Here is a 141,413-nt window from a genome sequence, read left to right on the forward strand (position 1 = left end):
CAATAAATAAATAAATATCCCTGAAATAAGAACTAAATTTTTCCCTGCATCAATGCATATACTTTTAAAATTGCAGCTCAGCTTCATACTTTATTAATTGAGATGTATTTGTGAATAATCCAATTAAGACATTGAAATAGTCTCTTTTTTTTCCCCAAAATTTAATCTTGTAGCATTTTTGGTTACTCCTACTTATAGATTTGTCTCTTTTCCTAGGTAAGTGGAGGTATACTTCGAATTTTTCCAGAAGGCAAAGCCCAGTTTGCTGACATTGAACCCAAATTTGATAGACTGCTGTTTTTCTGGTCTGACCGTCGCAACCCTCATGAAGTACAACCAGCATATGCTACAAGGTAGTATTCCTTTTCAGAAAAAATTGGTTTAGAGTATGGTAGGACAGGAGGGAATCTGTAGAGTAAACTTGAAAGCTTTCTAATGAGTGTTTTCCTGCCAGGTACTTTTCACAGTCATTTTAATTTGAATAATTGTATAAGATATATGTTGCACAGTCATCTGAATTCAAATAATTGTATAAGACTCATTAACAGTTAGTACTAAATGTGTCTTTCTCTGCACAGCCACTCTGAAGAAAGGGAAGCACAGGCCCTCCCATCTTTCTAGCACTCTCTCCTTGCTTTGTGCATCTCTTAACTACTATCCATTCTTTGATTTTTGTAGGAGTATTTTACTTGGGAGAGAGAAAGATCAAGAAGGAAAAGGGTTTTTTAAAAGGTGGTGAGGGACAAAAGAGAGGGACAACATAGGAAAATGGATACATAGTAGAAAAATCAGAGGTAACTAGAGAGTAGAAGTGAAGAGAAAAACAGAAGAAAGAAAAGTAGAGAACAGGTTACCATGTGTGGCAGTTAATGTTAGAAAAATGATCCTATTAGTTTTACAAATAGTGAGCATCTGTTTCATTATACTTTTTCTACAGGGTATTTGCAGCCTATTATGTTTAGTGCTTTATTTTAAATGCTTTTTTAAAAAACATTTATCCTGACTCAAAATGCTCTGGCTGTCAAAACAAGATATTGTAGACATTATCATGAAAGTAAATATTTGTAGAAAAATAGTACCGTTTTTAAAATATTTACTTTTTATTATGGAAAGGTCTTGGAACATTCTGATAGTGAGCTCCTGGCATTCATTTGCTGTATCTGGCTTAGGAGATGCTAGGGCGGCGAGAAGAGGCACAGGCTTAGATGCGCTGGGTGGAAAGTTGGAGTTAGTAGTGATGGTCGACTCTAACGACTTGATTATCAGCTGTGCCTTTTTTCTTCCTGCATTCTCAGATGTATTGCCTGCATCCTAATTCACGTAATGAGTAGCAAGCTAAGCAGGTTGTAGCCAGAGATGGTAAGAAATCCTGAATGGAAACCAAAGAAAGACTGTCACATCACATAATGTGCCCTTTTCAATTTAGTGTCTCTTCCCAGTGGCATCCCAGTGCCGTCTCTGCCCCCTGCTGCTTCTGTAAAGATTTTCTGACCCAGAAACTGCCTCATAGACCTTCCTTTTTATGAAATCTTGTTTGGTTGTGTCCTTTTTAGATAAATAAATAACAGACATTTGGGAATTTATAGTAAATAAATGCCAGATGACATGGAGCCTAGGTGCTACAGGAGTTAAGAGGAACGAAGGTGGTGCTACATTGGAGAGATGGGCAAGTGCGCCTTGAAGGGAGAGGCTCAGCTGGCGTAGGTGAGGAGAGGCAAGGAGTGCAGTTGTGTTAGTAAAGTCCTGGGGGAAAAGGCGTAGTTGTTCCAGTTAAGGCACAGAAAATCATGTGAGGAAAAGGATTTTTGAAGTAGAATCCTATTCTGATCTTATCTAGAATGGATGATAACGCTGGAAAGTTAGAATGACTAAGGTAAGTTGTTGATCCAGATAGTAGAATTCTGATTGCTGAGTAACTAAAAGTTTAGGGCATGGGCAAAAGATACATACACTTATGTATCTGAGCCTTTTCCGATTTCCAGGGCCACCCGAAAGTAGAAGAAGCTACATGGTAAGAAAGGTAGTGGCACTCTGGAAAGAGCAGAGTTTGGTCTGGAAGTCAGGAGGCCTCCTTAGATTTCAGCTCTGTGATTCACCAGCGGTGGGGTCTGTACACCTCAGGCTCCCAGTTGTCCAAACTCCCAGACTCTGTACTTCAAAATACGTTACATGATTTTTCATTCTGTCATATTTACTGGCTCTATATCTGATCAATGTTGCTTTTTCCCCTGTGACCACTGGCCACAATCCACAATATATTTGAACTAATTGCTATATTCTGCCTAGGAACTGGTGATTTGTAGCATACTTTCACTTTCTATAGCATTTGTACATTTTCCCCATTATTTGTATCAGAAGGTATAACTATGTCTTTTGTAGTATTTAATAAACCAGAGATGCCTCACTTACCCGTGGAATGAAATATTCTAAGTAAGTCAGATTTTCAGAAAAATGAAGTTTAGACAAAGTTTAAACACAAAACACAGTATAATTGCTTTGATAAAAATCCTTAAAACTTCTTAGTGTAATTTAACTTTGTCAAAGTTATAATTGTAAACATCCATCATTACTCTTCGCTATAATGTAGTGATGTCCTCAGAGACTGTTGAAACTGTTAGCCTGCAATGCCTTGAGTCCTTTTATCTGTTTCTTTTCTTTTCTTTTAGTACTTATGCTATTGATAATGTACTTTTTCTGTAGCAGCCATTCTTTTACCCTTTCATTGTCTCTCTTTTTTTTTTTTTTTTTAAGATGGAGGCTCACACTGTCGCCTAGGCTGTAGTGCAGTGGTATGATCTCGGCTCACTGCAACCTCCGCCTCCCAAGTTCAAGCGATTCTCCTGCTTCAGCTTCCTGAGTAGCTGGAGCTACAGGCATGTGCCACCACGCATGGCTGATTTTTTTTTTTTTTTTGGTAGAGATGGGGTTTCACTATATTGGCCAGGTTGGTCTTGAAGTCCTGACCTCGTGATGCACCCACCTCAGCCTCCCAAAGTGCTGGGATTACAGGCGTGAGCCATCATGCCTGGCCTGTTGTCTCTTTCGGATCTGCAGTTCCCTGGCAAAAAATACATAATTGAAATAAGTGTTAAGAAAGTCACAAAAACTCATCAACTTCAGGCATCAATTTTAGCCTCCCCTGGTTCTCAGCTATACTCTTTAGCACCGAGGTTACTGTATAAATAAGCTGTTAAATTTATCCTTTTATATCATTCCAATTTAGGCATAATTTTGGCATTACAAGTTTTAATATACCATTGCAGCAAAATACCACTTTTTCCCCGCAGTGTGATCATTCTTATCCTATTCTAAATTTTCTTTTAGGTACGCAATAACTGTTTGGTATTTTGATGCAGATGAGAGAGCACGAGCTAAAGTAAAATATCTAACAGGTAAACATCATTTGGGGCCAGGATATATTGGTACAGAAATACCCTGCAATCAGGTGATGCTTTCAGGAAACTCAAGCATAGTCTTTGTTAACACCATGAATACTTACTTTTTGTTTTTTATCAGATTTCTTATTTGCCTTGTTTTTTAAGAAGACTTAGTCATCTTCATTGTTATCTTTAACCAAAAAAATTGTCAAAGGATGCGGAAAATTTGAGGCAAAGAAGTCTGAGTAAATTATTCAAATATAAACTGAGTTTTCTGTGATTATCCTTTTCAGTTAAAGGCCACTTAACTCTAGGTAACGGCCATGTGGTTTCCTCTCATTCACTCCTTAAATTAATACCCTTTCCTTTTCAAATGTATGTGCTCTAAACAGTACTCTAGGTCTTCCGTGTTAAATGTAGACATGAAGAAAATTAATACAAAGAAGATGAATTGAAATGCCAAAATCAGTAAGTGACACAGACATGTAGATTCCCTATCTGCTAATGGTGTACATAGGTCAGTCAGCACTCCTGTACGGAACCTGAAGATCCTTCAATTATGCCAATTCCCCTTCTCTTCCACTTATGGACTGTCTCTTCAAGAGCCAGGGGGTCTGTTTCCCATCTGATGGACCACTTACCTTCTTTTCTTTAACTCTACTTTCTATCTCCAAAAATCCACTGAGTATTCACATTACTGATTAGCTGTGTCTTGCAGAGCCATTGGTAATTGCACGTCAACCTTACATAAAAATGGAATATTCATGCATTTTCTATGTATTTTTAAAGCCATTATTTGTGGCAGAAGCTCAGTAGTGTGCTTTCAGAGACACTGAACACTCTGTTGAAGAAATTCAAATGGCTTTTAAAATAAAAAGACAAAATCATTATCTCTGTGTAGAGGATAGTTTTATCCTTGAAGGTTTACTATTCGAAACCTCATGACAATAAAATGCTGAGGGAAGTTTTTGAAAGTACAAATGTGATAGTTTTCAGATGATGTTTGCAAAGTTGAAATATTGTCCATACTATTAGGAATTCAGTGGAATGCAGTAGCAGAAGCTCTCTGGTGCTTAGCGAATGAATGAATTTTTTTTTTTTTTTTTTTTGCCTTGCAGGTGAAAAAGGTGTGAGGGTTGAACTCAATAAACCTTCAGATTCAGTCGGTAAAGACGTCTTCTAGAGCCTTTGACCCAGCAATACCCCACTTCACCTACAGTAATTGTTGACGCTGTTTGTTAACTTGTGAATAAGAATAAATGGGATAAAGAAAAATAGACAACCAGTTTGCATTTTAATAAGGAAACAGAAACAACTTTTTGTGTTGCATCAAACAGAAGATTTTGACTGCTGTGACTTTGTACTGCATGATCAACTTCGAATCTGTGATTGCTTACAGGAAGAAGATAAGCTACTAATTGAAAATGGTTTTTACGTCTGGATATGAAATAAGTGCCCTGTGTAGAATTTTTTTCATTCTTATATTTTGCCAGATCTGTTATCTAGCTGAGTTCATTTCATCTCTCCCTTTTTTATATCAAGTTTGAATTTGGGATAATTTTTCTATATTAGGTACCATTTATCTAAACTGAATTGAGAAAAAATTACAGTATTATTCCTCAAAATAACTTCAATCTATTTTTGTAAACCTCTTCATACTATTAAATTTTGCCCTAAAAGACCTCTTAATAATGATTGTTGCCAGTGACTGATGATTAATTTTATTTTACTTAAGAAAAGGAGCACTTTAATTACAACTGAAAAATCAGATTGTTTTGTAGTCCTTCCTATCTTACACTAATTTGAACTCTTCAAGATTGCTGCTTTTTTTGACATTGTCAGTAATGAAACCTAATTGTAAAACATTTGCCATTTACTACCAATAACTTTTAGTTAATGTTTTATAAGGAAAAAGACACAATAAGAAGAGTTTAATTTTTTTTTCTTTGTTTGTTTTTTGAGACAGTCTTGCTCTGTTACCCAGGCTGGAGTGCAGTGGTGCATTCTTGGCTCACTGCAACCTCCGCCTCCCAAGTTCAAGCAATCCTCCCATCTCAGCCTCCCAACTAGCTGGGACTACAGGCACACACCACCATGCTTGACTAATTTTTATATTTTTAGTAGAGACGGGGTTTTGCCATGTTGCCTAGGCTGGGGTTTAAGTTAAATTTTTTTAAAAACTAAAGTGACTGGCACTAAGTGAACTTGAGATTATCCTCAGCTTCAAGTTCCTAAGATAAGGGCTTTCATAAGCTTTCAGGTATATGTATCCTGTAGATATAGACAATAATGTCCCATTTCTAAGTCTTTTCCTTTTGCTTCTCCTTAAATTGATCATACTTCCAAATTTGCTGTTACGTTTTTTTCCTAATGCTGTGATCTCTCTGATCTGTAGACAAGAACCTTGTCTCTGCTGAAGAGCATCATGGGGAGATTATGTACACGTTGAAACCGAAGTGTGTTGTTACCGACTTAATGTGCAGTAACTCCTCACATATCTGTTAAGGCATTTCCCAGATGTGATGCCAGCCTTCTTACCTGTACTGAAAGATGTTTAGCTTAGAAAAAACAAAGCAGGTGCAAAATCAGATAATTTTATTTTGTTTCATGGGTTTTATTTACTTTTTAAACAACGAGGGAATATTAGAAAATCACACAAGGCCTCCCCGACTTGTTATTTAAAGAATGAATTGGGACAGGTGGCTTAGACTTCACTTTCCTAGGCTTTTTAGCAAAACCTAAAGGGTGGATCCATGTTTTGCATGAATTATGGATGTGAGACCTTGCCCGCTTAGGTTTTCTATCTCTGTCCTTGATCTTCTTTGCCAAAATGTGAGTATACAGAAATTTTCTGTATATTTCAACTGTTTTTAGCATCTGTATAGTTTGTATTCAGTTAGAGACCTTTTCTGTGGGAAGCTCAGTAATTTTTATTAAAAGATTGCCATTGCTATTCATGTAAAACATGAAAAAAAAACTGGGTAGCGAAGCCAACAGTGTGGACTTCGGGTGGGATTGAATGTTCAGTATAGTGACCTCACTTAGGAGAATTTGCAGGAGAAAGTGAGAGTTTCATGTTGTTTTTTTCCTCGCCCATATTCAGTTTTGTTCTACTTCTTCCCCTTCCTTCCAGATGATAACATCACTTCTCTACAGTAAGTGCCTCTGCCAGCCCAACCCGGGAGCGCAAGTTGTCTTTGCCATCTGGTCTATAGTACAGTGCGCGGCGTTAGGCCACAACTCAAAAGCATTATCTTTTTTAGGGTTAGTAGAAATTGTTTTATGTTGATGGGAGGTTTGATTATCAAGATGTACAGCCACAGCCTTTTAATTTGGGAGCCCCTGTTGTCATTCAAATGTGTACCTCTACAGTTGTAAAATGTATCAGATTCTGCTATCTGTGGGTTGTGCTTGCCAGACAGGTCTTAAATTGTATATTTTTTGGAAAAGTTTATATACTCTCTTGGAAATTATTGTGAAAAGATCAAGAAATCAGGATGGCCATTTCTTTAATATCCATTCATTTCATGTTAGTGGGACTATTAACTTGTCACCAAGCAGGACTCTCTTTCAAACAAAATTTAAAACTGTTTGTGGCCTATATGTGTTTAATCCTGGTTAAAGATAAAGCTTCATAATGCTGTTTTTATTCAACACATTAACCAGCTGTAAAACACAGACCTTTATCAATAGTAGGCAAAGATTTTCAGGATTCATATACAGATAGACTATAAAGTCATGTAATTTGAAAAGCAGTGTTTCATTATGAAAGAGCTCTCAAGTTGCTTGTAAAGCTAATCTAATTAAAAAGATGTATAAATGTTCTTGAAAACATTATGGTGGTTATTTCCAGCTGTCTTTGTTTTTTAATCCTTTATCATACATTGGCTTTCCAAATGATCCCTTTCATCAGATAAAGCTTTTCTGGCTTAGTGCAGGACATTTTGTGTAACTTTCTATAAATGATAATGAAGGAAAGAGAACAGTAAACATAGGAGTTCAACAATTTTAGAAACATCCCTGGGGTCATTGGACTGTGTGTGGGATCCATGAATTCTGTTTGGATTCTCAGCACTTGAATTCTTGCCCTTTTAATAGGATTTTAAAAATTATTTTAACATTCATAGCTGTTGACAGATCTGTATCACCCCTCTGCTGCAAAAGGAAGTGGGGTTAGGCATTTATCTCTAATTGTCATAGATGTACCATTGTGTATATGCAAAAAAGTTTAACTTGTGTGGTCATACACTAAAATATGAGAGCTCTTATTAAGATGAGATCAAAATACATGTTTATACATCTGTTATTAAAAAAAAAATTTCCCATGGTGTTATTTTCCAGCCTTAGAACATTTGGGAATTGCACTGAAATATAGCTGGGTGGATTGAAGGAAAGGGCAAATGAGTTTGAGATGAAGTTTGAGATGTGCTTTTTGTATATAAAAAAGCCTTAGGTCTCATACAACTGTTTAAGGTGTATGAGACCTAAATGAAATACAGTGTGCAAAGTACCTTACAATTCATGGAACAAATGGTAGGCCTTCAATGAGGATTATTCCCCTTTCCTTTAACGATATGATAGCATAATTGCAGAGAGAGAAAATTGGGTTAATGAACTTTGAATAGCTAACGGTTTTATCAGTTGTAAATGTGAATCATGTGGAAGCAGGAGTGTTGTTTTTATTAATGACAGGTCTTACTTTATAGCTTAGATTTAAATTAAATTACTGGTGCAAGGCACTGCATCAGATTATTTTCCCAAAGTGCATGTGATCCAAGAAAGAGAGCTGTATTTGGGTATGAACTGCAATGAGACATATTTATGTCATATCTAATAACATAACTGTATGTTGGATTTTTTCAGTTAGTTTATAAATACTCAGAAGTAACTATCTAGTCTCCATTGCTTCAAAGATAATAGTTTAGACTTCTGAGGTCATGAATTTATCCCCCAGATTCTGTTTTTGGTTTGAATTTTATCTGAACCATGGCGATGCACAAGTACGTACCATGGAACCACTGAGATGTGTGCAGGGCATGGCCTCGTGAGCTGGAAATAGTTTCATAAGTAGAACACACTAAATGTAAGCCACTTCACAAGATAGGGAGAGCCTAAACAGCTGTGAGTAGCTGAAGCTCTTTTTATTAAATAATTACTAAACAATCATCAAAAATTATTGATAGTTTTTGCTCTGAACAAGATATCCTTGGGGTCAAAAAGTTACTGGATAAGGTCTTTACTTCATTGAGATTAGGATGTTTTCTGCCAAATTATTCCAAATGTCTTCTACAAAATACCTTTATACTTTTTTTTCCTAGTACATGCAAAATGTAGGCAAAGCAAATTTTGTCTCCATTTATAATTGAAACAGGATCAGAGAAGTGACTTGCTCACAGTCACAAAGCTTGTAAATGATAGAGAGCCAGGAATTGAGCGTGGGCTTTCCTTTTCTTGTTTAATTTTGTTCAAGTGGCTAAATCAACTTGTCTGTGGTTGTTAAGAAAAACAGTAGTCCCAGTTGGTCATGGTGGCTCAGCCTGTAATCCCAGCACTTTGGGAGGCCAAGACAGGCAGATCACTGAGGCAGGAGTTCGAGACCCGCCTGGCCAACATGGTGAAACATCATCTCTACCAAAAATACAAAAATTAGCCTAGTATGGTGACACACACCTGTAGTTCCAGCTACTCAGGAGGCTGAGGCAGGAGAATCACTTGAACCTGGGAGGCAGAGGTTGCAGTGAGTCTGTGCCACTGCACTCTAGCCTGGGCAACAGAATGAGACTTTGTCTCAAAAAAAAAAAAAAAAAAAAAAAAAAAAAAATTACTGCCTTTAAAAATTCTTAATTTAAAAACATTAAAAAACAGTAGTCCCTCACCTTCTTCCCCTGAGAAAACAAGTTTGAACTGTTTTAAATGATTCTTTGGATATCTCACCGCCCAGTAGTTTAGATAATATAATTGCATTGCTGCATCTTGATTTTTCTCAGTGTTACGCATTTTCTCCTAACTTCTCCACATGGCAGATCTCTCTCCAAGGTTCCTCCATCTCTACCACACATAGGCAAGCAGACATCCATCTCCCCTGGTCTTCCTTCTGTTATTATGCTGTAACCGAGATCAGGTTTGTGTTCCTGTTATGGCTGTGCTAGTCAAAGCTGAGACATACAGTAAAATCATGTTGACTTTACTTTCTTCCACAACTTACTTTTTCCCTTAATGTCTTCATTTTTTGTTTGTTCCCTGTGACTTCTAACTTGCATCCATCTGAACTGGTTGCCCTTACCGCCTGGGGCACAGCTGTCTTTCTTGGGTCTCCCTTCACCTGTGTTCTAGAGATTCCCTTCACCACTCTGTTTCCTGGATCTCATGTCTTCATCTTCCTTGGTTTACTGAATGGAGCATGCCCTCTAATACTTCCTGTAGAAATGCATGGATGATAAATTTTCTGAGACCAGTATCTTTGTTTTACCACTACATTTCATTGGTAACTTTGGAAATCATGTTCCAGAATTTTGAAAGAATTGCCTCACTGCTTCTAGGTTCCTGTGTGTGGATACTGAGAAATCTGAAGCCATTCTTATTTCCGATTCTTTCTGTGTAATCTTTGTGGAAGCTCGTAGACTATTCTTATCCCAGGGCTCCATAGTTTTATAGTGTGCTTTAATGTGTGCCAGTTGTCAACCTCTGTGCTAGGAATGCAGACTGTAAAATCACACCCCACCAGTTTGGGACATTTGAAAAATTTTCTTCATCCATTCTCTGTTCTCTCTCTCTGGCACTCCTTTGTCCAGGCGGGACCTTTACTGGTTTGAACCCATTATTTTCTCCTCTAGTTACTGTGTATCTTTGTCTTGACTTTGGGTACATTTGTTTTCCCATTCTTCTGATGAGGATATGATGTCTGCTATCAGGTTTCTAAATTTCAGGAATTCTTTTTTGTTCTCTAATTTTAAAGTACGTAATCTCTTAATTGATACAGTATTTAACATTTTTTTCTGTTTCAATTTTTGTCTTTCATGCTAAAAGTTTTCCTTAAATGTCTGGTACTTCTTGCTTGTGTGTTTACATTTAAGAGGAAGGTACTTTGAAAAACCATAAAGACAAAAGACAGCCGTCACCCATAATCTGTGCTTACAGCATATCTATGAGACAGAAAAAAAATTCAACTTTGTCCTTTTTTTTTGAGACAGGGTCTTGCTCTGTCACCCAGGCTGGAGTGCAGTGAAATGATCAGGGCTCCCTGCAGCCTTGACTTCCCAGGCTCAAGTGGTCTTCCCACCTCAGCCTCCTGAGTAGCTAGGACCACAGGCACATGTCATGCCTGGGTAATTTTTTTTATTTTTTTGTAGAGACGAGGTCCCTCTATGTTGCCCAGGCTGGTCTTGAACTCCTGGGCTTAAACGATCCTGCCCCCCTCGGTCTCCCAGAGTTGCTAGGATTACAGGATTGAGCCATCACGCTTGGCCGAAAAACTTCAACTTATGTGGAGGCAGAGAAAAGCACATCTGACACTAGAGCCAGCATCAGAACCCTCGTGAGGGCTGAGAGTCAGGTGGAAACTAGAGGGTAAAGACAGGGCAGCAGGGGCCTAGAGTGGCAGTAGAAAGGAAAAAAACAGGCCAGGTGTGGTGGCTCGCACCTGTAATGCCAGCACTTAACTGGTGGCATTTAACTTATCAACAGAACATTCTTGAATCAAGGAACTCAGCCACACAAAACCCTTGCCCCTGCCTACAGAGAACCAACTGGTTTTGCAAGACAAGGAAAATAAAACCTTTTAAAATGAGCAGAAAACAGAAGATAACATCCATAAAAACTACCTGAAGAAAAAAATGAGAATTAATTTACAGCTGATGAAAATTCTCAACCACAGGCAGAAGAAAACTACCAATATCTAGTGTGAATTAAACAGGCCTTTGCAGAAATAAAAATTAACATGTGAAATTAGAAATTTAAATCTCAAAAGGAAAATGGACCAAAGAGGGAAAAAACACTGATGAAGCTGCGAAAAGTTGAAGTAACTCAGCAAAGGAATTGAAAAAGATGAACTAACTCAATTTAAGCTACAAGGTGACCAACTGGAAATACAATGAAGGGCACTGAAGAAAAGGTAGGGAAGCAGCTGAGAACAGAACAGTTACGAAGGGTTAGAAAGTAGGACACACACACGTGCTCCCTTGTGGTGTAGTTGCACAATAAAATGCCATACATCAGTGAGACCAGACGACCTACAAACCCAACAATTCGAATGACTCGTGGAGAAGCTGGACTCCCGCCTCTGCGCATGGATCCCATGAAGGTGGCTGTTTGAATATTTGGTGTTAAGAAAACAACAAACATATGTGGGTCCATATAAAAAGCCACTTAGACGTGTGTAGATACGTATATGTATACATAACACACACACACATATATATGTTTTTAATTTTTATTATTTTTTATTTTTGAGACAGTCTCGCTCTGTCACCCAGGCTGGAGTGCAGTGACGCGATCTCGGCTCACTGCAACCTCTACCTCCTAGGTTAAAACAATTCTCGTGCCTCAACCACCCAAGTACCTGGGATTACAGATGCACACCACCATGCCTGACTAATTTTTGTATTTTTCGTAGAGACAGGGTTTCACCATGTTGCCCAGACTGCTCTCAAACTCCTGGCCTCAAGGGACTCACCCACCTCGGCCTTCCGAAGACCTGGGGTTACAGGCATGTGCCACCATGTCCAGCCAATATTTACCTATTGAATTATTTTAAAGGCGTACAAACACATATATGAGTCCTATGAGGAATCTTTTGTTTTTAAAAAAAGGTACTCTCCCAGCTTTCATGCAAATCCAGGTTATATATTTAGTTTACCACAAATGCTTACAACCTGGAAGTCATCTGGGTCTGAAGAGTGTTGTAGCTTGAAAATATGCCTATAACTTTGATTCTTCAGAAGTATAGAGAAGAATCAGTGTTCATTAAGGTGTTTATTTGCAAAGGCGTATAACCATGGAACATGAGAATACCTAGCCCTAACATTCAGTTAACACCAAAAACTGCCTGTTTGCTCTTTCAGACCTCTCAGGTAGAGGCAAACACATAGTTTTGCCTATAAGAAACAGTGCAGAAGTACAGGTCTTGCCTTCTAGAAGATACCCTGTTAAGCATGATGTTGTTTTGCCATATCTGGGTACCAGTTTCTTTCTTGCGGGAGACTACTATGTTACATGTTTAGAGTGAAAGATGAAATGCTTGAAAACAGGTTTAGGGAGACTAAAGTGTTCTATAGATCAGTCTTTGAACAAGCACACATTCTTGGCCTGCTGTGTCCCCTCAAAGAACTTGAGATCATAACCTGTTCTTTCCTATCTATGAATCAACTGGTAATTAGTATTCCAGATCTCAGCAAGTTTCTTTTATCCACTTGACTTGGCTCAAGTCTCCAGTTTTTTCCTAGAAGTTTGACTTACCAAGAGCACCACCTAGTGTTCAGGAAACAAGATGGTAAATCTTGGTAAATTTAGCACCAGTACTGAAGAAAACAAATGGCACCTTGCTTCTGTACTATAGTTCAGAGTTATTTAAGATTCTACTCTTCATTTCGAAAGATATGTAATGATGAAATATGTAATCATATAACTTCTAACATTATAATGGGATACCAGGAAAAATCCAGAGCTAATCTGCACATTGCATTCTTTTCTAATTTGAACTCCTTAGTCACTTTAATTTATAATTGTCATATGAAGAGTTTCACTTAATTTGGTGAATATGCGGATAGTCAACAACTACAACAAACTGCTAAAAAGTCCGCAGTAGCCTCAAGGACAAAAAAAAAAAAAAAATTGAGACAATAAAAGGAAACCATTGGCTCACGATTAATGCAATACCAGGACAAAAAAATTAAAATACAACATAAAAAGAGCTAAGACGGCCGGGCGCGGTGGCTCAAGCCTGTAATCCCAGCACTTTGGGAAGCCGAGACGGGCGGATCACGAGGTCAGGAGATCGAGACCATCCTGGCTAACACGGTGAAACCCCGTCTCTACTAAAAAAATACAAAAATCTAGCCGGGCGAGGTGGCGGGCGCCTGTAGTCCCAGCTACTCAGGAGGCTGAGGCAGGAGAATCGCGGGAACCCGGGAGGCGGAGCTTGCAGTGAGCTGAGATCCGGCCACTGCACTCCAGCCTGGGTGATAGAGCGAGACTCCGTCTCAAAAAAAAAAAAAAAAAAAAAAAAAAAGCTAAGACACCGCACGCACTCAGAAAGAGTCCTGGCTAGGCGCTAGTTTTGCAGGAAGGCATATCAGTTCTTTCACTTTGACGTTCTTATTTTAAAGTCCTGTAAGCTTTAAAAAAAAGTATAATCTCAGAGCTATCAGACAGTGGGACAGTGTGAAGTTTTTGTCATGGTATTTTCCTTTCCACTGTAGAATTTCCAGTTAGGATATGCATATGCATATCCATAGTCTACAAAAGCAAAATAAAAAAAATTTTTTTTTTTTGAGATGGAGTCTCACTCTGTCGCCAGGCTGGAGGACAGTGGTGCGATCTCGGCTCACTGCAACCTCCGCCTCCTGGGTTCAAGCAATTCTCCTGCCTTAGCCTCCCGAGTAGCTAATTTTTGTATTTTTAGTAGAGATGGGGTTTCACCATGTGGGCCAGAATGGTCTCGATGTCTTGACCTCGTGATCCACCCGCCTCGGCCTCCTAAAATGCTAGGATTACAGACGTGAACCACTGCGCCCCGCCTTTTTTTTTTGTTTGTTTGTTTTTGAGACAGAGTCTCACTCTGTCACCTAGGTTGGAGTGCAGTGGTGCAATCTCAGCTCACTGCAACATCTGCCTCCCAGGTTCAAGTGATTCTCCTGCGTCAGCCTCCTGAGTAGCTGGGATTACAGGTGCACACCACCACACCTGACTAATTTTTGTACTTTTAGTAAAGACGGGGTTTCATCATGTTGGCCATGCTGGTCTCAAACTCCTGATCTCAGGTGATCCACCCACCTCAGCCTCCCAAAGTACTGGGATTACAGGCGTGAGCCACCATGCCCAGCACAATTTTCTTTTTCTTTTCTTTTCTTTTTTTTTTTTTTTTTTGAGACACAGTTTCATTCACCCTTTTTGCCCAGGCTGGAGAGAAATGGCGTGATCTTAGCTCACCGCAACCTCCACCTCCCAGGTTCAAGTGATTCTCCTAACCAGTCTCCCAAGTAGCTAGGATTACAGGTACCTGCCACCATGCCCAGCTAATTGTTCGTATTTTTAATAGAGACGGGATTTCACCATGTTGGCCAGGATGGCCTCAATCTCTTGACCTGGTGATCCACCTGCCTCAGCCTTCCAGAGTGCTGGGATTACAGGCATGAGCCACTGCGCCCGGCCACCCAGTGAAATTTTCTAAAGTAAAAATTATTTTGGCTAGGTAACATATGACACTGACTTTAAGAAACACTGTTTCGGCACGGCACGGTGGCTCACGCCTGTAATCCCAGCACTTTGGGAGGCCGAGGCGGGCAGATCACTTGAGGCTAGGAGTTCGAGACCAGTCTGACCAACAAGGTGAAACCCCGTCTCTACTAAAAATACAAAAATTAGCCACGTTTGGTGGCGCTTGCCTTTAATCCCAGCTACTTGGGAAGCTGAGGCAGGAGAGTTGCTTGAACCCGGGAGGCTGAGGTTGCAATGAGCCGAGATTGCGCCACTGCACTCCAGCCTGGGCAACAGAGCGAGGCTCCATCTCAATAAACAAAACAAAAACCCAAAACCCACCATTTTATAAAAACAGAATCTAGACCCCATGTCCCCACAGTAGGGGGATGGCATTGAAGGACTGAGCCAGAATTACCAGCTCTGCTTTTAAGGTGGGAAGTTGACTTTAACAGGAAAAATCAAAACAGAAAGAAAACTACGGCTCTATTATGAATGACAGATTTGGGGGAATATCAGAATTCTTAGGGTGCAAATTTTCTCAAGTGTTTAACAGATGTAGTAAGGCTTAATTTCAAATTGAGTTCCATTTTCTCAGCTGATGTATTTCCATCATTCCCTAGAACCTGACACCAACTCCTGACTTTACTACCTGTTTCTCAAACAATTGTCTCTTCCTCTCCATCCCTGCCACTACCCTTCCCCCCTTATCTATGCTGTCCCCAGAAAAATCCATGGGAAACACTTCTCAACATGTCCTCGACCGGCTTATAAGCCTTTCCAAGTCCCACCTGAATTAAGAGATGCTTATCAGCAGGTATCACACAAACCAGACGTAAAGTGAGGAACATAAGGTCCCTGGCCTCAAACTTGTACTACTTGACTAGATCTGTCCTTTCTGCCATCTCTCCTTTGGCCATTTTGCCCCTCACATTTTACTCTGTTCACTTGGAATAGCATACAGTTCCCTCGGAACATGGCTTTGTGTTCCTTCTTCCCTTTGAAAGGTTCTTTCCCACCCTTCTTTAAGCGGGCTAACTCGACTCACTCTACACGATTCAACTTTGGATGTTGTCTCCTCCAAGAAACATCCCCCGAGTCCTGCCCTGAGCTAATTGTCTTTCCTACAGTTTACCCACAGCACCCAGCAAAAACCCTTGTCATAGCATTTAGCAAACTCTACAGAGATTAATGTGCATTTGTCTTACTCCCCAACTAGGCTGAAAAGCTCGAGGGCATGGACCGTCTTAGCTACTTCACAGCCCCAGAACCTTGTGTGGTTTTGGCTCAGGAAGCATTTAATTACACATAATTTGTTATATTCATTTAGAGAAAATGATCCTCTATGAAAATATAACTATATAAATACACATTTTAATAGCTATTTATAAATATTTATTAAAAATTTTTAACTTAATGCTTTAAGAAGTATCAAAACTTGTGAACATCCAACCAGTCTAAAATGAAAAGGACTGGTAAGTGTTATGAATGGTGAACAACTAAAACTCTCATACATTGCTGGTAGGAGTGTAAACTGGCAGAATTTACTAAAGCGAAACAGAATATACCCCGTGACCCAGCAATTCCACCCCTGTATATATTCCCAACAGAAAAGAATGTTCTCAGCAGCATTATGCTTACCAGCCCCAAACTGGAAACAATTCAAATGTCCATTAACATTAGAATGGATGAAGAAATTCTGGTATATTCATACAAATGCAAGAGCAATGAAAATGAACTCCTGCTACACATAGGAACAAAGATACTACTTTATAAAGTTCAAAAATAATCTGCGATGATGGGGTGAAAAGAGTGGGGACCTCTGGAGGTGGTGAGGGTCATGGTATCAACTGGGAGCAGACAACTACAGGAACTAGCCTTCTGTGGCAATGGAAGTGTTCTCTAACTTGAGCTGGGTAGTAGTTACACAGGTGAACACTGTAGAAGTCTACCCAGCTGTGCACTTAAGATTTGTGCACCTGTATTACAATGAAGTGAAGGAAAATTGCAATAAAAGAAAACTTGTGAACAACTGTTAGGGCTATGCCAACAGCATGTACAGCCACAAGACAAAAAGTAAACTGATAAAGGTATCTTTGTCCTTTCTCTATAACATGGAAAAGATTTTTTTTTTAAAAAAAGATTACTTTAAATGCACAAATGGTATTCCCTTTATTATAATGGTTTAAACTTGGCTGAAAGTTCAAAATACTATTTCCAGATAACTTTCCACTGTTACATAAACTAGGCAACCTTGTTATGTTTATGTTATACGTATCAGTTACTTATCAGCACAGAATTTTAACCACTCTGCTAAATTCTGAGAAAACAGCTAAACTCAATATAAAATCTGGCCTACAGAATTATAGTGGCTATTTGTTACTAAAAATATTCCAAAATAAATTTACTTATTTCCCTATGTTCCATATTCTTTAACTTAAAATCTGCTGCCACTGTTTAGTAAAAGTGGGACAAATAAAATTCTTTTTTTTTTTTTGAGACGGAGTCTTGCTCTGTCGCCCAGGCTGGAGTGCAGTGGCCGGATCTCAGCTCACTGCAAGCTCCACCTCCCGGGTTTACGCCATTCTCCTGCCTCAGCCTCCCGAGTAGCTGGGACTACAGATGCCCGCCACCTCGCCTGGCTAGTTTTTTTTTGTATTTTTAGTAGAGACAGGGTTTCACCGTGTTAGCCAGGATGGTCTCGATCTCCTGACCTTGTGATCCGCCCGTCTCAGCCTCCCAAAGTGCTGGGATTACAGGCTTGAGCCACCACGCCCGGCTAATAAAATTCTTTAAAATCTAGAAAACACAGTTCCTGTTAAGATTCTGCAAACAAAAAAATTAATAAATAATACAATTTGAGTACTCTAAAACAATATACTTTGTAGTCTAGATTGTGGTTTTGGTCAGTATGTCTGACACTATGAAGATTTGCATCAGTTCAGGGAATGAGTTCTAATACTATTAATAAAGAAATAGTCAATATAACCAAATACCTGACAGGATTCCCCATATGAGTGTTTCTAGGAATGTATACAAATGAAAAGATTAACAGATTTTTAAAATCCTTAAGAGCAAGAAAGAACAAAAGTATCTAAAAATTATACATGACAGGCAGAACCTGGGTTACAGTATACCTAAGGCAAGAGTGAATGTAGCACCCTGAGACATAAAACATTTTCAAATTACAATCTTATATGTGGATATATAAAACAGGACATTTTGTATTGGTTATATGAACTGGATTATAACCTACAAATTTCAGTATTAACCAGAACTTCCTGACTGGCTGACATAGCACATTAGTGAGGTAATACAGGTGGTATTTATTTGAGATTTTGAAACCTTTTTCAAAGACTTTCTTCAGCTTTTGACTTTGATGCTGTAACCTTTGAGGCACCAGTCCAAGTGCTCATTAATCTGAGACTCCAAAACTTCATTCTGACAAACTGGGCAATTAACCATTTTGCTCTGGCTGGATGAACTGCTGGAATTCTGAGTTGTGGTTGTAGGATATGAACTATACTTTGGATCATTACCACTGCTTTCTATTTGTTTTTTCTTGATAAAAAAATTGTCAAAAACAGTCTTATCTTCTAGCCGAGGTCGTTTATTTGGGAATGTATCTTCAGACCCACTCACATCCCGGGACGGCATCACAGATGTTGATTCCATTACTTTTGAAGAATTTCTTAAGGATATCTTAGAAGATGAAACCCTTCTTTGAGAACTAGAAGATATTGAGTTTTTAGGGATGTTGCCAACTGTTTCACTTTTCCTTGGAGATCCATTCACACCTCTGAAAGCCTTTTGGTTGGCAACGGATACTCTAGGAAAGTAGTTGCTTAGAACATTTTGGTGACTGTTATTAACAGCAGGGGAGACCAGAGGATAATTTTTACTTGAATCATTCTGTTCAAATTTCACCTTGATTTTAGAATTAGGTCTTACAGCATTTGCTGAATGGTTTTGATTTAAAAGATCTTGGGTTTTATTAATGGCATGTGAAGTGATCAATTTCCCAGGTGAAGGTAAATTGCTTGTTTCTCCTAGAACATATCCTTTCCCACTAAAAGGGATTACTAGCTGGGCCTCACCTCTGTTGGGTTTATCTGCAAAAACAGCAAAGAAGATTTTTATGTAAGTGCCTCAACTCAAAAGAAATACAGTAACAAACATTAAACTAATGTACAGTTTTCTCAAAATGAAGAAATAATATTCTATGTTACATCCATACAATTCTATTAATGAGAGAAGGACAATCTTCAGAATTCAGAGTTCTGATATTGAGAGAATATAAAGGATAAAAAAAAAATTCTCTCATATTTAAATAAAGAATCTTATGCCAAAGACCAATAACAAGGCAACATTTACCTTGAAAATTACTTAGTCCTTTATGTGTAATTCCAGGAGGGAAAAATCTGCTGCCTCATTCTTATCTTTTCTTCTACTCATGAAAATGAAGATACGGTCTTTCCACATCAATTCGTCTATAGCTCCTCCACTCAATAATTAAAGATTTGGGAAATATAGCCTATGTTCTTGGGTTCTACCACATCAAATCAACAACTTCCGAAGGGAAGAAGCATCTTCAGTAACTCTGAACTTCACAGGAAAAGGGTAAATCTTGAAGATGAAGTACTGGCAAATATATGTCATATCCTTTTCCCATTCTTTGAATGAACATACATACATCAATAGAAGTCACTTGGATAGAATCCAACTGATAGGAAGGGGTGTAGTTAGGACGTATATTCCGGGCATTGTTACTTGAATTATTGTTTTTATTTTGACAATCTTTTTGCCTTCTGTTTCCTAATAACTCAGTGAATCAAGATAGGGAAAGGAACTTTACCTCAAATATTATCAGAGATTGAGTTTTGTTTCTTTGAATAAAAAGAAAGTGAAAAAAGTTAAAATAAAAATAAAAATTGAAATATCAGTGGAAACTATTCCTACTCTTACTTACTTCTGTACAAAGTCTATTTTCCTACTATCATTTCATGGATGATGGGATTTTTTCCTTAAGTCTACACTTGAAGACAGTCTACACCAGAAACAATCCTTAAGCTTATCTTAATACCAGTTCTCTGAAGGACAGTATTGTCTTTACATCGTAGCTATGGTCACATAAAAATCAGAAGGAATGTACACGAAGGTACCTTTATTCTCTGCGGCTGATACTGGTTGCTTTCCTAGTTTTGTCTTTCCTTTGCCTTTTTTTGAGTAATTCTCTGGTTCCTTGATTTTCATGTAAGTGCCTCCACAGGTTTTCTGGTGCTCAGCCCACCAATAGTCATGAGCAGAGGGTTCCCTGTTAGTAGCTCGTTTGACATAGCCGTAATAGGGCGGCCTGTGCTGGCACGGCCCATCGCAGCGCCACCAGTGTCGCCGATATTCATCCACCTCGTCGTGAAAAGTATGGTAGACCTGAGGGGAGAAGAGAATTTTTTGTATTCAATAAGCAAGTTAACAACTACAAGAAAACGATGTACATAAGCAGTCCTTTTTTTTTTTTTAATTTTTGAAACTTTGTTTCCCAGAGCTTTCTGAAGAGTTCTATTTTGGGAAAGAAAGCAACTATATTTAGTTTCTGTTCAAAAGTCGATTTTAATGGGAAAGGGCAGCAGCTAATACTTCATAAACTGTGTAAAGATAGATGCATGTGGGATTAGACGACAAAAAATCTTTTAAAAACAAAACCACAGAAAATCTTCATGAATGCTAATAGTTTCAGAAATCAAATTTGTAAATGATCAAAAATTAGGATAAAGATTTTATATAATACCACACTAAAATAAGAATCATTCCCACTGCTAAATTGAAATTTTCCCTTTAAGTAATAATAGGAAAAGGGTTCTAAAGGACTAAACTACTCCCTATAAATGCCTGACTCTAACACCACAAGTATCTTACCCAGAGAAGCTTCTGCTAAGCTCACTCTCCACATTCTCGAAGTTCTTTGCTTATGTCTCTGTAATAAGCCTTACGGGGTACCATTTTATCTGTTTATAAATATTTCTCTTACCAGACTGAAAAGTTCTCCAGGATCTGAATGTTTTAATTTTTTGTGTCCCTAATGGCTAATATAGTGCTTTTTGCACCAGGAAGGTGCTCAGTCAGAAAAGCAGCATTCATTGAGTCAAATAAAATTCTCCGAAGTGTGCTTTTCAGGCCTTAAGTAGGATGCGTTCTTTTTTCACCCTCTAGACAAAAATCCTATTTAGAATCCAAGCAGAAAACAGGTAAGGGAAAAGATCTGACTGAAAAGGGGGTCAGCCCTCCCAGCACGGTGGCACTGAGGACTACAGAGCACCATTTGAAATGACTCCTAAATGACTATGGGTATCTTATTCTTCTGCCTTCTCAGTGGAACTCTCTGTAAGAGTAAGAAGCATCTGTATATAAGATTGTGGTTTTTTACCAAAGACATTTAGCTTTCTAATAAATTCCCCTTGTGGGAAAGAATGCTAAGCTTTCTATAACTCTATAGTTTTAAACTCACTATTGCTCCATCCTAAGCAAAAAATTTCTTCTACTCAAGCATGCAAAGAATGCACATTATATTAAATGCAGAAGGGACTGAAGGACATAGGTTTTAAGGCAAAGAAGCATGGGAAACCCTGCACTCTATTATGTTCAGAACTCTTGACTTAATTCATTACCAAAAAAGACAGGGAAATGGATCTGTTTTGTTTGTTTGTCTTGTGACATGGACTCGCTCTGTTTGCCCAGGCTGGAGTGAGGTGGCATGATCTTGGCTCACTGCAACCTCCGCCTCCCAGGCTCAAGTGATCCTTCTATCTCTGTCTCCCGAGTAGCCGTGACTACAGGCATGAGCTACCACGCCTGGCTAATTTTTTTATTTTTTTGTGGAAACAAGTCTCACTATATTGCCCAGGCTGATCTCAAACTCCTGGGCTCAAGTGATCCTCCCACTTCGGCCTCCCAAAGTGCTGGGATTACAGGCGTGAGCCACCACATCCGGCCTGGATCTGTTTTGCTTCCAATTCCTGTAACTCCTAAAGCTTGGAAATGTGACTTTTAACAATGTAGTCACTAAAATAAAATTACTCTACAATGTAGATATCCTGCGGAGTTCCTTATAACAGGATGTAACCTGTAAAAGCAAGGAGTGTTCACTCCTTAAAACCTCTCCTAAATAAAAACACACAGATATCTAAGATAAAAGAACAGATACTCTTCCAACTGAACAATGGGACGTATACAAGGGCTTTGCTTATAGTGTAAGTTCTGGTTAAGAAACTAAATGTGTTTTATACAAGCAACTCTATAATTCTCTTGCTAACCTGGATTTTATTTCTGATTTTTTAAAAACTGCAAGACACTTTCCTAATGTTGAAGTAACTGTCTAATAATTAAATGAGGTCTTTAGAAAATTAAAACTGATAGCTAGAAAACCGTAATACATGGAGAGGCCAGGCATGGTACCTCATGTCTATAATCCCACCACTTTGGGAGGCTGAGATGGGAGAATCATTTGTACCCATGAGTTCAAGATCAGCCTGGGCAACATGGTGAGACCCTGTCTCTAAAAAAAAAAAAAAATTTTTTTTAAATTAGCTTGACATTGTGGCACACATCTGTAGCCCCAGCTACTCAGGAGGCTGAGGTGGGAGGATCACTTAAGCCCAGGAGGATGAGTCTGCAGTGGGCTATGAATGCACCACTGCATCCAGCCTAGGCAACAGAGCAAGACCCTATCTGAAAAATAAATAAATAAACAAAACATGGCGATTGAGCACTGTTCATTTTCTATCACACTGGATTTTGTTGCCTTTTAAAGGAAGGAAATACCCAAACATAAGAAAGAATTTAATCTATCCTATTAATATTCAATTCAGTATTTGTCAAGTCCATGTGAGGACAGTACCTTACACACCTTCTACAGATGTATTATAAAGATGGGCAAGACCTACCCTGTGTTCAAAAGTATGAAAGTAGCATAAAAAATTGTTATAGCTTAAATATCTGTTGAGGATTCAAAAGAGGGAGAAATGAGATGCCACTGGAAGGATGAAAAGCATTCGGACACAAAACAGAGCAGGGGCACGCCTTACGGAAGCTGCACATGGAGGTCAAAGGTGCAGTTAAAGAAAGAGGACACAGGCAGCAGAGTTGGAGGCAGTAAAAAAGGAACAAGGTTATTTAATAAAACGAATACAATTAAACTAATATTTAATTAGTGTCAGATTGGCTAAAATGTTTTGACGTACTTTCTCCTTTAATCCTTTCTCCTCACAAGGATCCAACAGGCAGGTATTGTTATTACTCTTATTTGCCATGGGTATAAAATGAGGCATAGAAAAGTCAGTAATTGGTGGAGCCAGGATTTGAATCCAAGCAGCCTGACGCCTCCAGCTTTTTGAACCTTAGGCTTTGCCATCTCCTGCAATGCCATACAGAGATATGAATCAAAGAATTCTGATGAGGGAATGACATCTGCAATGGTAGCAGGAATATAGGATGGACTAAAGAAGACAATAATAAGGAAACAAAGTTAAGAGATCATTATGATTCCAGAAGAGAGGTACTGCAGGCCTGAGTTACCTATGTGTAAAATGTTGACCCCGAAGAGGTCAGAAGCCTCAGGGATATCACTGGCTCTGCTGCCATTCTACCATGTGGTTCCAGACAAGCCAATTCGCTTCTCTAGGCCTCTCGTTCACTGTAGAAAATCCTCAAAGATATTTGTTTCTACCTAGTTCTCTACTTTCAATTAAATCTCAGGAGTTATTGAATAAACTACTAAATATCATAAATATATATGGCTTTCTGTACCGTTATATTGGCTCCAGTCAGGCTGTTGATGCGATGCATATGTTTACAAAATTCTGGACCATGCCCTTCTCGGTCTTTGTCATTATTAGTGACAAATAAATAGGCATGTATCATTTCATGCAGGAGGGTCTGGAACATAAAACAATCAAATTATTTTCAGAGTTTGTATGACACTTCAGAAAATATACATTTTCTTATTCTATCTGGAGTCTTTTCTGTATCACAGGCTTCCTTCAGAACTGATAAAACTCATTCTAGGCTGGGTGCAGTGGCTCACACCTGTAATCTCAACACTTTGGGAGGCAAAGGTGGGAGGATCGCTTGAGCCCAGGGGTTCGAGACCAGCCTGGGCAACATGGCGGAACCCTGTCTCTACAAAAAAATACAAAAATTAGTCAGGTGTGGTGATGCGTGCCTGTAGTCCCCGCTACACTCAGGAGGCTGAGGTGGGAGGATCCTCTGAGCCTGGGGAGGTTGAGGCTGCAGTGAGCTGTGACTGTGCCACTACACTCCAGCCAGGGTGACAGAATGAGACACTGTCTCACAAAAACAAAACAACAACAACAAAAAACCCACCTCATTCTATAAAAATTATATAAGCACACATTCACAAAACATCGCATACGAGTTGAGCATCCCAACTCTGAAAATCCAAAATGCTTCAAAATCAGAAACTTTTGAGCACCAACATGACACTCAAAAGGAAATGCTCATTGGAGCATTGCAGATTTTCAGATTTGGGATGCTCCACCTGTAAGAATAACACAAATATTCCAAAATCCGAAATCAATATGAAATCCAAGACACTTCTAGTCCCAGGCATTTTGGAGAAGGGGTACTCAAATTGGTGTAATATCTGAAGCTCTGAAAATCACAGGTTAAGAACTCCCTGTTCTAGGGAGACCTTTTTAACTATAAATCAAAATCCAGAAAAATCAATGAATTCAACTACATAAAAACTTTAAAATTCTTTTTTTTTGAACAGGGTCTTACTCTGTCACCCAGGCTGGAGTGCAGTGGCTCAATCTCTGCTCATTGCAACCTCTGCCTCCCGGGTCCAAGTGATTCTCGTGCCTCAGCCCCCTGAGTAGCTGGCACTACAGGCGCCCGCCACCATGCCTGGCTAATTTTTGTATTTTAGCAGAGACAGGGTTTGGCCATGTTGGCCAAGCTGGTCTTACACTCCTGACCTCAAGCAATCTGCCCGCCTCAGCCTCCCAAAGTGCTGGGATTACAGGCGGCAGCCACTGCACCCAGACAAAACTTTAAAATTCTATAGGAAAAAAACACCAAGTAAAAAGATAAACTCAGAAAAATATATGTATAACTCTTACCACAGGCTATTCCTAATATACAAGGAACTCCTAATGTCAACAGGAAAATGACAACCCAATTTCAAAATGGGCAAAGACCATGGAGCTCACAGAAGTAGCACAAATGACCCAGACACAAACGAAAAAATGCCCAGCTTCTGGCTCACGAGGTCAGGAGACTGAAACTGTCCTGCTCAACATGGTGAAACCCTGTCTCTACTATAATACAAAAAAAAAAATATATATATATATATATATCAGCCGGGCGTAGTTGCGCCAGCCTGTAGTCTGAGCTACTCAGGAGGCTGAGGCAGGGGAATCGCTTGAACCTGGGAGGCGTAGGTTGCAGTGAGCCGAGATTGCACCACTGCACTCTAGCCTGGGTGACGGTGATGAGACTCCTTCTCCAAAAAAAAAAGAAAAGAAAAGAAAAGAAAAAATGCCCAACTTTATTTATAAAAAGAGAAATGCGAATTAATACTACACTAGGATGGTCAGGCATGGTGGCTCATGCCTATAATCCCAGCACTTTAGGAGGCTGAAGTGGGAGGATTGCTTGAGGCCAAGAGTTCAAAACCAGCCTGGTCAACATAGACCTTGTCTCTACAAAAAAATTAAAACAATTAGCTGTGCACCTGTAGTTCTAGCTACTCAGGGGGCTGAGACGGGGGGATTGCTTGAGGCCAGGAATTCAAGGTTGCAGTGACCTATGATTACCTCCAGCCTAGACAACCCAGCAAGACCCTGTCTCAAAAAACAAAAAAAAAAACCCCACAAAAACCCAACACTACACTAGGATGTTATTTATTGCTTATCAAGATTGGTAAAACTCCTAAAGTTTGACACCATTAGTAAAGCCAAGGGAAAATAAACATTCCTATATATTGCTGGTAGGAGTGCAATTCTCCGATGGAAAATTTGGTAGCATCTAACAAAATTACAAATGCATTTGTTTTCTCAGAGAGCAATACCTAGACCAGCATGCACGGTCATATGTACAAGGTGTATTCACTGTGACACTGCTTATAATAGCAAAAGATTAGAAATAACTCCAGTGTTTTGTACATCCATATAATGGAATTCTATGCAGCCATAAAAAAGAATGAGAAGGATCTATGTGAAATGGTTTGGAGAAAGCTATAGAGTGTATTAATGAAAAAGACAGGGGGCTGGGCACGGTGGCTCACGCCTGTAATCCCAGCACTTTGGGAGGCCGAGGCAGGTGGATCACCTGAGGTCAGGAGTTCAAGACCAGCCTGGTCAACATGGTAAAACCCCATCTCTACTAAATACACAAAAATTATCCAGGCATGGTGACAGGCGCCTGTAATCCCAGCTACTCGGGAGGCTGAGGCAGAGGCAGGAGAATCCCCTGAACCTGGGAGGCAGAGGTTGTGATGAGCCGAGATCACGACACTGCATAAGTCTGGGCAGTAAGAGTGAAACTTCGTCTCAAAAAAGGAAAAAAGAAAAAGACAAAGTACAGAAGACCGTACGTAGTATTTTGTGTAAGAAAAATTTCATGTGGTGGTGAGGAGGAATAAAAATGGATAGAAATATTTGCAAAACAGAAAAATGAAAGAGTAAAAAGAAACTAACAGTTCCTACAGCAAGTAAGGAGTTCAAGATAGAGGAGGACATTGAACAAGACATCTCTGTATATAGCTTTCTACAGTTTTTGGGTTTTGATTCAGAAATCATGAAAACTTTAAAACAGACACTAAAACCTACTGCTCATTCCACACCAAAGATGTACAAGTTTCTGTGCAAAATTAACAAAAGCATTTAAGGTTGCTGGGGTTTTTGCTCTAAAAAATACAAATAATTTTTTTAAGCAAAAATCATAAATATCTTCAAAGACATACCTCTTTCATGATCCTCCATAATTTTTTTAAAAAAGAATTTCCATCAGAAGAACTAGATTGTCATTAATGAATTTTAGTCTTACAAAATTATGCTGAACAGAAAAATGAGAGAATCAAACATTTTAACTTGGTCATTCATATATCCCTGTAAAAATTATCAACTGTTTATCTCTTAAAAGGAACTTTACTTATTTATCTTATTATTTCTCAGAGATGGGGTCTCACTTTTTCACACAGACTGGAGTGCAGTGGCTTGGTTATATTTCACTGCAGCCTCAAATTCCTGGCATCAAGTGATCCTTCTGTCTCAGCCTCCTGAGTAGCTGGGAACATGCCACCACACCCGGCTAATTTTTTTCAAGATGGTGACAAGGGCTCACCATCTTGCCCAGACAGGTTTCCAACTCCTGGGCTCAAGCAATCCATCTGTCTTGGCCTGGAACCACACGCATGAGCCACTGTACCCAGCCAGAACTTTATTTTTCAAGTAAATGCCACTCAACGAAGAAGACTTAAATTCAAGAAAGGTACTGCAAAAGTTTCTCAACATTCTAAATTAGAGTAATGATAAAGAACTATTCTCATAAAGGAGAAACAAATTTAGGTTCCTGATTTTGGGCTCAATTTAATTAAACATTAAAAACACCTTGAAAATGGTACTGAACTTTTCTTTGTATCTATCATTTTCCACGTTTAGTTTTAATTCAAGGATCTATACAACACAGTCCCAAAATACCTCTGTTTTCCACGACTGTTCTATTCGGTCAAAATGAACCACCTCTAGTCCTAAATATGCCCCCAGTTGTCTGAACTCACTTTTGTTCACATTATTCCCACTCCTTCTGCCAAGAGTAGCCTCCTGTCCTATCTCTGCTTGTCAAAAGTACAATTCGTCCTCTAATGCTCACCTCTCCACGTTTTAATCAGCAGGAGTGACGGGCTGAATGGTAAAGGGGACAGAACAAGAGCCTTGGAGTCAGGGATACTGGAACCTAAACCCACGATCATATGCATGAGACCTGGGACAGGTTCCAAGTGGCTCCTCATCTCTAAAATGGGATGTCCTCATTTTGCATGGCTGTGGTAAACGCTACGTTTAGTCCAAGGTCTGACACACAATAGGTGCTCAATAGTGAGCAGGAGGAGTGGTGATGGTAGGAATTAAATGTACAGTTATAAAGCTTTCCCTGACCTCCTCAACCAGATAAAGTCTGTTCCTTTTCTGAACTCCCTTCACTATGATTTAGTTAACTACAGTTGTGCCTCACTTGACAGGGATATGTTCTGAAAAATCCATTGTTAGGAGATTTTGTCATTGTGCAAACATCTTAAGAGTGCACTTAAACAAACCTAGACGGTATAGCCTGTAAACACCGAGGCTATAGAGTATAGCCTGCTGCTCCTAGGAAATAAACCTGTACAGGATGTTACTGTACTGAATGCTGTAGGCAAGTGCAACACAATGGTAAGTATTTGTGCAACTAAATATAAAGAAGATAAACGGTACAATAAAAATACGGTCTTGGTCGGGCGCAGTGGCTCATGCCTGTAATCCCAGCACTTTGGGAGGCCGAGGCGGATGGATCACGAGGTCAGGAGATCGAGACCATCCTGGCTAACATGGTGAAACCCCGTCTCTACTAAAAAAAAATACAAAAAATTAGCCGAGTGTGGTGGCAGGTGCCTGTAGTCCCAGCTACTCGGGAGGCTGAGGCAGGAGAATGGCGTGAACCTGGGAGGCGAAGCTTGCAATGAGCGGAGATGCACCACTGCACTCCAGCCTGGGCAACAGAGGGAGACGCTGTCTCTAAAAAAAATATAGTCTTGGCTGGGCACGGTGGATCACACCTGTAATCCCAGCACTTTGGGAGGCTGAGGCAGGAGGATCACCTGGGGTCAGGAATTCGAGACCAGCCTGGCCAACATGGTGAAACCCCACCACTACTAAAAATACAAAAAGTAGCCGGGTGTGGTGGCGCACACCTGTAATCCCAGCTTCTTGGGAGGCTGAGGTAGGAGGATCTCTTGAACCAGGGAGGCAGAGGCTGCAGGGAGCCAAGATCATGTCACTGCACTCCAGCCTGGGCAACAAGACCAAAACTCCATCTCAAAAAACAAAAGATAAAAATAAATAAATAAGTAAAAATATGGTCTTATAATCTTGTGGGACCACTGTTATACATGGGGTCCATCATTGACTAAAATGTCATTTTGTAACTTTCTGGCAACAGGAAATGCTCACTTGATACCATTATACATTCCCCATTCTCTTCTCACCCACTACTTAAAACCATTTTTTTATGTGTTTATGTAATCATTTACCTAATACATATTCATTGAGCAACTCCTCCAGTTAGGGCTCCTTGTAAAGCTGATTTGGTTAATTATGCTGTTCAACTTTTTAAAATGTGTATTACTTTTTTCTGCTTATTCATTGGGTTACTAAGAAGGTTGTGTTAACATTCTGCAAGTATGAGGCTGGGCGTCGTGGGTTACACCTGAATCCCACCACTTTGGGAGGCTGAGGCAGGAGGATTGCTTGGGCCTGGGAGGTTGAGGCTGTAGTGAGACAGGGTCTTGCTCTGTCACCTACACTGTACTGCCGTGGTGTGATCTCAGCTCACTGTAACCTCCGCCTCCCGGCTTCAAGCAACTTTTTTTTTTTTTTTGAGATGGAGTCTCATTCTGTTGCCTGGGCTGGAGTGCAGTGGCCGGATCTCAGCTCACTGCAAGCTCTGCCTCCTGGGTTTATGCCATTCTCCTGCCTCAGCCTCCCAAGTGGCTGGGACTACAGGCGCCCGCCACCTCGCCCGGCAATTTTTTTTTTTTTTTTTTTGTATTTTTTAGTAGAGACGGGGTTTCACCATGTTAGCCAGGATGGTCTCGATCTCCTGACCTCGTGATCCACCCGTCTCGGCCTCCCAAAGTGCTGGGATTACAGGCTTGAGCCACCGCGCCCAGCCTCAAGCAATTCTTGTGCATCAGCTTCCTGAGTAGCTGGGACTACAGGTGTGTGTCACCACACCCAGCTAATTTTTGTATGTTTAGTAGAGACGGGGTTTCACCATGTTGGTCAGGCTGGTCTCAAACTCCTGGCCTCAAGTGATCCACCTGTCTCAGCTTCCCAAAGTGCTGGGATTACAGGCATGAGCCACTGCGCCCAGCCTGATTGTAGATTCTTTTTGTTTCTGCTAATTTATGCCTCATAAAATTTAAAGCTACGTTATTACTTTTAGGGACATTATGTATTGCTGTTTAATAGATTGTTTTATTATTATAAAATATCCCACTTTTCCTCTAGTAAAACTTCTTCTCTTGAAGTTTTCAGTCTGATACTAATACTGGTTGAACATCCCTAATTTGACAATCCAAAATCTGAAATGCTCCAAAATCCAAAACTTTTTGAGCACTTACAAGACGCTTAAAGGCTATGTTCTAAGGAAATGCACACTAAAGCCATTTCAGATTTGGGACTTTTGGATTAGGAAAGCTCAACCAGTAAGTATAGTGCAAATATTCCAAATTAAAAAAAAAAAAATCTGAAATCTGAAACACTTCTGGTCCCAAACACTTTGGATAATGAGTACTCAAGCTTATAGCCACAATAGTTTTCTGCTGTTAAGTGTTCGGATGATTACTTTTCCTCATCCTTTTAAACTTAAAATAAGTGTGTCTTTACTGTAAGCATGCCATTCCATGTATTTAATGAAGTGTTTAGTCCACTGACATTTAATTATTGATACTTTGTTCACACCTACCTTTCTCTTTGTATCATCTGAGCTGTGTCCTTTTTCATTCATCAAGTATTTCTACTGTACCATTTGACATTTAGTAGCTATTTTTTAAACAAATTGTGGTAAAAAAAATTAACAAAATTCCCCATCATACCCATTTTTATGTGTACAGTTCAGTATTGAGTATATTCACATTGTCATGTAATCCATTGCCTTTTATTATCCTTAAAAACAGCATCTCTCATCTCCAAGCATGTTTTAACATGTTTCCCGGGCCGGGCGCGGTGGCTCAAGCCTGTAATCCCAGCACTTTGGGAGGCCGAGACGGGCGGATCACGAGGTCAGGAGATCGAGACCATCCTGGCTAACACGGTGAAACCCCGTCTCTACTAAAAACTACAAAAAAAAACTAGCCGGGCGAGGTAGCGGCGCCTGTAGTCCCAGCTACTGGGAGGCTGAGGCAGGAGAATGGCGTGAACCCGGGAGGCGGAGCTTGCAGTGAGCTGAGATCCGGCCACAGCACTCCAGCCTGGGCCACAGAGCCAGACTCCGTCTCAAAAAAAAAAAAAAAAAAAAAACATGTTTCCCACCCCATGCTGAGGAACTACCACCCTGCTCTTCTGTACAGACTTTTTGTTTTTTTGGTTTTTTTTGAGACGGAATTTCGCTCTTATTGCCCAGGCTGGAGTGCAATCGCACAGTCTCAGCTCACTGCAACCTCCACCTCCTGGGTTCAAGAGATCCTCCTGCCTCAGCTCCCACTGCTCCATTCTGCTAGATGAAGTACCAGCTCTAAATGTGAAGCGTGCCCTCACACTGGTTTCTGCTGCCAGCTCGGCTAGGTGTCCTGAGCGTACAGCAGTGTGGCAGCCCAACTGAGGAGAATCAAAATTTGTGTTTCTCAACAGGAAGATGTGGATCCCGTTTTCTCTGCTTCTAAACACATAACTTAAGCCAGTTACTTAACCTCTCTGAACCTTAATTTCTTTACTCATAAAAATGAAAATAGCAACACATGAACATAAACAGGCCTGTTGTAAAATCAAAACAGATAATATACCTAGAAGCCTTTTTTTTTTTTTTTAAGATGGAGTCTGGCTCTGTAGCCCAGGCTGGAGTGCAGTGGTGCAATCTCGGCTCACTGCAAGCTCCGCCTCCCGGGTTCACACCATTCTCCTGCCTCAGCCTCCGGAGTAGCTGAGACTATAGGCGCCCGCCATCACGCTCGGCTAATTTTTTTTTTTTTTAGTAGAGACGGGGTTTCACCATGTTGGTCAGGATGTTCTCGATCTTCTGACCTCGTGATCCGCCCGCATCGGCCTCCCAAAGTGCTGGGATTACAGGCGTGAGCCACCGCACCCGGCCTCTAGAAGCCTTTTTTTTTCCCACTATGAAGCACTATAAAAAACATAAGGTGTTCATTATTATTTGCCCCATAATTCAAGTTTGCACTGACGGCAAAGTGACTTTTTTAAAGACACATACAGGTGAATTCACAGCAGTCTAAATCGATGACAAGCATTTGTAAATTACTGAGCTAGGAAGCAAGTTTACATGAAAAATACCTCTACAAGATCCTTTCTTGGTCTCAACTTTAAAAGGGGTTCGCTGAGACGGATGGAACACATTCCACCCTTCCCTTCATAGCTGCATATCCCAGCACACCTAGAAAACAATCACCATAAAAATGTGTTACATTGACCAAATATGCCCAAGTCCTTACACATTCTTGGGCAGTGCATACTAAGAGAACTCAGTTGGCAGATGGCTTTCTTGAGAGTATACCCCCTTGGTTAGCAGATACTTGCATTTCACCCAATTAATTAGTTACAGCCCCGGGGGCGCCTCCCACGACGGCTCCCCCGCCAGGCAAGGAAGGAAAGCAGCGCATTCTCACCACCCTGCTTGAGAAGGTGGAAGGCTGCAGGCACCTGATAGAGACGCCAGGACAGTACCTGGTGTACAACGGGGACCTAGTGGAATACGATGCGGACCACGTGGCCCAACTGCAGCTTCCCTTGCCCCAGCTAGGCTGCAACAGCTCAAAGGCAATCCTATTCTGCTACTCCCAGTCTCCTTAGGACAAATCACAGTTTGGTGTTATTAACAAGCAGGTATCTCCAACAGCGTATCTCCAAAATTATAACAGACGCCTGTATAAAGGAGATTGGTACTTTAAACACAATTTAATATGATATCTTAATTTGTTTGACTGTAGGTTGTTTTCTGTCAACTCAAAAACAAGCATGCTGGTGGTATACAACTGTTATCTTAAACTTCACCCTGTTCACGTGCAGGAGTAGATTATTATTTCAAATACGGATTTCTCAAATTTAGCATGTAGAAAAAGAACCGTTTTAAAAGCATCACTGAAGATCCCCACTGCAACACACGAGCTCACTAAAGTGGGTTCCTAACGGGAAGAGAGGAGGGGAACACACATCCTTTGGAGGTTACTCTGCGTCCTCAGCACTTTCTTAGGGGCAGATTTGGTTGCTTTTCCCTTCTGGGTCCTACAGCACTATCATAAGGCAAATCAGGAACTTGTTATTTTTAAGTTTAGTGAGATTCAAACACAAATCTCTTTTCTCGTTATGGCCCTGAGTCCAACCGTGGCGGTGGGGTCTACACAGCTTTCTTATTGTTCGAGTGGGAAAAAAGGTAAGGAAGAGAGAAATACGCCAAGGCAGGAACTGCCAGGTCCAAAACCAAACCCCCCCCCCCCCCCACTCATTTAACGCCCCCTGGGACCGTCGGACCAGAGAAAGGAGAGAAGACCAGGGCCCGGGGCTGCAGGAGAACTGCCAGTCCCGCCTCTTTCCCCAGCGGGGCTCGGAACTCACAGGGTCATTCGCACGCTCCACTTCACCTCGACGGCCTCCAGCTGGCCCCAGAAGAACTGGTCGTTAAACTGAACAAACAGGGCCTGCAAGTCCGGCGTGGGGTCCACCAACTCCCACGAAGCGTCCACTAGCGACAGGGACTCCTGGGCCTGATCGCGCTGGGCCTCCTGCAAGTTCCACTCCTCCTGAAGCCGCAGTGCCAACATCAGGTCATCATCCATCGTTGCCAGGATCACAGGCGTGATCGGCCGGCGTCAGGCTGGCTCCGAGTTAGGCTGCGACCCCAAGCCGCCTAGCGGAGGACCAGGACTAGCTCCTAGGAGATACCGGCTCTCGAGACGGCCAGTCAATCCCGCGAGAGTTCGCGGAAACTCGCTTGAGAACCAGAACGTGAACGAGAACGGGGCTTACCCCAAACGCCGAAGCCAAGATTCTAGGGCTTTGAAAAAAGCAGTCAGCATGACACCTCCTAGTGGGCGCAGAACCTGGGCTCACAGGGCTCCGGCCGTACGAAGCTTTCAGGAAGCTAGTTCCAGCCTTCACTCTTTGCCGGTTATTTCAAACCTCAACGTCACGCTCAGTCCATGCGCAGTACCCAAATTTCTCTCGGCCTCTCCCCTCACTTCCGCACTAGCTCCTGCGGCACATGCGCTTTAACTGATGGCAGTCCTGCGCAGGCGCAATGTCTGCGCTCAGCCCCCTTGCGCAGGCGCAGTGTCTGACGCTCAGACCCGGCGCAGGCGCACTCGTCTCGTTCCAATTCCTGCTCCCTCAGCCCAGGAGCTCGACGGGTCTTGGGTGGGTGTAGACAGCCGCGGCGGCTGCGGCGCTGATAGTGACAGTGAGTGCGTGAGACCCGGACGGAAATGGCGATGGCGATGTCGGACAGTGGGGCGAGCCGCCTGCGTCGGCAGCTGGAGTCAGGGGGTTTTGAGGCGCGGCTGTACGTGAAGCAGCTCTCGCAGCAGTCGGATGGGGACCGGGACCTCCAGGAGCACCGGCAGCGCATCCAGGCGCTGGCGGAGGAGACGGCGCAGAACCTGAAGCGCAACGTCTACCAGAACTACCGGCAGTTCATAGAGACGGCCCGCGAGATCTCCTACCTGGAGAGCGAGATGTACCAGCTCAGCCACCTGCTGACGGAGCAGAAGAGCAGCCTGGAGAGCATCCCGCTTACGTTGCTGCCTGCCGCAGCTGCCGCCGGAGCCGCTGCCGCCTCTGGTGGGGAGGAGGGAGTCGGTGGGGCGGGGGGCCGAGACCACCTCCGAGGCCAGGCCGGTTTTTTCTCCACCCCCGGGGGCGCCTCCCGCGACGCCTCCGGTCCAGGCGAGGAAGGAAAGCAGCGCACTCTCACTACCCTGCTTGAGAAGGTGGAAGGCTGCAGGCATTTGCTGGAGACGCCGGGACAGTACCTGGTGTACAACGGGGACCTAGTGGAATACGATGCCGACCACATGGCCCAACTGCAGCGGGTGCACGGCTTTCTCATGAACGATTGTTTGTTGGTGGCTACCTGGCTGCCGCAGCGGCGGGGAATGTATCGCTACAACGCTCTCTATTCCCTAGATGGTTTGGCCGTAGTCAATGTCAAGGACAACCCGCCCATGAAGGACATGTTCAAGCTGCTTATGTTCCCCGAGAGCCGTATTTTCCAGGCCGAAAATGCTAAAATCAAACGAGAGTGGCTGGAAGTGCTGGAGGAGACCAAGAGAGCCCTCAGTGAGAAAAGGCGAAGGGAGCAGGAAGAGGCAGCGGCCCCTCGAGGGCCACCCCAAGTGACTTCCAAGGCCACTAACCCATTTGAGGATGACGAAGAAGAAGAACCAGCTGTTCCTGAGGTAGAGGAAGAGAACGTGGACCTCTCCATGGAATGGATCCAGGAGTTGCCTGAAGACCTGGATGTCTGCATTGCGCAGAGGGACTTTGAAGGGGCTGTTGACCTGCTGGATAAATTGAACCACTACCTGGAAGATAAGCCTAGCCCACCTCCTGTAAAAGAACTAAGGGCCAAAGTGGAGGAGCGAGTTCGACAGCTCACTGAGGTGCTGGTTTTCGAACTCTCCCCAGATCGTTCCCTGAGAGGTGGTCCCAAGGCTACTCGCAGAGCAGTTTCGCAACTGATTCGCCTGGGCCAGTGCACGAAGGCCTGTGAGCTATTTTTGAGAAACAGGGCAGCCGCTGTTCATACAGCAATTCGTCAGCTTCGCATTGAAGGCGCCACTTTACTCTATATTCATAAGCTGTGCCATGTCTTCTTTACCAGCCTTCTTGAGACTGCAAGAGAATTTGAGATCGATTTTGCAGGCACTGACAGCGGCTGCTACTCCGCCTTTGTGGTCTGGGCAAGATCAGCCATGGGCATGTTCGTGGATGCTTTCAGCAAGCAGGTGTTTGATAGTAAGGAGAGCCTCTCGACAGCAGCTGAGTGTGTAAAAGTGGCTAAGGAGCATTGCCAGCAACTGGGTGATATCGGACTGGACCTCACCTTCATCATCCATGCCCTTCTGGTGAAAGACATCCAAGGGGCCTTGCACAGTTACAAAGAAATCATCATCGAAGCCACTAAACATCGCAACTCTGAAGAGATGTGGAGAAGGATGAACTTGATGACGCCAGAAGCCCTGGGTAAGCTCAAAGAAGAGATGAAAAGTTGTGGGGTAAGTAACTTTGAGCAGTACACAGGGGATGACTGCTGGGTGAACCTAAGTTACACAGTGGTTGCTTTCACCAAACAGACCATGGGCTTCTTGGAAGAGGCTCTGAAGCTGTATTTCCCAGAGCTGCACATGGTACTTTTGGAGAGCCTGGTGGAAATCATTTTGGTTGCTGTTCAGCATGTGGATTATAGTCTTCGATGTGAGCAGGATCCAGAGAAGAAAGCTTTTATCAGACAGAATGCATCCTTTTTATATGAAACAGTCCTCCCTGTGGTGGAGAAAAGGTTTGAAGAAGGTGTGGGGAAACCTGCCAAGCAACTCCAAGATCTGAGAAATGCATCTAGACTTATTCGTGTGAATCCTGAAAGTACAACATCAGTGGTCTAATGCTTGGGTCTGTTTATATGTATGTATATAGAGAGAGAGCTTATATATTATTTATATTTATATTAAGTTGTATTAGCATACTCTTTATAGTTTCAAACACAACTTGAAAATTAAAAGTGCCCTCTTAGAATACAAAAATCAAAAAGAGGAAAAGAAGTTAAATTAAGCCCAAATAACAAAAATACTGGAATTATTAAAACATATAGTATGCTAGCTATCCTTTTAAATTATGCTGATTCTCTTCTGAAATTATGGTCACACTATACACTATAGCATTTCAGTTTTATCCTTTGATAAAACACTTTTTTTTTTTTTTCTTTTTTTGAGACAGGGTCTCACCCTGTTGCACAGGCTGGAGTACAGTGGCAGGGTCACAACTAACTGCAGCCTTGACCTCCCAGGCTTAGGCAATCCTCCCACCTCAGCCTCCCATGTAGCTGGAACCACAGGCTGGCACCACCATACCCAACTAATTTTTGTATTTTTTGTAGAGATGGGGTTTTACCATGTTGCCCAGGCTAGTCTTTTCTTATTTTTTTTTCCCCACAGTATATATTATACAGCAGAGTAATAATATCTATAAATACATAGAGTTTATGTTGTGAAAATTTTCCCAATTCACTAAAAGGTTTCCTAAAGGGTACAGTGCAGTATAAAACACCCTGCCTCATATATTTCTCCTCAAAACCTTGGACTATTTGGGAAAAAGAAAAGCGTTGGGAAAATTGGTTTTAGGATAAGTTTTAGTCAAAAGAATTCTTTCTTGAAACTAGCTGGTGTGTGGATTCAGATACTCTGATCCTTACAGAATCCAAGAGGAAGCTTTCATAAAAACAATTCAGCAACTATTTCTAATATTATTTGAATGGCTAATTTTCAGTTACTAATTAGCAGCTTTGTAATACTTGATTCAGGAGCGTTTACTTGGAAATCCTAAGGACTATAATAAAATTTTTCAACATATTTCTAAATTGCGTGAGTTTCCAACTGTAGCTTTTGCCTTTGTCACATTTTAAAAAATAATAATAGGCAGGACACATTGGGGACTCTGGCAGCAGTTGCCAGGTTTTAGCTGCCACCGCTTCAGTTTAAGATATAGCTGTCCCATCCTCCCCCATTCAGGGTAGGATATATAGTGGCCTAGACGTCATGCAAATGGAAAAAAAGTTTGAACTGAAATATTTATTTAGATTTCAGGGTCTAGATGGATGGGAAATTAGAAAAACATATGCAAATCTCAGTGTTCTCACTATGACTACTCTGAGCAGAGATTTGGTTTTGTTTCTTTTTGTACCAAACTGAAAACAGGTGAGACAATGTGCCCACAACAAAGGGAAGAAGAGAACCTTCTGTGACTCCTAAAATGTTCCATGCTGCATTTTTCTTGTTTCATTTTTTTTAAAACATGAGTATGATGCTTACTTCAAATTGTTTAGTAAAACAAAATAAGAAATGTGAGCTTCCCAAGGTTTCTAAACTATCGCTTCTATTGTATATTCTATAACATTCCTTCTACTTTGAGAGAAACTGTGCTTGCTGTGATCCATTTTGTCTCTAGCTTCTAGTTGTGATTCTTGTCCATAAGCACCAAATTTGATGCCCATGATTTCAAAAGGTCATTTCTTTTATCTAAATGAAAATGGTGGTACTAAGACTGTGAAAATTATGTGAAACCTAAAATAGTTGCCAAAGTGGCTCAGGGTTGTAAAATTCATTGACTTAATTATTCATGTGCCAGATCAACCCCTTTATTTTCTCTTTAGCTATGCATATTTAAAATATTGGAAAGTATCAGATTTACAGGTTTTCTTTGACCAATTTTTTTCACATAACTTTAGGATTTTCGAAAGTTATAACCATAACTGGATATCTTAGCTGAGCAAAGGCGGTTATAATTTGGCTTTTTAAGATCACTGGAAATTGTTAAAATTTTGTGGTAATTATGATTATTCTGTGCCATTTACAGTTTCTAATACTATACTGTATGAAATATGTATAAATATTTGATGCTGAGTCTGTGAAATGATACTTCTGAAATCAAAATTCCTCATAAGGCATGAAGCTGTAAAAACTTAAATGTGTATAGTTAGATATTTAAATAGTTGCTTCTTCATAGAATTGTCTGCTTTTTAAAACTGGAAGTACAGGATTTTCTTCAGGTAAAATCTGTGTGTTCCAATTACAGTTGTAGCTGAAGGAAGTATGCTTTTGGTAAGTCAATTAGTATGGTAAGTTGACAAAAGACCCCCAGTGTTGTACCCAGACAGAACAATTATGTTGCATTCCTCAAAGTGGAGTGGGCTTTCTTCTCTAATTATTTTGTTTTATTAAACTCAAAGACAAGTTCTAAAAATTGAATGCAATGAGAGATTGTTCAGAAATATAACATATACTTAAATATACCACTTAAGCATTGATTGACTTTTCTTGTTTGCTTCAAGAATATAAAACTTGTCACTTGAGCTTGGAATCATGGGCTTGATTGAATTAATTACTCTTGGGAAAAAAGACAACTTGTGGCATTAAGTCTCGTTTTGATTAAAGCCTCATTTCACATAATTGCTAAAAACTCACTTTTGTTTAATATACTACCTATAGTTTAATTATCAGCACTTGTATTTTGTAACTTGATATCTTACCTAGGATTGGGAATTTGGGACATGACATGTACTACAAAAGTCAGTCTATGTACATATTGCTTTTTGATGTGCTGTGATATGAGGGAATCTGAAATGTTTCATAAAAATAAAGCTTAAACATTGTCTTACACTGGATAAAAGTGATATTACAATATTATATCTATTGCTCTTCTTTAGTATTCAATATTTTTATATTCTTGTTACTGAAATATTCTTTGAAGACCTTAGTTTTTTGTTTTATTTATGTGGGGAGGATAGTTAGGAAGCAGTTTGCTAAATTAAGTAAGTGTTCTGCTTACCATCAGAATTGTGAATAAATCAGATGTCAATTTTTTAAGATTTCCTTGAATGGAAAATTTCAGAGGTACAAAATGCGAATTTATTCTAAAAAAGTAGATTTTATACCATCTGCACATTTCTAAATAAAGCAAATAAAGTTTAGGCCACAAGACCTAGGAACTAAATGACAAGGCTCAACATTTTTTTTTTTTTTTTTTTTGAGACAGAGTCTTCCCATGTCGCCCAAGCTGGAGTGCAGTGGTGCGATCTCTGCTCACTATGTCTGCCTCCAGGGTTCAAGCCATTCTCCTATCTCAGCCTCCTGAGTAGCTGAGATTACAGGTGCCCACCACCGTTCCCGGCTAATGTTTGTATTTTTAGTAGAGATGGGGTTTCACCATGTTGGCCAGGCTGGTCTCGAACTCCTGACCTCAGGTGACCCGCCAGCCTCGGCCTCCCAAAGTGCTGAGATTACAGGCGTAAGCCACCATGCCTGGCCAGGCTCGCCCTTTTGAAAGTAATATGTATATACTGAGGAAATTATCTCATATTTAAAAGTATCAAATGCTATGTTTCATATTGACTGTAATGTGGGAGTGCAGAAGACAAAATAATTTTAAACATACTTTGTCCTCTTAAGATGCTTAGAAATTGGAAAAAGTCCACAAATGTAAGTGAGAGAAAAATGCACAGCTGTGTACAGTGGGAATACCAAGAAGGAAGAGAGCAGTGTACTTTTAAGGAGTTCAGAAAATTCTCATGGAATTGTTGGCATTTGAGCTGGTCCTTGAAGAATGGACAAGATTAAATGTGCAAAGAAAAAGGAAGAGGAGGACCTGAGCCCAAGGCACAGAAGTGGGAATGTGGGTGTCATATGAAGAGACCTTTCTGGATAGATTGCAGAGTCTGGAAAAGCGTAAATAAGCCACACTTGCCTACAAAGGAAACTTCAATCCATATGCAATGTGCAGAAGAGTTAAAGTAAAAAGTCAAAGTCCTCATCCCCCAACAATCCCACTCACCAGAGGTAACCACTAGTAAGAATTTCATACACATATTGTTCCAGAAATTGGATCATACTCTGCATACAGTTCTGCATCTTGATTTTAGTCACTTAGCAATTTGGTGTTTTTAAGACATCTCACATCAGTACCTCTAACTGTACCTCACTGGGTTTTTCTTCTGCGATTGGGTAGTAGTCAATCACAGTAAATGAATATATCATAATTTTGCATTTTCCAATTATTTGGTTGGCTGCAAGTTTTGGTGATTACAAAGAAAAAACATTCTGAAAACCTGTGCACATCCTCATATTTGCTTACGTGAATATACCTATGGGATGTATTTTTAAAAATTACTCTGCCAAACTACATTTTAAATTTAAGCATTACCAGTTGCTCATCAGGAGCATTAAATCATTTTAAGCTCTCTCCAACAGTATAGGAAAATACCTGTTTACATGAATGCTCATAAACCTGTATTTAATAAGAGTAGTCTTGCTGGGCGCAGTGGCTGAAGTCTGTAATCCCAGCACTTTGGCAGGCTGAGGCGAGCAGATCGCTTAAGCCCAGGAGTTCAAGACCAGCCTGAGCAGCATAGGTAGACCCCCCGTCTTTACAAAAAATAGAAAAATTAGCCGGGCGTGGTGGCACACACCTGTAAGTCCCAGCTACTCGGGAGGCTGAGGCAGGAGGATTGCCTGAGCCCAGGAGGTTGAGGCTGTAGGGAGCCATGATAGCACCACTGCACTCTAGCCTGGGGGACAGAGTGAGACCTTGTCTCAAAAAAAAGAGTCATCTTATTAGTAATAATATTCATTGTTACTAATCTTCTCTGTGAAAAAATAGCTTCTAGGTTGTTCTCATTTTTGTTTGTTGGTTGGTTTTTTAAGCCAGGGTCTCGCTGTGTCGCCCAGGCTGGAGTGCAATGGTGCTATCGTGGCTCACTGCAGCCTCAACCTCCCTGGCCTGGCCCAAGGGATCCTCCTGCCTGGCTAATTTATAAATTTTTCTATCGAGACAGGACAGAGGTTGGGGGGTGGGGTGTTCACTTTGTTGGCGAGGTTGGTCTTGAACTCCTGGGCTCAAGCAATCTTCCCACCTCAGCCTCCCAAAGTGCTAGCATTATAGGCATCAGCCACCATGCCCAGCTTCTAGTTTTGTATGTAATTATGAGTGAGGTCGAGCAACTTTTTCTGTTAAGCTTCCTTTTTATATATTTTGCCACTTTTAGATTACCTGTGTATTGTGATTTTGTGGGAGTTTATTGTATATTTAGGAAATTAACCCTTCATGTGTACTGCTGTAGTTTTTCTTAGTTTGTCATTTGTTTGTATAGCCATATATTTATTTTCATAGTATGGTAAATTTTAACCTGTTACAAAGCCAGATTTATGTGGGTTTTTTCTTTATGACTTCTATGTTGTGGGTTAAACTTGGGAAGGCCTTATCCATGCTCAGATTCTAAAAATAATGTTTTTCTTCTAGTAATTTGTTACATTTTAATATTTGAAGTTTGCTTCATCTATTATTCATTTTAAAGTAAGTGGTGATGGCCGGGCACAGTGTCTTATGCCAGCAATCCCAGCACTTTGGGAGGTGGAGGCAGGCAGATCACCTGAGGCCAGGCTGGCCAACACGGTGAAACCCCATCTCTACAAAAGTACAGAAATTAGCCAGGCATGATGGCGGGTGCCCTATTCCCAGCTACTTGGGAGGTTGAGGCGGAGGTTGCAATGAGCCGAGATCATGCCATTGCACTCCAGCCTGGGCGAGACAGCGAGACTCCCTCTCAAAAAGAAAATGTAAGTGATGATGTCAGAATGCAATTTTCCCACAAACAAGTAGCAAATTTTCACAATTCTGAATTGTCCTTTTTACCCACTGATTTGAAATGCCACTGATACTTCTATTTCTGTTCAGTAACCAGCTATTTTGGTTAACTGTAGTTGTGAAATTTAATAACTGGTAGGGCTGGTCTCATTCTTCTGTCTCAAGTTTTTCCGAAATACATTCATGCCTTTGGTCTGTGGGGAACTGGTTGTAGGACCTCCCTCATATACCAAAATCCACAGATGCTCAAGTCCCTGCTATAAAATGGTATATTATTTGCACATAACCTATGCACATCCTCCTGTATGTTTTAAATCATCTCTAGATTACTTAGATGAGACTATCGAATACTATGTAAATGCTATGTAAATAGTTATACTGTATTGTTTAGGGAATAATGACATTTTTAGAAGTCTGTACATGTTCAGTACAGACACAGTTGTTTTTTTTTAAGTATTTTTTATTCCTGCTTTGTTGAATCCGTGGATGCAGAACCCATGGATATGAAGGGCTGACTGTATTCTCACATATTTAGTATCAAGTTGTATTTTGAATGATTTTATGATAATCTTTTACCAAAGGGCTAACTGTATTCTCATGTTTATTATTCAAGTTCTATGACAATTTCATATCAGCCCCCCAAATAATTGACATTTGGATTGAAATCATATTGAGTCTCTAGATTAATTTAGGGAGAATTGACATCTTTATAATTTTGAATCTTCCTATCCATGTATATGCAAGTGTTTTGTATTTCAGTGGCATTTTCAAATTTTCTTCAGGTAGGTCTCTTTCTTGGTGTTTATTCCAAAGCATGTCATCTGTTAACGCTTTTGTGAATGGAATGTTCACCTCCATTATGTTTTCTGATTGTCCATAGAAAATCCTGATTTTAATTACAAATATTGTAACCAGTACCTTATCTAATTATTTTATCAATTTTAATAGTTTTCTGGTTGTTCCTTTGGCATTTTCAAGTATACAATTATATCAATTGCAAATAAAGATCATTTTACCTCTTTTCACTTTTCATACATCTTATATAGTTCTCTTAATAGTCTATGTTAAGATAAACATCCAAAGCTATGTTATATAATTTTTTTTGCTCAGTATTCATGGGAACATTTTTCCTATTTTGCCTTGAAACATGATGCTGGCTTTTGATCATCGTGTAAAGGAAAAGGTCTACTGTTCCAGCTAACTGAGATTTGTGAGTTTGATCTTTTTAGTTCAGGAATGCATATTGAGTTATCAAGTGACTCTCAGTGCTTATTGAGCAAATCATTATTTTTCTCTTCCATCATATTAATGTGGTGCTTAAAACAGTTTTACACTCTATGAGTTAGTTTTATTTGGTTGTAAGATATTATTAATATATTGCCCAATTCCAATGAATATTTTATTAGGATTTTTGCATTGATATTCGTTATCAATATTGGTCTGTGGTTGTGTGTACACTACCTTTGTCAGGCTTTTATCATTCACAAAAAGACTTGTTTTAAAGGTATGTGGAGCATAATAATAATGCTGAAATGGTAGGACACATTCCCGTTTATTTTGATTCCTAAACAATGAGAATGAAAAACTGCAGTGTGGTACCGGTGACTTGTATCACTTCAAATCATAATTAGCCACTCTAAGCTTAGGAACAGTGTAAGTTCTTCCCAAAAAGAGATAAACAGAAACTCTATTGAATCTCATCCCCATTTCAGACTACATCAGAGCTTGTATGGGATGTGGAAGACGTTTTTGTATGTCACATGTATTCTGTATTTATTGAGAAATGTGTTGTATACACACAGAGAATATTTGCATTTTTTGTATTCCCATCAGCTTCCCTAGAGCAGTGTTGGGCATAGCACAGACAATTGATAATTGCTAATTGAATTAATACTATTAGATATATTGCTTTAATAACTAATGACAGTTCTCATTTATTGGTGCTTAGCTTGCACCAGACACTTTACACACATTATCTCATTTAATCCTCACATTAACCATGGAAAATAGGTGTTGCTATGCCATTTAAAGATAAGGAAAGAGGCCGGGCAAGGTGGCTTACGCCTGTAATCCCGGCACTCACGGAGGCCAAGGCGGGCAGATCACTTGAGATTAGGAGTTCAACCCCATCTTTACTAAAGATACAAAAATTAGCCGGGTGAGGTGGTCAGTGCCTGTAATCCCAGCTACTCAGGAGGCTGAGGCATGAAAATCACTCGAACCCAGGAGACGAGGTTGCAGTGAGACAAGATCTCGCCACTGCACTCCAGCCTAGGCGACAGTGAGACTCTTATCTATAAATAAATAAAGATAAGGAAAGAGACTCAGAGGGATTGCTCTTTGGCCAGGTGTCTTGCTGCTGAGTGGCAGAGCCAGTATTCAAGACCATGACCCTGTTCAACTCCAAAGGCCATGTTCTTTTCACTCCATCTTTAACTAAACAATTATGTATAAGCACCGTGTTTCATATCAGTGCTTCTAAGTAAATATTCTGAAGACATTTTCCTGATGTTCTCAATTAGTAAGAATCAGAATCTTTGTCATGAAAAACTATGACAAAGAATCTGTGAGCCTTCACTGCAGGGATCATTTATCAATGATAATGATGCTCCTAGCAATGTGGTGCATCTTTATCAGATTTTATTTAATCTTCATGTCAACCCTACCAAGGAGTTGATGTTTTGTGAATGTAAATAAATTGCAAGCAATCCGGCTTGCAGAGGGTCCCCTAAACAAGTACTAAGCAACATCTGAACTCAGACAGCCTTCCTCTAAGGCTAGTATCATTAGGCACTGAATTATATTATTGGATTTGAGTATTATAATGTTGACACCTCACTAGTATAGACTGATCTTTATTTCAAAGGCCTATCAATCCACAATTTTAGGTACCCTGTTAAAAGTACAGGTACTGTATTACCATATTTTAGAGAGTATTATTTGTGGTTTTCCTTTTTTAAAAAAGTAGCAAATTGAAGTTGATGAGAGAATTAAAACCAAATTATTTCCATTAATACCAGTCAGTACATCATTGAATTCTGTGCAATTGGGAATACTACATAGATTCTCAAACATGCAGAAACTTCACTGGGCATTAAGACAGGTATAACTTAGCTCCTGCAATAGGTGGGTGAAATTCCTAAAAACTGAGTGTGAGTGACATTTACACAGGAAAGCTGCAGGAAAAGAGCATGTTTTTTCCTCATGTTGTATTCGATCAGTTGACCTAATAAGTTGACTTAGTTTCAAATCTATTAGTTTACCTTGCTAAACAAATTAAGCCAAGCCAGTCTTGGCAAGTCTCTTAAAGTTAGCTGTGTACATATTTTCATTGCTGGTGGGAATTTTGTAATTCAAAATTTTGTAATTTTGAATTCTGTAAACTGGGACACCTCTTGTGGATGGCAATTGGTAATATTCATTAAAGTTACAAAATGTACAAAACTGTAGAAGTTATTTGACCCAGCAGTCCACTTCTAGGAATTTATCCTGCAAATACATTTGTGAGCTTCACAAATGAAATGTGTTCATTAAACAAATGTATATGATTTATGAACAGATGTTTTATTGCAGCTTTTTTCTTTTTAATTAAATAAATTGTTTTAATTGGGAAGCCTCCTGAGCCAAAGTAGGCTCACAGACTTTGTGCAGCATTTTTTGTCATAGCAAAAGATGGGAAATTACCCAAATGTGTATCCATAGGAGATTTATTTAATAAACTTTGGTGCATGCATACAATGTAATACTATGCAGCTTAAAAATGAATGTGCCCTGTATGTACTGATGTGGCAAGATCTCTAAAATATATTGTTAAATGGCAAGCAAGGTGTGCAACAATAGTATAGTATGCTACTTTAGGAGTAGAAAAGGCAAAAATAAGATTGTAAGTAATATTTGCTTATATTTACATACAAATTCTGAACAGGTATCCGTAGGTAAAGTTGAGTAGATGGGGAGAGGGTTGGAAAAATATGAATTTTCATTTAGAAAACGCTTGAATATATCACCTTTTAAAAACATGAAATAATAAATACATGTGTCTGTGGTGTCTTAAAAATAAGATTTACTCTTTCCATTTTGTAATATGTCTTTCTGGCACTTTTTTTCTATATGTATGTGTTAATTCAGAGAATACATATTTTTTTTTTTTGAGACAGAGTCTCGCTCTGTCGTCCAGGCTGGAGTGCAGTGGCGCGATCTCGGCTCACTACAAGCTCCGCCTCCCGGGTTTACGCCATTCTCCTGCCTCAGCCTCCCCAGTAGCTGGGACTACAGGCGCCCGCCATCTCGCCCGGCTAGTTTTTTGTATTTTTAGTAGAGACGGGGTTTCACCATGTAGACCAGGATGGTCTCGATCTCCTGACCTCGTGATCCACCCGTCTCGGCCTCCCAAAGTGCTGGGATTACAGGCTTGAGCCACCGCGCCCGGCCGAGAATACATATTTTTAAAGATTTTTTATTTTTTTAAATTTCAACATACACAAAGGAACAGAATAATATAATACATCCCTACATACTCATTACTGAGCTTTAACAATTATCAGTATTGTGTCATTGTTGTTTCAGCTATACCTAACAACCCTCCACCCCATCCCCACTGGGTGACTTTTTGCAATTTGTTGGAACATAAATTTACACACATTGAAATGAACAAATCTTAGCTCTCCAATTTTGAAAAAGAGATCTCCTCCATGTAAAAACACCCCGTCACTATATAGGACATTTTCATCTCTCCAAATAGTGATGGTGTTACCGCTCTTCTGTATGTCTGTTCTAGTTATTATATAAAACTCTTTTTCCCCTGGCTTCTCTTTTGGAAAAAAGAAATCACATTTCATTCATAATGTAACACTTAGGCAGAGACCCTGAGCTATATCAAAGGAAATGTTAGCCACATTTCTGCAATTCTAGAGTTCCAGCCCTTGCTACAGCGGGGTTAAGCTGTGAAGGGTAGTATGGGAATTTGGGTGTGGTGATGACTCTGTTCTTTCTTCAGAGGCTCCTAACTTGCGTTATGAGATGAAACCTTTAAGACTGCACTGTCAACACGGAAGCCATGTGAGATTTTAAAATTTTAAGTTAATTGTCAATTAAATGAAAAGTTTAAATGCAGCTCCTCAGTTACACTAGTCCCATGTCAAGTGCCCAGTGAGTACTCACCTGTGGCTAGTGAGTACCACACTGTACAGCACAGATTTAGAACATTTCACTGGATGGCTTATCTAGGGGATGGGAAGCAAGACGGGCCTTCAAGGAGGAGGAAAGTGAAGTCTGCAAGGTGCAGAACTGTAATCATGAAAAATGTTAAACGTTTTACCTTTGCCTCAAGTGTACCATTTCACCACTGTCATTTTCTCTCCTTTTAAAAGAATCATTTCTCTCACTTCATGGTTTATTTTCTTTTTACCTATAGTTTCATTCACTTTTTTAGTTCCAGTCTTTCATTCTCTTATTCTCTTTCTCTTGCTCTTTCTTTTTTCATTTAATATGATTTATTGATTAGCAGGAGAATTTCGCTTCCAATTATGGAAGGCATTTCTGACCAACCCTTCCCTGAGAACAATTAGAACTACTTTACACATTATATATGCAAAGAATATGTCTGAACGCTGCAGTAGAATTTAAAAAATGTATATCTGGTCTTAGTTCCTGGTTTCCGGCATAGAACTTCAACAAACCTTGGCATTTCCTGAATGATGAGATGTTTTTGTTATGCTAATATGGTGACTCCTATTTGGGTCCTTAGATATCTTCAGGATTAGGGCTGGTCACCAGAAAATTGACCATATGATCATGGAACTGGAATGTTAATTTCCTGCCCCGCTTCCCTCCACCACCACAGAAGAGGTGGAGAAACTGGAGGTTGAATTCAATCACTTGCCTAATGATTTAATCAAGCATGCCTATGTAATGAAACTTCAACAAGAACTGTACATCGAGGACTGGGTTGCTTCCTGGTTGGTGAACATATTGATGTACTGGGAGGATGGCACACCTGGACTCCAGACTCCACAGGGACAGTCTCCTGTCTCCCCAACTCCCCTCCAGATCTTACCCTATGCATGCTCCATTTGGCTGTTTCTGAGTTGTATCTTTTACAATAAAAGCTGTAGCTATAAATATAACACTTCACTGTGTTCTGTGAGTCATTCTAGGAAATTATCAGATCTTGGAGAGGGAGTGTCATGGGAAGCCCCAAATTTATACCCTGATGGGTAAAACTGTGCATGGCTTTGGGACACTCGAGGACTTGTGACCTGCATCTGAAGTGGCGGCAGTCTTGTGGGATTGAAACCCTTAACCTATGTGGTCTTGTTCCCCATGGCAAATCCATATGTGGTCTTGTTCCCCATGGCAAATCCATAAGCTCCCACTTATAAGTGAGAACATACAGTATTAGATTTTCTGTTCCTGCATTAATTTGCTTAGGATAATGGCTTCCAGCTGCATCCATGTTGCTGCAAAGAACATGATTTCATCCTTTTTTAATGGCTGCAACCTGTTTAAAGTATACAATCAACAGGTTTTGTTATTTTACCCTATTAATACTGGTTTTTTGTTGGTTTGTTTGTTTGTTTGAGACGGAGTCTCGCTCAGTCACCCAGGCTGGAGTGCAGTGGCCCGATCTTGGCTTACTGCAACCGCCACCTCCTGGGTTCAAGAGATTCTCTTGCCTCAGCCTCCCTGAGTAGCTGGGACTACAGGTGGATGCCACCACGCCCAGCTAATTTTTTTTGCATTTTTAGTAGAGACAAGGTTTCACCATGTTGGCCAGGCTGGTCTCAGACTCTTGACCTCAGGTGATCTGCCTGCCTCAGCCTCCCAAAGTGCTGGGATTACAGGCGTGAGCCACCATGCCTGGCCTTTAATACTGATTTCATTTGGTGCCACCCAAGTCCTACCCAGCCTTGACTTGGCTCTGCTCCACCAGTCTTAGCCCTGTGCCTGCCCATCTAGAAGGTTCACATGCATAAGTGCAATGAACAATAGTGCAGAGAGCTGCAGTGGGAATGCCATTTCTCCATTGCCCTACTTCCTCCTTTCTATTACCCCGTCCCCAACCACCCCAGGACCTACGGTCCACTCCCAGCCTCCTTTCCACCCTGAGAGCCCAGAGAGGGCATCTAACCTACTCCCCAATCTGTAAGTAGGACCTCCACCTCCAGAAGCACCCGGGATTTCTCCTAGCCAACTTCACAGATGCACCCCTGGTATCCTGCTGCCCAGCGCAAGTTCATGGCCTCACTCCCACACCTCCCAGTTTCGCTGATATGACCTCATTCTCAACTCAGGCTCAGGATTAAGTGAGGAAACATAAGGAAGATATTAGCACTATTCTCAAATCTTTCCCTCCCTCCACATAACTATAGACAACCAGAACCAAGGTCGGCAGAAGATACATGGAAGAAAAAAAGATTTGCGAATAATGTGGAGAACAAGAATATTTGCAGCTAACAGTGGCTTTTAAAAAAGAGATGGGAGAGCTGGGCACAGTGGCTCACACCTGTAATCCCAGCACTTTGGGAGGCTGAGGCGGGCAGATCACCTGACATCAGGAGCTCAAGACCAGCCTGATCAACATGGCGAAACCTTGTCTCTACTAAAAATACAAAAATTAGCTGGGCATGGTGGTGCACAACTGTAATCCCAGCCACTTGGGAGGCTGAGGCAGAGAATCGCTTGAAGGTGGAGGCTGCAGTAAGCCAAGACCGTACCACTGCACTCCAGCATGGGAGACAGAGTGAAACTCCATCTCAAAAAAAAAAAAAAAAAGAAAGAAAGAAAGAAAGAAAGAAAGAAATAAAAGAAAAAAGAGAGTAAGGGTATAGCAGATTTTTTTTTGATTGCCCACTATGTGCTAGGCACTGATTATATATTTATCCTTTTACATATATTAACTGGTTTACATATAAGTAATTTCACATGTATTTGTATGTGTGTATATAGATGTATAGATACACACACATCACATTATCTCAATAATGTCAATTTGGTTCACCTAACCAGTTGAAGTTTTTAAGAACAAAAACTGAGGTTTCCGGAACAAGGAATTCTGCTTTAAGACCTCGGCATCAAGTTTTGAGACATGCCAGCCCCACCCAATCACACAGACTAATTCTTTGAAATGGATCTTTCACACATACTACATATCTCTCACTGGATCTGTGAGACAGATCCAGTGAGACACAGGGTACAATTAGATGGGCAAGGCTAGGTAGGCATGGGCAGGAAGTTAACCTAAGCTGTAGAAAGCCACTTTTGTTTGTTTTTCAAGGCAAGGTATCTCTCTGTTCCCCAGGCTGGAGTGCGGTGGCCTAATCAGGTCACTGCTGCCTCAAACTCTTGGGCTCAAGAAATTCTCCTGCCTCAGCCTTCTGAGTAGTTAAGACTACCATGGTGGCTGGGCGCGGTGGCTCACACCTGTAATCCCAGCATTTTGGGAGGCCGAGGCGGGTGGATTACCTGAGGTCAGAAGTTCGAGACCCACCTAGCCAACGTGGTAAAACCCCATCTCTACTAAAAATACAAAAATTAGCCAGGTGTGGTGGCAGACGTCTGTAATCCCAGCTACTCAGTATGCTGAGCCCAGGAGAAGGAGGTTGCAGTGAGCCGAGATTAAAAAAAAAAAAAAAAAAAAAAAAAAAAAAAAAAAGACTATCATGGCTGCCTAATTTGTATAATTTGACCCTTTGTAGACACTGGGTCTCACTATGTTGCCCAGGCTGCTCTTTAACTGCTGGCCTCAAGTGATCCTCCTGCCTTGGCCTCCCAGAGTGCTGGAATTACAGGTGTAAGTCTCTGCTCCTGGCCTTAAGGCTGATAAGCCAGCTGGGTAAAAGCAAGTGCGCAGTAGTAGACAGAAAAGGCTAGGGAGATGACGCAGGGAGAGTAAAGCCATGGGGATTAAGCCAACTAGACTGAGGCTGGCGTAAGGCCATGGGGTTAAAATTAGATGGCTGAGGCCACAGGGATAAGGGTAGAAAATTAAGGGCAACTGGGTAAGGCCGTAAGATTATGACCAGGTGAGTAATGCCAGGAGGTTAATAACACCAGGTGGCTTAGCCCAGGAAAGTAAGGCCAGGGAGAGGCTAGGGGCGTAGGGAAAGGGGACAAGGCCAAAGAGTTATAGCCAGATTGGTAGACAAGGTGGGTAAGGCCATGAGGTTAAGACCAGCTGAGTAACACTAGGTAATTCACATCTGGTGAGTAAGGACAAGAGGTTAGGGTCAGGTGTGCAAATCCAGGAGGCTAAGGCAAAGGGCACAGGCCATGAGATTAATGCCAGGCATCTAAGGCCAGGTTGTAAAGGTCTGGAGGTGGGCCAATTGGGTTAAGGGTAGGAAGAGAAGGCAAAGGAGCTAAGGCCAAGTGGGTACGACCAAGCGGGTATGGGCAGGTGGGTAAGGCCAGTTAGTTAAGGCCAGGAAAGTAAGGCTGCTGGATGGATAAGGATAGGGGAATGCCAGAGGCCTACACCAAGAATGATAAACACCATGGGTTAAGGGCTACGGGGGATGGCCAGGGCGGCAGCACATGACATTACAGCCATGTAGTTATGGGCAGGGAGATGAATCCAGGTGGGTAAGACTAGAATGTTATGGCTAGGCATGAAGGCTGGTGGCTAAGGCATGACGGGTTAGACTACTTGAGAAATCTAGGAGGGTGATCCTTATTTGTACAGGCATGATATCAAGGCCAGTAGCAACCGGTCAAGTAGGTAAGGCTGGTGGGGTTAGGGAATGCCAGGGGCATAAAGTAAGTTGGGTAATGCAAGATGGGTAAGGCCAAGATGGGTAAGGCTACAGAGTATGAACATGAGATTAAAGCAAGGTGAGTATGGGCTCATAGATAAGGCCTGGTTGGTAACACCAGGTAGTCAAGCCACATATGTAAGGCCATGTGGGTAAGCCAGGTGTGTAAAACCAGAATTTAAATCCAGGTGCATAAAGGTAACAAATTAACACCAGCTGGCTAAGGCCAGCAGGATAAGGCCAGAAAATTAAGACGAGGTGGGTAAGTCAACTGACAAAAGCCAATAGGCTAATACCAAGTGGGTGAGACAGTTAAGGTACGGAGGTTAAAATGTCAAACTAAGTCCAGTAGCCCACGTCCAGATAATAATGTCCAAGGGGTAACCCTAGGGGCTAATGCTAAAGGGTCAGGACGGGACCACAAGGCTAGGAGATTGAGCTCAAGTGGGTAAGCCAAGTGGGCAGGCCAGAGGTATAAGCAATGTGTGGAAGGCCGGTAGATTACAAATAGGTCAGTATGGCCAGGAGGTTAATAAGGCAAGGTGCATAAGTTCAGTTAAGTAAGGCAGAGGGTAGGTACAGGGAGAAATGCTGTCAGGGTGAGGCCATGAGGGTAAGGCCAGGAAAACATGGCCAGGGGTTCAGGCCATGAGGTTACTGCCACATGGGAAGGCCAGGGACATAAGGACAGGTGGGTAGTGACAGAAAATTAAGCCTAGGTGGGTAAGGCCAGGTGTGTTAGCTAGGTATGTAAGCAAAGTGGGTGAGGCCAGAAGATTAATAAGGCCAGTTGGATAGGTCCAAACAAATAAAGTCAGGGGGGAAGACCTGTGGGTTAAGGCTAGAAGTGTAAGGCCAGTGACAAAATACCAGTATGTATGTCAACAAGACTAAGCCCAGGTGGATAAGGCCAGGTAAGTACGGCCAGGTGGGTAAGATTGGGTGGTTAAGGCCAGCAGATTAAGGTGAGGGAGCTCATAAGTCCAGGCATGGGGAACTCAGTGGGTAAAGCCAGAAGCTTAGGGCTAGGTGGGTACGGGGTTGGGGTAAAGAGTAGGAAAGTCAGCCGAGCGCGGTGGCTCACGCCTGTAATCCCAGCACTTTGGCAGGCCGAGGCGGGCAGATCACCTGAGGTCGGGAGTTGAGGACCAGCCTGACCAACTCCATCTCTACTAAAAATGCAAAATTAGCTGGGCGTGGTGGCGCATGCCTGTAATCCCAGCTACTAGGGAGGCTGAGGGAGGAGAATCACTTGAAACCAGGAGGTGGAAGTTGTGGTGAGCTGAGATCGTGCCATTGCACTCTAGCCTGGGCAACAAGAGTGAAACTCCATCTCACGAAAAAAAAAAAAAAAGAGAGAGAGAGTAGGAAAGTAAGGCAGAAGGTGGTGGTGGGGGATCCAGGGATGTAGTCAGGGGCAGGGGCATAAGGCCTGATACATGAGAACAAGAGGTTATGGGCAGATGGCTAAGCCCATTTACTTAAGGCCAGGAAGTTGAGACCAAGGTGGATAAGGCCATAAAATCAATAAGGGCAAGTTGGCTAACTCAGGAGGTAAAGTCCAGGTTGGTAAATCCAGGTGGACATATCCACATAGGTGAGACAAAAAAGGTAAAGCCATGAAGCTGAGGCCCTGGGGTTTAGCGCAGTATAAAGTCACAGGGGTAGACCATTACATTAAGGACAGATGGATAAAACCAGGTTAGGCCAGGACATTAGTAATGTGTGAGGCCAGGAGGTTGATGAAGCCAATATTGAAGGCCAGGTGGTAAAAACCATGAAGACAGTATCTGATGAGTAAGGCCTGGAGATTGTCAAGGCAGAAACATAAAGACCCAGTGCTAAAGCCAGAGTTCAATGCAAGGATATTAACATCAAAAGGTTAATGCAGGAAGCAAGCCCGGTTCCCTAATGCTAGCTATGTGACGCTAGGTAGCTAGCACTAGGTGTGTACGTCTTCGTGGGGAAGGCTAGGAGGTTACATCCAGGACATTAACAGAAAGATGGAAAGGCCAGTTTTATAAATCCAGGTAAGTAGGGACAGGTGCATAAAGACAGGAGTATAAGAATAGATGGGTAAGGCCAAGGAAGTAAGGCCAGGGGGCTAAGGACTAGTAGCTAAGGCCATGTAGATAAGGCCATGTGGTAAGAACGATTGGTAAAAGTCAGTAAACTAAGGCCAGGGGTAAGTCTAGAGGATGATGATACCAGCTTGAGGCCAGCAGCACTAAAATAGAAAAGACCAGAAAGTGAGATGAATTATGAATGGTAACTGGAAGGTTTTGAAGGTAAGATCAGTTGGGTACTACTGGTGGGTTAAGACATGACCTTAACCACCAGTGGGGTATGGACAGGTGGGTGAGGCAGGTGCATAAGACCAGGGGATTCATACTTAATGCAAAAGGCCAGGAGGTTTTTAAGGCAGGTGGTTAACTATAAGTTGGCAAAACCATGAGGTAAAGACTGGGTCAGGAAGCCAAGTGATTGAAAAGCCTGGGTGTGTAATGCCAGTAAGTTAAGGCCTCCCTAAAGGTAGGTAGGTAGATAGCTCCACCTGGGTAATAGTAAGAGGTTAAAGTTAGGTAGATTAGTTCAGGAGGTTAAGGCCATGGGAGTTAGAACAAAAGGTTAAGGCCAGGTGGGAATGCCAGGTTAGTAAACTATATTGGTCATCTAGGTGGGTAAGGCCATAAAGTTAATGCCAGGTGAGTAAGTCAAGGTGGCTAATGCGGGGGTGTCTAAGTCTGGGGGTGGGGTAAGGGAGCAGTGGTAAATCTGGGGAATAAGGGCAAGGGGAATAAGTCCAGGGAAGTAAACCTAGGGAGGTAAATCCAGTGGTTTAAGTCCTAGTAGATAAAACCAGAAGGCTAAGGACAGTTGTATAAACCAAGTGAGAAGACCATGTGGGTCATGTATGGTTGGTAAGACTAGGTGGGAAAGCTGGGTGGCTAATCCAGGTTGGTAGGGTCATGAGGTTAAGGCCCATAGGTTTAGGCCAGGTGAGAAAACCTAATGGGGCATGGCCAGGGCTGTAAAATAAGTTGGGCAAGGCCAGGGAGTAACGGCAGTGGAGTAAGGCCTCATGGGCAAGATCAGACGTGTGGTTTGCCCTTTTATCAGACGTGTGGTATGCAAATATTTTCCTCCCTTCTGTGGGTTGCTCACCACTCTGTTGATTGTTTCCTTTGCTATGCAGAAGCTTTTTAGTTTGATGTCACCCCATCAGTCTATTTTTGCTTTTGTTGCCTATGATTTTGAGCTCATAGTCAAAAAATCATTGCTGACACCAATGTTATGGAGCTTTTACTTCTATGTTTTATCCTAATAGTTGCGTAGTGTTGGGTCTTAATTTTTTTTTTTTTTTTTTTTGACACGGAGTCTCGCTCTGTCGCCCAGGCTGGAGTGCAGTGGCGCAATCTCCACTCACTCCAACCTCTGCCTCCCGGGTTCAAGTGATTCTCCTGCCTCAGCCTCCCTAGTAGCTGGGATTACAGGCGCCTGCCACCATACCTGGCTAATTTTTTGTATTTTTAGTAGAAACGGGGTGTCACCGTGTTGGCCAAGCTGGTTACGAGTAGGTCTTACTTTCTTTTTCTTTTCTTTTTTTTTTGTTTTTGAGGCAGAGTTTCGCTCTTGTTGCCCAGACTGGAGTACAATGGTGCAATCTTGGCTCACTGCAACCTTCACCTCCCAGATTCAAGCAATTCTCCTGTCTCAGCATCCTGAGTAGCTGGGATTACAGGCATGCGCCACCACACCCGGCTGATTTTTTTTGTATTTTTACTAGAGATGGGGTTTCTCCATATTGTTCAGGCTGTTCTCAAACTCCCGACCTCAGGTGATCTGCCCACCTCAGCCTCCCAAAGTTTACAGGCATGAGTGTCTTACTTTTACATCTTTGATCTATTTTGATTTCATTTTTGTGTATGGTGTGTGATAAAGGTCTAAATTCATTCTGCATGTGGATGTCCAGTTTTCCCAACACCACTTATGAAGAGACTGTCCTTTCCCCATTGTGGGCTTTTGACACCTTTATCTAAAATTAGATGGCTTTAAATGTGCGGCTTTATTTCTGGGCCCTCATTTCTGTTCCTTTAATCTATGTTGAGACCTACCTCTGAGCTTACCTGGTTCCTGGCAGGATTCGGTCTCCAGTGGGCTTGTGGCTGGAGTCTCCCTCAGTTCGTTCCCATGTGGGTGCCCCCAGTAGGGCAGCTCCCATCGTGGTAGCTGGCTTGCTCGGAGAATGTGTCACGGTCTGTCTCTTGAGACCTCATCTCACTTTTGCCAGACCCCGATAGTTAGAAGCAGGTCAGTAGATCAGTCCTCCAGCAGATCACCCCTCACAAAGGCAGGGCTTTAGATGAGGCCATGAATTCCTGATGGCAGGATGGCTGGGCCATCCCGGAGGTCTGCACACCTTACCTGTGGGAGTGGGATTTCTTTCAGGCCTGCTTTCCTCAGGTGCCGAGAGAGCTACTGGCTACTCTAGGCTGGGGTTCTCGCGACTGAGCCCGAGAGCAAACCTCCCCTCCAGGAACCTCGTGTTGGAACTGCCTGGGTCCTGCGGGCTGTATTCATTCTCGAACCTGAGGGAGTGCCTGAGTGCCTGCATAGGAGCTGCAAGAATGGGTTAAGCAGAGACAGTTCTCACAGGGAGAATCCTGGTGCTGTGGCAAGGAAGGCCAGGGGCTCCAGTGGGGCTCAAACAACTGAGCCATTGGCATCAGGTTCCCACTGATAAGGCAGTTATTGGTAGGGTTGGTCGGTCTCCTTTCCAGGGCTCTCCAAAATCTGTTTCTTTTTTCTTTTCTTTTCTTTCTTTTTTTTTTTGACATGGAGTCTCACTCTGTGGCTCAGGCTGGAGAGCAGTGGCACAATCTCAGCTCACTGCCACCTCTATCTCCCAGGTTTTAGCAGTTCTCCTGCCTCAGCCTCTTGAGTAGCTGGAACTACAGGCATGCGGCACCACACCTGGCTAATTTTTGTATTTTTCATAGAGGTGGGGTTTCGCCATGTTGGCCAGGCTGGTCTCAAATTTCTGACCTCAAATGATCCACCGACTGTGGCCTCCCAAAGTGCTGGGATTACAGGTGTGAGTCACTGCGCCCGGCCTATTTTATTTTTTTAAAGACAGGGTCTTGCTCTGTTGCCTAGGTTGGAGTGCAGAGGTGTGGTCATAGCTCACTGCAGCCTCCAACTCCTAGGCCTAAGTGAGCTTCCTGCCTTTAGCCTCCAGTGTAGCTAGGACTAACAGGCATGAACCACCATGCCTATTTAATTTTTGTTTTTGTGGAGACAGTGTCTTGCCAAAGTTGCCTGGGCTGGTCTTGAACTCCTGTCCTCAAGCATTCCTCCCGCCTTGGCCTTCCAAAGCACTGAGATTACAGGCATGAGCCACTGCATGTAGTCTGTATGCTAAATGGATGAACATCTTTTTCTAATAGCAGGCAATCGAGAGAAATTTGGCTAAAACACTGCAACTTGATACTTATAAACTGAAAGTCATCGGAAGAGTGTTACCTGACTAGGCAGATCAGAACCTTAACCTATAGGAAGTGAAGCCAAACAATTTGTGCCATAGAACCGAGAAAGACTGAGGGAATTGGATGAACTAGGAAGGCAAGAGTGTGGGGAGGAAGACTGCTTGGAAGTCTATGTAAGAGCAGTCAGCCATCAGCCCTGTGAGGAACCTGCCCAGCTCACCCTGCCAGGCAGCTCCTCCTCCACGTCCAGAAGACTTGATGCTTACCCTTCTGACCCTATGCTTGTATTCACTAAGCACAGCTAGGCACAGGGGAGTGCTGACAGTCATTATTTATTTCATGCAGAAGGATGGAAGATTCCTTTCTGGAAAATCTGACTGGCCAAATAGAAAAAGACCAAAATGTAGTGAAGTTTGGGACCTCCTAAGGAAACTGCCACGTCCTTGTCCTAGTCCCTACCTGTGCAGCCCACTATATGGGAAGCCTACGACTCAGTAGCCTGCTTTGAGTGTCTCCCTCCTAAGTGTGAATGAACAGGAGAGACCACAGGTACTTGGGGGGCAGAGTCAAACATGAAAAGCAAAACTTGAAAACAGAATTGCAAGAGATAAAGAAAACTTCCACAAAGCATAAATATTATCAGAGAGATAAAAATATATTACATCCGTAAAAAAACAGGGTGTTAGAAAATCAGAAGCCAGTGCAGGAGGTCCAAAAATATAAAATAAATATTATCAATAAAGAGGAGAGAAAACAGAAGGGGGCCAATTATAAAAGAAATAATACAAGGTTTCCTATCACTGAAGGACACACACCTATTATAAAGGTCCATTGAGGACCCAGAATAAGAATTTAAAAGACCCACATAAAGCACATCCCTTGAAATTTCAGAAACTATAAGAAGAGATTCTAAATGCTCTCCAAGAAAGCAAATAGTTTATGTTCAGGAATCTGAACAGCTCTGACTTCAAAAGAACTTTAGAAACTAGAAGACAATGGAGAAATGCTTTTCAAAATTCTGAGGGAAAAATATTTCTAACCTAGAATTCTATACTCTGCAAAACTACTAAACAACTAATAGAGTGGGGAAAAGATACTTTTAAGCATTCAAAGTCTAAAATATTGGCTGAGTGTGGTGATTCATGCCTGTAATTCCAGCACTTTGTGGGGCTGAGGTGGTAAGACTGTTTGAGACCAGGAGTTCAAGACCAGCCTGGGCTACATCATGAGACCCCCAGCTCTACAAATAAATAAATAAAATTAGCTGAATATGGTGGTGCACACCTGTACTCCTGGCTCCTTGGGAGGCTGAGGTGGGAGGAGCCCCTTGAGCCCAGGAGCAAGATTCTGTCTCAAAAATAAAACAAAAAAACAAACATAAAAAAAAAACAAAAACAGGTCAGGTGTGGTGGCTCACACCTGTAATCCCAGCACTTTGGGAGGCCGAGGTGGGTGGATCACAAGGTCAGGAGATTGAGACCAGCCTGGCCAACATGGTGAAATCCTGTCTCTACTAAAAATACAAAAAATTAGTGTAAAAAATACAAAAAATTGTGGTGGCACCTGTAGTCCCAGCAACTCGGGGGGCTGAGGCAGGAGAACCGCTTGAACCCAGGAGGTGGAGCTTGCAGTGAGCTGAGATCGCGCCACTGCACTCCAGCCTGGCAACAGAGCAAGACTCGTGTCAAAAAACAAAAAGATAAATAAATAAATCGATTTTCTACCTCACATTGAATGATTCCATTTTATTGGTGGGAGGACGGGAGGAGGGAAGAGTTGTGATTCCTACCATGGCTCAGCTGAACTTGGAAGGTGGTAGGTATCTGTGAGTGGGGTGCTGGAGTCATAAGCCACCACATAATGTTGAACAGCTGGCTGGGGCAGGTTGTGAGTGAAGGATGCAAACGCTTACGGCTGTACCAACCACCCTGAAGGCATCTGATCTCATTTTCTCTCAGAAGCCAAGCAGGGTTTGTCCCAGTTGGCAGCAGTAGTAATGACAGATTACGCTTATTGCCAAAGAACAGTTTCAAACATTTTACCTAGAGCTATGATCTGAATGCCCCCAAAAGTCATGTGCTGAAACTTAGTCCCCATAAGGGGGACCTTTAGGAGATGATTGGGCCATGAGGGGTCTGCCCTCATCAATGGGATTAGTACCTTGTAGAAGGGCTGGGGGGACCCCGCTTAGGCCCTTTCTTCCACTTCCGCCCTTCTGCCATGTGCAGACAGACTGTTCATTCCCTCTGGGGGATGCAGCAACAAGGGGCCGCTTTAGAAGCGAAGACCAGGCTCTCACCAGACATCAACCCTGCCGGTGCCTTGAGCTTGGACGCTCCAGTTTCCAGAGCTGTGAGAAATAAATTTCTATTCTTTATAAATTACCCAATCTCAGGCATTTTGGTTTAGTAGCACAAATGGATTAAGATATCTACACTTATATTTAATCTTCCCAACAACTATAAGAGGTGGGTAGATATCAGTATCATCTCCATTTTATGGAAAGGAAAGCTGAGGCTTTGAGACTTTGTGCGAGTGAACTACACAAGACCACACAAGGCTAGTATATGGTAGAGTTGGGTTTCAAACCCAGTCAGGCTCCAGATACTGCTTTCTTAGCTACTACATTATGTTGTGTTTGATGGGGAGATGGTCTTGAAAAACAAGATGCTGCAAGTTTTTTTTTTTTTTTTTTGAAACAGAGTCTTGCTCTGTCACCTAGGCTGGAGTGTGGAGTGCAGTGGTGTGATCTTGGCTCACTGCAACCTCCACCTCCTGGGATCAAGCGATTCTCCTGCCCCAGCCAGCTGAGTAGCTGGGATTACAGGCACCCACCACCCCGCCAGGCTAATTTTTTGTATTTTATCTTGGCTCACTCCAACCTCCACCTCCTGGGTTCAAGCAATTCTTCTGCCTCAGCATTCTGAGTAGCTGGGATTACAGGCACCTACCACTATGCCAGGCTAATTTTTTGTATTTTTAGTAGAGACGGGGTTTCACCACGTTGGCCAGGCTGGTCTTGAACTCCTGACCTCAAGTGATCTGGCTCAGCCTCCCAAAGTGCTGGGATTACAGGCGTGAGCCACCACACCCGGCCTGCAGGCTTTCTTTCTACTTACTTCAAAGCAGTGACAGCTCCAGAATGTATAGACAGTAGGTAGTGGAGGGGCATAAGCCATGTTTTTTCTTTTCCAGAGAGGGTCTCACTCATCACCCAAGCTGGAGTACAGTGGCGCAATTACAGCTCACTGCAGCCTTGACTTCTCAGGCTCAAGCAATTCTCTCATTTCAGCCTCCTGAGTAGCTGGGAGTACAGGTGTGTCCTACTACACCCAGCTAATTTTTGTATTTTTTGTAGAGACGAGGTCCACTATGTTGCCCAGGCTCGTCTTCAACTCCTGGGCTCAAGTGATCCTCCTGCTTTGGCCTCCCAAAGTGCTGGGATTACAGGCCCGAGCCACTGCCTCTGGCTAGCAATGTGGTTGAAAGGTATGGGTGTGCGTAGGAGCAGGTCTGGGGTGGGGGACAGAGTACATACTTTGAGACTTGGTAGCACAGTAAGCATGCTATTCTTTCACCATAATTTTAGGTTTATTTAAAGTGTCTAGAGAGGGCGGTTAATAACAAAATTTAGAAGTGATAAGCTCTGCTCCCATGCCTAGAGCCTCTTCTTTTTTTTTTTTTTAAATGGAGTCTTGCTCTGTTGCCAGGTAGTGGCACCATCTCGGCTCACTGTAACCTCTGCCTCCCAGGTTCAAGTGATTCTCCTGCCTCAGCCTCCCGAGTAGCTGGGACTACAGGCACCCACCACCACGCCCAGCTAATCTTTTGTATTTTCAGTAGAGACGGGGTTTCACCATATTGGCCAGGCTGGTCTCGATCTCTTGATCTCATGATCCGCTGGCCTCGGCCTCCCAAAGTGCTGGGATTACAGGTGTGAGCCACGGCCTCCGGCCACCTAGAGCTGCTTCTGCTGCAGAGCCTCATTTGGTTTTCGTTGCACCCCATTTTCCTCTCACCTCCACATTGTCTGCTTGCTTGACTAATGACAGAGCTAGCCAGGAGACAAGCCTAGCCACTCCCACCCAAAACTCCAAAGTCTTTGTCTAAACTTGACATGTGTTACAAACAGACCTAAAAGGAAATAAAGGTCATCTGACTCAGTCTTCAACACGTACATGCACAGCATGAGTGTCAGGGTAAAGAAAAATGAGTGACAAATTGGGTAATGGGGATTCTTTCTAAGGCATGTCTACATTGCAAGAATTGGCCAGGGTCTCGGTCCCCAATTGCCCTGGACTGACAGCTTCTCTCTCCCTGGAGAACAGCAGTTCAGGGCCCCTGTTCAGCAGGCATGCCACACAGTCCTCGGCCAGGAACACTGTTCAACTGACTGCTCAACTTGCTCTCCGTCAATCTCAACAGACTGCCCCCTGGCTTCCCAAGAGAACCAGCCCAAGCAGAGCCACAGAGAGGGCCTCCTGGTTACCAATGCATGGAGAGGATGGCTCTCCAATCTCAATGTGCAGCAGAAACAGCCTGGTCCTGGGGAACACACACACACACTGCAGGACCCCTGGATGCAGGTAATCCCAGAATCACACCTTAAGAGACTTTTCAGGCAGGGCTTGGTGGCTCACGCCTGTAATCCGAGCACTTTGGGAGGCCGAGGTGGGCAGATCATGATGTCAGAAGTTTGAGACCAGCCTGACCAACATGGTGAGACCCCGTCTCTACTAAAAATACAAAAATTAGCCAGGCGTGGTGATGCACGCGTATAATCTCAGCTACTCAGGAGGCTGAGGCAGAAGAATCGCTTGAACCTGGGAGGCAGAGGTTGCAGTGAGCCAAGATTGCACCACTGCACTCCAGCCTAGGTGACAGAGGGAGACTCCGTCTCAAAAAAAAAAAAAAAAGACTTTTCAATAACTTCCCATGGCACTTCGATTTCAAATCAAACATTTTACAAGGGTTTCTAAGTCAACAAAATATAAGTTGATGCTTGCAGCTACACACTAAATTGTATCCCCTACTCCAAAATTCCTGTGTTGAAACCTTTAACCCCAATGTGCCTATATTTGGAGAGGAGTCTTTGAGGTGATTAACATTAGATGAAGTCACGAGGAGGGCCTCATGATGGCATCAGAGAACTTGTTTCTTCTCCGAGTACACCCAGAGGTCATTCTGAGCACACAGTGAGATGGCAGCCACCTACAAGCCCAGAAAGGAGCCTCAAAATGAACTACTTTGCAGGCACCTTGATCTTGGACTTTCAGTCTCCACAAATGTGAGAAAATAAGTCTGTGTTTAAGCTGCCTAAGCTGTGCTTAAGCTGCCTAAACTGTGTTTAAGCTGTTGTGTTATGGCATCCTAAAACTGATTAATGCACCTACCTCTGTCTTCAATTTCACTATCTGTGACTCTTGTTCCAGCCATGTTGATTTTTTGGGAGCTCCGGAACCTGCCCCAGGACGTCCTGAACACTACTCTCTCGGCACACTGCACTCCACTGTCCCTTCCTCCGTCACTCCAACCCTGCCACTCTAGGGGCTGGCTCCTGCTCAATCCAGTTCTCAGCTTACATGTCACTTCCAGAAGTGGCTACCTGCCAAGGTTTCTGGTGTTTACCTACTTATTCTAAGTTTCTCTTCTCTTGATTTCTTACACATATTTATGGCGCATCACATAGCATCTTTTTGTTGCACATGCTTGACTAACTCATTTTTGTTAATTAAGGCCCTTGGGTGGCCAAAATTTAAAGTAAGCTAGCTAATTTATTACATATCTCTGTCAAATTTGTACTTGTTTGAGGCAACTGTAATTAAAGCAAGCTACAAATAATGTAGAGATGCCCTTTTCAGTATTTTCTTTTACTATCCAGAGCTCTCAGTGATGTCATTCTTTCATTCAAAAGTCAAGTAAAAGTTTAATACATACAGTAAGCTGAAAAGTGGTAGTGAAATGAGCTGAGCTTTGCTTTTCCAAACATGTTTCCAAAAGTTTATTTTAAAACACACACATAGTGTCAGATACAAATGCCTTTTAACCACTGTGGTGGAGAAGAGCAGACTGACTGCTTCCAATGATCATCTCTTCCCTCTGCGTCCACTGTTCTCAGGGTCTCAGGGAGTACGAGAGGATGCTTCTCTTCCTTTACTTCCCTGTTTGTTGTAATGAGTCCTTCGATGACAGTAATTATGTGACCAAATTTCCCGTAACTACTTGCCGATTATTAAAGTTTTGCAGCGGCTGGTTTTCCTATTGGTGTCTTACAACCTAAGATGAAAAAAGAGGAGCAGCTCATGAAATGATGCTGATTTTGCCCTTCCTCACACAGCTGCTCCTTGGGCGACTGTCCAGGGGAGGCACTGGACACTTGTGCAGAGCTTCACAGGCTGGCCAGTACACATGGGGAAGCCAGTCCCCTCCACAAGGGAAGTGTTAGACGCTCCAAGAGGGGACGGTATGGCCAGAGCCACGGGGCCAGGGCCAGGAGTTGAACCCCGTCATGTTTTCTGAACTGCAGTCCAGTATGTTCATGCTCACATCACATCTGCTTTCCGTGATTAAGTAACTGATTCCGTCACCCTCACGGGGCGAGGTGTTTGTGGTTGTTGTAGGTACATGCACCTCTTCAGACATGATATAAATAGGAGACTGGGATTTCGGCCTACATATTTTTTTCTGCAAGGTCTAGTACTTCCGCCTTCCTGATATGCGTCAACTACCCCACTGCCCTTCTACCCTTTTCTTCAACCTTTCTCCTTTTCTGTATGCCCCATTCTGATCTTCCGCAAATCCCAACAGACATCTATTAAAGCTCTTCCACGCAGGTTTGACGATGTACTGAATTAAGATTAGGTACAAAAACAGTCCTTGTAAGATGATCCACTCAATGACATCATGCTATTCAATAGGCAGATTATTTTTCCAAATGTTAACACCCTCCTTTCTAAAATGGCCCCATCATTGCTAGGAAAAGCGTTCCTGACCCCCTCTGACTGTATCTCTGTTCATGTCAATACTCAAGGATTCTTATGTCAAGGAAGACAACACTCAAGGACTCTCTTTGGGCCGGACTATTTCTTTGTCGCTGTTAGGCTCGGATTGTTCTGCCAAGGATGTGCTATCAGCCCCTGATTCTGAGTTCACAAAGTCTACGTGACAGAGACACTGACTCTAATCCCTCACTTGGGAAAGAAGCAATGCCAGACAGTGAGAGCAACAAACGAAGAGTGGAGATGGGGTACTCTGTCTGAGGCAAGGATGTGAAGGGTCTGGGCCTCTGGCCGAGGTCCGTCATGCTAGGGACTGACTCTACTGTGTAAGACTGCTTCTTTTATGCCTGCTGTGTTTTCTTAATTTTCTTTGTGCTTTCTCTTTAGCTTCCTTAAGAAAATTCTAGACTACATAAGTAATTCCCTGTTTATGTTAGAACTCTACTACTTACTGATCACTTCGATAAAGTATTTGGTGCCACAGTATACTTTCTTACTTTAATTCATCAACAACATGTGAAAACTTGTACTTTATTAAACTGCACTTACCAAGCATTTCTTCTAATTTGGTTGTGGCAGGTTCATTCACATTAAATATACAGTTATTATTTCTAGGAGAAAATAACAAGCTTTATTATTACATAAACTCTGGGAAAAGAAAACTTTTATATTTTGTTCCTGACGGTAGCTATTGTAAGACTACTTTTCAATTGACTTCCTCAAGGCCGGTCCTAAGTAGTCCAAAGGCCTCGGGCTCCTGTCCTACCTCCTGGCTTCTTGCTTCATTCTTCTGACCACATAAGAGACATGACTGCCAGAGTTTACATATTAAGCTTTATCACTGTTAAATTTAACCACTTAGAAGAACATATACCTATATGTTTATACATACATATACATGTATCTATATATGTATTTATGTGTGTCTATGTGTATATACACTCATATGCCCACTACACTCCCGAAAAATCTTTCTTGTAATTATAAATTTCAACATTAAGTAAAAGCAAAAATAATGGCCTAAAGTTCTTTCTTTCTTTCTTTGCTTCAGTTGTATTTCTATTCATAACCACATACAATTTTCCGGGTAACCTGTACTGAATTAACTAATTAGAGGGAGGACAAGGAAAGTGTAATACAACGTTTCCTGGATCATCTATTTCTACGTCTCTCGATTTTTAGCTCAAATATGATTGGTTTCCTTGTTGTTTGAGCACTCATGGGATCTTGTACAGTACTTACATCTTCTTCTTCTCCACTACTCCGAGCCTCACACAAGCTGCTAAGGCATTTTTCTGCACATCAGAAGATAATACATCGTAACACTGAGAGGTACCTAAAATCAGGGGTGAGGAACAGTTAGTTGAGCAGTTTTTATTCTCAACTAAAAGAAATCAGCACCCACAGAGCAGTGACCGACCTTGATCGAGAAGCTGACTTGTGAATTTTCTGACTGCGGCCAAGTACTGTTCCTCACTGAAGTGGTCCTCTTCTTCACTCAAAAGGTACTTGCAAATTATCTGATTTTGAAGAGGAAGGATGAGGGGAACAGAACGAGAAAAGGATAGCCAAATTCAACAGAACAGTAAATAACTTCACACTGCCCCTCTTAAGAGAAGGACATATCACAGCAGAGCAGCATAAAGATCCTCTAAGGAATGAGCACAGAAAAATCAAAGAATTTTTAGGACATCTCCTTTGAGTTTACATTACATTTTACAATTAGAAAAAGGTTTAAAATAATAATGACATTTATTAAAGTATAATTTCTCACTTCAAGGAGTACAAGTTAATTACCATCAGCTTCACATCTCTTATGCTACTTGGGAAGAGAGGGGTCAGATGTTAATAACTTTGCTTTTTTTCTCTAAATACACCTAACAAAGTACCATGCCCTAAAATACTTTATGATTTCTACTGTAGAAAGGTGATTAAGGGTAGAACTAGCATTTATCAAATGCTCAGTAAGTGCCAGACTTTGTGCAAGGAGGCTGAATGAGTTATTTCACAGACCACAAGCACCAGGAAGTGGGTCCAGGTACCCAGAGCCAGTGCATGTATTATATAAACAGAGCCGAGTCACAGCATCCTCTTCTCTCAAACATGTGGAAGTCCTTCCTACAGTTTATGTTTCAGACTCTTTCTCGCCTGCTGAGTCCTGGCACAATTCCTGCTGGGCAACATAGCATCCCCTCTCTAACTACTTCCAAGAGCTCTGACAAACGCTTTCAGAACTTGCACTTGAACTTTTTCTTTCCAACATAAACATCTGGTAATCTGTAACTGACTTTATGTATCACTCAAGTCTTGCCTTTACTGAGTGCCTAGTATATATCAAATCTCGAGGTTACATATTGACTGACATGAAGACCTCATTAAGACATGAGACACAGTATGACAGATGATGCTTGGGTGTAACTGTGGTCCTGTGAATGCTGTGCTCATGGCATCACTAAGCTGTTGTCCTCTTGGGTCTGTAATGAACCAAGCTTCCTCCTGAATGCAGGAAGCAAGGTCTCACTGGTGAAGTGAAATCACTGATCGTATTAATCACTCTCTCTCCTTCTTCCATGTGCCTGGGGAAGATACCTGCCCATAAGCACAGGGTGAGAATATCTTATTATATTTGATACGGGGGGCATGAAGGAGAACTTGCCAAATTTACATACCTGATAGCTTTCCACAAAAGGTTTAAAGAGTCCTGTTAAAAATTCTAACACAGTATTTCCTTTCTCTGTAACTAGGATGTCTTTCGTAGTCACTTGTATGGCTTCACTTTTACAAAGCAGGTAACAGCCTTCTTCAAAGTCCTAGAGGTGAAGAGGAAGCCACAGTGCTCATCGAGGGTAATGGGCATAGTGCCCAGCTCAATACATTACCCCCTCATCTAGCTTAATGGCTACGCTGCCTGTCTCAATATGTGCAGCCACATGCCCTCAGACGACAGAATACCAGCTATTTCCCCAACTTCCAGAACAATTCTGTCATGAGATAGTAGCCAGAGAAGCATTGTTCTACATTCAAACTGTTTTCAAACACACAACATTTCTGAGCCTTACAAATCACAACCTGGGTGATGGACTTTCTTTCACTTTGCAGAACCACTACTTAATTTAAATAGGAAATACATACAGCAAGTCCTAAAAATACTTAGAATTATGCTATGGTTAAAAATTTCCAGCACTCCTGTTTCACTCCCTACAGAATCAAACCTCTTATCCTTAAAGCACACAAAAACCTAACGTGCCTCTCATCTACTCCGTCACTTCCCACTTCAACCAAGCAGCAGTCCAGTTCTGCGAGCCTGATGACTCCTCAGCTGTCTAGACCAGGCAGGACCACCACTCGCTACTTTCAAAGTGAAAGGCACTTGCCTGGGTGACTCATTCTAACAACTTGCTAACAGGAAAATGAGTGCAGATTTTGTTTTGTTTTGTTTTTGAGACAAAGTCTCGCTCTGTCGCCAGGCTGGAGTGCAGTGGCACAATCTCGGCTCATAGCAACCTCTACCTCCCAGGTTCAAGTGATTCTCCTGCCTCAGCCTCCTGAGTAGCTGGGATTACAGGCACCTGCCACCACGCCCAGCTAATTTTTGTATTTTTAGGTAAAGACGGGGTTTCACCATGTTGGCCAGGATGGTCTCGATCTCTTGACCTCGTGATCCACCCGCCTTGGCCTCCCAAAGTGCTGGGATTCCAGGCGTGAGCCACCGCGCCCGGCTGTGTGCTGATTTTTAAACGTTTACTAAAATAAAGTTAGTTTAGTTGCAATGGCCACACTGACAGTTCAAAGAATGACTCTCCTTTCACGAGATAATCCCTAAGTTATTAACTAAACTTGACCAAGAATCAAACTAGAGTCTGCTGAACTGTGAGTGCCCCAGTTTCTCTTGAAGTCTGCCCCACTTTGTCTTGAAGAAAGGGATGGCACACTGCCTGAGACATATCTGTGAATTCACCCCTAACATTTCTAGAACTCACACTGCAAACACACTTGCTCTTTGTTGTAAGCACTTTACCTTTAGTGTGTTTCCTGGAAGGAAGATGAACTCATCTGCAAAAACATCACGTAGGAAGCGAAAGCAACTGTAGACATCCTCTGGAAATAAATTCATTATGTAAAATTACAACACTGCCCTTTCAACTTTAAGGGAGTACCAGGAAGTCCTGACTATCACAAAATGTGTTTCAAAGGCATCTTTTACTCATGTAACAGGGACAAGAATTAAGTCCCCTGAGGGAAGCTAAATTAAACCCAAATCTTATCCACAGAGCGAACTATGGTCTAGCATAGTTTGTTCTTTTTGTTTTTGTTTTTTGAGATGGAGTCTCGCTCTGTCACCCAGGCTGGAGTGCAATTGTGTGATCTGGGCTCACTGCAACCTCCGTCTCCTGGGGTCAAGCGAATTCTCCAGCCTCAGCCTCCCAGGGAGCTGGGATTACAGGCGTCCGCCGCCACGCCCAGCTAATTTTTGTATTTTAATAGGGACAGGGTTTCACCATGCTGGTCAGGCTGGACTTGAAGTCCTGATATTGTGATCTTCCCACCTTGGCCTACCAAAGTGCCGGGATTACAGGCACAAGCCGTTGCACCAGGCCCTAGCATAGTTTTTAAATGACTGAATATAACCTACAACCAGTAGAAACTCAGTAAGACATTACAGTCCTTAGAGGCCAGGACACTTCATTTTTCCCTACCCCATGGCTCCCTAGTAGGGAAGGAAAGGTACTGATTTCTTAATTTCCCTCTATATTCGTATTTCCTGGTATCTTTACTGTATCTGTAGCACTTTTCCTTAAATCACTGTGGAGCTTTGAAAAGCCAAAACCAAAACCAAACACCAATGGCTGGCCCATACTCCAGGTCAACTGAAGAAACTCTGGGGTGGGGTCCACTCCCCTTGTAATTCTAACATGGGGCCTTGACAGAACCCCCTGGCCTTGACTACAGGCTCCTGTGAACATGACCTGTGCTATACTCATTTTTACACTCCTAATGCAATTAGAATGAGACCGTGCATCTCGTGAGTACTCATCTACTGCTGACTGCTCACCTGCCCACCTGCCTTTGCTGGATCAGGGAGCTGGCACAGCAGAAACAGTGCTGCAGACCAGGAAGTAGAGAACTGTATTCAAATGCCAGATCCTTCTCTCAGTAATTATGAAACTTTCTAGGCCTCATTTGCCATATTTATAAAAGGAAAGGTTTAGATTATTTCCAGGTCCTCCCAATTCCAAAATTCTAAGCAGATGAACAAGTATTTGGGGAACAAAGCTAACTTTTTCTCAGTGATACGCCTGCTCTTCACTGGGGTGAGGCTGAACATTACAAGGCTTCAAATGTTGCTCCCTAAATGGAATGGAATGGTCAGACCTCTTCTAAAACTCAAGATTGCATTCCTGAAAATTACCTTTCCTGAACCCTGGTGTCATCTGCAATGCTATTGCTACTAAGGATGGACGGACAAAAATGTTGAGCAGCTGGTTCCTATAAGCTGAGCACATGAGGAGAGTGATGTGCTGGAAAATAAGTCCATCGACCACTTCTGAGTCTCCGGAGTCCACTTTCAGAATCACCTGGTCTCTGACAAGGCTGGTGATGTTGGAATGCAGAAGAATGCTGGCCTGGACAACTTCTTCAGCAGGTTTATTATCTACACACAAAGACAATTCATTCAAACAAGATGGGTCACTGCAGGGAGTCTTGGGCCTAGTGGGCATTAACGTTATTAACAGTAACGTCACAGATGCTCATTTTTAAGTGACAGCTTTTAGTGTCTACCAATTATGGTAATGATACCAAATGTGAAGAAAATTTTAAAAGTACTATTTCATAAATAAATTCTTTCTCTCTAAGGACATGTAACATACTTTCTTACCCCAAATTTGTCAGCCACTCTCAAGGCACATCAGTTTCTACTCTGAAAATGAAAACCTCTTTTGTGTACTTCAGGAACCAAGGGAATCTAAGTTTTGTAACAGCAAGTTACGTAACTGGAAAGTCACATGCATGGGAATGTAAGAAGACTAAGACAAAAAGGCCCATGATTAGTGTACGAATACATTACAACATACCACACACACACACACACACACACACACACACACACACACACCTTGCTTAGACCCGTATCAAGGTGGTAAAAATATCAGTTTGCAGTCTTCCCCAAATCAAAGATAACTAAAGAGGCCGATTCATGGCAGTTCTTGGTAGCTTATCACCTGACATACTGGCCTGCAGACAGCTGCCAGGCAGGTAAAATTACAGAAGCATAATGAAGAGATGGTGATATTTAACAAATATTCTCAGCACGGAAAATTATTCTGCGGTTAACCTGAGCCAAAGAGCTGGCTGGCAGTGGCACACTGCTCAAGTTGGGTGGCAAGTTCTGCTACTGCTTCAAGGCAGGGACAAGTGAGAGGTATGGCTTCCTCCTGGACTTGATCACATTCATTCTTGACCAACTTGCCTTGTCTCAGCTTGCTCAACTGAATAGTATTTTATGTGAAATGATCATAAAAAGCTTGAGATATGCACATGCTTAGGAATGTGGGGTAATCTGCATAAAAAAAGAAAAAAGCAACAGAACTGTAGTGATACTGAATAGACACTCTTAACTATGGATCAGTCATGGCATTTATCCCATCTTGAAAAAGCAAAACACTTTAGTAAACAAGTACCTATGTTTTCATATGTTCCTGGGTCAAACAGTGATGGGTTTGAGCCCTTTTAGCTATTTCTCAAGACACCCAACACTTGCTACCTTGTATCATAATCAACACGTCCTTTGCCTCCTACCAGACCATCATAGCACTGAGAACAGAGGTCTGATTTGTCTCTCTCTTGGTGACTGGCATTTTTGACAGTAAATCCTCCTCATCTCTTGGGTGTGGCCTGCGTGCTTCTACTGCTGTGGCTCAGGCATCCTGCAGAAATCTCACTGGGACAGGGCAGCCTCCTAACTTGTTTCTCTACCTCTAGTCTTCTGGTGGTGGATGGTGGGGAGGTCCATCTTTATTTTCCATCTACCCCTCATCCCCCATCTGGGCCAACATTTTAACATCACTGATGAATCCCTGGGGCCCAAGCCTGCCATCTTGCATTCCTCATCCCTGCCTTGGCGAGGCTCCTCTCCTGGTCTTCCTGAAGGGTTCAAAAGTCACTTCTGTGAACTCTTCCCGAGTATGGTCCCTTTCCTCTGCACGACTCTCAGGAACCCTCTGCAGCATGCATATCGCTCCTTGTCTCTGTTCACTGAACCCTCACAACTTGTTTACACATTACCCACCCACCCTGCCCTCTGCAACCCCGGGGAACCTCCAGGATGGGGATGGCATCTTGTTCATTTTCATATCCCTGGTAGTACCCAGCACAGATGAGGTATTCAGTATTGGGTTGATCAAAGAATACTAGGTACTTGACTTCAAATAATTATCTGGTCTTAAAAAAAACACATTTCCAACTGTAGTCTGTATTTTTTTTTTTTTTTTTGTGAGACGGAGTCTCGCTCTATCGCCCAGGCTGGAGTGCAGTGGCGCGATCTTGGCTCACTGCAATCTCTGCCTCCCAGGTTCAAGCAGTTTTCCTGCCTCAGCCTCCCGAGTAGCTGGGATTACAGGCGTGCACCACCACGCCCAGCTAATTTTTGTATTTTTAGTAGAGATGGAGCTTCACCATGTTGGTCAGGCTGGTCTAGAACTCCTGACCTTGTGATCCGCCTGCCTAAACCTCCCAAAGTGCTGGGATTACAGGCATGAGCCACCATGCCCGGCCTTTTTTTTTTTTTTTTTTTTAGAGATGGGGTCTCACTGTTACTGAGGCTGGTCTCAAACTCCGGGGCTCAAGTGATCCTCCCACCTCAGCCTCCCAAGTAGCTGGGATTATAGGTGTGTGCCGCCATGTCTGGCTAGGATTCATGACTTTATTTTCCACTGTGCTAGGTGCCAAGGAAATGGTATTCTAGTCCTCAAGATATTTAGAGTCTTGTAGTGGGAAATGACATGTAAACAATTATTCTCAAATAATCAATGTGCTGTGTTCACTGTGTCCTACAGTGATAGAAACAGATCTGGTGTCCTTTCTCTTTTTTGAGACGGAGTCTCACTCTGTCACCCAGGTTGGAGTGCAGTGGCACCATCTCGGCTCACTGCAAGCGGGTTCACACCACTCTCCTGCCTCAACCTCCCAAGTAGCTGGGACTACAGGCGCCTGCCAGCACGCCTGGCTAATTTTTTCTATTTTTTTAGTACAGCCAGGGTTTCACCGTGTTAGCCAGGATGGTCTCAATCTCCTGACCTCGTGATCCACCCGCCTCAGCCTCCCAAAGTGCTGGGGTTACAGGTGTGAACCACTGCACCTGGCCTGTCCTTTATTTTTCTGAGCAATCCTTTGCTCAAGTCCTCTATAGATTTTTCAGGTCCAGGTTATAACTCTTCCAAATTAAGCAAGCATTCTCAACACATATGTCCTACCTACATACCGGGCCAAATGAGAAACCCTCCAAATGCCTGGGTTAAGCCTTTTAGCCATAAAGTCTTTTCCACCAGAGCATCAAAGTCCATGGATGGCCGGTTCTGAAGCAGAACAGCAACTATTAGGGTCCAGGGGCTCAAAACCATGTTTTCAACTTGCAGAAGCTCCATTTTGTAGGCAACTTCAGTGACAAAGGCATGCATGTCCTCGGACTGTTTCTGAGGAATGTATCTAAAAGGAAGAGCACAGAGCAACAAATTACAGTTCTGCTACTTAGACAAATGGGGATGGAAAAAGACTGACCTTTTAGAAGGCTTCTCATACTTTTTGCCGACTGAATTCTCTCAGGTCAGGTGCAAACAGTATTCCTTTGCTTTACTATGGTGTAATCTGACCATACATTTCTGGAATAGGCTCTTGAGAGATGGTAAAAATACTGAAGGGGTCCAGGGTCCTATTAGTCCTGGTTCCAGGGAAACAACTTTTGTTGCTTCCTAAATAGGATACATCATTTCTCTGAGAATGGATGCCTGCCCCAGTAGACTGAATTACTGTCTTTTCAGAATCCGTAGTGCACTGAACATATCTCCGTTGTGGAACACACTTATCAGATTATATAATAACTATTTCATACTGAATGGGCGCCATTCAGTTTGTCTGACTTCATGCATGGATTACCACACTTTGAATAGTACGATAAGGCCTACACAGAGCTGGCTGGAGCAGAGACACACACATGACCTAAAAATTGCCACACAGGTGGCTTAATGAGAAAGATGCAGCCAGTAAGGGTGCCTTGTACTAGGTAATAACTTGCCAACCCAATTTGAGATCTAAAGAGAGAAAGCCTGTGGCAGGAAAAAAACTAACATAAGCCTCTGTGATGACTAATGTAGCTGCTGGGAAACTGCTGAAGCTACAGATAAGTTGCAAATGATGTTGTAAGCACATGAGGCCTGGAGGGGCAGATGGTTTGTCTCCCTTACTTGTCCAGGTATATTTCTCTTAATTAAGAAAACTCATATGTATATCTGTGTTGTGTATCCTGAAAGAACCTAATATATTTTCTTGCCCATAAAACTGTAACCTTCTTGAGACTAAGGACTCACTCCCATTCATTACCATTACGCAATCCTTTCTAGGGTCAAAAATAATAGTGCATACTTTGGCTCGCCTACCAATAGTGCTCAACAATTCCTGCACATATCCTTGTTAATAATGGCATTATTTCTTCCCACTTTAGTTCCCCTGAGAAACATGATCATGGTCTGATTTTGCATATTTGACATACATATCTTACAGCTCATCACTTTTTTGGGACAAACACATAATTCTTCGTTAACTGAAGGTTTCCACTGATGAAAACGGAATGATAACAGCATTTCTGATCATTTTCTCTGTAATCTTAAGTAAACCAAGAGAAGTGGTCAACTCCAGAATCGTAACTCACACCTTTAGATTTTAATCCTCATTTCTAAGACAGTTATTAAAACATAGGTCACACCTTGGAACCAAGTTATATGAGCTCCGACTCATTCTCCCAGCTGCCAAAGATCGAAGTGACACAGGATCTCCAAAGTACACATGGATGCTTCCAAAATTTTCAGAGAGAATCCTTCTGGCTTTCAACAACCCCTAATAATACCATAACAGGGGGAAAGAAAACGAAAAGCGGTAAATTTAGAAATTAGTTGATGTGTCAGTCAGCACATTCTCTCAATTAGGCTAAAATCAAGCTCACGTACAGTTGTTGATTCTTTTGGTTTAGGAACCCCTAGAAGTTCATACACATAAAGAGTTTCTTCCAAGATCTTATCATAACTGATACTAATTGGGACAAGGTAGGTATCAAAAACTTCTCTTTTAAAAAATGGCTCCATCACAATATTCAGAAGACCTGCAAAACACAGGGAGAAATGCTTCATCAACATATTGAAGAGCAGAGCAAACATGGGCACATAAACAGAAAATACTAAAAGCATACATTATACACTAATCCCGTAAATATCAACAGTTACACATTTACACTTGAAAAGAATATCTTGTTAAATAAAGTGTCAAGTTGTATGTAGCAGCTGATGTCTTTGGGTTTGTATTTTTCCTTTTAATCTGTAGTGACCTACCAAATTTAGGAGTCAATGTCTTGGAAGAGCGGCTTCTTGTCCCTTCGAGGAAAAATTCAACAGGAGCATAACCATTCTTTAAAGAGAAAACAAACAAAACACAAAACCCATTGCCTACTCTCAAAACGATAAATGCTTCTTTTGATTCCTTTTCCCAAGCTCCCTCCCAAGCTTCCTGAACAAACACAGCTTACAGTGAAAATTAAACAAGAGAGTCACACAGATTAAATCAACTGCTGCGGTTATGAACAGTTCTTGAGGGAAAGCGAAATAGCTAAATGTTCTATTCAGAAGTTAAGAGTTTAAATGAGCAAACATCAGTGAAGAAAATATGGCTTAAGAGTACTTGGGAATTATTTGCATTTACCCGTAACATAGTTTTTACGTATTCAGAGAACACAGCCCAGTAGAGTTTATTGCCACCAAAGGTACGCCGCATGAAAAAGGCACCCGACATTCGTAGCAGCTCACCAACCATTTTCATTCCCAGGAAGTCTAAAAAAGAGGGGACAATATTTATTTGCAGATCTTGATCTTGAAATCGTCTATAAAGATCTAAAACTTAAACATTCTTATTTTTCATTTCTGTTTTATTGTTTTATTTTATGAGACAGGGTCTTGCTATGCTGGCCAGGCTGGTCGCAAACTTCCTGGCCTCAAGTAGTCCTCCTGCCTCGGCCTCCCAATGTACTGGGATTATAGGCATAAGCCACTGTGCCTGGCCTAAACTCAAACATTATTAAGCAAGATTTCATAAATGTAAGATACCCCTATGATATTATTATATTTTGACATTAAAAAGTATAAGAGATATCTAATAGAATTATAGAAAAGAGGGGATTCTGTGGGGCAGGTGCTCACTGGGAGGTTACCTTTCGCTTCCCCATACACCACTCCATTTACAAGTAGGTCAGCTAGAGACCACGGGCAATAGCAGAGCAACATCACAAGGACACGATGTCAATTTCTTTAGTCAGTCATGCTGCTGAGCCTGGCAACAGACCAATATGTGCCCTACAGGCTCTGGACAGCCAGGCCAAACCAGCTCTCATCTTTTTTCTATCAGGTAAAAATATCAACCTACTTTTGTTGGAAGAGATTAAATAAGGCAAATCTTGTAAGAAAGGAAGATTGCTACCAGCAGTTTTAAAATAGTCTTTCTCTTTGTTTCTCCTAATTTTCAAATAACTTCCTCACAAGTGTGTTCAGATGAAAATGCTTTTAAAGTGCTTAAGTTCTTGGCAGTTTTAACCTTACCATTCACTGCATTTATTAACAAAGGTGTATACTTGAATCCCAGCTTTCCTGGCTACCCTAAAAGGGAGTGGATAAACAACTTACATGCCTTGGCAATCCTACTTTTGGGAATCGATCTTACAGGAATAAAAGCACTAATATAAAAATATATTATGACATTGTTTATAACAGCAAAACTATTAAATTATGAAATATCCACATTGCTGAATATTATACAGCTATTAAAATTAATGTTAGACATGAAATTGGACCCTTAACTTATACCATATACAAAAATTAACTCAAAAAAACCAAAGACCTTAATTTAAGACCTGAAACCATAAAACTCTTAGGAGAAAACATAAGGGAAAAGCTTCATGACCTTGGATTTGGCAATGATTTCTTGGATCTGATACCAAAAGCACCGGGAACCAAAGAAACAAATAGATCAATTGGACTATATCAAAACTAAAAACTTCCATACATCAAAGAACACAATCAACAGAGTGAAAAGGTAACCCATGAAATGGAAGACAATATTTGCAAATCATCTGTCTGATAAGGGGTAAATATCCAGGATGTAGAAACAATTCCTACAACTCAACTAAAAAACCCCCAAATAACCTAATTAAAAAATAGGCAAAGGACTTGAATAGACATTTCCCCAAAGATACACAAATGGCCAATAAGCACACGAAAAAGACGCTCAGCATCACTAATCGTTAGGGAAATGCAAATCAAAACTACAATGAGATACCACTTCACACTCATTAAAATTATTATAAAATATATCAGAAAATAACAGGTGTTGGCAAGGATGTAGAAAAACTGGAACTCTTGTGCACTGTTGGTGGGAATGTAAAACGGTGCAGCTGCTACGAAGACAGTATGGTGGTTCCTCAAAAAATGAAAAAAAATTACCACAAGACCCAGCAATTCTATATATACCATTTTTGGTATATATGTAAAAAAATGGAGAGCAGGGTCTTGAGCAGATGCGTTTCCAACTTCAAAAAGGAAGGAAATTCTGACACATGCTGCAACACGGATGAACCCCGAGGGCATTCTGTTAAGTGAAATATGCCAGTCACAAAAGGACAAGTACTGTATGATTTCACTCCTATCAAATATCTAGAGTAGTTAAGTTCATAGAGACAGAAAGTAGAATGCTGATTGCCCAGAGTCAGGGGGAGGGTAGAATGGGAAGTGTGTTTAGTGGGTACCATTTCAGTTTTGCAAGATGAAGAGTTCTGGAGATGGAAGGTGTTGATAGCTGCATAACAATGTAAATGTACTTAATGCCACTGAACTGTATTTTTGAAGATGACTTAGACGGTAAATTTGATAGTATATGTATTTTATCCAATTAAAAATAAACTTAAAAAAGTTAGATCTATTTATTGCCTAGAGAGGTAGCCATTAATATATTATCAAATAAAAAAAGCAAAAGGCAGGTAATACCTGTAAGTAGTACAGTCTCATTTTTAAAGCCTACACTAAAGAACCCTGTGTGCATGACCTGCAGATGTCTGTTCAGGCACAGTAAAGCACAGGACAAAGGACGTAACTCAAGTTGTTCAGTGCTAGGACTGGAAGAAGGGAGGAGAGGCTATTTTCATCATCATCTTCAAATACCTCAGTACTGCTAGAATATGCCAGTGAACTTTTTAATTTTTACAGTTAAAAAAATAGGAAAACAATACATACCCATTCCTGCTGCTATAACTGGCACAGGCAAATCATAGTTGTATAGAATAAAAGACAACATCAGGAAGTCAATGTAACTTCGATGACTAGGTAGCAGAACAACAGGATGCTCCTGGATGGCTCTTTGTAGCTTGAAAGTAAATGTTACATTTTGAGTAACTTCAGCTGTCATGTTATCAAATCACATCTCAAATCAGAAAACGGAAGAATAAGTCTATATATAGAGGGAATACCTATCCTCTTTTTCTGCCTTCCTACCATACACATAAACGATTTGCTCTGATAAGGTAAAAGTACTGTTTCTAGTTAAACAATTTCACATAATGCAAAAATATTAAAAACGTAAATTTTTATGGGTCAGAATAATGGTAACAGTGACGATCGTTAACACATATTAGTTGGGCACTATATTAGCATCATTTTATATACAGTTATCTTACGTGCTGTGTCTAATACCACATAATTAACAAAGTCTAAGCCTTAGCTTACTTGTTTGTAAAATGGTCATGCATCCAGTAAATGGCAGAGCTGTGAATGGAAACCAAGTCAATCTGACTTAAAAAGCCAACTGTTAACCACTGTATTGAATTGGTTGGTTGTAGTACGAGAAAACAAAGCTTCTCTTGGAGAGATTAAAAAAAAATCTACAAATTCATAGGACAAGGTGAAAAGAATGGCATTTCTCTATGTGCTGGACTCACTGCAGGGTGAATGGGTGTCATGTGGCTGGGAGGGATAATTTGAGTTTCCAAATATACTCCTCAGGCCATCAACCTCAAGATTCACTGGTATCCATGTGTTATCTGCTTTTTTGAAATCTAAATGTAACAGAGGCCAGGTAATCTGTGATCATCACTTAAGACATGGCTCACCAACACCCTTGGTCCCAAACACTGTAACAGTCTCTGACAGATTCAGGGTAGAAGTCAGCAATCTTGAAAACAGTCAGGAGGAAGAAGAACTATTTGACAGGAAAGTAAATGACTGAATTAAAACAAAATATTAAAAGGCATGAGGAGGAAGGCAAGTGAAGTTAAGAGCTTTCCTAGGAAGAAAACAAACAAACAAACAAGTAAAAATAATCTCCATAAGGAAAGCTCTTTATGAAACTAGAAAAGTCATCATTTGGCAATTATTAACATAATAACTAATTCTGGTAAAAATCATCAGTGGGTGCAAAAACGAGAGGGGTAAAGTATGATGCAAAACAGGATATTTAGCCATTCTCAAAGTGTCTTTTCACTATGTAATTAATGAAGATATGCATTAATTATAAAGGGAAAAAATAATAACTTTACAGCAGAGAAACCTGGCAGTCATAACCATAACCAACTGATGGAAGTGAAACATCTCCAGTAATGAAACCAACAGGCACCATATGCTGCTGATACGACCCACTGAGAAGAACTCATCGCTTCCAGGGTATTCCTAGCAAAGGTACACAACCCGAGCCTAATACTGAGATAACATCACTCAAATACTCAAATTCAAACCATTTCACACTTCAAAATAATTAGCCTGTTCTTTAAAAAAAAAAATTATCATGAAACACAAATACTAAGGAATTATTTTAGATTAAAAGAGTCTAATATGGAAGTGGATAAAGAAGAAAGTTGAACACTTTCTAGGATTTCTAGTGCAACACACGAGCTAGGATTGTCTTTGGCTAGATAGGACACGACCGGGACAACTGGTGAAATATGAGTCGGGTCTGTATTACTAGTATTGGATCAATGTTAATTTCCTTATTTTGATACTTGTACCATAAGATAATGTCCTTAATTACAGGAAAAACACAGCAGAGTATTAGAAAAAGGATAAAGGAAATGCTGTAAGGGAATCTAGGTGAAGTATATACAGGAATTCTTTGCATTTCTTTTGTAACATTACTGAATATCTGACATTAAGTTAATCTATAAGTTTTAAGTTAGTCTGAAGCCTGTAGGTCTGCAGTTAAAGGGAAACCAAAAACAGAAAACAACCTTCAGAGATGCACATCCTCTTCTGCCTAGACTGGAGGCCTGATGATTAGGCCCTAGGCTTTTGATGGACCAAGTGAGCTGTCCTTGAGTTGATTAAATTGTGAGGGGTTGAAAAAGACTGTTTTTTTTGTTTGTTTAATTTTAAGATGATACTTTTTTTTTTTTTTTTAACAATCAATACTCACTTTCTGAATACCTTCTTCATTTACACACACCTTCGAGAAAATTTGTTTAAATATTTTGCTCAGGGTGAAGGCAAAAAACCGAATGGCTCCAAGACGCAGTTTGTGACTCATTTCATCTAAAATCTCACTAACCTCCTCTCGGAGGACATCCACAGATTGAAGGGATTCCTTGGAAAGCTAAAAGGAAAGGAAAAGCAGGAATAATTTCTAACAACAACAACAAAAAGAGAGAAAGCTTTACTCAAACCAGTTTGACTAGTTCCAAATGAATTAATCTTCTATAACTCAAATATAGTGTCTTCTTAATTTAAATTGATAGAACTTCCCAACCTAGTCATAGTAGATAAATGAGCCTATTTAAAGAAGGTTAAAGGCCAGAAATCAAAAGAAAAATGGCTTTCTAGGATAGCATTTTAGAGTGAAGAAAACACTTCACCTTTCCATTTGGTTTGTTAATAAGTTTACATCCAAACTCTCTAAAATAAGTTGCTGCCCATAGTCTAGTGTCCTAGCAAATAGTGGCTTCTCTCAGTGTTTTACTGCAGTGCTCCACCAGTTGGCTCAATGCTATTACAAGGTAATATACAAGATCACACTGAAATTACTGACTCAGACTACATCAGATCTATCAAGTCACGGGTACACAAAGCCCCAAACTATCAAAGGATAATTAGTGAAATAAAGGATCTCAAAATGGAACTTATTGTATTCACATGGTCGTCTAGATCTTTTGTAAAGAAACAAAATGTTTGCTGTGTGCTGGGACTGTCAAGGGCCTGATAGTCAGTTTCTATCCTTGAGGAAGCCCTGATTTGCCCACTTTCATTGTCCCCCAAACAAGCACTTTGAAATGAAGTCTGTAGAATAAGTAATCCTTATGCTTCCCAAAGGAGAGTGCATTACTTTAGGATGAGCTCAGAAGCTCAGAGGATGGGTGTTGGCACCCCAATTACATGTAGTGAAGAAGTATCTTATCCTTTTTTTTTCACTGAGGTTAAATTCACACACTATAAAATTAATCTTTTTTTTTTTTCTGAGACAGAGTTTCGCTCTTGTTGCCCAGGCTGTAAGTGCGATCTCGGCTCACCGCAACCTCCGCTTCCCAGGTTCAAGCGATTCTCCTGCCTTAGCCTCCTGAGTAGCTGGGATTACACACATGTGCCACCGTGCTTGGCTAATTTTGTATTTTTAGTAGAGACGGGGTTTCTCCATGTTGGTCAGGGTGGTCTTGAACTCCCGACCTCAGGTGATCCGTCCGCCTCAACCTCCCAAAGTGCTGGGATTACAGGCGTGAGCCACCGCGCCCAGGAAAATTAATCATTTTAAAGTGAACAATTCAGTGGTATTTTGTACATTCACAAACGTTGTGCAACCACCATCTCTATCTTGCTGCATATCCTATCTTTTGGAGGGCTCAGTTCAACAGGGCTAACAGTGAGGAACTGGGATAAACTCTTTCCTCTTACCTGTGTTCCTTTGTTTTACTCAGGGGTTACCTGAAACAGTGATCGTATCAAAAAAAAAAAAAAAGTTTAAAAATATAGTCAGAAGAGAACTCATACTGAATGGACTGAAGACTAAAGGAACTGCTGAGGAACCAAGACACTGGCCACAGAATAATGGGAAAGTTTGAATGAGAAGTAAAGGGAGGATATGAATTAAAGCAAAAAATGTTCTCCCAAGATGCAAAAGTCCTGGACCTGTTTTTTTTGTTTTTACTAATTAGCATTCCACTTTAAAAAAATTGTGTTGGCTGGGCGCGGTGGCTCACGCCTGCAATCCCAGCACTTTGGGAGACCAAGGCAGGTGGATCACGAGGTCAGGAGATCGAGACCATCCTGGCTAAAATGGTGAAACACCGTCTCTACTAAAAAATAGGAAAAAAAAATTAGCCGGGCTTGGTGGGGGGCGCCTGTAGTCCCAGCTACTCAGGAGGCTGAAGCAGGAGAATGATGTGAACCTGGGAGGCGGAGCTTGCAGTGAGCTGACATTGAGCCACTGCCTCCAGCCTGGGCGACAGAACGAGACTCTGTCTCCAGAAAAAAAAGGAAAAAAAAAATGCATTAAAATACACATAACATAAAATATACCATTTTAACCATTTTTAAGTACACAGCTCGGTGGTGTTAAAGCCTCAGACCTGTTTATAGACCAAATAGAAGTCCCCTGAGAGAAAGGCTGAAGATAGAGGAAAAGTAGCAGGTGCATGCCAAAGGTCTCAGAAGAGGCTAGACTGGATGGCTTCCAGACCACAGAGGTGTGGCTAGCTGTGACCAGGAGAGCAGGTGCCTTGTCTCTGAGACTGGACTAAAAGGGAGAGATGGAAGAAGGGATCCTGAGGCTGCAGAATGTGGATCTGTATAACTCACCCACTCTCCCAGGAGCAGCCAGACACCTGGTTATAGGAACAGAGAAGGTGAGCTGGCAGATTCCAGGCTGCTTTTTTTCCTGGTCAGTCTGGAAGGAAAGATTACAAAGGAGAATTAAGGACGTTGGTGAAACAGCTACTCAGATAATTCTAACAACGGCTGGATAGGCAGAGGGCAGAACCAAGGGAAAATGGAGGAATCAAGGGACTGGTAAGAGGGATAAAGGGGCAGACAGAAGAACTTATGAAAGAGATCAATGAGGAACATCTAACATGAGATATCACAGAATAAAACCAGATGTCACAGAATTCAAGGTAAGATGATCCTGAATAAGAGTGTCTAACAATAAAAGACACAGCAAAAGACAACGTGGAGATGAATGGGCCCCTTGGAGATCCATGGTAACCTTTACTAGATAAGCTTCAGCAATCTGCTACAATTGGGACCTGAATGGAAAAGGAAGACACCACAGGTACCCACTCTTCTGAGAAGCAGAAAAAGTAGGGAAAGAGGGAAATAAGGCAGAATACATGGCCAAGGGAGGACTTTCCCCTAGATGGAAAATCCTCGTGCCAGCTTGAGCCAGTGGAAAGGGCTGATGGGTAGGAAAGACAAGACCCTTGTGAATTAGAATGAAATGAATAGATCAACAACACAGGTGAACAGGCTGGCTTGCTTGAAGGAAATGCTTTCTCCATGATTGGAGCAGAGCAGAGGACAACCTGACCTCTTATTCCGTGCAATTAGGCTTTTCATTTGCCCAGAAGATACACCTTCATAGAAACCTAATATAAGACTCAACAGATGAGCAATAGTCTTATAACTAACTCCTTTGTCTCATTTTTCTGACTCTTCAGTCTCTTCTCCACATTATAAACTTGAGCCATCTCTTAAATGCAAAAGTAATCACATCTTTCCTTGGCTAAGACCCCTTCAATGGTTACTACTGTATTCTGTGAGATAAAGGCAGACTGAGTTAGGTGGCAGCAGAGGTGGAAATACATAGACAGGAAGCGACATTTAAGACAGCAAATCAGCAGTCTTAGTGACTGACAGCATATGAAAGAAAAGCAAGAAGCTGAAGATGGCATCCAGATTTGTGGTGGTATGGTCAACCAGTGCATGGAGGGGCCATTCCTGGAGACAGGGAAAACTGGGTGGGGGTAGGAGGTAATATCTCTAGACACCTGGCTCAGGGGTAGGGGTGGGGGGGGGGGTAAAGAGTTTGACTTAGACATCTTGAACTTGAGGTGCTTTGGAATTTCCAAGAGGATATTCTAGTAGACATATAAAAACAGACACATGAAACTCAAAAGAGATCTGGGCTGAAGGAAAAGATATTATTTATCTATGTTCTTATTATGTTATGATATATTATAACAGAGAGATGTCAGCATAAGGAAGGTACTTAAAATTCTGGCAATTAATAAAACTGCCCAGTGACTGGGTAGAATAAAACCAGAGGCTGGAATAACATCCTGATGAATTCCATCATTTAAAGAGAAAGGCAAAGGAAAAGCCCCCATAAAAGCAAGTTAGGAATGATTAAAAAGATACGGGGCTTAGGGTGATGGTATGGTATCATGGAAAGAAAGGAGAAAGAGCAAGAGCCAAAGGCTATGACAGCTTTGAAACAGGTAGAATTTACCCATAAGGAAGTCATTTACAACCTCGGAAAGAGCCACTGACAGTGGAAACTAGATTCCAGCAAGTTGAGTAGTAAATGAAGGGTTAGGAAGTGTAATGGTAAGCATGGACAATGTGGCCAATTTTGAGCCAGGTACAGTGGCTCACACCTATAATCCCAGCACTTTAGGAGGCCGAGGCGGGAGGATCCTTTGAGTCCAGGAGTTCAAGACCAGCCTGGGCAACATGGCGAGATCCTGTCTCTACAAAAAATTTTAAAAAACGAAACAAAAAAAGCTGGGCATGTTGGCACATGTCTGTGGTCCAAGATACTTAGGAGGCCGGGGCAGGAAGACTGCTTGAGCCCAGGAGTTCAAGGTTACAGTGAGCTATGATCATGTCACTGTACTCTAGCCTGGGTGACAGAGAGATCCTGTCTCTAAAGAATAAAACAAAACAAAAAACCCCCCATCAATTTCTTAAAAGAGGAGGAGAGAGGTAGAGGTAGGGGAAGAAAGAGATGGGCAGTAACTAGAGAAGGCAAGGGGCTAAAGGATGTAGGTCTATTTAAGCTGGGAGAGAAGTAAATATGCTAAATGCTGATGGGAGAAGAGCTAACAAAGAAGTAGTTGAAGGAATACGAAGCGATAGGACAGCAAAGTTCCTGAGGATGAGGGAGGGGGTGGAATTCAGAACAAAAGAATAGGGTAGGGATTAAACTCAAACAGAAGGGCTTCCTTCTATTTTAACAGGAGAAAATAATGAGTACTAGATGCAGGTAAATTGGTAGATTTGATCACAGGAAGTTGACAGAGCACGAATAATAGTTTAAATTTTCTTTGTGGTTGGGGGCAGTGGCTCACGCCTGTAATCCCAGCATTTTGGGAGGCCGAGGCGGGCGGATCACAATGTCAGGAGATTGAGACCATCCTGACTAACACAGTGAAACCCCGTCTCTACTAAAAATACAAAAAAAAACTAGACAGGTGAGGTGGCGGGCGCCTGTAGTCCCAGCTACTCGAGAGGTTGAGGCAGGAGAATGGCATGAACCCGGGAGGCAGAGCTTGCAGTGAGCTGAGATCGCGCCACTGCACTCCAGCCTGGGTGACAGAGTGAGACTGTCGCAAAAAAAAAAATTTTTTTTTTCTTTGTGACACAGGAAGAAAAACCATCTGCTGAGAGTAAGAGGAGGAGGCAGCGTTGGAAGTTCAAGGAGAGTGGGGCTGCTAAAACTGTCATTTTGGAGAACGAAAAACAATTCACTAGGGAAACAGAATTACTGGGGAATATGGAAGGCCCAGTTGTGCTGCCTAATCATGAATTTGTACAATTCCAATCTACCTAGTTTATGTGATTTTTCTCAGCAGCACAGCGAAGTCAGAGAAACACTGGCCTGAATAAGATCTTTTAAATCGGTAACACTTAACCTGGGTGTGCATTAGAATTATTGAGGAGCTTTAAAAAAGGCAGAAGAAAGGCTGGGCGTGGTGGCTCACACCTGTAATCCCAGCACTTTGGGAAGCCAAGGTGGGCGGATCACCTGAGGTCAGGAGTTCGAGGCCAGCCTGGCCAACATGGTGAAACCCTGTCTCTACTCTACTAAAAGTAAAAAAATTAGCTGGGCGTCGTGGCAGGCACCTGTAATCCCAGCTACTCGAGAGGCTGAGGCAGGAGAACCGCTTGAACCCGGGAGGCAGAGGTTGCAGTGAGCCAAGATTGTGCCATTGCACTCCAGCCTGGGGACAAGAGTGAGACTTCGTAAAAAAAAAAAAAAAAAAAGGTAGAAGAAAGAGAGAGAGATGCCTGGGTCCTATCCCAGACCAGTTAAATCAGAATCTCTGTAGATGGGACTATGGCCTCAATTTTAAAAATTCCTCAATTTTAAAAATTCACTAATTCGACAAATACTGATTGAATGTCTACTATGTGTTAGGCACTGGGAATACCACAGTGAAAAAAGAGACAGGAATTCTTGCTTTCATGGAGTTTAGCTCCTAGTGGATAATAATAGTAACTTTTGCAAAAGTTCTCCAAGTGCTTCCATAAGAAAGAACTGCTGTTGTTAGCATCTAATTGATGAGGAAACTTGACTTCACTTATGAAATAGGCCCAACCGGATAAAACTGATAGCTTCCCCAGGGTATGTGAGGCCAATAAAAACAAAGGATCAGGAGCACAGCTCATATATCCAAATCGAGAAAACAGAGAGCAGAGATAAAAAACGTCCCCAAGGCCACAAACCTGATTAAACTCCAGTTAAAAGTTAAAAAAGCAAGATCTCTACAGGTCAGCCTTAGAGCATGAGAGGTAAATTTAAAGCCTGTAGTCCCAGCTACTCTGGAGGCTGAAGCAGGAGAACGGCATGAACCCAGGAGGCAGAGCTTGCAGCGAGCCGAGATGGCGCCACTGCACGCCAGCCTCGGTGACAGAGCGAGACTCTGTCTCAAAAAAAACTGGAGGTAACAGGCAAAGTCAGGGAGAGGCCTTAAACATGAATGGAGTCAGTCTGTCTACAGGGAAGATGAGAGTGAGCCATAGTCTACATGAATAAAGTGGCAGCGCTAAATGTTAACATTCTTTGGTAACCAACATCAAGCAAGAATACTGCAATTCTGAATGAGTTCACTCTCCTTACAAAAACACACTAGTTGCATGCATGCTTGTTTTCCTTTAAGACATTTATAGAGGACCAAAAGAAAAAAAAAAAAAGGAGAGAGCATATTCCTTAGAGGAGTTCTTAGGAAAGAGGAATATTTTCTTTTCGGACCAGGAAAAAAATGGGGGCAGGAGCAACAGGAGATTGCTGCTAGCAAAAATGAGGCCAGTCATTCAATGCCACACTCCCAAAGCTATGAACGAGAGGATCTGGGCGGGACCAAGCCCCAGGTCAGTAATGGCTGCAACACATTCATTTATCCACCTGTGGGCCTATGACCATATGAGCACCTGGGTTATATGACATGGAGGGCTAGCGATCAGGAAGCTCCTGCCCACCAAATACCTTCATTATGATGTCTTCAAATCACACAGCTGTAACAGAACTTAAGTTTCCCTCCCAAACTGGTTCCCTCTTAAGTTCCCTATTTCAGTGAACGGGTTTATCATCCTTGATTCTTTCTTTTCCTTCCATTCCTACACCCAACTGGTCATAAATAAAGTAGACCCCACCACCTCTCAAATCCCTTACCTCTGTGCATTTCTCTGTTTCTACAACCACTCCCTAGTCTAGGCAACTATGACTGCACAAAGGGATTATTCCAAGAGCATCACAAGCAGACTTCCTGTCTAGTTTTAGCAGATGGTTTTTCTAAAACATTAGCCAATCGTGTCACACTCTATCTTGAAACCTTTCAACATCTTTGCATTGTACTAGGATAAAATGTGACCCAATGCGGTTTACAAAGTCCTTCACAATATGACCCTTCTTACCTCTCCAGGCTTATTTCTTATTATCATCCCTTCTTTGCTCTTTGGTCTAGTCATATTGAACTAGTTTTAGTAGAGTGAAAGTAAACTTTCTGCAAAAGTCCTACAGGTGATTCTAAGGGGAAGCCAGTGTTGAGAACCACTGTTGTTAGCATCTAATTGATGAGGAAAATTGGATGCACTTAATGGAATAGGCTCAACCTATCTCCTACCAGAGAAAACTGACAGCTTCTCCAAGAGAAAAGTACAAGTCTTTTTACGGCTTCAGTCCTTAAAACAAGCCAGTGGCTCCCAAACTTTGCTATACTTTGGAATCACCTGGGCTTCTTTAAAAACTACTGATATTCCTTCCCTGACATTTTATTTAATTGGCATGGGGATAATATGGGGATTTTGAAAAGCTCCCTGGGTAATGCTAATGTGGAGGTTTGAAAACCACAGGAATAAGTTATTTGTTTGGCTTGAATACTCTTTCCCTAATTAACCTGCAAAATCTCTAATTATCTTTTAGGCTTCATTAAAAAAAATCACTTCCTTAACTCCCTACACCAAATGAGTTGCCCCTATAATTAATTAGCGCCCCTGCACACTGGGCTTCCACTACTAGCATGTCTCGTATCATATTTCACTTATGCCCAGATGACATATTTCACTTATGCTCAACTTGCTCACTGTTAGACTTCTAGTCCAGTGTTCAGCAAAAGGCTAACACACATGGATACGATAAGTACTTGACAAATGTGATGAATACAGCTCAGCCTAAAAGGATATATTAAAGATAGCAAAATAAATTATAGAATCTAGAACTTGCTGACAGTGAACAAATCTGGCCATGGTTGAAGAGGGAATCACTTACCTGTTTAATGACATAATGAATCTCTTCAGAACTGAGAACACTACATTTAATATCAGTTGGTTTACATGGAGTAATTCCCTTATAGACAAGAGGTGTGTAGCATTTCATTGCAAATTTCAAGTCACTGACATGCCTCCTCTCTTCTAAAATATCTTCAAACTCATCCCACTTTTTGAGCTCCTTCTGTGGATAAGGCAAGAAAGTTATGAGCACATACTGTAAAATAAATCAGGACAGATTAAAGACTACATTGGTAAGGCTTCATCTTTGACCTATGAAAAGGAGCAGAGTGTTCTGATGTTAGATTTTCACATAGTAAGAAAAAGAGATGTAAAGAAAATTAGGATCAATACATTGATACTGACTTATCATAATATTTTGTTACATTTCTGATTGCTACCATTGCCAGTACCTCTTTGGGAAATTTAATGAAGACAGCAAAGTTGAGACATTAAGCCCTGGAGTAATCTGGTCAACTTTACATGCCTTCATCTGCCACGCTGACAAACTGGTTTCGTTTGCCTCTGCTTAGCTTTTAAAATTACATTAAAACATACATTTGAAACCCAAATTATATAAAATAAAAAACCATATGGGTGCAAACAAAAGGAAAAATCACTCAAGAATCAAGTGCTCCAATAAGGTACTATTGAGCTTTCTTATAAGGTACTATAACTTTCTTTTCTTCTTCTTCTTCTTCTTTTTTTTTTTTTAGACAAGATCTCATTCTCTTGCTCAGGCTGGAGTACAGTGACACCATTACATAGCTCACTACAGCCTTGAACTCCTAAAGCAATCCTCCCTCCTGCCTCAGCCTGTCGAGTAGCTAGGATTACAAGTGCATACCACCAAGCCCAGCTAATTCTTAATTTTTTTTGTAGAGACAGAGTCTTGGCTGGGCATGGTGGCTCATGCATGTTAATTCCAGCACTTTGGGAGGCTGATGCAGGAGGACTGCTTGAAGCCAGGCATTCAAGACCCCATCTCTACAAAATAAAATAATAATAATAATAATAATAATAATAATGAGGTACAGTCTTGCTCTGTTGCCCAGGCTGTTCTCAAACTCCTGGCTCAAGCAATCCTCCTGCCTTGGCCTCCCAAAGTGCTGGGATTACAGGTGTGAGCTATTGTGCCTGGCCTGTGACAAATTTTTTATTTCTTACTCAGCCCCTGCCATTCAGCTTCTAACCAATCAGCCCCTGAAACTGCTCTTTACAAGGCTACCAATGACTTCTGAGTTGTTAATTTTTTAAAAAGTACTTTTCTGCAAAAGTAGTAGTAATGATAATAATTATAGCTAACACATATAACTGCTTACAAAGAGTCAGGACACTTGTAACATGTGCTAACACTGAAGTGTTAGGCAGCATTCTAAATGCTTTAGAGGCTTGGGCACCACTCTTCTATGAAATCTCTCCCAGAGTCCTGGATGGAATCACTCATATCTTCCCTGTCACTTCTTTTCCTACTATCTACATCTATTATGGTATGTATCCGACAACACTGTAATTGTTTGCATGTCTGTCTCCCTACTAGAATGAAATTATCTTGAAGATAGGAAAGTTTATTTCCTCTTTGTATTTCCAACATCTGGTTGTATTTGGAATACAGCAAAATTGGTCAATAAGTGAACTCAGGAACTGAAAGACCAAATGTGAGGTACTAGAAGAAAATACAGAATGTCAACTGAGACCACAATTTGGCCTAAGAATATAAGTGGAAGCAAATAGCATTTATGAGGAGTTTACAAAAGGGTGGCAGGTGAAACATGCAAACATGAACATTTTTATGTCCATATATAGAGAGACTATATGAAGGAAAGGTCTTTTCACTGTTGAAGTTCTCATGTAAAGTTGCAATCCTTGTAATATATTAAATGCTCTTGCTTATAAGGCTGGAAAACTTTCTCAAATCCCACATTTCTCATTAATAAATATATAGTTGTATCAGTTTGAGCTCTATAGACTGCAGCTAACTACCATTATATCATTTTAGGGCTTAAAAACAAGAACTTCCCATGTAGTGGTCCTGGGAGTGGAAGGAGAAAAGGATCAGAATCAGCTGGGGATATATGTATACACACATACAGTCATGCACTGCTTAACAATAGAGAGACACTCTGAGAAATGCATTGGTAGGCAATTTCATCATTGTGCAAACATCATAGAGTGTGTTTACACAAACTCAGATGGTATAGCCTACTACATACCGAGGCTAGATGGTATAGTGGTTAGCCTATTGCTCCTAGGTTACAAACTGTATAGCATGTTACTGTATTGAATGCTATAAACAACTGTAACATAATGGTACGTATTTACACAAAGAAACACAAAAAAAGATACAGTAAAAATACAATATTATAATCTTATGGAACCACCATCATATATTGAGTAAAACACTGTTATGCATCATATGACTCTGTGTTTGTGTGTGTGTATATATGTATATATAGTTGACCCTTAATACACATTTGAACTGCACAGGTCCACTTACACAAGGATTTTTAAATTAAAATTTTTTTTCAATAGAGATGCGGGTCTCACTATGTTGCCCAAGCTGGTCTCAAACTCCTGAGCTCAAATTATCTTCCTACCTCGGCCTCCCAAAGCACTGGATTACAGGCGTGAACCACCATGCCTGGCCTATATGAGGATTTTCTGCTTCTGCCACTCCTGAGAGGGCATATCCAACCCCTCCTCTTCCTCCACCTCCTCCTCATTAGCGTACTCAATGTGAAGTGACGAGGATGAAGTGGATTAACGACGATCCACTCCCACTTGATGAACAGTAAATATATTTTCTCTTCCTTATGATTTTCTTAGTAACATTTTCTTTTCTCTAGCATACTTTATTAAGAATACAGTACATAATACACATAACATATAAAATAAACATTAATGAATTGCTTATGTTATCAGCTAGGTCAACAGTAGATTATTACTAATGAAATTTTTGGAGAGTCAAAAGTTATTTGTGGATTTTCAACTGTGCAGAGGTTTGGTGCCCCTAACTCCCATGTTGTTCAAAGATCAACTGTACATAAACATAGACATGTATGGGAGCGAGGGAGTCTTCAGGATAAAAACCCCTAAGGGAAACTAGCAGGCATGTATACTTTGAAAAAGCTTGCCAAATATGATCATCTACAATCCTTCCATGGTTCTGTTACTTGCAAGGTGGATTTACATCAAGTCCACCTGTCTTAGCATATGACCCCAGGCTCTTCACGACCCCCACCTCCTGCCTCATGACCATTCCTCTTAATCCAACAGTCCAGCTATGTCATGACCTGCAGTTCCCTAAACAAACTGTGTTCTCAGATCTTTGTTCAAGTTGCTCCCTCTACAGAATAGGATTCATTCTCAAATATTTGAATGCCTATGTGCTTGACACTGTAGTATGTGCTGAGGATATAGTGGTGATCAAGAGAGAGACAGTCTCTTTTACGAAGAACAAGGTGGACGGTGGTACCAGTTATTGAGAGGGGCACTTACAAATGCTCCTTCCACACTGTTCACCTGGGAAATATTTAGCCATAAACCAGAGCTTGTGTTACCTCTTCTGTGTCCCATATTCTGCTTCTCCCCTTTACCTAGATTGAATAGGTCATCCTTTCCTTTCAGTCTTTACTGAGCCCTCAATAATTGGATTTTCAAGATGGTCTCTAAAACACTTCATTAAACTTGTATTTGGTGCCTCCCTTACAAGACTGTAAACTTCTTATCTGGTAGATAAGGTGTCTTATACATTTCTGTACTCCCAGTTTCTAGTAGGAAATCATGTCACTGTAGAATGAAAAAATAAATTACAGAATGAAGTCACTTTTTGAACCCTGTCGATGATGGCTCCTCGGTATTCACAGGGTAAGGCTCAACTCTCTCCCCATTCTGGCTCTTACCCAAAATGTCGAATCTAGTGTTTTTTTCTGGTTTTTTTTTTTTTTTGAGATGGAGTCTTGCTCTGTTGCCCAGGCTGGAGTGCAGTGGCACAATCTTGGCTCATTACAAGCTCTGCCTACCAGGTTCACACCATTCTCCTGCCTCAGCCTCCCGAGCGGCTGGGACTACAGGCACCTGCCACCATGTCTGGCTAATTTTTTGCATTTTTAGTAGAGACGGGGTTCACCATGTTAGCCAGGATGGTCTCAATCTCCTGACCTTGTGATCCACCTACCTCAGCCTCCCAAAGTGCTGGGATTACAGACGTGAGCCACTGTGCCCGGACGAATCCAGTGGTTTTTAACTCAGGCTGCACATTAAAATAACCTGGGGGCACTTCAAAATAAATACTGATATCCAGGTTCCACCTCTAGAGATTTTTGATTAATTTGGTCTGTGAGTGCTGCTTAGCTGTCAGAATTCTTTTTTTAAAATACGCCAAGTGATTCCTATGCGCAGCTAGGGTTGAGTGTTCCTGCTCATTAATTGGCCTTCCCTATACCATGCTTGAGAATTTTTTACTATCATTAAGTAAATTTACATGGCTACTCACTCAGGAACATAACACAAAGAAGAACCCAAGTAAGCCTTAGGGGAACTATCTCTCCCCCATCTTACTTAGAGTAGGGCAGGCCTCTCCCTGTTGCTAGTGAAATAGGTCTTTCTTGTACCTCCCTTTTAACTGCTCTGGAGGATCCATTCATTCAACAGAGAGCTCACAGTGTACCAGGCACTGTTTTATAGGCTGTGAATACAGCACGAACAAGGAAGGCAGGGACTGCACTGAGAGCCTACATGTCCTTATGGAAGGACAGACAACAAATAAACAAGGTAAATTCATTTAGTGATACCACCAGTAGTATGTTGGTCAATGTTTAACCATTTAACACTTGATATGGGAGAGCTCTGAGTTACAGCATTTGTCAATTTTTGTGAGATACACGCTCCCACCAGGGCAGATTTAAAGCTACCAATCTGACCCCAGCAAATGCAAAACTGAGGAGAAATGAGCAATAGCACACAGTTATATAGGATCTCCACCTTCCAGCATGGTAGACAATCTCAAGAGCACAGGTAACAGTATAATAATGAGAAAATGCTAAGTTTTCAGTATTTATTACCATTTTTAAAAACAGGATTTATTTAATTATAAATTTATATAATTTAATACTTAATTTATTTTTTTTGAGATGGAGTTTCACTCTTGTTGCCCAGGCTGGAGTGCAATGGCACGATCTCAGTTCATCGCAACCTCTGCCTCCCGGATTCAAGCGATTCTCCTGCCTCAGCCTCCTGAGTAGCTGGGATTACAGGCATGCACCACCACGCCCAGCTAATTTTGTGTTTTTAGTAGAGATGGGGTTTCTCCATGTTGGTCAGGCTGGTAACGAACTGCCGACCTCAGGTGATCCACCCACTTCAGCCTCCCAAAGTGCTGGGATTATAGGCGTGAGCCACCGTGCCGAGCCCAGCCAGCAATAAAACTTCTGAGAAAACATAGCATGCCACACAGAAGGGACTATGAGCATTCTGAGAGAAGAGCATGCTTACTGACTGAGAAACAGAAGGCCAGGGTGGCTAAAGCACAGGTGAACAAGAAGATTAGTAAAGTCAGAGCAATAGCTTGTGGGATACTGTAAGGCATCTGGATCTTTCACTTGGACTTTAACCGGAAGTCATCATCTGGATTATGGCACACCAGGGGTTACCCATCCTCGGTCTTCTTTTCATTCTAGGGTCTTGTTGAATGATTTCAGGCTCACCGATGGCTACAGATACAACCTACTTGCTGAAAAATCTATACATTTAGGCCAGACCCCCTCTCTTGCTCTGGCACCATATTTCTAACTCTACTTGGATCTCTCCCAAATACCATGGAATGTATGTATTCCAAATACATACCATGGAATGTATTTGCCCATAACATGATAAGCCACAAGTTAAAAATCATTACATTTCTCTCTTACATCACAAACTGAGCACACCCCAAACTGAATTCTATTACCCTGACAAAACCTGCTCCTCTCCCCATATTTCCTATCAATGAAAGGCATCATCATCTGCCCAGTTGCCAAATCGTAGAAACCCAACAGTGAACTTCAGATTACGCTCTCTTCCTTAGCCACCATATTCAAATGGTTCCAAAGGCTGATGATTTACTGTCCTAAATATCACACAAATTCATCAGTTTCCCTTTTTCCTGGGCTCACTGTTACTGCCTTACTTCAGGTTTCATTACTTCTCTGGATTACTGCAATAGCATTCTAACTGATCACCACTTTAATGTATCAGATTCCCTCCCCAACCTGATTCTCTTCCTACAATCTCTACTTAGGCAAGACAGGTTACCTATACAGATAATCACACCAGAAACCTAGTAGTCTTCTCAGACTTTCAAAAATATAAATGTGCTTTGGGAGGCCAAGGCAGGTGGATCACTTGAGGCCATGAGTTTGAGACCAGCCTGGCCAACATGGTGAAACCCCTTCTCTACTAAAAATACAAAAATTAGCCAGGTGTGGTAGCAGGCAGCTGTAATCCCAGCTACTTGGGATGCTGAGGCAGGAGAATCTCTTGAACCCTGGAGGTGAAGGTTGCAGTGAGCCAAGATCGTGCCATTACACTCCAGCCTGGGTGACAGAGTGAGACACCATCTCAAAAAAACAAACAAAAAAAAAACAAATACACATATTTATTTTTATGTATACATATATGTGTATACACACACACACACACACGCACACACACACACATACATATGTAACATTAAGATCACCCATAAAGTTAAGATTTTATCCCTAAGGATATGTAAACACGACACAAAAAATTTCTTCAGGAAATATCACCTGCCTACTTCCTTACTTTGTTTCTCATGTCTCCTTTCTTCCACCCAAGCCTAACTAACTATTTCTAACTCCAAATATGCAAGGGAATAGTTTTCTTACATTAATGTCTAGGACAGTTTTCCTCTCCCTCATCTGTCATTCACAGCTCAAAAACTCAGCTCAGGCCAGGCACAGTGGCTCATGCCTGTAATTCCAGCACTTTGGGAGGTGAGTAGATCACTTGAGGTCAGGAGTTCAAGACCAGTCTGGCTGACACAGTGAGTCCCTGTCTATACTAAAAATACAAACATTAGCAGGGTGTGGTGGCATGTGCCTAAAATCCCAGCTACTCGGGAGGCTGACGCAGGAGAGTTGCTTGAGCCCTGGAGACAGAGGTTGCAGTGAACCAGGATCGAGCCACTGTTCTCCAGCCTGGCAACAGAGCAAGACTGTCTCAAAAAAAAAAAAAAGGAAGATCAGCTCAGATGTCACCTTTTCTTAGAAACCTTCTCCAAGTACCCAAACTGGTCAGGTGCCTTCTTGTCACTCCCACAACATGCTATGCATGCTGCAATCATTGCCCTTATCCTACTTAACTGTAATTATTTGTTTACTTTTATGACTTCTTGTGCCCTTAAAGGCAGAGCCTGGATCTGTAACTTCTATATCTCAGAAACTGAGAATAATGAGTAGGATACTGTATATATTCCTAATGTTTGCTGCAATCAGCAGTATCTTATATGTTTCTAAAATGCTATTTTTAGATCAGACTATTACACAGTAACAGTGTAGCTGGGGAAATAAAAACAGCCTGAAGTACTAAGAGAAAGTAAGGTTACCATGGAAGTAAAGGTTACCCAGTCACAAAACAGTAGCGAGAACTAGAGGGTTGCTGTCCAGCATCAGAACTACAGAATGCTCAGATCCAACTGACATAGTTTTTCACATGAAAAAGTGGACTCAAGTCTTATTAAAGAATCGTTGGTGAAGGGGGAAGTAAAAAAAAAACAAAAAACCCACTCCTTCCTTTAATGTACAAAATGAAAATTTCCGCCAATTCACAAACCAGTTGAGAGCTTAAAAAGCTACATGTTAAAAGCTGGATCTGCATAGCAACCCTCTTCCCTTCATGCCTGCTCTGGAGTAGCAGTCAGAAAACAAAGTTGATATCCACCACAGAACTGTGGAGAAGATCAATGTAGAGAGAGATTTAAATAATAAGCCTTATAGGCAGTTAGCAATCAGAAACCGAAAGGTCTTGATAAGGAACAGGAGTTTCTCCATGTTCCAAAGAATATTGGTGTCTCAATTTGAAGGAAGCCATATTCTCTTTCGAAACTGGGGTGTTTATCTTGCTCTGTCGTGTTAACCCTATTTTGACCTTTCTGCACAAATGAACACTACATTTAAGCCCAAACCAGACACTAATCACCAAGACATGCTAATATGCTTTTAAAATGAATTATTTTATTTCCTCCTAAAGTAGCTAAAAACCAATTTAGTGGTTAAAAACAACAAGAAACAAACAAAAACCAAATCAGTTGCCCCAGGACTGTGCAATCCTGAAGGCTATAAAACTTCCATCTCATAATTTCATGAAAATCGTGGGTGACCAACATCTGCCAGCAAAAAAGACCGGTTAAAACCAAGAGAGGAAGAGGGGTTTGGGGGGAAAAAAGGCAAGCGGGAGAGAAGCTGGGTGGCGCTGGCGGTCCTCCAAAATGATTTGTGAAAAAGGTACAATAATGACTGGAAGACAAAAACAGGCAATAAAAATGTCTAGAAGTTCTAAATTTTCCTACATTAAAGTGTTTAAAACTCTATCCCCACATACAAGCCAAGTGCTTTACTCCCAGGAATATAACAGCAGCAAAGGGCGGGGTGCGGAGCCACAGGCTCTCTCAGGGCGGGTCAGATCCGCAGGTTTCTCAGATTTGCCCAAAAGGTAGCTAGACACGCCCTTGCTAGAGATGGGGAAACTCCAATTCTCATCCCTCATTCCCGTGTCCAGGAGCTTTCTGAAGGCCCAGGGCCTGATAGAAAGAGAAGGAACAAGTGGAAAGGAACCAAAGGAACCATAATCGGTAGAAACTTCCAAAAGCATGCACACACAGACACACAACGATACACTGTTGTCCTGGAAACCAACCCAACCAACTAACCCCTCCTCGGGAGCCTAGCGGGCCAGCTCTTTTGGGCAAGGGTCTTGGGCCGGAGGAATAGGGAGTGGGAGAAAGGGGTACTATCTCGCGCAGCTCCGCTCTGGGCCTCTTTTCCCTGGGCGCCTACCGAGTAGAGGAGCACGACAGCGCTGGGACTGGTTGGGCCAACGGAGAAATAAGAGTTAGATGAACTGCTAGACTCCATGGTGCGGCTGCCGTCCCGGGCGGGGTCTGGGATTCCTTGCTAAGCAGTGGTGGTGCTGCTGCTGGGGGCGGTTCTTTCGCGCAGGACGGCCCTACTTCGCCTAGGGCTGCAGCACCCTCTGCAGCCGCACCACAGGATCCCGGGCGCCGCCATCTCAGCCAGGACGGAAGCCGCGCAGGGCCCTATGGCGCATGCGCGCAGTCGCGGAACCCGGAAGCGGCGATGCCGCGCGGCAGAATGAGGTTTGATTCCTCGGTTGATCCCACAATGTCGCAGGAGCAAGGCCGGGGGTCCGCCACGCCTCCCAGTTCTCCGACACTTCTTGACGCTCTGCTCAAGAACCTTTACGACTTCGGTGAGTGCGGGGTCCCAGGAGCCCAGGTGGAGAGCAGACCTGAGGAACGTGGTTTTCCTGTGCGGCCCGTGCTGAATTGGCCTCTGCTTTGAGGCTAAAGGTTCTTGCATGTCAAGCACCCTTAACTTCCACCCACCTGGTTCCAGTAGCGGATGCAGAACACATTTCTCCATCGGAAGTCACCCCTTGACCGGGCTCTGTCGAGTTATTCGTCAGACCTTACAACTCGTCCCCAAGTGTGGGGACCGTCGTACTTTCTTGTAGGAAGCACCGAGGCTTTCCGATTTAACGGGGGCAGTGCACACAGGACCTTGGACTCCCGAAGTAGCCCACTTTTCCACGTTTTCTTGAGCTCTGGGATGTCCCCTTTCCCCATGCCACCCCCAAGACCTGCCTGACCTTGGTGCGATAGTGTCATTTCGCTCTGGGACCTCGGGCCTGTTGGATAATTCACCAGCTTCATCCTTGTATGTCCCTCGCCAGAGACATAGCCCTTGGCGAGTTGTCCTTTTCACAACTTTTTTTTTTTTTTTTTTGAGACGGAGTCTTCCTTTGTCGCCCAGGCTGGAGTGCAGTGGCGCATCTCGGCTCACTGCAAGCTCCGCCTCCCGGGTTCACGCCATTCTCCTGTCTCAGCCTCCGAGTAACTGGGACTACGGACGCGCACCACCACGCCCGGCTAATTTTTTGTATTTTCAGTAGAGATAGGGTTTCGCCGTGTTAGCCAGGATGGTCTCGATCTGCTGACCTTGTGATCCGCCCGCCTCAGCCTCCCAAAGTGCTGGGATTAACAGTCGTGAGCCACCGCGCCCGGCCTTTTTTTTTTTTTTAAACAAGTGCGCCAACCTTTTACTCTCCGTTCTTTATCTTGATGGGGGAAAAGGAAAATAAAAGAGCCCATTAAAGTCGCATGCCGTGTCAGTAGGAAGACAGTGCCTCATACTCTGAAGAGCTTGCCCGGGAGAAGGTGACACCCTTTGCACATGCACTAAGGAAAATCATTAGATTTCAGGACAACACACATGTCTTAAATTTACAGCGTGATATTTTAAAAGCTATTTTTATTTTGGAACGACTGCTCAAAATTCTAAGCTCACCTAAACAGTAGGAATAATAATTAAAAGTATTGAGAACTTGCCATATACTACATGCTTTTCATATATTTGCTCATTTAATTTTCAACTTCATGAAATAGACACTGTCATGAATCCCATGATTGCAAATGTAAAAACAAGTACTAGAGGTTCATGAAACCTGATACAGGTTGTCTAACTGGTAATTTTTGCAGAGCCTGGATTCTGATTCTAGCCCCAGACCCCACACTTGTATTCACTAGTATTTCTGTGCCCTTGGACATACTGGAGGACAGAGAAGACTTAGTCTCTGACCTTGAGAAGTTTAAAATCTAGAGGAAAAGATTATTCTGCAAAATAATATAATTTATGTCAACACAGGCTGCAAATCATGGTAGGAACTCTGAAGGCATTGAAGGTGTGTATTCATTTTTATATCCTTAATGCCAAAGTTTAGTTGGCTCTTAAATGTTTATGGTGTAAAAGATTAAGCAAATAGTAGCAAGCAGAAATCAACAGCTGGTAATTTAGAGAGCTCTGTGGTATTTGTAATGCATGTGAGTAAGGATGCCTAGGATTCTAGTTAGAACTTTCAGGTGACTGGTTAGAGTTTGAACAAGCGAAATATAGAGTAAATAAGAGAATTGAATAGAAAACAAAGGCATTCAAATTGAGCCAGTTGTCTTAGGTTCGTCTTAATTCCGAACTGTGAAAGAAAATAGGAAGACTATTCCATGTTCCTGTAACCCGGAGAGTGTTAAAAAGAAACAGTGGCTGCAGTGCCTGATATTTTTAGTATAAAGCCAATTGGGATTACCAGCCCTGGGGACTATTGCTGTGATGACACTTTGAGTAAGGACCAAGGTGGGGACTAAAGTGATTGTACTAATAAGGGTTGAAGACATAAATATAGTTACCTAGGAAAAGATGACCACATTTTGGATTCTCTGCATTTTGCAAATACACTCTATTTGAAGGAAAACAAATAGTTTATTTCTTTGTGTGTGCTTCTAGGTGCATATAGCCCTGGAATATATACAGGTACATTCGTATGATTTGATACTGATGATAGCTAAGACTGAAAATATTTATTTTCCTTCCTGTGTTTGAACAAACAGGAGATACGGAAGGTGAAACAGAACAGAAGAAGATCATAAAGAAAAGGGAAAACAAGAAGAGAGATGTGGAGGCTGCAGCGGCCTTGGCAGCAGAGCCATCTCCCCTACCTGGTTCTCCCATAAGAGGCCAGAGGAAGAGTGCTTCGAACTTCTTCAAGGAACTTAGAGAAGAGCGGCATTGTGCTCCTGCTGGGACCCCCACAGGTCCCTCTTCAGAACCAGAGATCCTTGCTGCTGCAGTTTATCCCTCTTCCCTAAAGAACAATAGGGAACAAGTAGAAGTGGTAGAATTTCACAGCAGAAATAAAAAAAGAAAATTGACACCAGATCATAACAAGAGCACAAAGGTAATGAGTTGGTTAGCTTATATGTACGTGGTGAAACCCCTGGTACTGTAGTATTAGGTGAGTAGCTTTTTAGACCGTGGCAGGAATGCCTGACTATCCTTAGGCCTGCAGATTTGCCAAAAGGACTCACAGGACCCAAGACAGCATATAGCCCTTATCAGTCATGTACGCCTACAGACTGACCTTAGTTATTCAAGTTCTAAACCTCCAGTGAAAAGCAGGAATTCACCATCAATCACATTGCTAGTATAAACTGTCTGGGAAAACTTGGTACAGCAGTAGTTCAAGACTTCAGATATGCAAAAACACTCTGATCAGGCAGAATATTCTAATTGCTCAATTCTCAGGAGCCAGCCAACTGCCAGTGTTGAAAATAGGACTTTCTTGAGAATGTGCAGGGTTTGATAAACACAGGCCTGCTGAGTTAACCCTTTCAGCAACTCTTTCTGGCATTCCTGTTATGTGCTAGCCACAGTTGGAGGCACTGAGATATAGCAGTGAACAAAATATGTAGAAATTCTTGCTCCTGAGGAAAAGCAATGCTGGTGGAAAAGCAATTTGATTTTTCTGAGCAGTAATCCTTTTCAGACTGAACTTGTAAATCTGACCCAAAATTCAGTCCTCAAGGGAGGTGTAGTTTCTCCTCCAAATGTTTTTTATTTTTTATTTTTTGAGACAGAGTCTCGCTCTGTCATCCAGGCTGGAGTGCAATGGTGCAATCTTGGCTCATGGCAAGCTCTGCCTCCTGTGTTCACGCCATTCTTCTGCCTCAGCCTCCTGAGTAGCTGGGACTACAGGCGCCCGCCACCACGTCTGCCTAGTTTTTTGTATTTTTAGTAGAAATGGGGTTTCACTGTGTTAGCCAGGATGGTCTTGATCTTCTGACCTCATGATCCACCCGCCTTGGCCTCCCAAAGTGCTGGGATTACAGGTGTGAGCCATTGTACCCGGCCCCAGATGTTTTTAATTTATTGACAAGCATGTCATAATGGCTTTGACAAATTCATTGCTATTCCATTTCTGTAACCTTCCCCATGTCCTGCAAACCTTTGTCTATCAACAAAAAAGTGAGGATTGTATGTATTAGTTTCTAAGGCCACTCTAATGAATTACCACAAACATGGTGACTTCAACCAACAGAAATGTATTCTCTTATAGTTCTGTAGTCCAGAAGTCCAAAATCAAATTGTTGGCAGGGCCATGCTCCCTCTGAGGGCTCTGGGGGAGAATCCTTTGCCTCTGACCAGAAGGTGGCTCTAAGAGTTTCCTTGGCTTGTGGTGTGTGACATAACTATAATCTCTGCCTCCGTCTTAACATGGCTTTCATCCCTGTGTCCCTGAGTCTCACGTTTCCCTCTGCCTTTCTCTTGGCTTTAGGGCCCACCCTGAATCTGGGATGATCTCCTCTTGAGATGTTTAATTGTGCTATAAAGATCCTTTTCCAAGTAAGATCATAATCACAGGTTCTGAAGAGGAGTAGGACATGGCCATATGTTTTTAGAGGCACAGTTCTACCCACTACAAAGATAGTTTGGCTTGCATTGTTCTTTATGAATGTGTAAATGTATGTTAGTGTCCAGTGTTTGCCGCATCTTTATGGTTTTAAAAACCATCTGTATAATCTTTTCTAAAATTCAGGTAGCACTTCACGTCAAGCTCACTGGCATCTCTTCCTCAAAGATCCTTAGTGCATTCTGCTTGCTGAGTGTGGTGGCTCACACCAGTGATCCCAGCACTTTGGGAGGCCGAGGCCAGAGGATTGCTTGAGCTCAGGAAGTCGAGGCTGCAGTGGGCTGTGATTGTGTCACTGCACTCCAGCCTGGGTGACAAAGCGAGACTGTCTCAGAAAAAAAAAAAAAAAAGAGATTTTTAGTGAATCTGTAACTGTATCTACCTTTATTTTAGGATTCTCGATAAGCTTCTTAACTCTTATGTTCCAAATACTAAGGCTCTGGTAACTGTTACAGGTGGGTCAAGAAATGGATTTCTTTGGTGTTTGGCGCAACCAGAGCCCCGAAGCTGGCCATATCCCAGTACCCCAGTGTATCCTAGAAATACTGGTATTTTCTGTATGAGTCATGATGTGAAAAATGTTGGAGAGCACTGCTTTGCAATATAATTCAGCATTTGAAGACTTAAACTAACATAAAGCAGTTAGGCACCCTTTCTTGTTTCTTCAAGTGTCTCAGACTTCAGTTTCCTCTTATGTTCCCTCATGTTCTTTCTGGAATGGAAAGTTATTTTTTTAATAGAAAGGACAGAAGAGTTGGGATTGAATGAGTCTGCATTTCCCTGTTGCTTAATAATAGAACATCCATGGCAGTGTGTCAGATTGTCTTTTGCTTCCTGTTCCAAGCGAGCCCTTGTGCATTCAAGTTGGCTTTTCTCAGGAGCCTCAGCTCACTCTACATTTTGAACTTCCTGACTTTAATGAAATTTTTCATTTGTCATTGTTACTGTGCCCTTTCTTCTTCTTTTTTTTTTTTTAAATGTGTCGTTTGAAATGTGGGTGTGTCTGGTTAAGGGGCTAGAATGTGGACACATTAAAAACACATACACCGATAAAACGACCTCAGAATGTTGCCATTGCAGCGTGGAAATAAATACACGTGAATATAATGCTAGTTCTTACGGCATATTCTGGGTATGCTAAGTAAAAGAGTAGTCAGCCAGCTGGTGCTAATTGGAATACACCATCTGTGCTGAGTTTATGTAACATGGGAAAGTATAGTTGTGCCCTTGTTCCCTAAAAACTTCTAAGCCATTGCAGGGCAGTTAAACAGACATGGGTGGCAAAAATATATGATGGTTAATGATAACCTCCATGACCAATCATAGCATCAGCTGGTCATTTTTAGAGAATGCTTGAGAAAGGAAGAAGGGGATGGTGCGCTGGACAACAATCCAGCTAGCCCTGCCTAGACCCAGGAAATGGCCTTATTTTTCCAGAACTTGTGCTATAAATTCTATGATTAAGCTGCCTTGTGCATTGAAGCAGGTTTTCATGGGTTTATCTGGGAACTTGGCCACCATTTATATATATATTTTTTTATGTTTAGAGACAGGGTGTCACTCTGTCACTTCTGCTGGAGTGCAGTAGTGCGATCATAGCTCACTGCAGCCTCCAATTCCTGGGCTCAAGCCATCCTCCTGCCTCAGCCTCCCAAGTAGCTAAGACTATAGGGCACACCACTATGCCTGGCTCATTTTAAAATTTTTTGTAGAGTTTGGGTCTTGTTTTGTTGCCCAGGCTTGGTCTTGAACCACTGGTCTCAAGAAGTTCTTTTGCCTCGGCCTCCCAAAGCACTGGGATTACAGGTTTGAGAGCCACTATGCCCAGCCATCATGTCCCCTTTTTTTTTTTTTTGAGATGGAGTCTTGCTCTGTCACCAGGCGGGAGTGCAGTGGCCCGATCTCAGCTCACTACAACCTCTGCCTTCCGGGTTCAAGCGATTCTCCTCCCTCAGCCTCCTGAGTAGCTGGGACTACAGATGCACACCGCCATGCCCAGCTAATTTTTGTATTTTTAGTAGAGACAGGGTTTCACCATGTTGACCAGGATGGTCTCGATCTCAATCTCATGATCTGCCCTTCTCGACCTCCCAAAGTGCTGGGATTACAGGCATGAGCCACTGTGTCCGGCCCATGTCCCATTTTTAATGTAGTGACTATACAAGTAATTTGACTGGAAATAGTAAGAGATCACATATTCATTCCTCCATTTATTCCAGCAATCACTGGGTGCCTGCTCTCTGCAGACCTTGCAGATGGAGCAGTGAAGAAGGTAATAGTGCTTTGCCTTTATGGAGTATACTATACAATCTACTTCGGAGTCGAGCAATATAATATAATTAGAAAGAATTATAAACAAATAGGTTCCTGGAGTACCATGTAGAACCTAGTCTAGATATAGTGCTCAGGGAGTTCTCTCAGGAGGCAGCATTCAGGCTAATGCTGTATTAAATGATGCTGGTGAATGGGACAGAGAAGAGCGAGCCAAGGAGGGGAAAACAGCCTTGCTAACACTGTGGGGTGTGAAGAGGCCTGGCATGTTCAAGGAGCTGGAAGAAGTCTAGCAGGACTAGGACAGAGGGGAGATACAAGAGAGACAGGCTGAGACCAGCTCTTGCCAGGTCTCATAGGCGGTAGTGAGCCTTGGGACTTTAGTCTTAAGTACATGAGAAGCCACCAAAGAATTTCATGCAAGGGCATGAGGTGATCTGATTTAAATTTTAAAAAGATCATTGTAGCTCCTATATGGTAAATGGATTATAAGGGAGCAATAGCAAGAGGCATGAGGAGACTGATTTAGGCGTTTGTTGCAGTGGTCCAGGTTCAAACAGCATGGCCTGGACTAATGATCTCAAAAAAATGAATTGGCAAACCTACTCTTTCATAGGTACAAGACTGCCTGTAAGGAAGAAAATTCTTAGGCTTTAAGCGATGGAAGTGTCAGATGTAGCTTAACACACCTGTGTGTTGCTCAGCCCTTAGGGCTGTGTCGCTGCCATTTCTCCACAGCTAGCATTGGGCTGTTTTAACGTGAATCATTCACTGGCCCTGTTTCAGGAACCTTAGCCTCCTTTGTGGCCTTAGATAAGAAAGAGATAAGAAACACATAACAGAATAGTGTTCTGTAGATCAGAAGGGACCTTTGCATCCTGAGACTGAGGTACGTGGAGGCTGCCCCTGAGCGTATAGCAAATTGCTAATACTTACTGGGGGTGTACTGAGAGTGTTTATTCATTAACTCATTTATGGTCTCAAGCCTCACAATTCCTGGGACCTGTTTTCATTTCACAGAGGAGCTTGAGATTTCCAAGAGGTTAAGTTACTTGCCTGTAGTTAAACATTAACCTCACAGCCCCATATCTACAATTCCGAACACCCAGAGCTCTGGAAAACACAATTTGATTGATCCTTTTTCTTTTAAGATTGGTGCAAATTTATTTTACAGAAAAACCTGACAAAGCTTTTAAAAATCATTTTTGTTCGGCCGGGCATGGTGGCTCATGCCTGTAATCCCAGCACTTTGGGAGGCTGAGGCAGGTGGATCAGAAGGTCAGGAGTTCAAGACCAGCCTGGCCAATATGGTGAAACCCTGTCTCTACTAAAAATACAAAAATCAACTGGGCATGGTGGCGGGCGCCTGTAGTCCCAGCTACTTGGGAGGCTGAGGCAGGAGAATGGCTTGAATTCGGTAGTCGGAGGTTACATTGAGCCGAGATCGTGCCACTACACTCCAGTCTGGGCAATAGAGCAAGACTCTGTCTCAAAAAAAAAAAATTTTTTTTTGTTCGTCTCATTTGTTATGAATATTCATTGATATTGCCACAGAAATACTAATGTGTTTAATTATGGGTTACTGCCTTGGACCCTACTGAAAGTGGTCTATAATATTCAGTATGTTCAGCTTTGCCTTTTTAAAATGTAAAGACTTCTGAATGTTAAAGCTGGAACCTGACCCTAAGGTTGCCAAATAAAGGATTATGGAACCGAAGTAAGTGTCAAAGGTCGGGTTCAGACCCCAGGCGTTCTGGCTTCAACACTGTGTACTTAACTGCTATACTAGAGAGAGCATAGGTGAGGTTAGGCTCTGCTCTTTGTCCTTTGAGTGACACAAGTACACTGACTCTGAGCCATAGCGAGACATTAGAGACATTTCTCACAAGTTATCGTCTGATAGCTTTGATCGTTCCCCAAATTCTTGCAGCTCCCATACCTCCCCGCAATGTGGAAGTAGCCCACTGCACAGTGCTCCACCTGGAAATCCTCCATGCTCCAGTGCCGCTTATTACTTTTACACCAGACTTCCTGTTCCTGAGTAGAGCAGTGTCAGACGGGTGTTAGGAAGAAAATAATCTAGCTGAAGTAATTTAGACTCATCAAGGTATGAACCAACTTCTTAATATTCATACAGCTGCCTGCATTTTTAAAAGAGCTTTTGTTTACTGAGCTGCTCTTTTTCTAACTGGAGACAGGTTGGTTGGGCTCTTCAACTAATAGACTTAAAAAAAAAAAAAAAGAAAATCACAGCCGCGTAAGAGAAAATACCTAAATCATCCCATAGACAGGTTCACTGAGTCTGGTGGTCTGCCTGCCTTCACCTCTCACTTTTCTTCCAAACTGTTCTTTCTTTTTCTAGCTTTTCCTCCTTCTTCCCTGCCCAACATACACGTTCCCCAGATCTCCATACATATCCCTCTCCTTGTGTGGGATAGTAAGGCTAGATTAGTTGGGATCAGTTAGACTGTGATTTGATAACAAATAATCCCTACGTCCCAGTGGTTTAAAAGACAAAAGTTAATTTTTCTCATGTTACATGGCCATTGGAATTTGCAGAGGCAGGTCTCCTGTGCCACACCATCCTCATCTACGGACCCAGGATGATGGGGTGCCACCATCTGGAGGGTTGTTAGTTGCTTTAATGAAGGAAAGGGGAGTTAATGAAGGGCTCTTAAGGGTTTCACGTGGAAGTAGGCACACACCCCCTCTGCTCGTGTTTCTTTGGCCAGGGAAAGCCACCTGGGCATTCCTAGCATCAAGTAGACAGGGAAGCGTGAGTCGCCCGTGTGCCTGGAAGTAGAGGAGGACCCAGTATTGCCTATGGGCAGTAATGCCTCCTACCGCAGAGAATATGGGGGGAAGGAAAACTGAGGAGACCACTGATGGTTTCTCAGTCAGGTCATGTATTATGAATAATGTGCTGAAGTGATTCTCAAGCTGTGAATAAAAATAAAAATTAGGTAGTGGTGGGTCGTGCTAATAGGGACTCAGCATCTGTGAAATAATGAGCCAAGAATTTTTTTTCCCAAAAGTTTGTGTTTGATACATGCACAGATCTAGACCTCAGACCCTTTCTCAAAAAGCCATCAATAGCTACAAAACTAAGATGTTTCTGGTGAACTGTTTAATGAGGGATGAGGACACCGAGGTATCTGTGTCTGTGCCAGAGCTACCACCAAGGGGCTCTCTTCCCCTTGGTCTAGTCAGCCCTTCAGCCCTGGTGTCCCCACGGCCAAGGTGCAGGGGATTAGGTATTCTCTGTGGCTGCTGATGGGGACAGCAGGGACTAGGAGAGGCCCGACATTGCTCCTCTCTTTTGTAGGCCAGTCTCTCTCCAAGGCCAAGGGGTTTCAACCTCATAGTAGCCGTCATACAGTTGGCCAAGAATTTTATTACTGTGCTGAAATCCTCTTTAAATTGCTCCATTCTCATGCTAATCTCTAGTAACAAATCAGCCAAAACCATCTATGACATCTCCAGTATTGCTAGAAATTTGACGTGCCTAGCGCCACTGCACTCCAGCCTGGCAACAGAGTGAGACCCCGTCTCAAAAAAAAAAGAAAAAAGAAATGGAAATGTTCAACTTAGAAAGTTGATTTAGCCATTACTTCAGTGACGCAGGTAGGAGGAAAGAGAGGAATTACTTAAATGTTTAGAAAAGGTGGTAAATACCTTAGGAGATCTTGGAGATCTGGGAACAGTATACAGGGTTTTGTTTGATTTTTTAGGGCTTAAATATGGTCGTAGTAAATAGATTGGATGTGCATGGCAGTGGAAAATATACCGTAACTTGAAAGTAAATGTGGAATTTTTTCCAGTCATGGAATAGGAAGAAGACTCTTTCTGGGGTAGATAAATTGGAAGTGGCTCACACAGAGTCCTCCAATAAGCTATGCCTGTGGTCTTAGTTAAGGCACTTGATGCTGTCAGCCAAGTGGGAGACAGGTTTGGAGAAAATCTTAAGCCAGGAAGGAAGATGAAGTAAATGGAAAGTGCGTCTGCTGTGATTAATAGCACAGAGCTAGGCCATACTCCTGGGCCCTGACCGTGGCCGTCTGCTGTCCCGTCCTCTGTTACCGTCAGCACCCCAATCCTGTGGAGAGCCAGTCAGTGTCCGGTGTGACAGCGGATGCCTGTGATGCTGCCGACGGTGTAGTCAGTAGATCCGTTAGGAATAAGAGCATTGGGTAAGCCTTGCTGTATTTTGGACCCTGTGCCACACACTTACTACACTTTATCCTGTTATATCATAATAACCCCCCTGTGAATTAAGTGCAGAGGTCCTCATCATCTGAAGAGTCATTTCATAGGGAGACAGGAGCCATCGTCTATGAAAACATGCAGTGACTGACTGTCCAAACCCACACACTTTAAATACGGTGTTGGAGGCTAGGCTGGGGGATGAGGAACCAGGCTAAGCGGAAGCACAGCTCCTGGAGAAGGAGAGAGCGAGTGGACTCCACTGTGGCTGCCTCATGGACTGTGTAGTTGCAGGGTGGAATGCCACCACTGGTGGACAATGGCACATGGTGCCGTTGTGATAGGCACCTCTTGGCAGGTAGGGCAGGGGACAGGTTTTTATAAAGAGTCACGTATTCTGGGGGCATTTGCAGCAGCATCATTTTCTATTAGGAATTATAAACCAAATCTCCACCATGCTAGGAATCTGAGGTTCCTGAAAGAACTGTTTAGCCCATTACTCTAGTGACAGGATGGGAGGGAAGAAAGAAATAATTACTTGAATATAGCAGTTTTACTCTCTAAATTTTACCCTCTAAAATTCCTGCTCACAGGCTTCCTTTCCTAAACCCTCCCAGCGGGCAGCAAGCAGAATTTTCTGTATGTGATATGTGAGATTCAGGCATTGCTCTCTTACCAGCTTTCCTTTTTTTCTCTGTTTCTCATCTTTACTTTTATGAGCTTTGAGACCCTAAAAAGTATTGTCTTTATTTTTCTTCTGTTAGTTGTTCATTAGGATTTTGAGCAACATGCTTGTATTACTTTTGACATTTAGCCATCTGGGCCAGTTTCAAGGTTTTTTCTGTTTTCCAATTTTGAAATTGTGGTGAAATACACATGAATGTAAAATTGACCATTTTAACCTTTTTTTTTTTTTTTTCTGAGATGATGTCTCACTCTGTCGCCCAGGCTGGAGTGCAGAGGTGATCTCGGCTCACTGCAAGCTCCGCCTCCCAGGTTCATGCCGTTCTCCTGCCTCAGCCTCCTGAGTAGCTGGCACTACAGACGCCTGACACCATGCCTGGCTAACTTTTTGTACCTTTCGTAGAGATGGGGTTTCACTGTGTTAGCCAGGATGGTCTCGATCTCCTGACCTCGTGATCCACCTGCCTCAGCCTCCCAAAGTACTGGGATTACAGGCATGAGCCACCGCACCCGACCCATTTTAACCATTTTTAAGCGTGCAGTTCAGTAGTGTTAAGCTCATTCACAGTGTTGTGCTGCCCTCATTACCATCCATCTTTAGAACCCTTCTCAGCTTGCCAAACTGATGCTGATGTTCTATACCCATTAAACACCAACTCCCCATTCCCTCCCCGCGGCCCCTGGCGGCAGCCATTCTAACTTCTGTCTGTGTGAATTTGACTCCTCTGGGTATTTCATAAAATGGAATCATGCACATACCCTTCTGTGACTGGCTTATTTCACTTCGCATCGTGTCTTCAAAGTTCATCCATGTTGTAGCATGGGTTAGGAGTTCCTTCTTTTTTCAGGCTGTGGAATATTCCAGCATGTGTATATGCCACGTTCAAAAATATCTGTTCGTCTATTGGTGGACATTTGAGTTGCTTCTGCATTTATTATGAATAATGCTGCTATGAATGTAGGTGTACAAATATCTCTCCAGGTTCTTTTGGGTACATGCCCAGAAGAGGAATTGTCAGATCATATAATTCTATTTTTTAATTTTTGAGGAACCATGATAATTGTTTTCCCCAATGCCTATACCACGTGGTAAAACATTCCCACCAATACAGGACATGGGTTCTAGTTTCTCTGCATCCTTGCCAACACTTGTTATTTTCTGGTTTTTTGATAGTAGCCAGTCTAGTGGGTGTGAGAGAGTCACTTTCAGGTTCCTTAAAACATTACTCTTTTGGTGATAGATACTATAATGATATAGTAACAGATAATCTAAATAAGAATTTTTTTCTCTCAGCAGACTGAATCTGGTGTTTTGGAGAGAGATGTGGATATACAAGAATTTAACCTAGAAAAGGTATGTACTTTGAGATTGTTAAATTATTTATAATTAACTTTATTTGCAATATTTGTTTATAAATGTATGTTTGTATTTATTGTAAGTTTATAACATGACATGCAAACTGTGTAGTATAAATGTTACATATTATAAAAATCAACAGTTTTTTGTTTTTGAGATAGAGTTTCACTCTTGTTGCTCAGGCTTGAGTGCAATGGCGCCATCTCGGCTCACTGCAACCTGCACCTCCTGGGTTCAAGTGATTCTTCTGCCTTAGCCTCCTGAGCAGTTGGGATTACAGGTGCCTGCCACCACACCCAGCTAATTTTTTGCATTTTTAGTAGAGATGGGATTTCCCCATGTTAGTCGACCTCAGGTGATAAACCCGCCTCGGCCTTGCAAAGTGCTGAGATTACAGGCATGAGCCACTGCACCTGGCCAAAATTAACAGTTTTATAATATCTAAAAATTATTTTACATGTCTAAAAGTTGGGAAAATGGTTAAGCAAATCATACTGCATTCCCTTTTTTTTTTTTTGAGACAGTCTCCCTCTGTCACCCAGGCTGTAGTGCAGTGGTAGGATCTTGGCTCACTGCAGCCTCTGGCTCCTGGGTTCAAGTGATCCTCCCACTTCAGCCTCCCGAGTAGCTGGGATTATAGGCATGTGCCACCACACCCAGCTAATTTTTGTATTTTTAATGGAGATGGGGTTTCACCATGTTGGCCAAGCTGGTCTTGAACTCTTGACCTCAAGTGATCCACCTGGCTCGTCCTCCCAAAGTGCTGGGATGACAGGCATGAGCCACCACGCCCGGTCTGCACTCACTTGATTGAGTATTATATACTCATTTAATACATGATGGTTTTGTGACTACAATGCCACTGATGCAATGCTAAGTATGGGGATATGTATATTCTGTGGTTGTAATGTGTTAAAAAGCACGTAAGAAAAAAGACGGAAAGAAGTAATCCAACAACTAAGAGTGGGTATTGCTGACTTTTCTCTTCCTTCTAAAACTATGGATCTATGTTTGAAGCTGCTGTGATAAATGCTGTGTGTGTTTGGAGAGGTGTTTTTCAGTTGAAATTATTGCCTTTATGGACAATGGCTTGTTTTAGAGAGCATCTTAAAGCTCTTAACTACAGAGCTCTGCATTGAATCCTGGCTCTGTTATTACTTTGTGCAGAGATAATTCTTTGTATCAGCTGTTCAAATTGCACATGGGAGAGGGCTGGGCACGGTGGCTCACGCTTGTAATCCCAGCACTTTGGGCTCACGGATCCCAGCACCGTGATCCAAGGCGGACGGATCACGAGGTCAGGAGATTGAGACCATCCTGGCTAACATGGTGAAACCCCGTCTCTACTAAAAAATACAAAAAATTAGCCGGGCATCGTGGCGGGTGCCTGTAGTCCCAGCTACTCGGGAGGCTGAGGCAGGAGAATGGCATGAACCTGGGAGGCGGAGCTTGCAGTGAGCCAAGATCATGCCACTGCACTCCAGCCTGGGTGACAGAGCGAGACTCTGTCTCAGAAAAAAAAAAAAAAAAAAAAACATGGGAGAGGGCCAGGCACGGTGGCTCACACCTGTAATCCCAGCACTTTGGGAGGCTGAGGTGGGAGGATCACTTGAGCCTAGAAGTTCAAGGCCAGTCTGGGTAACATGGTGAGACCTCTTCCCTATAAAACTTTTTAAGAATTAGCCGGGTGTGGTGGTGCGTGCCTATAGTCCTAGCTACTCGGAAAATCATGCCCACGAGGTCAAGGCTGCAGTGAGACATGTGAGACATGATCACACCTCTTTTTAACTGTACTCCATCTTGTGGGGGTAACAGAGCAAGACCCTGTCTCCAAGGAAAGAAATGGGAGAAAGATGTTGTGAGAGATGGTATATGGTAGGAGAGCCTCCACAGAGCTCCTTTGACCACACAACAGTGGAGTTATTATTCCCGTGTGCTGTTATTGCAGAGCAGTGGATCTGAAATGCATTACTTCTGGCAATATGTTTTTTTCTTGGGAGTTGTTGGAACACACTTGCGTCTGATTGTGCTTTGTGTCCGCAGGCTCGTTTAGAAGTGCACCGCTTTGGGATCACTGGTTATGGAAAAGGAAAGGAGAGAATCCTGGAACAGGAACGTGCCATTATGTTGGGCGCTAAGGTGAGGGGCTGCTGCTACCTTTCATCACCAGACAACATGCCAAAAAAGCAAGAGCAAGGAAAGCCAAGAGCAAGTCAGGGCAAGGGACACTGGCACATTTTTGCAGAATAAAATATGATGGTTTGTTTCCTTGTTCTTTCATGACAGCCTCCTAAGAAGAGTTATGTGAATTACAAGGTTTTACAGGAGCAAATTAAAGAAAAAAAGGCAGCAAAGGAAGAAGAAAAGAGACTGGTAGGTGTGATGGTCTGTCCTTTATTCAGCTAGAATGGGAAGATGGATGCTCTTTGACACAGTGGAATGCCAGAAGCTGCTGCTTGGAGAGCAATGAAGGCACCAGAGTTAAAGGATCCCATGCTCTCCACTTCTTTGAGTTAGTTCTGTTTAGTAATACCAGCCAAGTAATCTGGCATACTTACCTGCAAGATTTGCTTTGAAATGGCAAACTCCTTGTCTTAGTCCGTTTGTGTTGCTGTAAAGAAATGCCTGATGCTGGGTAATTTATAAAGAAAAGGGCTGATTTGGAGCATAGTTCTGCAGACTGCACAGGAAGCATAGCACTGGCATCTGCTTGGCTTCCGGTGAGAGTCTGAAGCTGCTTCCACTCATGAGGGAAGGCAGAGGGAAGCCCATGTGTACAGAGACCACATGGCAAGAGCGAGACGTGAAAGAGCGAAGCAGCAGCGTGGAGAGGTGCTGGGCTCGTTTAACAAACAGCTCTCATGGGAAATGGGAAGTAACAGAGGGAGAACTCCATTACCATGAGGACAGCACCAAGCCATTCATGAAGGATCCGTTGCCATGACCCAAACACCTCCCACTAGGTCCCGTCTCTAATGTTGGGATCAAATTTCAACCTGCGGTTTGGAGGGTCACATATCCAAACTATAGCAATCCTGTTCCAATAATGCAGGCTACTTTGATCTTTCTTCTGTACTTAGTTTTTTTTGTTGTTGTTTTGTGGTGTTTTTTTTTTTCGCATTTTACATTGTATAACCTTGTATACAACACAAGGGCCTATGAAAAACCACAAGGGGAATAGATGTTACAGTTTCTACCTTTCACCTAAAATGGAAGATTTGAGCTTTCAGTGTGAAACTTATTAGTCTTATCTGGAATAGCCATTCACATTCTTTTTTCTTTTTCTTTCTAACTGAGACGGGATCTTGCTGTGTTACCCAGGCTGGTCTTGAACTCCTGGGATCAAGTGATCCTCCTGCCTTGGCTTCCTGGAGTGCTAGGGCTATAGGCATGAGCCACCACGCCAGGCCCAGCCTTTCACATTCTTGAAAGGGTTTTAGGGTAAAACTTTGAGACTGTTAAGTTTAATATGCCCACTTGAAAGAAATATTAAAAATGGTGTCTCAGTGACTTGGTCACAAACCTCTTGCCTTTGTTTGAATCCCATTATTCATTACTGATGTGTATATGATCTTAAATTCTGAAATCAGGCCCAAGAAACAGATATTTTCAAGAGAAAGAAGAAGAAAGGACAGGAGGACAGGTGAGTGATTTTATCACGCCCTGGGGTTGAACAATCTGGATGAACCTACTGATTTGTTCTGAAAAGGATGCCTTGAATGTATGTAGTGTTGTTAGCCCATTAGAGTGCTTTACTCTCTCTCATTTATCCTCATCAAAGTAGGATTTAGTAAATTGTGCAAGATCAAACAACTGCCTGAGAACTGAATTAGGAAGTTTCTCCAATCTCCTACTTTTCACCGACACTCCAAGTGACTAGTGGAAAAGCTGCAGTTTACATTTCCAAGAAAAGACTTCTGTTCTAAGAGTGCTGCTACAGCAGCATAGTCTGGGTCTGTATTGCCTGCTCTTTGACATACCACATAAGATAGAGCACCGTAATTATGAATAAGGGATGTTGACTTCGTTGCTTTATACTTGTTTCTTAGCTTTTGTTCAAGTGCCTTTTTCTCTCTCTTTGAGTTACTGTTTTAGAACGGACTCTTTTTGTCTTAGCCTGTTTCCTTGGGCTCCTAGTGCACTTGTATGTGCTGTAAAATAGTCATTTGTTCTGGCCACCGATCTCTATCTGTTGAATGCCTCTTTGTGCCAGGCATGTGGGTGCCTTCGGTGTTGGTGTACAGCTGTAATCACACTAAAGATATCCCTGCCCTTGGGGAGCTTCCCTGTAGGGAGAGAAACACCCCAAAACATACAAATGGATAAGTAAGATGATATCAGGTACTGGCAAGTGTTGTAGAGAAGCTGAAAGAGAGCATTGTGAAAGAAAACCACAGGGAGGGGGTGAGCTGGGAAATTAGTCTGAGGAGGTGACATTGGAGCTGAGAACTGAACAAAGAAGAGGGGCAGCCTGGAAAGGTCTGGTAGCAGAACATTCCTCTCAGAAGAAACCAGTGCGAGGGCCCCGAGGCAGGCAGGAAGGCAGTGGCATGTTTCAGGGACCACAGGAAGGCGTAGTGGGGTAGGGGGTGTGCACGACAGGCAACCAGGAATTTGCAGGCCAGACTGCAGTGGCCTGGTTGGTGGTACTGCGATGCTTGTTGGTAAGTTTAAGACTATTGATAGTACCTTTCTCTCACTTTAAATGTAGGAAATCCAAAAAGAAGAAGTCCGCTCCCAGTATTTTGTCAAATGGACGGATTGGACAGGTTGGAAAATTCAAAAATGGAACACTGATTCTGAGCCCAGTTGATATCAAGAAAATAAATTCTTCCAGAGTGGCCAAATGAAGTACTTTATCAGATAAAACGAGGATGGGAACAACTGAGTCAACTGCAGTGGCCCTGGAGCCTGTGCGACTCTAGAGAGATCGTTCTTACCACACATTTCACAGACTGCTTTTTCATTTTAGAAAGAAAGTCAGACAGAAGTAACATCTCTAGCTGCTGAAGTGTCTGTTTCATGGTACTGAACGCGTTAGGCCCAGTGCAGCATGAATGTGAAGTGAACTCACTGAAAAGTGTTTTTTAATGTTCTCCAGCAGACTTCACTCCTGTTTCATGTTCACCAGTATTTGGTGCATTTGCCTGGAATACAATTTTTTATAACTTTACTGTTTTGTAAATGCTAGTAGTTTACATTAAATTGCCTTATAATATTTTTAATGATTTAATGTTACGATATCATGAAAGAACCAAGAATCTGATAATTTATCAGTTTTGTGGAAAAGCAGTTTTAATTTTTAGCCTACCATGTGTATAAAATCTACTTGGGAAGAAGTTACGTAAGTAAAATACATTGTAGTATATGTGCCTGTGACTGTTAAATAATGGATGGTTTTAACACACAGTTTTGTGCCCATGTTCAAGTGAATGTTATCTCTATCAGAGTCTTCATCACCTTTGCAGCCATATATATGTTTTTAATGATATTGCCCTTGCTTAAAGCTTGTAGCACATTAAAAAAAAGTCTTTGATGATGGTGACAATTTGGGCTTTTAAAATTTTGTTTTTTCAATTTTGTTTTTTTTTTTTTGAGATGGAGTCTCGCTCTGTTGCCCAGGCTGGAGTGCAGTGGCGCGATCTCAGCTCACTGCAAGCTCTGCCTCCTGGGTTCAAGCAATTATCCTGCCTCAGCCTCCCGAGTAGCTGGGACAACAGGTGCACGCTGCCACGCCCAGCTAAGTTTTTGTATTTTAGTAGAGACGGGTTTCACCATGTTGACTAGGCTGGTCTTGAACTCCTGAGCTCAGGCGATCTGCCTGCCTCAGCCTCCCAAAGTGCTGGGATTACAGACATGAGCCACCACGCTCAGCCTGTTTTTTCAATTTTTTAGAGACAAGGCCTTGATCTGTCACTGAGGCTGCAGTGCCCCAGCATGATCGTAACTCACTGTGGCCTTGAACTCTTGGGCTCTTGCCTCAGCCTCCTGAGTACTTGGTACTAAAGGCATGTGCCACCACACCCAGCTAATTTAAAAGATGTTTTGTAGGTCGGACCTGGTGGCTCATACCTGTAGTCCAAGCACTTTGGGAGGCCGAGGCTGGCAGATCATGAGGTCAGGAGATCGAGACCATCCTGGCTAACATGATGAAACCCCATCTCTACTAAAAAATACAAAAAAATTAGCCGGGCATGGTGGCGGGTGCCTGTAGTCCCAGCTACTCGGGAGGCTGAGGCAGGAGAATGGCATGAACCCGGGAGGCAGAGCTTGCAGTGAACCGAGATCACGCCACTGCACTCCAGCCTGAGCAACAGCGAGACTCGGTCTTAAAAAAAAAAAAAAAAAAAAAAAAAAAAGTTTTGTAGGGACTGTATCTTGCCATATTGCTTAGGCTGGTCTTAAACTCCTGGGCTCAAGCTGTCCTCCTGCCTCGGCCTCCCAAAGTGCTGGGATTATAGGCATGAGCCACTGTGCCTGGCTGGCCTTTTTTTTTTTTTTTTCTTTAATTGCCAAAAAATTCTGATCCTAGCCTAGTGAATGATAATGTTTTGGTCCAAAAATCAGGTATAAATGGCTCACTTTGTTATGTGACTTTATGTTGTCTCTGAAGACACTGACAAATGAGGAACTTGGAACAATGCCAGCAAAACTGGAATGAGTGGTTTGTTTTCCAGGTTTATCTTGAAAGGCATTATTCATTAGGATATATATTTTGGCTGTAAGAATTTTAAAAAGGTGTAGAAGATCTCAAACATGACAGAAAACACTAGGAAAAATCTCAGGAGCTGGAAAAGACCCATGAGAATGGCTCCTAGATTAGTTTAACTCCTCATCTTCAGTGTTGGAGATGAAGGGAGACCTAATTCTCATGAGCCATCATGGCTCAGACAACTGAGCACTTGGCCTGACTGTGGACCACAGTCCCAGGGTAGTCCATTTTGGAATAGCATACAAATTCCAGGTGTAAATTACTAAGCTTGTTTTTATTTTCACTTAAAACTTTTTTTTTTTGTTTTGAGACAAGATGGTCTTAATATGTTGCCCAGGCTGGACTTGAACTGCTGGGCTCAAGTGATCCTCCTGCCTCAGCCTCCCAAGTAGCTAGGACTACAGGCACAAGCCACCATGTCTGGCTACTTTTTAATTTGCCTGTAAATATTTAAGGAACAGGTTTTTGACCACTGGGTGCTCTGGAAACACTTAGAGGTTTAGGGGCTAAAAGCATAAACCATACCTGTACTTTAAGGACTGAAGATCAAGTTTCAGGCCATGCTCGTACTTCCATTTGATAAGGCTTCCCCTAGCAAGGTTAGCAGCAGAGAAAAGTGACAATGAAAAGGGCATCCAAAGGAAGACAGGGCCATGACCAAGATTTTCACAGTAGCCAGCCAGGGAAGGGATCAGGGTCTCAGCGTCCAGGGCAAACAGGCACTCTCTGCCTCCTTTATGCTATCATCTTCCCCTGGATGGGGTTGCTTCCCAGCCATACATGCATCTGCATGGCTCAGTTCAGCGTGCTCTGTGGGGCACATTACATTAGCACGGTGGCTGGCCAGGATTGCGTGAGGTGAAGGGGCCGGACGGGGATGCCTCCAGAACCTTAGTCTTAGGACGAACTGAATTTGCCAGGACTTGGCTACAGAGCCCGATTCCTCTGCTGACAAAGTAGAAAAGCATCATTACAGTAACGGTGGAAACTCTTACCTTAATCATTTATTGCCTCGTTTGGACCAATGGTGAAAGGAAGCATTAGATTGTTATCAGCCTAAGGGGAAAAAAAGCAAAGTTCCACTCCATATCACCACCTCTTACACCCTCCCAGCACTGCCCACCTACTTCGCCCACCAGCTGGTGGCCTGGCTGCTCCCAACATTGCAATTGCGCTGTTATCATTTGCTGGGTTTTCTCAGCTAGGATGACTGCTCCCCTCTCTCCGATGGATGACCTCAGAGTCCACCTAACTTTGTACAACAGCAGGTCTGACAGGACCAGGCCCATGATGGAACTTCCGGCCACAGGGTCATTTGGCATCAGGTGTGAACATTCTATGTTCCAAACCTGTCTATCCTTCAAGCTCGGGCTCCAGTCCTCAGGAGGACTCAGACATCCTTTACTGAGCACCAATGACAAATCAGAGGTGGTGCTGGGGTGAGGAGATGCTCATCCCTAGTGTGTGTGGTAACGTGGACGTACATAAAAGGGACCTGGTAGCACTGAAGCCAACTGAGCTTCTCTGAGAGTATGGACAGGCTTCCTGAAGCAGAGCTCAGAGCTGAGTCTTGAAAGTCTGACTGGCTCACTGGTTTATGCACTCAGGCCCTGAACTGGGCCCCGCAAGCCAGGGTGGGGGTGGGGCCCATGCTGACTTTGCTGTCTGAGTGAGAATAGAACAGAACTGCCATCCAGGCTGGGCTTATGCTGGTCCAGGAGTGAAACAGACTTTTCCCGCTCTGCCAGCTGATCCCAGGTGTGGACCGAGGGAGGAGCGGCACACAGAGTGGGATGTCACAGGCGTCCAGGTTTTGGCCACGCAGCCTGCGGTGCTTGATCCTGTAGGTCCGTGGATGGCCTCAGGGCCCACCCAACTTTGCACGACGGCAGGTCTGACAGAGTCTGGCCATGGTGGGATTTCTGCAAGGATCGTGACTTCCTAAAGTCCTAGGCTCAGTACCCAGGCTCCAGCCAGTGCACCTCCCTCCACAATCCTCCTGCTGATCTCAAATGTGACTCTGGTCATGCCGCTGTCCTCCTGCAGCAGTCCCTCGCTCCCCATCACACACAGTCAGATTCCTTAAAATGACTTCAAAGGCCTTCACAACCTGACCTTGGCTCTCCTTCCATCCTGAACTATGTATTTTTCGTTTCCTAAACCTGCCCGGTCCTCTGCCCTCTCTGCACACACTGCTCCGTCTGACACAGGCTCCCCCTGTGTCAGCAGCTCTCTTCTATTCTCACTCGGAGAGATCCAGCTTCTGCTGCTGCCAGAATGTGCAAACTGCCCATGACAGAGGCCGGTGCTGAGTCCCTGAAGAGGGACCATCCCCTGAGGAGACCACGTGGGCTACATCAGAGCTTTGCTAGCCTGGAAGATGATGGGAGGAAATACCTGTTCCTGTCAAAGATTTTCTTTTTCTGCCCACAGGGCCTGACTAGCTCCAGTAGCCTCAGGGCATACAGAGTGTTTGCTTGTCACCTGGCAGCAGGTTCCACAGGACAACACTGCTTCCAACCAAGGGACCTATTTGGCAGCTAAGGAGGTGCAAGACCAGGCGCGTGTTCCAGGGCCCATGATCCTAAACTGCTGGTCTGGTGGAACGAGGGGGAGGCCCGGTGCAGGTGCAGCTGAGGCGCCATCTCAGAGGTGCCTGTGAGGAGGAGGTGGCATCTGCCAGAATGTAGCTTATGCCTTAAACCACCCTAAGCACAGCCATTACACTTAGAAGGTGCTGTGTCCCCATGAAGTGACTGACTCCCAAGAACCCACTTGGGGAACTTGGGATTCCTGTTCCCACAATTCTTGGTTCTGTGGACTTAGAGACGCTGTTTCCCAAAGAGGGGAGCAGGGCACACAGCATTCCATGGAATCATTAGCTATGGTTGTTGTCTGGGCAAGAAGAGCCAGCACCTTGCGGGGCTGACTGACCAGGACTCTCCAGAGGAAGCAAGGCTGCTGTCATACAGAGAGGCTAGGAGGAGCCTGTCTGCATCCTGGTCATCCACTCAGGCATCTCTGGACACTGACTGTATCCGATTTTGATAGTAACTAGACAAGCGCAGCAATCCTGAAGTGAGACGGGCCCCGTGACCTAAGGCTTAGACTCCCCCAGGGATGAGTGTCTGGATCACACCAGCAGATAAGCTACCAAGGTCAGCAGAGACACCAAGGGGAATCTGGGAATGTCTTGGACAGGAGGCAGATAGTGCAGTTGCAGCTCTGAGGCCAGTGACAGTGACAGGGAACGTAGCTGGTTCCACTGACTCTCCTTTTTTTTTTCCTTTTTTTTTTTTTTTCAGAGATAGAGTCTTGCTGTGTCACCCAGGCTGGAACACAGTGGTGTGATGGGAGTTCACTGCAGCCTCGACATCCTGGGCTCAAGCAATCCTCCTACCTCAACCTCCTGAGTAGCTGGGACTACAGGCATGAACCACCACCATGCCTGGCTAATTTTTAAATTTTTTAGTTGAGACAGGGCCTTGCTATATTACTCAGGCCGATCTCAAACTCCTGGCTTCCAGCAGTCCTCCCGCCTTGGCCTCCCAAAATGCCAGGATTACAGGTGTGAGTCACCGTGCCCAGGTGTGAGCCACCACGCTCAGCTCCCTCTTATAAGCATGGGTCGATGGAATTCTGGAAGAGCTTCTCCCCACACTGTCTGAAACACAGACCTGGCACTGTGTTGGGTTGTGGTGGGCACTGTAATGTCCCACTAGATTCCCTTTCGTGAGTGAAGGACTTATTCCCTCAGCTGCTGAGAGTGGTTAGGGAAAACAGGCCTCAGCTGCCCGCCCTCTGCAGGGACTGCCTCATCCTCTTGCCAGGGGAACCCACAGTCGATGAATGATCCATGGGAGGGTGTTAAAGTCCAGTCCTCTCATCCCAAGTCAAGACAACCCCAGAGTGGAGTTAGCTGAGGCATTTGTTGGTTTCGCGCAGCTCCATGTCTCCCTCCATCCAATCCTGCTTCCTTCCCTGGGCCTCCATGAGTGCTGATCCCAAGAGCTCGCCCTAAGAAACATTTGCTCTCTAATCTCTACATCTGACTCCTACTCAGCTGAGCCCATTCAGTTTTCCCATAGGTAACTGGTCTTAGGGGCTGTCGGGGGCCACGTGAGACGGCTGCTCTTGAGGATCATGAGGTGAGAAAGCAGCAAAGGACAGAGTTCAGGTCAGGCATGTCTGGCCTCAGTCTGTGTAGCTCAAGGGGCAGGTGAGTCTCCTGATGCTCTCGGGTTCGTTGGGATGTTTCCCGCAGATCTCTGCGCAGAACCCATGATCTACTTTGCACTCATGAATTGACCTTAACCGCGTGGTAACTGTTATGTATCTCCAGCCCTGTTCCCTCTTGAAAAAAATGAATTTTATGACCTTCCCACTGTTTGTGGTGGGGCCTTCTGGTTTATTTTTATTTTCTTATTTTATTTTTTATTTTTTATATTTTTTGAGAGGGAGTTTCACTCTTGTTGCCGAGGCTGGAGTGCAATGGCACGATTTTGACTCACTGCAACCTCCGCCTCCTGGGTTCAAGCAATTCTCCTGCCTCAGCCTTCTGACTAGCTGGGATTACAGGCATGTGCCACCACACCCGGCTAATTTTTGTATCGTTTTAGTAGAGATGGGGTTTCACCACGTTGGCCAGGCTGGTCTCGAACTCCTGACCTTAGGTGACCCACCCATCTCAGCCTCCGAAAGTGCTGAGATGACAGGCGTGAGCCACCCTGCATGGCTATTTTTTATTTTTAACACAGGGTCTTGCTCTGTCACCCAGGCTGGAGTGCAGTGGCACAATCATGGCTCACTGCAGCCTTGACTTCCTGGGCTCCAGTGATCCTTCCACCTCAGTCTCCTGAGTAGCTGGAACTACAGGTGCACCACCACGCCCAGCTAATTTTTGTATTTTTGGTAGAGATGGGGTTTCACCATGTTGCCCAGGCTGGTCTGAAACTCCTGGCCTCAAGTGATTGCCCGCCTTGGCCTCCCAAAGTTCTGGGATCAGGCTTGAGCCACAGCACTCAGCCTAGTTTAGAGTCATATGTAATCACCCTGAGATTTCCAGGGCACGCGAAGCAGAACCACATTGACCCTGCTACTTAGTAATTCCCAGCCCCACTGGAGGAATTACTACAGGGGGAGAGACTGTGTGGCCTCGCTTCCTGTAGCCTCTGCCCTGTCTGGTGGGCAGTCAGGGCCAGTTGGGAAAAGGTGGACCTGACTTCGGAGCAGGAATTACAGAACACACCTTGTCTCTCTGTTGTTGGCAGTGTCAAAAGAATTTATTTCAAATCTGCTTAAGACTGTGGTAAAACTCAGGTTTTCCAAAAGGTAATACAGAAAGTTCAACCAACCCCCAAAGACCAGAAAACATAGTGTTTGCAATTCAAAAAATACAAACGCTTGTGGATACCAATACAAAAATTAGAAAAAAGTTGCTTTCCTTACCAGTCCCCCCTACCCCCGTGTTTTCAGTGGAACATCCACAGCAATAGGACCAAGAGCTGCCACCAAATACCAACAACGAGTGACCGAAAGTGGGTGCGATAGGGGAAGGGGAGGGAGGAGGAGAAATGGGGATAAAGAAAGGCAAGAAAATGGGAGTTCTGTCGACAGTCAAAACAAGGACACGAAGTTTTTGTTTCTTGTTAAATCCCTTTGCCAACGTTAAACAAACACCTCTCATGCTTAATACAACAGCTTAGTGTCAAGGCAGCAATCCTACATCATGCATTGAACGTTTTCTGCTTTGCCCTCTCCCTGCTTCCTCTGGGTGCCAAGAAAGCCTGGGGCTCTGGATGTCCGGTTTCCAGGGCTAGGAGGAGTTGGAGAGGCTCTCCGGGCTGGGTCTCACCCAGTAAGCACCTGACACGTTCCTGCTACCGCAGTTGCAAGCAGTCACCTTCCCGAACCTGAAGCCTGGTTTTGGCCTCTCCTCAGAGCCTTACCCGAGGGCCTGGCCTGGTCTGCAGTGCTTGCATCACTGGCCCACAAGTCCCTAGGCCTTCCCTAGGACTCAAAGTGCTCTTTGAGAGAAGAGCGATGGCTCCGGATGAGACTTCCTTGGAGGTCTCAACTCCCAGCTCCTGACTGATGTCAACATCAATCACTGAAAAAGCCAGGGCCTCCCCCAACCTGCATAGCTCGTGCTGGTGAAGGCTCAGTGGTTATCAGTCATCTGAAAGTGACACGATGACCCACTAGCCCAACCAGCCTTCAAAACTTCGGCTCAGTTGCATCTCTTCCCACTATCCATGCTGGATTTCAAACCCACTCACACTGCAGAGACCCCTCGAAACAAAGGAGACAAGCGATGAGTTAAGAGACCCGTTAGATACCAGAACTTAGGTAACAAAGAAGGCAGAGGCCTGGGTTAGTGTCCTTCCTTGGTTTAAAGGGGCTTCTGCACGCAGAGGCCTTGAGGCCTAGCAGTGAGACTGCTGACAGGCAGCCTGTTCACAGCACACACAGAGCGCTGTTCAAACAGGCCTCATGGGGAACGGAAACATATGGGGTGTTACTTTCTATGGTCATAGGAAATCTGTCTTAAAGGTCTGTTTTTCACGCTGGAGGCCAGGCAGCTCCTTGCCCTGGTCACAAGGAGGCTTGGATGGAAGACACTGGTCAGAGAACACTGGAATCCACCTCGCCGACAGGTTTGATTCACTGAATGGGACTCATTAGCTGAGATGCCAGAGGTGAAAGACTGCACTTTTTTGCTTTAAAAATGTTATTCTGTAATCCTCACAATACATCAGAGGAGGTAGGTTAGTATGACTAGTCCCATTTCAGGCGGGGATACTGAGGCACAGAAAGGATAAGAGATTGGCCCCCACCCATAGCATGAATCACTATTAACACCAGGTTAAAAGAGGGAAGTAACTGAGGGCTGAACTTGGTGTCTGATCAATACATCCTACCCGAAACCTGCCCTCATATTTTTACAGCCCAGATACCGTTAAAACTGCAGGATCCTTTGATCTTCCGGGAGGAACTGCCAAGAATGCGGTCAACAAACACAGCTACCGGCTCACTTGCAAAAGAAAAGTCCTGAAATTTTCCAGCATCACCATCTTGAATATTTGCCGATAACATCTGTTAGATTTTTTTAAAAAACCAATTGCGGGCCACAAACCCATTAAGAAGTTCCTGTTGCTTCCAGTAAAACGTGGCCAAGGAAAACAAAGGTAACAAGTTCTGCTTTCTAGGAAAGGGGGAGCGGGCTGGGGGCATCTTCAGTGAGTAAAAATTCAAGACGCAACAGGTTGGCATCTGTTGGGGGTGGCTCACCCCATTTCCCCCCACCTGCCCCCTGAAGACCCATGGAAAATCCTGGGCTTGGGTATCAAGATAAAGGCTGGAAGCTTTGTCACAGACAGGCTTTCTATGGAACAATGCAGCCGGAAAGCCACAGTCCCTCTGCAGATCCACACATGACAAACCACTAGCATAACCTGGTGGTTCTCAACTTGTGGAGGCCCCCAGGAGATATCTAGCAATGTCTACAGATACTTTTGGTTGTCACACCTAACTTGGGGGCTGCTACTGGCAGATGATGGGGACGGACCAGGGATGTTGCTAAACATCCTACAGTGTACAGAACTTACCGCAAATGTCAGTAGAGGTTGAGAAACCCTGGCACCACCCCACAGGCTGTGCAACAGTGTTCTTCAGCATTCACATGTTGAGTCCCCCTAAGGACTGACCCTCCCTCACTACCGCACAGCCAGCAGGTGGCCATGGGACCAGTAACAGCCTCCTTGACACTGAACCACCTGCCCACTGGTGCTGAAATGTGCCTTCCCAGGGGGACCAAGCCTTTCGCTTGCAATGAGAATTAAGGCTTAAATGCAAATATCCCTGGAAGAAATACACAAAGATCCTGCATTCTGATCCTTTCCTGAGAGTGCTGTGGTGGGGCGGAGGGCAGGGGCACCAAGAGGGAGAGAAAGGGCACAAAGAGGAGGGTGGGCCTGCCCCCAGCTCTCTTGGTGAGCTCCACAGTGCCTGCCCAGGCTCAATCCAGAAAGCACCACCCTCCTCAAACTTGGTGGGCCATAGGGCACCTAGGGCACTGTTGCAACTACAAAGTACATATCAGGCTGAAGATGCAGCCTGGAACTATATACAGTTTTATAGTGCTTAGGTCAGTTACCTTATGGGTCAGTATTACTGGTGTCCTCTTTAATTGGAATCATTATTTTCCCAAGGAGAACAGAGAGGGGAAAAGCAGGCTTTGGGGAAATACCTTCGCCTGCTTTGAATTAGGAGCTGGGATGCTATGTATGCAGTGAGGTGCTAGTGGATATTTTCGGAAGAGATTAATTTTAAAAGGAAAAGGCATACACTTTGACCACACTTGCTCACTAGCAAAGAACAACTGCAGAACACATTACAGAGGCACTATTTACAATGCAATGGAACTCGACATTTTAAAACTACTTTGAATTCCTTTTTTCACTGAAACTGCTTGATAGATTTACGCCAAGTTACTCCCCAGCCAGCCCAACTAAAGCCTCATCTTGATACCATTTCTATGTACAAATATGCCACCATGATGTAACGTGTTACGGAATTCGACGGTGGATGAGAATTCCATGACCTGTCATTTCTACTCCGAAACCCGGGACCTTCCCGGCCATGAGGAGTTGATAAGTTCTTTCTTCACTTTTCTGAACCCTCAAAAACACAAGTGTGTGGCACGGACCTGCCCTTCTCTTTGAAGTCAGAACATTGAAGGTGTTTTGTGCTGAAGACGGGAGAGGCGTCTGTGAAGGAGAGCTGGATGCCGTCCCTGGCATCGGCTGTATTGCTTCTGGGCTCCTGGAGGAGTCAGAAAACGGAGATTCTCAGCCCCCAAGCTCAGGGCAGCAGTCAGGAGGAGGGAGTCCTTGCTGCGCCTCTCTGGACTTCAGGGAATTTTTTTCTGAAAAAGGCCACCAGATTTGTGGGCATTTCCCTCCTGCACTTTCCACTTCTCTCCTGACCTGGATGCTGCTCCTTCAAAGGAGTGAGGTTCAGGGCAGCTCCAGGCAGCTTGTGCTCCAGTGATGAGCGATTCCTCTGCAGAGCTGGGGTCACCTGGTGACCCGGGCTGTGGTGATGGTGGAGGCTCCACAGCCTTCCCCGGGGCTCCCCTGTGAGAAGCTGCTGTCACCAGGCAGCCCCGCGTGGCCCACTCTCATTCTGGGGGCAGGGTGTAGGTCTTGTTTTCAGAAGACAGCTAGACGCTTCCCAAAGCTGATAGCTTCCTCAGCCCTAGGAAAGTGGTGACTGCTCTTCATCCTCAATCTTTAGGGATCTTCTCCATGCTCCAAGCCATGGCCACCCAGAGCTATGGCTAAGGATGAAGCTGCAGGGATATGGGAGACAGAGGCAGCGGTGCGGGCAAGGACACAGGGTCCTAGGTCTTGTATGTTACCTCCAAGGGCTCTGGACGGGGCTGTGGGATGGGAGGAGGAGAGCCACAGACCGCTTGGTGAGATGACAAGGAAGAGGCAAGACCTAGACTTCCACGAAGCAGATGGCTTCCAGGCTCTGCAGCAGAGGCTGCAACACAGCACCAAGCAGCTCCTGGAGACGGGGCAGCTGGCCTTGCCGGCCACATCGCAGAGGCAGCGGACCAGGCGGCCTTGCAGACCAAGAGCGTGAGCTTTGAGGTAGGATTGTCGGGCCTGCTGAGTGGAGGCGGGGGATCTGCATGGCTCTGGCAGGCGGTTACTCAGAAAGCAGGCGTGGTATCTGAACGGGAAGGCAGAACCAAGGACGCACAGTTGATGCCGGTGTACGGGGCGAGTTTTTATAAAAATCCAGTCCAGCAAATTGACAAGTCACTTCTCAGCCTCAGAAATAAAATGCTTGACAAAATATATTCTTTTTAAAAGGAGAGAGAAATGTTACTACCAGGTGGAGCTGGAGGTGGCAGGTGACTGGGAAGATGAGAGGAGGGAGGAGAGGAAGGGTTCCCTGGGAACAAGAGCCCGGCAGGCTCAGAACCCCTGTCGTGAGCTGTCTCTGGTGAGAGGTGTGGATGACTCAATGTGGATCTCAAGGGAGAAGCCTGGTGTTTCCAGAGTCCCGCCCTGGCAGGTCAGACTCGGCACACCCAGTCTCACAGTGGGAAGCTGGGAGACAAGGTACCTGATACTGCTCTTCTATTTTCTGCCTTCCTCAGAGATCCCGCCCACCACATCAGGGCAGAGCCATCCCTGCCTGCCACAGGGGCCACTTGTGTTCATGATGCTTTCATAACGACAATAGGGTGGACTGGCTAGAAGAGGTTTTCCCAGGGTCTGCCATCTTAAATGCTTATGAGTCTGAGAGTGGTTCTGCTCAGAAGAGCAATCTGGATGCGTTTTCAGTTAACTTCTTGGGTTGCCAGTTTCAGAAAGGAGCCACTACCAGGTGAAGACTTACGACATAGTTGTTAAAATTCTTGTGTTTTCACGTGGATTTAAGAACTAAGAACTGAGTGAATCAATTTTAGGAGACTGTCATGCTTGTGTGTCGGGGGGGGGATGTGTGTGTGTATGTGAGAGACAGAGAGAGAGAAGGAGGGAGGGAAAGAGAGGGAAAGATGGAAGGAAGAGAGAGGCAGGGATGGAGGAAAGTAAGAGAGAGAAGGAGGAAAGGAAGAAAGAGAGCGAAGGAGGGAGGGAAGGAGAGAGAAGAAAAGAGAGAAGGAGGGAGGGAGAAGAAATGAAGGAGGGAGGAAAAGAGAGAGAGAGAACACAATTGGCTGACTAATAAAGGAAGCCATTTTAAAAGGTTCTCAACACTTCAGTGAGAGAGGCAAAAGTCTAGCAAGAATGATTAACATCCCTTTCTATCAATCCTGCATTGGGTCTGCAAGTGGCAGGCACTACTAAAGACTCTAGGACCAAGAAGCTAGAAGATAACTTTCTCAGCATGATGAGAAGCTGCAGTCTTGGGACTCTGAGGAGGCAGGGTCGCCACAGAGGGCCAACACCCGGGGTGTGGGATTACAGCGCAGCTCCTGACTGCCACTCTCAGGAGGCCAGTCTCAAAGTCTTACCTTCCTCTCCCTCCAAAAAAAGACAAGCTTTGAAAACAGATGGCAGGAAACACAGACATGAAGCCTGAATGCTGACTCCCTTGAGAAAGGTCCTTCTTGGGGAGCGTTCGTAACGTCTGGATGGAATAAGGGTGACACACGTACCCGCCTTTGCCACTGACAGTGGCAGCTGTGAGCAAGGCCCGTAGACCCATTCCCCGTGCCCCCAAGAAAATGTGTTTCTATGACATTCCACGCTGCCAGGTTGTACCCATGACTTGCGTATCCTGCTTTTGTGGGTTATTTGAGCTTAGTGAGAATGGTGGGCATTTTGCCTGTGAATGTCAGTGTCACAGGCACAGTGCCAAGCTGGAGCGGAGCTAATTGCCTGACAGCTTTGGCCGCCCCAGGTTAGTCGGCACTTCCAATCCTGTGTGCAGGGTGACCTGGAAAAGAAGACAGGGGAAGTGAGGGTGGGAGAGGCTGCTGCAGGGGCCCTGAGTGCTCCAAAGGCACCGCAGACACTGGCAGGATCCCCTGCTGGCTCCAGGGCCATCCATGCAACAGCTCAGGGCTGCTGTATACTGGTGAATATTATGTCACTCAATATCCCTAATTAAAGGCTATGTTGGTTTGCACCTCTTTCCTCATAATAAGAATCACCCAGCTGACTAGTTCCTCATTTTGCCAGAGCTGCCAGAGCCGGGCAAAGTAGATGCTGTCACAGGAGCACGGCTCTGACGCACCGGCTCCCGTGGTTACATATTTGTGTCTACTTTCCAGCCATGACCTTCTTTCCTATTAATCCCATTCTATTAACTGTGAGGAATAATAGCCAACCTTTTATTTTTTTTATTAAAAAAAGCTTATTTGTTCATTGGTAGAGATGGTGTCTTGCTAGTTCCCCAGGCTGGTGTCAAACTTCTGGGCTCAAGCGATTCTCCTGCCATGGCCTCCCAAAATACTGGGGTTACAGGCGTGAACCACCATGCCTGGCCAAGGCTATCTTTTATTTTATTTTATTTTTTTGAGACAGAGTCTTGCTCTGTCACCCAGGCTGGAGTGTAGTGGCGCGATCTCGGCTCACTGCAGGCTTCGCTTCCCAGGTCACGCCATTCTCCTGCCTCAGCCTCCTGAGTAGCTGGGACTATAGGCGCCCGCCACCACACCCGACTATTTTTTTTTTTTTTTTGGTATTTTTGGTAGAGACAGAGTTTCACCGTATTAGCCAGGATGGTCTCGATCTCCTGACCTCATAATCTGCCCGCCTCGGCCTCCCAAAGTACTGGGGTTACAGGTGTGAGCCACCATGCCCAGCCAAGCCTATCTTTTAGGTTGCCACAAATCCCTTTTGCAAATGAGTAGAAGATCAAATCGATCAATCAGTGATTGATGTAGACTCTTCAATATTCAGGGCCACAGAACAGGACCCTGCCTCCCCACACTCCAGCTCCCCATCCCAAGTGGAGGAGGACTCTACTAAGACAACGGATGGCACCTTCGTGTTTCTCCCTTCCTCACACCCTCCTGGGCTCTCATTCTTGTCTCTCTGTTTCAGGCCTCCTGAGCTACTAGCACTCCCCAGGGACTGGGCTCAGCCATGAGGTCTGCGTCTCCAGAAGCTGCCACCTTAGGGCCCCTGGGTGTCCCAAGTGAACAAGTTAGAACGGAACGCCTCTAGGAAATGTCCAAGGCAGTCCACTCGATAAGCTCTGTCTGGGAAGGCTCTGTGGTCAGCTTCTTTATGGCCTACTCTGCCCACGGGCACTGCAGAGACTTGTGGGCAAACAGTGGGGAGCAGCCAGACCAGGTCCGGCCCGGGGGAGGCGTGTACCTGCACATTGCGGTTGAGGCTGAGGGCTGGCATGAAGACGCCGTCCACGTGGCTGAAGGCTGTGGGGCCCTGCTGCTGCCCGTTGATGAAGAAAGTGAGGGTGTGCTTATTCAGGTCCAGCAGCACGCCCACGGTGGCCCCCTTGCACACGCCGCCTTCCGTCCTGGGAAGAGAGTCCCCAGGAAGACCATCAACCACACTCAGCCTGGGATGAAGGGGATTAACTGAGGAGAATTATTTATTTATTTGGAGACACGGTCTCACTCTGTCACCCAGGCTGGAGTGCAGTGACGCCATCTCGGCACACAACAGCCTCACCCTCCCAGACTCGAGAGATCCTCCCACCTCAGCCTCCCGAGTAGCTCGGACTACAGGTGCGTGACATGAGACCCAGCTAATTTTGTTTGTGTTTTCTGTAGAGATAGGGGTCTCACTATGTTACCCAGGCTGGTCTTGAACTCCTAGGCTCAAGTGATCTTCCCACTTTGGGCTCCCAAAGTGCTGGGATTATAGCCATGAGCCACCATGCCCAGGCAGGAAAATTATTTATAGGATGCTGGGAACACCCTCACTTAAACATGGCCCCCAAGGTGGTGGTGGGGTGCTCTCCTGGCATATGAGCCTTCTCTCACAGTGGACACGCCTTGTTAACAGGCCACGATGAAGACTCCCCTGGAGGAACCAGGCTCTTCAACCCCCTCTTCCTGAGAGCATCTGGGATCTGCATACTAGAAAAATCGGGTTCTGATGAGTAGGTCTCATTTGAAACTGTGGAGCATGGAGAATAGGTAAGAAAGGCACCTTTTCCTGCCAAAGAAAATAACTGACTTGGTGCCCTTTTCTGTTTTAGGCAAGTGAGGATGCTGAGGTCGATGAAGATGTGGCCATCCAGGCCTGCAGGAAATTTTGAAAGGCCCCTACCCTACATTGGCTCATCTTCCCAGAAACATCCTAGGGTCCCTCGAAAAGCAGTGTATGCCAGGGAGAAGGGTGCTGAAGTTGAAATCAAGTCCTCTGTTGGAGTCACCATCCGACAGGTGACCAATAGCGGAACCTTGAGAACGTCCACTCTGCTCTTGATCAGTGTTGGCAATGTCGTACTTCGTAGGTGGTAAGAATTCACATCCACCTGGTGGAAGCGAATCTATTAATAAAAGTAAGGAACATGCTCCCAAGGGCGGCTTGGCTGGCCACGTCTGCTCCCATGGGCTGAATCCTGCAGACTCTCCTTCCCTTCCCTGAGGTGGTTTTTCGTTTTTGAGTGGATGTTTCTCCCTGTGGCCCAGGCTGAAGTGCAGTGGTGCAATCATGGCTCACTGTTGCCCGAAACTCCTGGGCTCAACGGATCCTCCCACAAGCCCCCCGAATAGCTGGGACTACAGGCACACACCATGCCCGGCTAATTTTTAAAATATTTTATAGAGACGAGGGCTTCACTATTTTGCCCAGGCTGGTCTTGGACTCCTGGGCTCAAGGGATCCTCCTGCCTCAGCCTCCTAAGTAGCTGAGACTATAGGCTTGAGCCACCGCGCCCGCTCAGGGCTGAGGTCTTAGCCTTAACCTTAGCAACCCCACTCTGCTAAGAAAACCTTGTTTGTCCTTCCAGGTTGAGAATGAGTTGATCTACTGGACGCTGCTGGTAGGGCAGAGGGAAGGTGAGCAGCGAGAAGGATTCACGACAGGAAGTCCCGAGGAGGACTTGGTGGGCGGCCCGGCCCAGACAGATGTTTCGGGATTGGGCAGGGCTTCCCCGAGGGTGCCCCGGCAGGTGGGAGAAGGGAACTAAAACCGTGCTGTTGGTGCTATTTGGATACTGACCACCGGGTGGCGGTAGTGACCCACGGGAGGTGCAGAAATGAGTCCGACCTAAGCAAAGCCTCAGGCCCAGTCAGCTCTGGCGTCCAACTTCCCGGCTGCCTCGACTTCCTCCCAGATAGCGCTTACCCTACCCGGTCCACATCCCAGGGTGGGAGGACATGCAGAAAGGGGCAGATTCTCTCTACCTTCTCATGGCCCCACTTCCCTTCTGTTTTTCTTACTGAGGTGGCACCAAGGGGCCGTCAAGGACAGCAAAGGCCCAAGTGCTCGGCAGCTCTTGGGAGGAGTGTGGTGGCCAATGGCCGGGAGAGCTGGGGAGTCTGCACCGCACACACCGAGGCTGGGGTCCTGGGCTCAACCCTGACAGTGTCAACTGGCCGCATGGCCTGAGCCATTGTCCGACCTTCCTAAGCCCAGGCTTTTTATTTATTTATTTATTTTGTAGAGAGGAGGGTCTCACTATGTTGCCTAGGCTGGTCCTGAACTCCAGGGCTCAAGTGATCCTCCTGCCTCGGCCTCCCAAGTAGCTGGGACTACAGGTACACAGCACCTTGCCTGGCTAATTTTTAAAATTAGTATTATTTATAGAGACAGGGTCTCACTAAGTTGCCCAGGCTGGTCTCAAACTCCTGGGCTCAAGCAGTCCTTCTGCCTCGGCCTCCTTAGGTGCTGGGATTACAGGTGCGAGCCACTATTCCAGTCTAAGCCCCACTTTTATAATCTGTAAAATGGCAACAGTAATAGCACTTTTGCAAGGATTAAATGAGCTCAAGATACATTGATGCTTCCTACAGCACTGAGCACAAGTAAGGGCTTGACAAATGCTTCTTGTTATCACTCCTGCCAGCCAACAGGGTATCTGGGTGCCAGTTTGGCTTAAGCAAGCAGAGACGGAGCTGATGGGCCTGGACTTGGCCCCTCTGTGGGTAGGAGGGAGAATGGCCAGCTTGCAGGGTCTGGGCAGAGGCACAGAGCTGCCCGCCTCTTCCCCAGGACTCAGGAGAGAAGGGGCGCTGCCTACCAGCAAAGAGGCAGGCAGACAGGATCCTGAGTGCCCTCGGGCAAGTCCTTGGCCCAGATTAGACCTGGCTTCCCTGAGAAAGAAGAAGCTGGTCCTTCCTCTGCGGGAAGGTGCCCCAGGGGCTGTTATAGGAGCTGCAGGTGGGCCCAGAGCACTGAGAGCCCCTGACTGGGGCCAGCGAAGTCAAGGTCAGCTCCTTGAAGTTCCTCACCCCTTCCTGCTGGGGAGATGGTCCTTAGCAGACCAGAAGCAAGGCTCCATAGCAAGGAGGTGGCACCAGGTGTCTGCAACTTGCAATTCTCCATTTCTGGCCTTGGGGATTCTTCACCCCCACGTCCATCCCCACATGCCAGCCAGTTGTGAGCACAAAATCCCTGGGAGAGGAGAAAGAGTACGGGGCTATGGTGCAGGTGTGTCGGGGGTGGGGGGCACTGCCTTCTCTGTGTCTGAGTAGAGAGACCAAGGCGCCCTGGAGAAGCCCAGGCCTCGGGGGCAGTCCCGGAGGACTCATCCCCGTCTGCCCTCCTAACAGAGGCCCCGGTAGTGACACAGGCCAGGACCTGAGTCTCCCGTGTCCACACTGGTGACCCTACTCCCAGGGCCAGTCTCAGGGCAAAGCCACAGCTGTAGGCACCCTTGGCAGACTCGTTTTAGTAGTGAGCACCCCAGCCATGCCCTCTGCTACTGCCCTGTCGAGGGCCCGGCCCTGCTGAGGCTCAAGTGCACATGAGACCAGGGCAGTGGCCAGGATCACTGCAGGCAAGTTAGTGGCAATGACCTGGTCACAGCTCTGAGGACATCAACCCCAGTGGTGCCCATTAACGCCCTGCAGTGACTCAAGCTTGGGTTGACAGTTGCAAAGGAAAGTGAAGCTGGACCAGAAAGAAAACTATGAGCTCCATATCCCAGCAGAGGCCCGCTGGGTAACTTGGGAGACCCATCTGTGCGGGTGTTGTGCAAATCACCATAACATACCCTCATTCTGGGCTGCAGGCCAGTTCTACGTGGGCAGAGTCAAAGCTTCCTAGAAAATGGAGACCAAAGTGGCTGAAAATACCTCCTCCCAATTCCTGCTGGCTTTGGGGACAGCAGAAGGGACACTGGTCTTCAGGACCCTCATTCCCAAACAACCTGTGTCCACGGGAGGCAGGATGGGGCCCAATCGCACCTGTTGGTGTGGGAGTTGCAGTGCATGAACCAGCTGCGGTTGTTGTCCACATACATGGCCCAGGCCTTGTCATCCTTGCCCAGCATCATGTCCTTGACCACGCTGGCCCTGGCCACCCCGAAGGCGGGGTCTGGGTGGTTGTCGTACCGGTCCACGTGTAGCTCCCAGTAGTGCACGCCCTTGGAGAAGGCAGCTGTGCCCAGCACCACCCGGTCATCATAGCTGCTGCAGGTGGCTGTCTGGTTGTCGTTGGATAAAATGATGTCCCGATGCCCAGAGTTGGGGTCAAATGTGAACCAGGCCACTAAAAAGGAAGGAGGCGAGAGGAGCAGGGTCAGGGGATGGAATTTGCTAGTAGTTTCTAACTGGCTCAGAGACACAAACACACTCACTTCTGTTAGAAGGTCGGCACCCAGAAGTGAAGGTTCTTTCCTGTATGACTACTGCACACGTGCACACACACACACATGCACACGCTCACACACATGCCCTGCTCTGTGTTCATCCAAATTGCTAGCCCTACGAGCCCGGCCTTGCCAAGGATTTTCAGGCCTCAAAGCCTCAAATCTAGATACATTTCCCGGTCTTGGTTTCTAAAACCCTTCAAACGCTCAGACACGTTGTAAGTACAGGAGGAAATAGGCGGGGTGCGGTGGCCCACGCCTGTAATCCCAGCACTTTGGGAGGCCGAGGTGGGTGGAGCACTTCAGGTCAGGAGTTTGAGACCAGCCTGGCCAACATGGCAAAACCCCATCCCTACTAAAAATACAAAAATTCATGGCCGGGCGTGGTAGCTCACACCTGTAATCCCCGCACTTTGGGAGGCCGAGGCAGGCAGACCATGAGGTGAGGAGATGGAGACCATCCTGGCTAACATGGTGAAACACCGTCTCTACTAAAAATATCAAAAAATCAGTCGGGCGTGGTGGTGGGCGCCTGTAGTCCCAGCTACTCGGGAGGCTGAGGCAGGAGAATGGTGTGAACCTGGGAGGTGGAGCTTGCAGTGAGCCGAGATCGCACCACTGCCCTCCAGCCTGAGCGACAAAGTGAGGCTCCATCTCAAAAAAAAAAAAAAAAAATTCGCTGGGCATGGTGGTGGGCACCTGTAGTCCCAGCTACTCAGGAGGCTGAGGCAGGACAATCACTTGAACAGGGTGGCAGAGGTTGCAGTGAGCCAAGATCGCGCCATTGCACTGTGGGCTGGGCGACAGAGTGGGACTTCCTCTCAAAAAAAAAAAAAAAAAAAAAGAAGTACAGGAGGAAATAGATATTGATGAGCCACCTCGTGGGTGGGAGATTTGAGAGACAGAGAGGTGAAGTGATGGGCCAAAGTCACAAAGCTCAATTCTCCATTTTGCAGGCCATCAGCCGCTGCCCCCTTTTGCTCCCCAACCCCCCCGTTTGTCGGAAGTGAGGCCCTTACTCGAAAGTCATGACCACAATGCACAGGGCAAGGACCGCTCATCTGTAGACAGGAGAGTCTAGAGGCAGAAGTTAGTGAGCTCTCCTCTAGGGGCATACAAAGTGGACTCTGCAGGTGGCACCATTTTCAGAAAAGTGTCCCTGGCTGGGTCTTTGACACCAGCATCTGCTCCTGCTCCTTCTCCTCCCTGCCTCTAGGAGACCATCCAGCTGTGGCAGTCAGAGGACGTGTAGACTCAATGATGAAAATGAATACAGGATTTGCCCTCTTCTTGGAGGCACTGGGGAGCTGGAAACCGCCTCTGCAGCCTGGGCTGGGCCACGCCGGGTGGGGCAGGACTCTCTTTGGAATGTGATTTCTATATCTCTCATCGCTCCCTGCTAAGAACTCAGATGATCAAAATTCCACTGAATTAATTTCAACATGCTGTTGTTGCCCAACACCTAGAAGGCTGGGTAGGTGTATAAACCACTGGATGTGAGCTCCGATGCTGGGGGTTAAAGAGCCCTCTTCCGCTGTGAGAAAGGCTCAAATGTAGGGCCTGGGGTGGGCCCACTGCATCTATCGTGGAGTTTTCTTGTCTCGGACTGTCCTACTCACTCCTCGGCCCTTGAGAAGTGGGAGAAGTTTAGCCTCCCTCAGCTACTTCACGTTTAGTCCAGCATAATGGGGTAAAGGAGTGTTTCTTTTGTGGCTTGTAGGCCACGTGGGTGCAGCAAGGAGCTGTGTGTGCAGAGCAGGGTGAGGCGTATGCACCTCAACAGGCCCCTCCGGCCCTGCACTTCCTCCCTCCACCATCTTCAGCAGCTCATCCTTTGCCCTGGTCCATGGGATGAAATGTGGGTTGGCCCTAGGAGTCAATCTTTGTCCTTTGGGAGGCCACCTATGGTCCCAGAAGGGCACGCCCTTGGAGAACCCAGATGTGCCTAGCACCACCCCCACCCCCACTCCGTCATCACAGCTGCTGCAAGTGGCTGTGTGCTTGTCATTGGATAAAATGATGAATCTGTTCTTCCCACTAAGAGATCCCGATGCTCACCATCGGACGTCTGCAGGACGACAGTTTTACTGTAAGGCCCGACACCAGAAGAGTTGAAAGCTTTGACTCGGGCGTTGTAGGTGCTGTTGAAGTGAAGACCGTCGATGGTACACAAAGTCTCCTTACCGACGTACACTTCCTGAAAGAGAGCAATGCTGCTCACCAGGCTCCTCTAGCATTTGGAAAATTCCTCTTAGCAAATGGCTTCTGGAAACACATTGATGTTAAAAGTGCTTTTGCCAGGCGTGGTGGCCTGTAGTCCCAGCTACTCAGGAGGCAGAGGTGGGAGCATCGCTTGAGTCCAGACTGGGCAACATTGCAGGACCCCATTTCTAAACAACTTTTGTTTTTGTTTTTTTGAGGGACAGAGTCTTACTCTGTTGCCAGGCTGGAGTGGAGTGGCGTGATCTCGGCTTACCACAACCTCCGCCTCCCGAGTTCAGGTGATTCTCCTGCTTCAGCCTCCCAAGTAGCTGGGACTACAAGCATTCACCACCATGCCCAGCTAATCTTTATATATATGTTTTTTAGTAGAGATGGGGTTTCCCTATATGTTGGCCAGACTGGTCTCGAACTCCTGACCTCAGGTGATCCTCCTGCTTGGCCTCCCAGAGTGCTGGGATTACAGGCGTGAGCCACCGTGCCCAGCCAAAAAATTAAAAAAAAAAAAAATTCTTACCCAAATAGAAGTCAATAAAAAGGGAAATTGCGTTCAGTCATGGCTGGCTCACAGAATTTGACCAACTTGGGCATGAATGCCTTACTACTGGCTACCTGGCCCCTCTGCCTGTGAGGTGGCGAGGCGTGATGGGGTCCTGGTGAGGCGACTTCCCAGGTCTGCAGCCAGCCAGGATACTGACCAGGAACATCCTGACTCTGCCAAGGTCAACCTGGTCTACAAGACTCTATTGAGCCACAGGGCACATCCACTCCTTTGTCTCCTCCCACCCCTGAGGCTGGCATTTTCCACTCCTTAGCCCTCCTGGAGCTGCTGTTTTCCTGGTCTTTCCAAAGGGCGAGACATTTCTGCATCAGGCCCCAAAGATACTTTTCTTTTCTTTCTTTCTTTTTTTTCTTTCTTTCTTTCTTTCTTTTTTTTTTTTTTTTTTTGAGACCGAGTCTCACTCTGTCACCTGGGCTGCAGTGCAGTGGTGCAATCTTGACTTACTGCAATCTCTGCCTTCCAAGTTCAAGTGATTCTTGTGCCTCAGCCTCCAGAGTAGCTGGGACAACAGGCATCTGCCACCACGCCCGGCTAATTTTTGTATTTTAAGTAGAGATGGGGTTTCACTATGTTGACCAGGCTGGTCTCAAACTCCTGACCTCAAGTGGTCCACCCGCCTTGGTCTCCCAAAGTGCCGGGATTACAGGTGTGAACCACCATGCCTGGCCCCCAAAGATACTTTCATAAAGATTGAGCTTGTTCCTCATTCGCTTCAAAGTTACCTTTGTCCTATTCAACCCCCAAAATGCATAGCCTTTTGCCTCTCCCATGTCATTATTTTCTGCTAATTAAATAATGTGGTCTAAGATCACAGCTAATCCATATAGGAGCCATAGCTCAAATCCAGGTCTGTCTGCATGCAACATCCACACTTTTCCCACTATAAGACCCTCTTCCTTATAAACCCTAGCCCTTGGGTCTAGCTTTTGTTAGTAGCCATGTCTCAAAGAGGAGGGACCACTTTTGAGCTCTGTGGCTGCTTCTTTTAATATTTCCAAACAGCCTTTTCTTTCTTTCCATTTCAAAAAATACTGACTCTCCTCTTGATTTCTGGTGGATGAGCTCTTTCAGTTCTTGGCTCATTTGCACAACAGGAGTGACTGGGGTCCGCACTCAGTGACCTGGCTTGAGCTACCTCATCTTACCTCCCTAATTGGCCCATATTCACATGGGACTCAGTAATTCCCAAGGAAGTGCTGCAACTATTTCCCTAATTCTTACATTCCTGTATTTTTCAAACACAAAGTAAAACGACACATACGTACATCTCTTTGAGAGAAACTAAGGGAATGTTGACCTTCGGCAAGGTTTGTTAAATGGGTGCAAATTCCCAGGAGAAGAGATGCAAGAGTTATGATTGCAGTAGTTTGTTAGAATGAGTGTTTATTTAATCATTTCGGGGCCAGGGACCAGGTGATCTGAGAAGCCCAGAGTTTGTGCTCCCTGGCACTCACGTCCGCCTGACCGTCACGGAGTGAAATCTCGAGGTGGTGCTCTATTAGGGCTGGACTGGGGTGGAGTCCTGCTCCAGGGTTTCTAGCAGATGGGAGTAGAAGATGCATTTCTGGTTCACTAAGAACCTTTATTGCCCCCATGGCAATCTATCAGCAGCGACATGACTAGAATGTTGTCCCAATTCAACAACCATTTATCCAGCATCTTCTATGTGCCCAGCACCTTGCCAGGTATAGGAGGGTCACACAGTGCTTCCTTGTCTCCAGAAATGATACCTCCCAAGTCAAGACAGAGCCGGGTGAAATAATTAGAGGATCAGACAAGACGAGGTGTGATAAAACCCGTTGAGGGAATATGTTGCTGTGTGAGGGGCTGGGGGTAAGCGGGAAAGGAGGTGGGTGCAGGGAACACCTTCTCTGAGTTCTCCTCTAGTTCCATGCTTGTGTCAGTCCTTCTGGACCTAGCCCTTGGGAGGGAAGCCCCATCTCCCTTGACTCAGCCCTCTTTATCCTTTTGGCCAGTGTCCCCTGAGGATGGCAACACAATGTCCCCATGGGCTGAACCAGAGCTTGGGGCAGTGGAAGCCACTCTGGCCTCTGCATCGGTACCCTCAATCCCTGCCAAATAGGCAGCAAGGCCTTACCCGGAACTGCCCCCCGGCGCCGTCGTCCAGCTCCAGGATGTAGCCGTCCACGGGGCTGTGGGTGAAGGGTGGCATCCTCCAGGCCAGCGTGACACTGTTGTTGCGGGTGCAGCATTTCTCCAGCTGCAGTAGGGGGACGGGTGGCACTGTGAGAGGGACATGCATGAGTTAGCGCATGAAGCCCTCCGAGGGCCCCAGCCCAGTCCCCCACCCCACTCCATCCCAGGGGTCCTGGCCCCCAGAGGACAGCCAGGCTAAATTCCTTCCCTGGTCACCCTGTAGTCACTCCCAGATGCCCAGGAGTCGGTCTCCAGATGGGCTGGGGATGAAGGCAAGCACAGGTGACCTTGTGCTTCTCAAACCTAGGGGTTGTCCTTCCTGGAATCTCAGGGGGCCCGTGGTAGATGGCCCCACCCTTCTGAGCCTATGGCCCTATGGAAGGATGTGCTCTTTCCCATCTGCCCACTGAGAACCACTGGTTTTGACTCAGACTCATGAGGAACGCATAAACAGTTCCATAAGAGTCCAGGTTCCCTGTGCTCCTGTGCGTGGCACAAGCCCCAGGGATCCTCTCTGCAGGGCCCACAGCTAAGTGGCAGCCAGCCTGCAGCTCATGCCTGGAATTGGGAAGGTGAGGGGAGATGCCTTTAAACCTTTGGCTGGAAGCATTTAAAAGATGAGGGGACGAGATCCAGGCAACAGAAGCAAGTCTCGAGTATTGGACAGTCAACCTAAAGAACTAAGGATTTGAATCAGTTGTATCAGAAGTCCTATTAAGGTGAGAGTGGGAAAAGTTTTTTTTTTGAGACAGAGTCTCACTCTGTTGCCCAGGCTAGAGTGCAGTGGCACAATCTTGGCTCACTGCAAGCTCTGCCTCCCGGGTTCACGCCATTCTCCTGCCTCAGCCTCCTGAGTAGCTGGGACTACAGGCACCCGCCACCATGCCCGGTTAATTTTTTTTTTTTTTTTTTTTTTTTTGTATTTTAGTAGATGTGGGGTTTCACTGTGTTAGCCAGGATGGTCTCCATCTCCTGACCTCGTGAAACGCCCGCCTCGGCCTCCCAAAGTGCTGGGATTACAGGCATGAACCATGGAGCCCAACCAAGTGGGAGAAGTTTAAAATTTTTCTAGCTCTAGTCAGGCTCAAGAGATTTTAGAAATCGATAGAGTTCACTTTGACCTTTTTTTTTTTTAAAGGGAAAATTGAAACACTGCTTTTGTTAAAAGTACGTATTTCAATTTGGTTCCAAGAATTCGGCACGCGACTGGCTGAGCACAGCCTGACTCCCCACCTCAGTTAACGAGCTGGTAGGAGTCCTTGCTTCATCCCCTGGGCCCTGCTACTCTGCTCTCCTGCTTCCTCTCTGAACCCTGACCATCCAGTGACCTTATCCAGTCCAGTTACCCCTGACCAGTCCAGTGACCCCATCCAGCTAGGAGTAGCATCTGGAGTGGCCCCAAGCCCCCCCCCACACCCCCACTTTCCAAAGGAAGCTCTTTCACTGCAGCTCCTCCACTCTGCCAGGCTCCTCCTGCTTCTCAGCACTGTGTGTCATTTACACCTGGGGCAAGTGGCCTTTCCAGACCTTACTGGAGGTGCAAGCTGTGTGGGAGTGAGCATGGCAATGTGACACTTCCTTTTCTTTAGTTTAAAATGGCCACGGATTTTGCAGGTAAGGACTTCCTGAGTTCACAGAATCTGCATGTGTGGTCCTCAGTCCACAAACACCAACGAGCTTTATTTCCCCTCCCTTGACATCTGTGGAGGGGCAGCATGCAGAGTAGGACTCTGGTTCTGGCCAGCATTTGCTGATTTCATAATGGGGTAAGTTATGCAAACTTTACTTAACCCCCTAGGGTCTCTGAGCCCACCTTGCTTATTCTGCTATGATCTCTGACCTTCTTGCTCTTGGGACAGAGAAAACTGATTCTTGCCTCAGGGACTTTGGACTTGCTATCCCTCTGCTGCCTGCAAAACTCAATGCTTAGATTCCTCTCCCTCCTTCTCCTCCACCTCCTCCTCCTCCACTACCTCCTCCTCCTCCTCCACTATCTCAGCCACCACCTCCTCCTCTTCCACCTCCTCCTCCTCCTCCACTCCCTCTTCCTCCTCCACTCCCTCCTCCTCCTCCACTACCTCCTCCACTCCCTC

The 141,413-nt window shown here is 43.8% G+C and overlaps 6 protein-coding genes across 13 annotated transcripts in view; 3 read left to right on the forward strand and 3 right to left on the reverse strand.

Moving 5' to 3' along the window:
* The window catches only part of EGLN1 (egl-9 family hypoxia inducible factor 1), a 61,727-nt gene extending 54,513 nt beyond the window's left edge, over positions 1-7,214 (forward strand). The window contains exons 3-5 of one of the 2 annotated variants that reach the window (XM_023191825.2): positions 217-353; positions 3,325-3,392; positions 4,496-7,214. In XM_023191825.2, the coding sequence (XP_023047593.1) occupies positions 217-353; positions 3,325-3,392; positions 4,496-4,560 (270 nt within the window). In that variant the 3' untranslated portion in view covers positions 4,561-7,214. The remainder of the gene's footprint in view (positions 1-216; positions 354-3,324; positions 3,393-4,495) is intronic. The other variant, XM_023191826.3, reaches the window with a different exon arrangement.
* A 10,248-nt stretch (positions 7,215-17,462) lies between these two features.
* SPRTN (SprT-like N-terminal domain) lies at positions 17,463-34,092 on the reverse strand. Of its 2 annotated transcripts, XM_023191822.3 has the most exons (5): positions 33,347-34,092; positions 32,069-32,168; positions 23,592-23,720; positions 19,952-20,219; positions 17,463-18,901 (listed from the first exon to the last, which is right to left on the reverse strand). In XM_023191822.3, the coding sequence occupies exons 1-5, from the start codon at positions 33,565-33,567 to the stop codon at positions 18,153-18,155; spliced, it is 1,467 nt and encodes a 488-aa protein (XP_023047590.2). In that variant the 5' UTR covers positions 33,568-34,092; the 3' UTR covers positions 17,463-18,152. The 2 variants fall into 2 exon arrangements, with proteins under 2 accessions (XP_023047590.2, XP_023047591.2); XM_023191823.2 differs by lacking the exon at positions 23,592-23,720 and having other exon boundaries at positions 33,347-34,022.
* Positions 34,093-34,111: 19 nt separating this feature from the next.
* Positions 34,112-39,186, forward strand: EXOC8 (exocyst complex component 8). The gene has a single exon (XM_023191821.3). The coding sequence runs from the start codon at positions 34,213-34,215 to the stop codon at positions 36,388-36,390; it is 2,178 nt and encodes a 725-aa protein (XP_023047589.1). The 5' UTR covers positions 34,112-34,212; the 3' UTR covers positions 36,391-39,186.
* Positions 39,187-63,349: 24,163 nt separating this feature from the next.
* GNPAT (glyceronephosphate O-acyltransferase) lies at positions 63,350-97,691 on the reverse strand. Of its 4 annotated transcripts, XM_023191775.2 has the most exons (17): positions 97,413-97,550; positions 88,358-88,540; positions 82,450-82,537; positions 80,081-80,257; positions 77,914-78,043; positions 75,338-75,465; positions 74,971-75,046; positions 74,593-74,744; positions 74,352-74,482; positions 72,855-73,078; positions 69,786-70,028; positions 68,394-68,473; positions 67,045-67,185; positions 65,796-65,895; positions 65,618-65,711; positions 64,925-64,986; positions 63,353-63,653 (listed from the first exon to the last, which is right to left on the reverse strand). In XM_023191775.2, exons 4-17 carry the CDS (start codon positions 80,189-80,191, stop codon positions 63,610-63,612), a joined length of 1,716 nt encoding a protein of 571 aa, XP_023047543.2. In that variant the 5' UTR covers positions 80,192-80,257; positions 82,450-82,537; positions 88,358-88,540; positions 97,413-97,550; the 3' UTR covers positions 63,353-63,609. The 4 variants fall into 4 exon arrangements, with proteins under 4 accessions (XP_023047540.2, XP_023047542.2, XP_023047543.2 ...); XM_023191772.3 differs by lacking the exon at positions 82,450-82,537 and having other exon boundaries at positions 63,350-63,653; positions 97,413-97,691; XM_023191774.2 differs by lacking the exon at positions 82,450-82,537 and having other exon boundaries at positions 63,350-63,653; positions 80,213-80,257.
* C1H1orf131 (chromosome 1 C1orf131 homolog) lies at positions 97,662-115,778 on the forward strand. 2 transcript variants are annotated; one of them, XM_023191776.2, is made up of 7 exons: positions 97,662-97,845; positions 100,037-100,383; positions 110,348-110,407; positions 112,454-112,549; positions 112,697-112,783; positions 114,001-114,053; positions 115,122-115,778. In XM_023191776.2, the coding sequence occupies exons 1-7, from the start codon at positions 97,713-97,715 to the stop codon at positions 115,258-115,260; spliced, it is 915 nt and encodes a 304-aa protein (XP_023047544.2). In that variant the 5' UTR covers positions 97,662-97,712; the 3' UTR covers positions 115,261-115,778. The 2 variants fall into 2 exon arrangements, with proteins under 2 accessions (XP_023047544.2, XP_023047545.2); XM_023191777.3 differs by having other exon boundaries at positions 110,351-110,407.
* Positions 115,779-128,516: 12,738 nt separating this feature from the next.
* Positions 128,517-141,413, reverse strand: part of TRIM67 (tripartite motif containing 67) — a 53,510-nt gene continuing 40,613 nt past the window's right edge. For both annotated transcript variants that reach the window (XM_023191828.2, XM_023191827.2), the window contains 5 exons: positions 139,262-139,407; positions 136,440-136,578; positions 133,978-134,281; positions 129,971-130,133; positions 128,517-128,582 (listed from right to left, as the gene is read on the reverse strand). In XM_023191828.2, coding sequence (XP_023047596.1) covers positions 128,517-128,582; positions 129,971-130,133; positions 133,978-134,281; positions 136,440-136,578; positions 139,262-139,407 — 818 coding nt within the window. The remainder of the gene's footprint in view (positions 128,583-129,970; positions 130,134-133,977; positions 134,282-136,439; positions 136,579-139,261; positions 139,408-141,413) is intronic.

This window comes from Piliocolobus tephrosceles, chromosome 1, assembly GCF_002776525.5.
Source record: "Piliocolobus tephrosceles isolate RC106 chromosome 1, ASM277652v3, whole genome shotgun sequence".
NCBI classification, from domain to species: domain Eukaryota; kingdom Metazoa; phylum Chordata; class Mammalia; order Primates; family Cercopithecidae; genus Piliocolobus; species Piliocolobus tephrosceles.

Coding starts and splice junctions, on each gene's coding strand:
- SPRTN (XM_023191822.3), bottom strand. CDS start 33,567: ATGGATGATGACCTGATGTTGGCACTGCGGCTTCAGGAGGAGTGGAAC. Junction 20,220..23,591: donor TGACTGGAGCCAATATAACG/GTACAGAAAGCC, acceptor TTCTCCCCTCAG/GTCTACCATACTTTTCACGA. Junction 18,902..19,951: donor ATCAGCCGCAGAGAATAAAG/GTACCTTCGTGT, acceptor CTGTTTTTGCAG/ATAAACCCAACAGAGGTGAG.
- EXOC8 (XM_023191821.3), top strand. CDS start 34,213: ATGGCGATGGCGATGTCGGACAGTGGGGCGAGCCGCCTGCGTCGGCAG.
- GNPAT (XM_023191772.3), bottom strand. CDS start 97,490: ATGGAGTCTAGCAGTTCATCTAACTCTTATTTCTCCGTTGGCCCAACC. Junction 75,047..75,337: donor ACGTAAAAACTATGTTACGG/GTAAATGCAAAT, acceptor TTCTCTTTAAAG/AATGGTTATGCTCCTGTTGA. Junction 74,483..74,592: donor AACCAAAAGAATCAACAACT/GTACGTGAGCTT, acceptor TGGTATTATTAG/GGGTTGTTGAAAGCCAGAAG.
- C1H1orf131 (XM_023191776.2), top strand. CDS start 97,713: ATGCCGCGCGGCAGAATGAGGTTTGATTCCTCGGTTGATCCCACAATG. Junction 97,846..100,036: donor CAAGAACCTTTACGACTTCG/GTGAGTGCGGGG, acceptor TTGAACAAACAG/GAGATACGGAAGGTGAAACA. Junction 110,408..112,453: donor AAGAATTTAACCTAGAAAAG/GTATGTACTTTG, acceptor TTGTGTCCGCAG/GCTCGTTTAGAAGTGCACCG.